The sequence below is a fragment of the Zingiber officinale genome, chromosome 5A (assembly GCF_018446385.1).
Source record: "Zingiber officinale cultivar Zhangliang chromosome 5A, Zo_v1.1, whole genome shotgun sequence".
Lineage (NCBI taxonomy): Eukaryota > Viridiplantae > Streptophyta > Magnoliopsida > Zingiberales > Zingiberaceae > Zingiber > Zingiber officinale.
This window is the reverse complement of record NC_055994.1, coordinates 85718023-85861657: the sequence shown is the minus strand read 5'-3', so window position 1 is coordinate 85861657 and position 143635 is coordinate 85718023. Positions and strand designations below refer to the sequence as shown.

Sequence of the window (143635 nt, the reverse complement as noted above, 5' to 3'; positions counted from 1 at the left end):
CTTTTTGTGGTTGTTTCTTCTAACTTACATGATATGTCATCATATCATTGAGACAGAAGGCACATGTATTATAAACTGTCCATTGGACATTTAAGTTTTACATTTTATTGGATATGCATTGGGTCGTTAGAATTTTTCAGAAAATGTAAGTATTTTTTTTGGACTTTTGGTGCTTGAAGACACTTTTTGTTAATGCTTTTCACAGATATGTCCCAATGAGCTTGTCTATCTTTCTATTGATTGAAACTTTTATGTGCTTCCAGTGTTTTATTTAATAGGAAAAAAATATTAGGCCAATGAATTAAAATAGAAATTCATTACTAAGTTTTACTGGATACTGTGCTTCAACAGCAATAAAAGATAGTAAGGTGGCATGTTTTCTTTTTCTTCAAAAGAATTATGCTACTTGAATGTGCCCTTTTCTTGTTGCATTTGCGACTGAATCTCAACATTATCATATGATCCATGTGATTTGTTAGTGTGTGTTTATTTTTTCTTTTTGTACATATATAGGCATAGCCGGCAATGCCGTATGGACATGGCAGGAGAAACAATGTTATTGAAAAGTTTGCTTATGGGAGAAACAATACATTATCAAGGAGATTAATAGATCGGACCAATAGCCATACATGTCCAAAAGTAAGTGGCTTTTCTGGAATCCGTAGTTTTGATTATCTGAAGCTATGTGTTCATATAGTAAATTTCTACTAATGTGTAAACGCTTTTCTTCAGGACCTTCAACCACTTAGATTTGCCCCAGCATGTTCTGAACTAAGGTATTCTTTGTTTCTTTTTGGCCATTTATTCTAACTGCTTAGCAATTTTCAGGATGTAGTCACTATTTTTTGGTTAAGACTTAAGAGTTTTGTTCCTATTTGAACTTTCTAAATTTTTTTTATAGAAGTACTTTGCTATTTTATTTCCTCAAATTTCAAATGTATTTTATAACAGTAGTATTCATTTTATCTTTGTGTTGATATTCTTGGGTGTCAGGATGCAGGCTGATGCCTAATAATAACAGCTAAAGGGAATTCTGATGCTTGCGTTTTATTCAAGCTGGTATATATACTGGCATGTGATTGGATATATTGGAAATATTTATCACGCTTAAGTGCAATTGATATTGATTTTTTTTAGAATTGGTTTTCAGATACATACATGATATAATGAATTGAATTATTTTTCTTCTAGGTGTCTCTTTTCTCTCCTCTCTTCTTCTCCGAACTCTTCTTTTTCCCCTCTTTTCTCTTCCTACTTTCAACTTCCACGTGTTTCGTCTTCATTCTCTTACATTTCTCTTGTCTAGCTCGCGATGCATCAGTTAGACATTACCTGTGGACCCACTCCACATACTACTTGTATATAGGTACACTTGTTTTCTCTAATGAGGTTGACTTTGTCGGTGGGATTAAAGTAAGAATGACTTTGTATCCCTCGCCTATTGGATTCTATGGTCTATCGAGTTGGATTTAGTGGGTTGAGTGGGCTAAACCAAACATCCATCGTTGATAAATTATTTTATCACTTACTACTTCTAGATAAACCCTGCAAAAGAGCTACTTTTGTGACATCCCACGACATCAGTTAAAATGAAAAAGCATCTACATGTGACATGCCTTGGATCCCTGCATAATGAATATGCAATATGCCTAGAAATCTGTGGTCACATATATGCTTACTTTTAAGAAATTATTAACATTAATTATATTATGAAAATATAATTTAAATAAACAATCTATTTTTCTTGCAGCTACCAGGTAATCATAACAAAATGCGAATAGGTTTATAATAAAAAAAAAAGAACTTCGAATTTGAAATTTGTAATCTTTAAAAGTCATATTCATGACTCATCATAATCATAGAGTTCCTAATCATCCCATTACTCATCACTTTCTTCTTCAGAGGTGTGTTATGATTCATTAATTTTCACTGTGAGGTATAAGTGAACTTGATCTACTCTTTTTTTTTCCCATTGTGATAGTTCATTACATTGTGAAAATGTTGCCACTAATCGCATTTCAAAAGGGTCTGTCAAGCATGACTCATTGTTATTCTTACCCATTAAAAGCATTTAACACTCAATTTGTTATTTTTAGCCATGGAGTTCTTTCCTTATTGTTCTGTTGATTCTCTATATTTGTGTTACAGTACATCAACTACGTTAGTCATCTTTTTATATTTGGTTTGTTCCCAGAGATTATGTTCGCCTAAAAAATAATCTAGTTCGGTATGAGTGAGTCAATGGAAATGCTAAGTTGGGGATGTATATCTAAGCATATATGATACGGTGAAGCATTCCAGATGCATATGCTGATATATGGCTTCACAGACAAATTCTAGAAACAATGGCATTATTTCTTCTGTAGTGACCATTCTGGGCTGTGCATTCTCTTTTTTCACATTTTCCTCCTATTCTCTGATGTGTCTCTTTCATTATTTGTCAGGTTACCATTATTCACAGTCCTCTTTGTCGACGCTGATGTGTTTAGGAAGTCATCAAATTTCCCTTCTTTTTTGCCAGACACTACTGTTCAGAAAAAATTTGATCTACATTCACCATCTAATATGGATGGTCACAGGCCATCGTCTCCGGGACTGTTAATGGTTGGTCTCCAGACTGCAAATACAGAATTTTCAAGGTCAACTTATATTTCCAGTGAAGCAAGTAGTTCAGGGAAAAGCACAAAGAATTTGTCTAGTTCTCTAGCCAGTTCAAGTACTCTTTCTTGCTGTTTTACATCAGGTAATTCTTCTGTTTCAATTTGTGATAACACAAATGAAGTTAGCTCAGGTTTCATGGTTAACGACTTTCCAAAAGTGGATAAGAAAGTTAAAAGGAATTCAAGAAAAAAAAGTAAAAAGAAGGGGAAGCAGTATAAACGAGTTGCTTCTAGAACGGGTTCAATTGAGTCTAGTGTCCAATGCAATGGAAACATTTATAGGGCTTCTGCGTCTGAAACATCTACCCCCAGCTCTGTTTATTCTTCAGAAAAAAATCTCTCAGATAATAACTTGTCAGATGAAGCAACACCACATAGATTGTTGGGTACTGATATTATTCTAAACAAGGATGATTGTGAAAATAATAATGAATTTGTAGACTGTCAAAATTTGTCCTCCTGTACATCAAACAGTGCTGAGATGGTTGATACTGAAACAATACCTTCACCTGAAACATTTGCTGGTGACGATTCAGGTCGTGACACTACCATTTCTGTTAATTCATCCTGCACTACTGATGATGCTGCAGTATTTCCATTAACTACTGATGGAAGCTCAAGAGAAGGTCATTGTAAAGAAAATAATATCCACGATGGTAATCCCTTGAACATTCCCATTAATAAAACTTTAGAATGTTGGAACACTGACATTGATGAGAACTCAAGTGATGACACTGCAATGCAGTTACCTGTCAAGGAGGAAATCGGACCCAGTTCTTCAGAGGGTGAAATAGTTTCACCTTGCAGAGAGATTGCTCATGGCACCTTGATTGATACAACTGCAAGTTTATGTGATTTGGATGCTGAAATATCGAAGGATTGTTATCGCAATAGCACAGATTTGTCAAATGATGTCCTTGACGCTTATAGCAGTACTGAAAGAGCTGATTGCAGCAGCCAAGCTGGGAGCAGCAACGGCTTCCATGTAGTTGTATCTGGGAAGCGAGGTAGAAGATCTAGAAGAACAATTGACAATAGTGGCTTGAGTGGAGATAATAGATCCAGTAATGCAAATATACATAATCATGGGGGCAAAGATAACTATTGCTCCATATGGCAGAAGGTCCAAAAGTTTGAAAAGGGTTGCTCCAAACCTAATGATAGTTTTTCGTCTCCTCACAGAGAGGTTTCAACAAAGGATAATAAGATGAAAACAAAAGGAAATAAATTTATTGAGCCGAAGCAAAAACAAAGTGGAATAACCTACAAATACCCTTGTCCAGATGCAAATTCTACAATAGAGGCAACCCAAGTGGTTCCTAGAGGGTCTAAGACAGGTAAAACACTTTTTAAATCTGCAGTTCGAAATTCTGTTAATGATGTAAAAAGCAAATCTAATACATTTGTTAAACATGCAAAGCATAATCATTGGAGTGGAACTTACACTGGTAAAACTGATGTGCCCAATGGCCAAAAGCATCATTTCCAGCCAAAAGACGGCCTGCAGAATACACCAGTTGTAAATATTAACAATCAAAATAATACAGAAGTAAAATCACCTCACAATAGATTTTTGGGAAGAAGTTTATCTAAGTTGACAGATAGTTGTATGACAGAAATAGAGAAGGAAACACATGTTCGTCTGGAGGATGAAAAAGAGTCAGGAAATGCATGTAATGGAGTTTGTCATAGTGAAATTAGCTGTATTCCAACGACGTTAAATCAGTTTGCTCCAGGGCACATTGAAGCTATTTCTGGAAATGATACCAAAATGTTCTTTAGAGATACATTAAGTCACCCAATTGGAAGTACTGAAGGCCAAGAATTTGGAAAGCTTGATTGTGGAAGTCACAAAGAATCAAACAATTTGAACAGCACTAAAACTACAATGCAGAAGTGGGTCCCAGTGGGGAGGAGAGATTCGACTGTTTCAGATATAAACCCTTTAGAGTTTTTAAAGATTTCAGTCAACAATAAGGAACTACATAATCAAATCTACCGTGAAGTTGTTGAAATGGATGATGTAGTATCAAATAGTTCATCATCATTGGGTAAGGTTACAGAGTTCTCATATGCTAGAGCTAGTGCATCAACTAACAACTTGAGTTGCTACCATCATTCAACTGAAGTTCTTGATTCATGTGCTGCAATCAATTGCCAAAATTCTGAGATTACAGACAACAAAACTCTTGGATTTGAAACTGATTTAGAAAAGATAATAATAGCTGTTAATGATGCCTGCAAATTACAAACTGCAGTAGAAGATGCTCAACTCATGGCTGGTAGTACGGTTGCTGACTTTGAAAAATTTCTATTTTCTGCTTCACCAGTAATTAAACAATCAGAACCTGGCAGAACTTGCAATAGTTGCAAGAAAGAACAACTAATTGGCTCTTTATGCTGGCACCATCCTTATAATATTTCCTTGAAGAAGATTTGGCAGTGGTATGAAGAACCTGGTTGCTTTGGGTTGGAAGTAAAGGCACATGAAATTTGCAATTCTAGAAGGCTGCAGAATGGCCATTTGGAATTCACAGCCTATTTTGTGCCATATCTCTCTGCTGTGCAACTATTTAGAATGTCTAGGAGTAGCAAAAATTGTGATCTAAATTCTCAAGTGAATAAGACAGGAAATTCTTCACATTCTTTTGCTTCTCTTCCAAGCTTGTCAAAGTTGCTGTCAAAACCATGTAACAATGCTGACGTATCTTCACCAGAGTTGTCATCTTCTGATAAAATTCAGGATCAGGAGGAACTCATATTTGAATATTTTGAATCTGACCAACCTCCCAGGCGCCAGCCATTATTTGAGAAGTTAGTGATTTTCTTCTTTTTTTCACCTAAACTAATCAATCTTGTTATACTTTTATCCTTTCTATTACCCCTTGAAAATGTGAACCGAGTAGATACCAATCATCACATGTTTGGTCAGAATTATGCTTCAAATATGATAACTTTACAACCCCCAAACCTCGAACACATTTATTTTTCTTTGAACAAGATAGGTCACATGATGCTGCACTTAAACCAGGCATGACACTGTTTTTGTACTGCATGATCTTAATTTTGTTGAAGAATGATATGTGTTAAGGTGACCATTTTTGTCATCTTTCTAAAATATGTTTTAAACATTAAATCGTCGGATTGGACCAGTACCTGTTTAACTTTGTCTGGATTTGCATGTAGACATGACTTTATACTCATGAACAAGATGCATCACATATATTTTAAGAACATAAGGCTTCAAGGAAGATATGTGATAGGACTTATTGATTGCATGTATCAAAATATAAGGAACATTTACTTACTGCAAAGATATTTTTGGATAACTGATTGATAATCAATTGCCTTCTAGTTTTAAATCATTTTAGGCTGCCTGTGTCCTGTTGTTTAGCATGCCTATTAATTCCAATAATGGGTGTATGGCTATTTTCAAACTGAAATTTTGTAGATATAGGGTTGCTAAGTAATGTGTTTGTTATGCTGCAATCATGCAAAACATGGGCCAAGTGGCCACTGTGTCAGAACAGATTATTGAAATCAGTAAAACATTGGCTAATGGATATTAGTATGAACTAACTCATAGAAATTAGTATAAACTAACAGATATACATTCCTCTGGTGTGGATCTAACTATGGCTATCATACAGTATGCCCATATCCATAGGCAGTAGGCTTTGTAGGAGATACTGTTTCTTTAGTTCCTAATTTTAGTTTCCAAGCACATGAGCTTGATGTGCGATTCTTTTTCCTCATTGTCATTCTTTAACTAACACAGAATCAAAGAACTGGTGACTTGGGGTACTTTATCTAATGGTTGCATATTTGGAGATCCATTAAAGCTGGAGTCTACTAAACTGCAAGATCTTCATCCTGCTTCTTGGTTTGTCCAAATTTACTACTTCATCATCTAAATTTGCAAAGGCATCTGAAATTTCATGCTAGTTAGTATATGTTAGTCTAATGACATTTTCTTTTTCTTTTTTAGGTACTGTGTTGCATGGTACCCCATATATCGTATACCTGATGCAAATTTCCGTGCTTCTTTTTTAACATATCACTCTCTGGGGAATTTTGTTTGTCGAAGTGATCCAGAATGTGTTGCTGATGCTTTTAGCACTCTAATCTCTCCAGTTGTAGGTCTCCAGACATATAATGACAAGGTACATCTGATCGTGTTTATATTTTGGCCTTAAACTGTGCAACTTTTTTGTCTATTGATTGAGAAATGAGAACCTGTCATTTCTTTATGTGTACTTTGGAGTGCTATGCCATTAGTTTGGATTGATTGATGATCAGTCTTCAAGCTTTGATGGTTTGACCTACTTTTCTTAATTGGAGCTTTGTTCAAGGAATTGTTATGTCTCACCCCACCAGATCCTGAATGATAGATTTAGCTCTGCATGCGATCCAAAGTAATGCTAGACCAAAAGAAAAACAGAAGTATACGACATGCCTTGATCAAGAAATAACAATCAACTATGATTATTTAGCAGAATCCACTCCATAGAAATCAAGCAAGCAAACTAGGAAAGTGAGAAAGCTTAACAACAATGGAGTTTTCACAAATCATGCATCATAAACACCAAAATAAATGCTCAAAAGAAACTATGAATATGTATTACTGAGGTGCAAAACAACATAAACTACCACATGAATATACAGGCACCAAACAAACAATGCAACAATTAACTCTTAAGAGATTAACGTTTACTAAATTAATCCGAACTGTTAACAACATAGCACTGGCTTACTGCTAAATTATAATAATTGAGCAAAATGTTAAAATAGATTTTGCATGTGAATAACCATGATTGAGTTGAAATTGCAAGTGGACAAGAATCACATAGTAGAACTATAATTTTTTTAGGTTCTAAAGAATGTGAGATGCAAAGTATGAATTGGAATCTAAGGTTTGAATCAGAGGAACAATGGAGTTAAAGTTGCTACAATCGATGTTTCATACATAGAGGAAGCTTGATCTTTGTAGACGATTCAAACCATCTTACAAAATTTTGCAAATTTCTTTTGTTCTTGAATATTAATGGGCTGCAGAAGTGTACTGGATTTGATTTTTTTTTTTAATGTTTTATTCAATTTACAAAGACCCTAAAGAACTTAAAGAACAGATGAGGCCAAGGACCATAATCTGAATAGAAAGATTCTAAATTTTTACCAAATTAAAGGAAAGAGTTGAGTCTAACAGCTGTAAAAGACTGGCCTAAGTGGAAAAGTACTAAATTATCACGAGCTTTAGGAAAGAGATGAGTCTGAATGCTATAAAAGGCAAACATAGATAGTAATATCTTGAATTCTCCAACTGAAGGAAAGAGGTGAGCCAAAGGGCTGTTAAAAGGTCTCTCTAAATAAAAAGGTCTAAGTCCTCACTGAAATAAAGGTAAAAGGTAAGTTCTAAGGGCTATCAAGGTAAACTTAAAATGGAAAGATCCAAGTTCTTACTAAGATGCCAAAAAATTATTAGAACCACTCTGTGGTCTAATGTAAACAGACAAATTATTACAACTATGAAATAACTTACAAATGACCTTCAATCAAACTGATACAATCTTGACCGACAACTTTCTGCCCAACATACAGTTGCACAGTTGGTACTCAACTGATTGCGCTGGAATCTGGCCTAATGGACATTAATCAATAATTAACATTCTGCTAGAACAAAATTCAATTGAACTATTGAGAACATACTACTTGCTACCAATGGTTGGGCCATAAAAAGGGTTGTTGTATGGTTACAACAAGGGCATCAACTGTGTGAGAAGAGGGCAATGACAATGGCATCAGGGAAGGTGGGAGAGGGCAATTGTGATTGCAGATATTAAGGGGTATGTGGCTATCATTGGAGGACTATAACCACAAACAAAGAGATGACAAAAAGGTTGTATGATGTCCTCGACATGGGTTGTTGGAGAAATAGGAAAATGAGAAAACTTGTTGGCAGAGGAAAGTATATTTATTGCTGAAGATGTAAGTTTGGGGTTTGCTGCTGGTACTGTAATTAATTTCTTGGTGAAGAACTAAGACATAAGGAGACACAAAATGCTGCTTCAGGAGCTTCTCCTGGAAGCAACTAATTGTAGACGCAAATGCTGCTTCATCTTAGCTAAATAGTACCAAATTCATCTTAAGCTCATTCCCCTTGTCCTCATGTATCATTTACACTTATTCTTAATTCTCCTGGTTTTAATATAATTTATCGACATATCTTTTGGCAATAATATGTTATGGAAGTGACGTCATGATGTGCACTTGTAACTATTGTCTCAATGTTCATTTATTATATTGTTTTTGCTTCAAATGCATTGAAGTTTTTCATACTTTCATGATCAATTTTATCATATAAAAACAACAATTCAAGTGAATTTCTCAACCCCCGTTTGCAAATTGCTTCACTCATTTGAGGATCTCCATTTTTTTTCTCCTGTTTCAACACAATTCATCCTCTGCTTTTCGGCAACGCTTCAATAGTGACTCATATTGGCACAATTCAGAACTGTGGCTAGTAGCTGTTATCTTTGGTCATTTTTTTCGATAGCATTTTCATAATTGTTTAACTTTGTTCTGATCAGTCATGGTGTATCTCCATTGATGCAATTCCATGTTTTTTTTGGTATATCCTTCCGCAAATCTTCTAACTGGTGGTGATGCATTGTCTGATTGCAGGGTGAGAACTGGTTTGAACCAAGGGGCATGAGCCCAGATGTTCGATCTAGTCTCTGTATCTCAGATTTGATAAAAGAGAGATTGAGGACGCTGAAGAAAACTGCATCTGCAATGTCAAGAGCAGTGGTAGCAAAAGGCAGTCGTAGGTCTGTGAACCGTCACCCAGACTACGACTTCTTTGTATCGCGGAGTTGGTAGAGGTTCCAGATAGTTTTCAATAGTTCTGCAACGATGGTAGAGAAAGCTAACACATGTTTTCTTTTGTAAATTTTGCTTCTTTTATCCAACTCGAGCAGTACCGCAAAGTGAAACAAGGAAAGTAAGTTCTTGGCTTGCTTTTGTTTGTTACTCTATAGTAAGAATTGCCTTTTAGTTACAGTTTAACTAGTAGATGTTACATTATGCTGGTTCTAAAGCGTACTTGATGAGTCGAGCTGACCACTACATGCTTTACCTTTACAGCATGCTACACAAGGATGGACACGTGATACGTAAATCTTGTTTTAGCATTAGCTATGAACCAAAAACATAGGTTTGTGTAGTTATTATTCATCTGCGGATCAGTTACATCAAACATCCAAACAGAAGATCAAAAAAGAACAAAACAAGCCACTCAAAGCATGACCAAGAAAGGTAAGATCTCCAAGTGCCATTGCAGGGTGTCTTCCTACTAAAACAAACTAGGAATAGCCCATTGTCATTTCCCTTTGCTCGCTTTCACTTCTTTTGCGGCGGCCTTGAGGCCTGACTTGGCCAGGGTTGATGGCTTCATGGCGCTCTTAGGATTAAGTGCTTTCCGGATCTTGAAGACTGCCCATGCTGTACCGAATGCGTGCCCTGCAGCACCAAGGCCATCATGTGTAATTTCAGCTGCTTGATCGCCGTACCTAAAAAAAAAAAAAATCCAAGAATCAATTTATCAGATAAAATGACAAGAACAAAAAAACAACATTTTGGAGTAGGCAAATGTTGTAACTAGGATGCTCTACCCCATTAGTCTTCTATAAACAAATAAAGTGGTTCAATGTGTTTGAGTAATGCCTTAATCTCCGGTGATAATAACTTCCAGTCTCAACTTTCAAATCAACCTTAGTAATGTCTTAATCTCCAGTGAGAATTAGACACTCAACTTTCAAATAAACACTATGGTCTTCCTAAGATGAAGTTGATTTATAATAGGGTTTTTAGTCTACTTGAATTTATCGTTTTTGCTTGGGCATGTGCCCCGTACAAACTACAAATGAACTACAAGACAGATGATAATATAGTAAATTGAAAATTAAGAAAGCTATTCAATCATAAATATATAAATACCTGTGTGACACAAGTCCAGTTGTTACAACTGAAGATGTTTGGAAGACATTCTTGCCAGCCACTTCAACAGCATCACAAATTTTTCCTGTTGACATAAATCCCAGGACAAAATAAGTAAATTCTTTTAGAACCAACATAGGCATCGAGGCAAGGAGGAAGCTTATAATTTTCAAATTTAGGCTCTAGTTGTAAATGCTTGATAACACATTTACAAAACTGCAAAGCATTACAAATAATTAACTTGAGAAAAATACAATAAGATTGTAATTCTGTAGAACTTAAAGTATCTTTACATTCTCTTAGATTTTGATATTTAATAGAGTGCTAAAATTAAAGAGACACTACCAAAGTTAACCATTCAATATCTGACTAGGTGATGAGAATCTTGCCCACTGTTCATATAAACTGTGTTGTTCCACTGGTATTTGCTATAGATCAAAGTGAAACCTACTGCTGCAATGACATCGATAGGAACACCTAATCATACTGTAGTTTCCTCTAATCTGATTAATTGGAAAATAGTTTAGTTAATATAAAAATTATTTTATTAATTAGAGAAAAATATCATCCTCTAGCATTCTAGTGATGGGAAGACACAAAGTGAGTCCTGGAAAGATGACACTGCAAGAGTCATTCAAATAGTTCTTCTAGAAATCAACGTAGTATAAGGACAACAGGTTAGAAGATTGCTAACTTGCTATCAAACTTCAGACCAGGCTCAGCTTATATATAAAATAACCAAAAATAACTTTGAAGTCCAATCACCATCGATAGATAGATCGAAAGGATGGCATGCATAGGTAAATGGAAAATGCATCCAATCTTCTTGCATGACAATACTATGAACAACATTGATGCGCAAGGAACCTTAGTTCTCTTTTGGCAAGAAGATCAGTATAAAAGACAAAGAACATTGATGATAAATATGGCGTTCAAATGAATACAGCAATACAAATCAAGTTAAGAAACAAAACTGTAACCTATTTGGCAATGATAACCAACAAAACAAAATCCTCAAACCAATATTAGTTCAGACTATGAGCTACAGGATAAACTAACTAATACTGAGCTAGAAAATCAAGCAAGCAAACAGAGAAGTAAAAAAAGATAAAATCATACCAAAACCATCTAAAGATGCAAGGACGATTTCCCCGGGCAAAAATTCAAAGAATTTCTTGCCTACTTTTGAATTCACAACAGAACTTGTGAAAAAACCAGAAACCTTCACAACTCCAGATAGAATTCCCGTGGCTACCTTCTCTGACATTTTTGTGACCCTCTTCACCCTGGAGGATAATGAACATGTCATTAAGTGAAAAAACCACCGGTAAAGTTGTGTTTGCAGTAGTTAAATAGCATTGGTTACTGAAAGGGAAATGTACGAAAAGCATAAGAACAAGTACTACAGCCTTAGCCTAGGATCTAGAACAAAAAAGGAACATAACCTTGGATTAAGTCCATTAAAAATTGTTATCATTTGAGGTTAAGTCCACTAAAGAAGAAATTAAGAACTGGATAAATTTTGATTACTGGAGTTTGATATGGTGAAAATCAATTAAAAGGGGCATATATTGATAAATTTTCCTAAAATACTAAGGAAAATGAAACAGCAAACCAAACCTTTTCATCCTCTTCATGGCGTCCTTGCTGATCTCTACGGGCTTTGAACCTGGTTCTATTCTTCTCTTCAGAAGATCCTCTCCCCGCTTGAGCCGTTCCACCGTCACGTCCCCGCACCATAAGATGCCCTTGATGAGCTGCGTGGAACCCTTGGCGATCATCTTTGCGACCGAGCTGCTATATTCCTCCACGTTCGGCGCGAGAGTCGTCCAGTACGCGGCCGATCGTTCCTCCAGCATCTGTTTTTTCGGCCCCATCCCCTCGGCCGGCGTCACCGCCTTGGTCACCGATCCATCCAGCACATCCGCCGAAGGCAAATCCTTTCCCTTAACGTCAATCTTCTGCACGGAAAAGCTGCTGTAGTCCTGGAGGTGACGATCGAGTTTCATGAGGAGGCCCTCCTGCCCCTTAGAGGCGAAGGTGAGGCCATAATTAAGGAGATCACTGCCGCCGTCGTCCTCTTGATCGCCGACGGAGGTCGGCGGCACGTGGAGGGAGAAGAAGTAGTGGGCATCGTCGAGTTTGACGGCAGCCTCATCGCGAGCGAGCGGCCATTGGACGAGACCGTCGCCGACGCGGGCGAGGACAGCGAGGGTGTTCTCTCCCTGGCGGAGGCGGACGAGGGAGAAGTCGCCGGCGCCAAGCTCGACGCTCCGCTGGGGGTCGATGAGGTGGAGAATGGCGCCGGGGATGCGAATGAGGGTTTCCTCGACGGGAGGCGGGGCGTGGTTGTTGTTGTCGTTGTCGTTGTCGTCGCGGGCGATGTCAGGGAAGAGATTCTCGACGGGATCGGCCATGTCGACGGAAGGGTAGAGGGGAGGGGCGGAGGGGGGAGGGGTGGGAGTGGGAAGGTAGGGCTTGGAGGAGGAAGGCGAGTGGAGTTGGGAATCGGATTCGACGAGTTGAGGGTAAAGCGAGGGCTTCCGGGAATCCATTGCTTTGGCGTTTCGGTAAGGTGGCAATAAATAAATACCGCCGGAGACTTTGGAGCGAAGAAAAGAGGGGAAGGAAGGTGACGCGTTGCGTCTTATGGTGGAGCCGTGGAGGTGGAGGAAGGAAGGAGAGCGAGATGGGGAAGGAGAGGGATGGTACGGAACGGGCTTTTGTTTGAATGTCTCGACTCTCGAGCGGCGATTTAGACGCTGAAGCCACAACGCAGGAGTCGGCGACTTCGCTTTTGTTATTTTATTCTGGCTAAGCAACGATGCGCGTTTACTTGGGTGGGCGGCCCGTTGAGACGATCATTTTGCTTCCAATTTTGGAAAACTGATGATGCTCTATTTACTTTCAAGGATAGATTTTTGAAGAATGAAAGCATAATGATGAAAATTAAAAGAGCATCTCATATTTAATGCCTCTCATGCTCATTCTGGCCGCTAACAAATTATAGATGATATAATTATAAATTTAATTTCAAGAGATCGTAACTTTTAACTTGATTTAATCTACTAGACACACAATATAAAAAATCAAATATCTTCAAATGAGCTTCGATTTGATATATTGTGTATTTCATTATTTAAATTGAATGAAAAGTTATGACATTTCAAATTTTGCAATGTGCGCGAAGATCATAACAACGTTAGGTCGGATATGAAATTATATTAAACTTACATTGAGATTTACTGTCGATTGTTTTAATAATATTTTAATACACCTGAAGAAGCCTAAATAAGTAATGGAGGACATCGTTGGACTCCTTACAGACTAAAAAATTTACATGACCTAAAATGAGTCCAATCAGACTTGTCTACGTCCATAAATAGATTTTAATCGAAATTTACTGATGGATTTTGATTTACGGATCAAATAAGCACTATTGGAGGGGCTTCTAGCTGTTAGAGGTGCCACCAACACTGTTTATAAGGAGGTCAGTGGTAGCACTCAAAGCATTAATCTTACGTTCTCGTGTTGTTGCTATTCTACTACTCATCTACGTTCGAATGTTGCCAGCGGATCAATGCCAACACTTGAGCTTCCACACTTCGACATCATTGTATTGGATAACAAATTTTAAAAGTTATTTACTTTATTACTAAGAAAAGTGTAGGGTTGTTACATTTTCCTATTTCTTTATTTGTACTCGATTACTCTATCGAGAATTTACTGGTAAAGGATATTAGTGGATTGCATCGATAAGTCCAAAGGGTCTGGGCCTTGGAGTAAGAGTCGCCGAAGGTTTTGAACCAAGTAAACCGATCATGTTACTTTCAATTTTTCATCACTACTCTTTCTTACTTAGTTCATTTTATTTTGCTGTGCACTCACACTTTTTAAAAGGTTTCGAAAAATAAACAAATTTTAAAACACAAGTGATTCACCCTCTTCTCTCTCATGTGCTTATGATCCTACACTATTGATCCTGTCCAAACCAGGGGTCAACGAACGCTGAGGATGTGGCGCTCCCTGCTGGATCCTCGAGTCCTCCGGCGAACCTGCAACAAAACCGAGCCGGGAGGGGTGTCCCGGCGGCGGCCCTCCGACGCTCAAATCAGGCGAGGAAATAGATGAAGAGGTGTCTCAGAAACAGAAGACCTGTGTCCCTCCGGTGAAGAAACGGAGACCTTATATAGACCTCTCCAAGGAGCCTGGGCGCGCCAATCGAAGAAATCTTCTGTTTTCGACCATGCCCCGGTATGGGTCTGTCAGAAGGACTATGCCCAGATATGAGTCTGTCAGAAAGACGTCCATAAGACTCTACCGCTACTGTATCAACCTCTCCATGATGTGACGGCGAGATCCTCCATCGTGCACTCTTGTGTACGGCATAATCATCAGACATGCCTTTGCTGACATCCCATATTCTGAGCCGAACGGATAGGCCGCTCGGCTAACCTTCGTACCCTCGCCCTTGTCCTGGCCGAACGGACCACCCGCTCGGCCCTTCGGTCCCAACCGAGCAGACGCCCCGCTCGGCCATTCGGTTCTCCCGCCTTGGCGTCGGAAACCCCAGCCCGTGACTGGGTTATCTTTGGTTCCGCTCGGACCTACTCAGCTGCTCGGCGCGGCCATTAACCGCTTAGCCCTCCATCTGTCCTCAAGCTGAGACTCTTCAGGAAGTGGATCCCCCATTCTTACCGCCGGATCACTTGCCTTCCCTTCAAGTCTAGTCGAAGGAGGCAGTGAGTCCGACTGACTAGACTATGTGTCCGAGCGGGCGGTCGCCGCCTTTCCGTCGCTTATAATATCCCTGGGGCCGTTCGGCCCTTCTGCCAAATTCAGCCGCTCGGCTCTTCGTTTTGGTGGTCTTGTCGCTCAACGTGGATGTTTGCTTGTCTAAATCTTCTCGAAAATCACGCAAATTCTCTTCATTAAACCGAAGCATGCGTGGTATGGGCGCTTTAATTGCGCCTGGTGACAGCGCCATGTGGCTCTTCTTGTGTGGCGGTGATGATCCGTACGATGGGACGCCGATTACTTTGAAATGAACGGTTAGATGATGACCTCGTCTCTCGTGACCTGCATCCAACGGCGGAGGCCGACCAGCCTCGGCCGTATAAAGCCTCCGTCTACTTCCTTCGCCGCATGCTTGCTTGTGCGTTGTCCTTCCGCCTCTTCTTCTGCTGCGACCTCCGACGATCCAGTTCCTGTTTTTCGGCGGCTACCATCCCACCGGTGATCTTTTCCGCCCGTTTCCTTCTCAGTGAGTCTTCTCCCTTCGTTTACAAGGTGCTCCCAAGTCGTTTTGCCTCTTTCGTTCCCGTTCCTCTGGTTTTTTGCCATCTTATTGCTTCTCCGAGATGGCAAGCTCCTCTGAGCCCGCTGTTGGTGTTCATGGCCCTTGGTATATGACCATGGAGAGTCGGTTTGATGAAGAGGGCGCTCGGCGTCTTGTTCGGACGTATGGGGTCCCTGATGACCACGAAATAATTATAGCCGACCCGTCCGATCGGCCCCATAACCCGCCGATCGGCACCATTTGCTTTTTCTAGACCAATTCCAGGGCGGCCTTAGATTTCCTACCCATCCATTCATTTTGGAGGTTTGTAATTATTTCCGCATCCCGCTCGGCCAACTTGTGTCGAACTCCTTTAGGTTGCTGAGCGGGGTGGTTGTCCTCTTTAAGTTGCACAGTATCCCACTTGACCCCAAAATATTTCACTTCTTCTTCTACCCCAAACAATCTGAGCCGGGCACTTTCATTTTCCAAAGTAGAATAGGCTTTAAATTTTTTGATAATATGCCGACTTCCAACAAGCACTGGAAGGAGTTTTTCTTTTATATCCGACTTCCCGAGCGGCCAGCATTCAAAACTAAATGGCAGACCGCTGTGCCGACCCAGCCGGAGCTCGGCAAATTCAGAAGCAATCCGGCCTACCTTCATGCGGCGAACTGGTTGTCCGGTCAGCGGTACAAAATCGACCAGTTGCTTCTCAAGGGGGTGTTGTACATTTTTGGATTATCCCCCGTTCGGGCCAATCTTCCCTACCGCATGGGTAATGACTTTTTACTCACTTCGCCTTTTTTGTCTAACTGATTTTAATTTTTCCTCTTGCAGCTGAAGTCATGTGGCGCTCCAAGGCTACTGATCATCTGAAATTGAAAGCCGTGGAGATTGAGGCGGCTACAAAAAAAGAACTCGCCGAGCGGGGTCTAATCCCCAGCCGCCCGGCAGCTACAGGAGAGGGGGGGACGCAGTCCGCCCCTGAAACAGAAGTTACTCCATTCGCTTCAACAGAGGTCGAGGCGGACCCTGTTTCCTCTGCCCCAGCCGAGTTGGGAGTCCCCCCGGCCGGGGATTCACCGCGGGAAGTTCGGCGGAAGCGTCGAAGAGACCCCAGCCTTCCGCCGACCCAAGAAGGCGAACCACAAGCGCCGATCGAGGTCGGCTCGCCAGATCGCACGCCTTCGCAGATCGGGACCTCAGTGGCCTCGCCCACCGCACAGCCCTCTGGCTCTCCTCCACTGACTCGTCGTCACTTACGACGGTTGGGCGAAACTTCAACTATTGGGGAGTCCTCGGGTCAGGCGACTGAGGCTGAGGAAGTGCCGTCCGGCCACCCGACCGTCAAGACTACCCTTCGATTCCCATCGGAGGAATATTTATTGTCTGCAAATCGGCCATCAAGCCCCGTTCATGAAATAACCCTGACGGGCCCGCTCGCCAAGCTCTTCGAGGACGTCCGATTCAAGTGGCCCTCATGACGCCCAAGCAGCTCGGCGATAACAACATGCAGCAGGCCACTCAGGTAAATTCATTTTTCTTTCTGTGCTATGCTACTGTCCGGTTCCTCATTTTATTATTTCCCTTACAGCGCTGGGCTGTGCAAATCGCCACTAGCCATCGGCTAGCCGAGCTGGAGGATCTCCTGGAGAAACTCCAAGTGTCAGGGGGTCCATCGGCCGAGCGGGAGAAACAAACCCTCGAGGCCGAACAGAAGAAGTCCGCCGACCTGTCTACAGAGGTGGCTCGGCTAGAGGGCCAAGTCAAGAAGCGACGCGATGCCAAACGCGCCAGCGCCGGAAGAAGCGGGCGATTACTGATCTGGACAAGATGAAAGTTGAAGTCCGAGCTCTAGATCAGCAATCTAAGAATCTGGAAGCCCAGCTAGCTGCCGAATGGGATGGGCGCTCTGCTGAGCGCACTAAAGCGGAGGTGGACCAGAAAGTCCTCCAAGATTCACTTATCACTTCCCGAGCGGCTTTCAGAAAGTACAAGGAAGGGGAGCCGAGTCGCCTAGCAGTAGCGCGCCAAGACTACCTCCGCTCGGAACGGTTCGGCGCAAAATTCGGCGGCAACGTCTCATCAACTTTCGCTGAGGCGGTCAAGGTCACCATGGCGTACTTGAAGAAGGGTGGCCACCTTCCTGCGGGAATGCACATTCCAGCCTCCGACCTGGCGGCCATGATTGACGATATCCCGGACGCCTTTTTCAATTTTGAGGACCCGGAGTGAGGCGAATTCTTCCAAGTACTTTCTGTATTTCATCCGCTCGGCGGATGTAAAATTTTTGTACGTGTCGTTCGGCCTAATTGTATTCCTTTGCTTCTATTTTTGTCTGTCCTTCACTGCCCTCCTGTCTGTTTGGTGCTCATTTACAGAGTCAGTTAAGATATACGTGTCTCCCCCTAGACAACCGATCAGGTTAATCAATTGACTCATTTTCCTCGAAATCGTTTAACGCTTGGCTATACTGCTTGCATTCAGTGAATGCGAAGTATTAACAAACCGACGGCCGATCGGACTTAGTCAATTTAGTACTTGAGAGCGCTCGTTATTTGGCGTCATTAGTTTCGACGGCGCGGATATTTATAGCCGGTCGGCGCGGCTCTCGATTTTTAACGACGGGGCTCGTCGATCTTCCGCTCGGGGATTTATAGACGCCGGCTCGTCTCTCGATATTTAACGTCGGAGCTCGACGGCGCGGTTATTTATAGCCGATCGGTGCGGCTCTCGATGTTTAACGACGGTGCTCGTCGATCTTCCGCTCGGGGATTTATAGACGCCGGCTCGTCTCTCGATATTTAACGTCGGAGCTCGACGGCGCGGTTATTTATAGCCGGCGGCGCGGCTCGATGTTTAACGACGTGCTCGCCGATCTTCCGCCGATTTATAGACGCCTGCCTCTCGATATTTAACGTCGAGCTCGACGGTCTTATAGCCGGTCGGCGCGGCTCTCGATGTTTAACGACGGTGCTCGCCGATCTTCCGCTCGGATTTGCCGGCTCCTCTCTCGATATTTAACGCCGGACTCGACGGCGCGGTTATTTATAGCCGATCGGTGCGGCTCTCGATGTTTAACGACGGTGCTCGTCGATCTTCCGCTCGGGGATTTATAGACGCCGGCTCGTCTCTCGATATTTAACGTCGGAGCTCGACGGCGCGGTTATTTATAGCCGGTCGGCGCGGCTCTCGATGTTTAACGACGGTGCTCGTCGATCTTCCGCTCGGGGATTTATAGACGCCGGCTCGTCTCTCGATATTTAACGTCGGAGCTCGACGGCGCGGTTATTTATAGCCGGTTGGCGCGGCTCTACGGTTTAACGTCTGGGCTAGACGGCCTTTAAGGCTCGGATAATCTTTGTGCCAGGTCGAGCGACCTTGGTCCTCCTAACTTATCTCGCGCTTGGACAATCTTTGTGCCCGGCCGAACGGCACGGGTCATTTGCTTGCGAATCCAATCGGCTGGGAGGCCTTTACTATTCGGGCGCTTAGTTCGGATAATCCATATGCCCTTTTCATCTAGCTTGGAGAACGTACTCCTGGCCGAACAGCTCAGGGTCTGCTTCGTCGAGCATTTTGGCTCGGATATTTTACCTCCATCCGGAAGGTACTGGGTCTTCGATCTTCGAGCGCTTGGCTCGACCCATTTACCTCCGGCCAAACGACGCGGGGCCTTCGTTCCTTGTTGACGATGCCTTATATGCGTTCTCTTGATTTTTCATTTCTGCATTTCAAGTATTCAGTCGAAAAAAGTACACAGGATGATTTACATTGGCACACCTTTCACCCCGCCCGGTAAGGCTGGAGGTGGTTCGCGCTCCACGGTCTATCTAGCTGTCGGCCGTCCTCATCCTCCAAATAATATGCGCCCGAGCGGAGATTTTCGATGATTTTGAACGGGCCTGCCCACGGCGCTTCAAGCTTGCCGACGTCGCCGACCGGTTTGACTTTCTTCCAAACAAGGTCGCCGATCTGGAATGATCGGGGAATGACGCGGCGGTTGTAGTTTTGCTTCATTCGTTGACGGTATGCCATCAGCCGAACGGATGCCTTGGCTCGTTCCTCGTCAATCAAATCGAGCTCCATGTTCCTCCGATCGGCGTTGCCTTCATCGTACAATTGGACCCGGATGGACTCGACGCCGACTTCAACCGGGATGACTGCTTCGCCGCCGTACACCAGATGAAAAGGTGTGACGTCCGTCGCTTCCTTAGGAGTCGTCCGGATGGCCCATAAAACGCCCAGCACTTCATCGGGCCAACTCCCTCCCACGTGGTCGAGCCGAGCGCGCAGAATGCGGAGAATTTCCCGGTTGGCTACTTCGGCTTGACCGTTGCTTTGGGGGTAAGCCACGGACGTGAAGTGTTGCTCAATGCCATAGCTTTTGCACCAATCTTCTAGCACCTTCCCTGTGAATTGCCTCCCATTGTCGGAAGCCAATCGGCGAGAGATACCGAACCTACAGATGATGTGTTGCCATATGAATTTTTTGACCATCTGTTCGGTGATCCTGGCTAGTGGCTCGGCTTCCACCCACTTGGAGAAATAATCGACCGCCACCAGCAAAAATTTCCTCTGCCCGGTCGCCATCGGAAATGGACCCACGATATCCATTCCCCATTGATCGAACGGACATGAGACGGTTGATGCCTTCATCTCCTCTGCCGGTCGGTGGGAGAAGTTGTGATACTTCTGGCACGAAAGGCATGTAGATACTGTCCGAGCGGCGTCTATTTATAAGGTCGGCCAAAAGTATCCAGCTAGCAGGATCTTCTTAGCTAATGATCGTCCGCCCGGATGCCCTCCACACGATCCTTGATGTACTTCTTGGAGAATGAAAGCCGAGTCTTCCGAGCTCACGCATTTCAACAGTGGACGTGAGAAAGCCTTCTTGTAGAGCTGATCACCGATGAGTGTGAACCGACCGGCCCTCCTCCTGAGCAGCTGGGCTTCATCCTGATCAGCCGGTGTGGCTCCCGAGCGGAGGAACTCTATGATGGGTGTCCTCCAGTCACTTGGAAACGTGAGGCTTTCCATCCGGTCGACGTACGCTACCAGCAATACTTTTTCAATTGGTTGCTGAATGGTGACCGACATTATAGAACTTGCTAGTTTGGCCAAGTCATCGGCTACCTGGTTCTCCGTTCGGGGAATCTTTCGAATAAGGACCTCTCAGAAAGTAGCTTTGAGTTTTTCAAAGGCTTCAGCGTAGAGCTTAAGCCGAGCGCTGTTGATTTCAAAGGTGCCAGAAAGTTGCTGAGCGGCCAACTGTGAATCCGAATAGAGTGTCACCCGACCGGCTCCTACATGCCGTGCTGCCTGCAGTCCGGCTATGAGGGCCTCATACTCTGCTTCATTGTTGGTGGCTTTGTAGTCCAGCCGGACAGATAAGTGCATCTTTTCTTCTTGGGGTGAGAGTAGCAGTATTCCAATCCCACTTCCGAGCCGAGTGGAAGACCCATCCACATATATCCTCCACATAGCTTCCGGCTCTGGCCTCTGCACTTCGGTCACAAAATCAGCCAAGGATTGCGCTTTTATCGCCGAGCGAGGCTGGTATTGGATGTCAAATTCACTTAGTTCTGTCGTCCACTTGATGAGCCGTCCGGACGCTTCTGGATTCAACAGCACTCTTCCTAGTGGACTGTTTGTCCGGACGATGATGGTGTGAGCCAAGAAATATGGTCGAAGTCGCCGAGCGGCTAGAACCAAAGCAAAAGCCAACTTCTCGAGCCCAGTGTAACGAGATTCAGCATCTTTTAAAATGTGGCTTAGAAAATACACCGGTTGCTCTTCGCCGCTCGCCCTCACAAGTGCTGAGCCTACAGCATGCTCAGTTGACGACAGATAAATATAAAGTGACTCACCCCCGATCGGCTTGGCAAGTATAGGCAGAGAATTAAGATATGTCTTCAATTCTTCGAATGCTCGGTCACATTCTTCATCCCACTGGAACTTAGTAGCCTTGCGCAGGATCTTGAAGAATGGTAGGCTCCGGTCGGCGGTTTTGGAGATGAATCTGGACAAAGCAGTTATTCGACCGGTCAACCGCTGCACTTCCCTTGTATTTCTTGGAGGCGGCATGTCTTGCAGAGCTTTCACCTTGCTGGGATTGGCTTCGATTCCCTGCTCGGTCACTATGTACCCCAAGAAACGCCCTCCTTTTGCTCCGAACAGGCACTTTTGAGGATTTAGCTTGACTCCATATTTGCGCAGCGTTCGGAAGGTTTCTTCCATGTCCTTGAAGAGGTCGGCCGCTCGGGTGGACTTGATAAGGATGTCGTCCACATAAACTTCCAGATTCCGCCCGATCTGCTCTCTGAATACTTTGTTCATCAAGTGTTGATAAGTGGCCCCGGCATTCTTCAATCCGAACGGCATCACATTATAGCAATATGTGCCGTCGGCCGTTACGAAGCTTACTTTTTCTTGATCTTCCCGGGCGAGCGGCACTTGATGATACCCTTGGTAGGCGTCGAGCATACAAATTAATTCGCAGCCAGCCATAGAGTCCACCAGCTGATCTATCCGGGGCAGGGGATAAAAATCTTTGGGGCATGCTTTGTTTAAGTCCCGAAAATCAATATAGACTCTCCACTTGCCGCCCGGCTTGGAGACTAATACTACGTTAGCCAACCAACTCGAAAACTGACTTTCAGATATGGCCGGCCTCCGTGTCGCCGACCTCCGCCGATGATGGAGTTCGCCATGAAATCTCTTTTCTCTCGCTTTATCGGCGAGTCCGGTCGGACATGCAACACATGTTGTGCTATGCTCGGCGAAATTCTGGAATTCAATGTACTAATCATTTAATACATCATGATTTCGCTTGAGGCATTGGATCGCCTCCTTCGCTTCTCCTCCGCATCGAGGCAACAAAGTCGTGGCCTCCGATCGGGTGGATGAATCTGCACCTCTTTTTCCTCATAAATTAAGGCGGGTGGCTTTTCGGTGATAGCATTTACCTCGATTCGAGGCGCCTTCCGAGCGAAGTTGGATTCTGCCATCTCTATGTAACACCACCGAGCTGCTAACCGATCTCCCGTACTTCTCCCACCTTGTCTTCGACGGGGAACTTCATCTTCTGGTGGAAGGTTGAGACGACTGCTCGGAATTCGCCGAGCGTCGGTCGGCCCAAAATGACGTTGTAGGACGAGGGAGAATCTACCACCACAAAATTTATTGTCCTGGTCCTCCTGAGCGGCTCCTCTCCCAGCGAGGTAGCCAGCCGGATCTGTCCGACCGGCTGAACTTCGTTACCCGTAAACCTGTAGAGCGGGGTTGTCATGGGAAGCAGCTCGGCTCGATCAATTTGCAGCTGGTCAAACGCCTTCTTGAATATGATGTTGACCGAACTCCCTATGTCAACAAATATGCGGTAAATAGTGTAATTTGCTATTACCGCTCTAATGAGCAGGGCGTCGTCGTGGGGCACTTCGACTCCTTCTAAATCCCCGGGCCCGAAAGTGATTTCCGGTCCACTTGCCCGCTCTTGGCTGCAACCGACTGCGTGGATCTGGAGCTGCCGGACGCCTGCCTTTCTGGCTCGGTTGGCCCACCAACAATAACATTGATCTCGCCGCGGGAAGTATTGCTCCTATTTTCCTCTTCCCGAGTGGCCGGTCGGGACCGTTCTCTAGATGCTCGGCGATTCTCCTGTATTGGAGATCGCTGCCGATCGGACGTCTGTTGATGTCGCCTCTCGGTGTGCTGCCGATCGGACGTCTGTTGATGTCGCCTCTCGGTGCGAGTCCGGTCGGCTTCATGGGTCCTGTGTCTCCTGTCGATGGAAGGAGACCGTCGTTCGGCATTTCTAGGAACGGGATTAGCCACGAAGGGAAGACTTCGACAATCCCTCGTGTTGTGCGTATCCGTCCGGTGGAAGGAGCAGAACATAGGGGTCCATCTCTTCTTTGGCTTAGGCCGAGTGGCAGCTACCTCTTGTACATGGGACCTCACACGAGGGGAGCGGGTTGCTTCGGCCCTTGGTCCCCTCGACGGTTGATGAGCGACTGAGGCTCTCCGCTCGGCATGAGGAGCCCATTCGGTTGGTGTTTCTTTTTTCCTGGCTGCCTGTGCTTCTTCCATGTTGATATATTCATTGGCCCGGTGCAGCATATGATCATAATCTCGGGGCGGCTTTCGGATGAGCGACCGGAAGAAGTCCCCATCCACAAGGCCTTGCGTGAAGGCATTCATCATTGTCTCCGATGTGGCTGTGGGAATATCCATCGCCACTTGGTTGAATCGCTGGATGTAAGCTCGAAGCGATTCTCTTGGCTCTTGCTTGATTGCGAACAAGCTGACACTTGTCTTCTAGTGTCGGCGGTGGTGGAGGAAGGCCGTTCGGAAGTCCTTGAAACTAGTGATAGATTCGTCCGGCTCCGAAACCACCGCTGAGCCGATCCCGATAGAGTGGTAAGAAAGACTTGGACTTTACTCCATCTCAGATATCGATGGAGCGAGTCAGTTATTGAACTTACCTGCATGGTCATCCGGTCTGTTGTTCCATTGTACTCGCCGATCGTCGGAGGCACGTAATGTCAAAGGGTCTCAGAATAGCCTCCGAGAATTGGCGATTGATCCGCCGAGATGAATCCTCTCTGGGAGCTTTCCCTTCTGCCTTCTCGCCTAGGCATTTTGCTCAAGAAGATCCTCTATCTCCGAGCCGGGCGCCTGTGGGTGCGGAATAAGGCCCGATGGAATGCGACGGTGGTGGAGGTGCTTCCGCTCGGCCACCCGACGCAGATGTTGCTTGTTGCTCCGGCCGCTGACGCTTTTTGTTTTTGCTCCACAAGTTTGGCGGCCCTCATCTCGACCAGAGCGTCCAACTCTTCTTGTGAGAGTGCCACATTGTGTATTCTTCCAGCCTCGTCCATTGTCTCTGTTCGGATGCAGGTGCGTTCCCACAGACGACGCCAAATTGATCCTGTCCGAACCAGGGGTCAATCAACGGACGCTGGGGCTGGATCCTCGAGTCCTCCGGCGAACCTGCAACAAAACCGAGCCGGGAGGGGTGTCCCGGCGGCGGCCCTCCGACGCTCAAATCAGGCGAGGAAATAGATGAAGAGGTGTCTCAGAAACAGAAGACCTGTGTCCCTCCGGTGAAGAAACGGAGACCTTATATAGACCTCTCCAAGGAGCCTGGGCGCGCCAATCGAAGCAATCTTCTGTTTTCGACCATGCCTCGGTATGGGTCTGTCAGAAGGACTATGCCCAGATATGGGTCTGTCAGAAAGACGTCCATAAGACCCTACCGCTACTGTATCAACCTCTCCATGATGTGACGGCGAGATCCTCCATCGTGCACTCTTGTGTACGACATAATTATCAGACATGCCTTTGCTGACATCCCATATTCTGAGCCGAACGGATAGGCCGCTCGGCTAACCTTCGTACCCTCGCCCTTGTCCTGGCCGAACGGACCACCCGCTCGGCCCTTCGGTCCCAGCCGAGCAGACGCCCCGCTCGGCCATTCGGTTCTCCCGCCTTGGCGTCGGAAACCCCAGCCCGTGACTGGGTTATCTTTGGTTCCGCTCGGACCTACTCAGCTGCTCGACGCGGCCATTAACCGCTTAGCCCTCCATCTGTCCTCAAGCTGAGACTCTTCAGGAAGTGGATCCCCCATTCTTACCGCCGGATCAACTATATTCCCCCTGGTCTCGAACTAGCGATATCTATTAGTAATTTTCTTTTTTAGGGTTCAATCTCTCCCGACTTGGATATAGTCGCGGATCGAGCCCCTATATTCCCGTTGGTTTCGAACCAACATCATCCATTAGCAATTGTCTTTTTCAATGTCCAATTTCTTCTGACTTGGACATAGTTGCGAATCAACCCCCTATATTCCCCCTCGTCTCAGACCAGCGATGTCCATCAACAATAGCCATTTTAAGGGGGCAATGTCTCCTGACTCATATATAGTCACGAATCAACTTATTAATCTATCTCGACTCAGACATAATCGAGGATCAAGCATACGTTCCCCCTATCCAGATGGTCATTGACATTTCATCTCCTCTGCCCCAAGTAGAGTTGGCATGCCCAGGTCTTATATGCTCATCTTATTTTTAACAGTCATATTTCCATTAATAGTGGAAGACTTCCCCGATCTTCGGTACCAACAATCTAGTCAGTCAAATTCCCATCTCCTTCAACTAGATTTAAGAGGATGCTTATGATACGAAAGCAAATAAGGGTCCACATAACGGGTCCTTAACTTGGTCAACATAGACACCACATGACATGTTAACTATCGAGTTGACTCAACCAGTCAAGTCGTTGATCTCTCTTAAGAAGTCTTCCTGACAAAAGTTGACTCCTTCATCTCAGTCACTCGGCTCAACCTCCTACATCTCAGCTAGTTGACTCAACCTCACTGAATCAACATTCTTGCTCAGTTAGCTCAGCTCTGCTGAACCGACACTCTCGCTCAGTCGACTCAACTCCATAGATCCGACACTCTTGCATAGCCAGCTCAACCTCACCAAATCAACACTCTTGCCCGATTGGCTCAACTTCACAAATCTAAACACTCTTGCCCATTCGGCTCAAGCCTCGCCTAACTAACACTCTTGCCTAATTGGCTTAGCCTTACCAAATTGACACACTTTCCTAGTCGGCTAAGCTCCATGGACCCGACACCCCTCGACTTAGCATACCAAACCCTTAGCCCAACCACCTTAGCTTGCTCAATAGCATGTGGGATATCACGTGGGCTAAGATAGCATGTGTAATGACAGCACATGAAACAACATGGGTAATATAATGTGTGATTTGTTAGGATCGATTGAGCTAGAGCGGTTGGGGGGGGGTGTAAATAGCTCGATTCAATTTCTTGATCTTCTTTATTGTGCAATGGAAACTTGGAAGCAATGCTAACTCCTTGTATTTACTTGGTATCCACCTCTTTGAGGTAATAATTCCAAGGATCCCCACCATGGTCATAACATCCACTATGAAACTTCTCATTCTCAGAATAATGCCGAAGGTGGAGAAACCTTATACAGTTTATAGTTCTCTCTCTCTCTCTCTCTCTCTCTCTCTCAAATGAAATAGCTCACAAGGAAGAAGAAGAGAAGAGATTACAGTTTTGGTATAGCTTCTCCTTCTTTGAGTAGCTCAAGGATGTAACAAGGATGAAAGTTTGAGAACTTGAGCACTTGTAAGCAATGGAACAATTGTGAAAAAAGTGTCTTCAATCATGTTTGAAACTCTTCTTAAACCCTCTGGAAATGAGTCATTTTTCTTGTTATTTTATGATTGGTAATAGCTTAAGGTTGTTTTTTATCGCTTAAGAATCTCTGATTTATCCATTGAACAGTCACTTACCCCAAATCGATGACAAAGATTTATTTATTTGAATCTTAAGCGATTCAGAAAAAGAGCTCAATCGCTTATAGGCCTTAAGCGATTAGAGTAATCGATTTGGTGCATTTTTGCTCGAAAGCGACTTCTCAAAATCACTTACCCTAATCGCTTAAGCTTAGGGTAATCACTTATCCTAATCGATTTAGGAACCTTCCATTTTGTCACTTACGATCCCCAAATCGATTAGAGCAATCTGTTAGGATCAAAAGGAATTTAGATATCTTCACAATGGTATAATATTGTCCACTTTGGGTCTAAGTCCTCGTGATTTTGCTATTGGAGTCTACCTAAAATGCCTCATACTAATGGAGATATCTTTTTGTTATAAACTCATGATCTTTCCCATGTGTTTTCAATGTGGGACTATGTTTGTAATCTTGTAATCCCAATAATCCTCCTCTCAAATAAAGGACCACAGGGTCCCCCTCAAGTATCAGGTCACTCTTGACCTGCTCAGAGTCTCTCCTCGACCATCGAGTCACTCTTGATTTCCTCAGGGCCTCCCCTACTTTATTTAAGGTTTCACCCACATGGTTCATTTTGGATTATGGTTCTGGCTCGTGCTTCTTCAGGAGATTAGTCCGGTGAAGAGTGACCTCACTTCGATATCAATTGTTAGGATCAAAAGGGATTTAGATATCTCCATAATGATATGATATTGTCTACTTTAGACCTAAACCCTCATGATTTTGCTATTTGACTCTATCCAAAAGGTTTCATACCAATGGAGATATTTTTTTTCTTATAAACTCATGATCTATTTTATGTGTTTTCAATTTGGGACTATGTTTGTAATCTTGCAATCCCAACATAATCAATTTGGAAACCTTCTGCTTCGAACAAAAGGTTTCATAAGCGATTGCTCCAATCACTTATGGTATCCAAATTAATTACAACAATCAATTTGAAAACTTTCTATTTTGAACAGAAGGTTTCTTAAGCGATTGCTTAATCGCTTAATACTCCCTTGAGAGATTAAGGATTTTGTCAAATTGATTGACAAACTGTACCATTTACTACATTTGTACCGATACCAAGTACCTGAAGCGGGATGAACCTCCTGTTCTCTAAACTTTATGCTTGGAGGTTCCTTATCTCTTGGCCTTCAACTACCCAACATCTGATCTCGCGATTTGATCGGGTTTTACCATTGCCAAGAATCTAATTCTTGACTTTCTTGGATTTCTTTTGTCTTATATCTGGTCTTCCAATCTACAAGGGGTTCTCTTGCCAAGGATCTGATCCCCGACCTTCTTGGACTTCTCTTGCTTTGCATCTGGTCTTCTGACCTGCAAGGGTTTCTCCTACCAAGAATCCGGTCTTCGATCTTCTTGGACTTCTCTTGTCAGGCAAACTTATAACTCATGTTAGATCTAACATTTTAGTCTAAACTTAAACAATTGCGAATTATCAAAGCTTCATATTTAGGACATGATTGCATCAACAATCTCCTCCTTTTTTTATGTTTGACAATCTATTTAAATTTAGACTAATTTTCAGCATAATATAAATAATATGTTTCATGAAACTTAAATATAATATTTTCTCTCCCTTTGGAAAATATCAAAAAATAGATACACAAGGGAAGAAAAATAAAAGAAAGAAGTGAAGCTCCCCCTTAAGTTATGCATGCCCAAAGGAATATATGCATATAATCCAGATCTCTACAAGGAAAACAAGAAATGGGTACCCACCCTAAACATATGCAAGAAGCATAAACACAATAAGGGCACTCTCTTTAAGCACATGCAATCAACCAAGAAAGGAACACCAGGGTACTCTCCCACTAAAAATCTATAGATAAAACCAAAATATATATAGAAACAGTTATAGAGAAAATAACGTATCCAAATAGACCACATACATCCAATAGTCCCTATCATCCAGATACAAAAAACTGCATAACATCATCGTCGACTACATAATCGCCACCATCTATCGAAGAAACAACTGCTTTTGAAATACCATCATCGACAGCGGAGGCACCACTAGCCAGAGGAGGAGGTCGAATTGGTGGACCGACAATCCAGGAACAGACCATATCATGCAATGATGTGATATATGATCGAATGTTGGCAAAACTTGTCTGTGTGGCAGCCTAGCCCTGTATAAGAGTAGCAAGCTCCCCATAGATCCGTGTCATCTCTAGATCACGCTCCACCCGTAACTCCTCAAACCGAGTTTCCATAGTCTCCTCAAACTGAAGGAGCTGAGCCTAGACATCATTCTCAAACTCAAATGTGCCAGACCTAGCCTCCACCTTAGCATAAGCTTTTGCAGGTAGTGTTGTATGTTGCCTTTGCCGATGCACACCCCAATGAAGATGACTGTCCTCAGACACAATGTGAGCCAATGAGAGAAGGAGTGCCCAGAGATCCTCAAATACTTATGCGTTATCGAAAATTGGCGACCACGTGACACATCGATTCCCACATACACCAGCCACTTGGTAATGACATGGCCAAAGGGCATGTGGATTGTCCTGTGGACTAGCCGAGTGAAGTGGATGGTGCACTAGAATATGTTTAGTGTGATGTTGACGTTGAGGGACTGACTAAGGGCATATAACATGAACATATGTATGAGTCTGATGGATGTAAGGACCCTAGTGTGCATGGGTAAACTACAGTTGACTATGACCTTATACAAGGCATTGTCAGCTGGAGAGATCTCCATAGCAAAAAATGTAGTGATGGAAACTATAGGTCCATTAGGAAATGGTCGTCAATAGAAATGTTGATGCATGGAGTCAAGAGAGACATGCTTAAATGGTGGGGATAGAAACTCAAGCCAAGTGGGATAGAATACTAACACGTCGGTGGATGACCGACACTCTAGAAATATCTTAAGAATGAAGGGGAAAAAGTCCAAAATGTATTTGGCAATGTGGGTTCGATAGTGGTTTTCTTCACCATGAGGGTATAAATTGTTATGGAATTGAGACGACAAATCCTCATGGATATCGCACTCAAGGTACAAGAGTTTTTCCAACTGATAATGACGTATAACGCATAATACATTGGAACAATGATCATAAAAGAATTTAAGATCAGTGGACCAAGCGGGAATGAGTTTGAATTTATGTGTATTGAACTTATGTTGCAAGGATGCATTTGGAAATCTAGAATCTGTAGGCAGCTGAGGTTGAGGAGAATAAGAAGGCCCCTCACCAGCAACAACATTTCTATATGTTCTCCTAACTGATTTGGAATGTGAAGGCACCAACAATGCAAATGATACGGTGAATGATGCATGAATACACCATCAACAATTGATTAGTAATTGATTTGACCTAGACCAATAAAGTGAAAAATAATTCAAGTTCATAAAAATAATTCATCTAACTTTATCGTTGACAAGTCCCTTGAAACCTTATAGGCATCCACCATTGATGATTTTAATGAATTCCTTAGGAAGAATTTTAGTACATACCTTATGAGATCTCGATTCTCTATACTTTCTCCAACTGAATAGAGATCATTTAAGAGTTCCTTGAATCTCCTATGTAATGAACTTACCGTTTCTTTGTCCTTCATTGTGAAATTCTGCGGTTGGTTTATTAGAAGACCTCTCTTCGCAATTCTTAAATCCTTGGTGCCTACATATAGCTCAATGAGCTTGCCCCATAAATCTTTGGCACTCTTAAAATGTTCAATCTTATTGAGTTGTTTTGAACTCAATCCACATTGAAGAGTCATGATCGCCTTGACATTAACTTAAGCCATCATTTTTTGTTCAACAGTCCATCTTGAGGATTAAAGTATTTTTCCATCCTCGATTAGTAGTATGAATCCTTCTGTGATTGAGAACCATATGTCAATTTCCATCATGAGATAGTGCTCCATGCAGCTTTTCAGTAAGCAAAGTTGTTGCCTTTGAAGAAAGGTGGTCGAGAAGTATTGTGTTCCTCTTTCAATGACATCTTGTAGCTCTAAACTTGTGCTTTCTTGGATGTGAGTCCTCAAAATCCACCCACCTTTAATACCACTTTTTAGGACCGATTGAGCTAGATGGGGGTTCAATTTATTGATCTTTTTGATTGCACAGCGAAAACTTGGAAGCAATGTTAACTCCTTGTGTTTACTTGGTATCTACCTCCTTGAGATGACTAATCCAAGGATCCCCACCATGACCACAACATTCACTATAAAACTTCTCATTCTCAGAACAACATCAAAGGTGGAGATACCTTACATAGTTTATAGCTCTCTCTTTCTTTCTCTCAAATGAAATAACTCACAAGGAAGAAGAAGAGAAGAGATTACAATTTTGTACAACTTCTCCTTCTTTGAGTAGCTTGAGGTTGTAGCAAGGATGAGAGATTGAACACTTGAACTTGAGCACTTGTGAACAATGGAATAGTGTAAAAAAAGTGTCTTCAATCATGTTTGAAACCCTTCTTAAACCCTTTGGAAATAAGCCATTTTTCTTGTCGTTTTGTGGCGGGTAATCGCTTAACATTTTTCTTTTGATCGCTTAAGAATCTTTGATTTATCTATTGAACGATCACTTACCCCAAATCGACAACAGAGATTCATTTATTTGAATCTTAAACGATTTAGAAAAAGAGCTCAATTGCTTACATGCCTTAAGCGATTAAAGTAATCGATTTGGTGCATTTTTGCTCTAATGTGACTTCTCCAAATCAATTACCCTAATCACTTAAGCTTAGGGTAATCGCTTACCCTAATCGATTTGGGAACCTTCTATTTTGAACAGAAGATTCCGTAAGTGATTGTTCTAATTGCTTATGGTCTCCAAATTGATTACAACAATCGATTTGGAAACATTCTATTTCAAACAGAAGGTTCCGTAAGCAATTGTTCCAATCACAGACGATATCCAAATTGATTACAACAACTAATTTGGAAACCTTCTATTTCGAACCAAAGGTTTCTTAAGGGATTGCTTAATCGCTTAAGACTCCCTTAGGTAATTAAGGGTTTTAGCAAATCGATTGGCACACTGTCCCATTTATTGCATCTGTATCGATATCAAGTACTTGATGTTAGACGAACCTCCTATTCTCTGGACTTTGTGCCTAGAGGTTCCTCATCTCCGGGTCTTCAACTACCCAACATCCAATCTCGCGATCTACTTAAGTTTTATCATTGCCAAGCATCTGATCCTCAACCTCCATAGACTTCTTTTGTCTTACATCCGATCTTCTGACCTGCAAGGGCTTCTCCTGCTAAGGATTTGGTCTCCAACCTCCTTGGACTTGTCTTGCTTTGTATTCAATCTTCTGACCTATAAGGGCTTCTCTCGCTAAGAATTTGGTTCTCGGCCTTCTTGGACTTCTCTTGTCTTGCAAACTTGCAACTCATGATACATCCAACATATTAACCTAAACTTAAACAATTATCAATTATCGAAACTTCTTATTTATGGCATAATTGCGCCAACATGATTAATGCATCATGATCCTCTATAGTGTAGAACATGGGTTTCATGACTACAGATGCGTCGACATGATAATTTCCCTACTGGGTATGACGTCTCATCAATTAATACGTGGCACTTCTTCATGTACCAGTGATATATAAAAGGGGTCTGTTCTTATGGACTAAGATACACATACACACCTACACTAAAAAATCATCGCATCTATTCATTTAATAGTCTTCTTTTCCACCTCTTGGTCCTCTTCTTCTAGAGATTTGACTTGAGCGTCGGAGTGGCTGAGCCGAGGCATCCCTACCCTCCATTCTAACCCTCTCTTTTTCCCTCTTAGATTTCACAAGTGCTCCTAGCAGTCCAACTCTTGCACTCCCTTTCTCTCTTTCTCTTAGCATCCAGTGACCTGGGCAACATCAAAGATAGCTCACCGATGGTTCATCCTGCAGTTGTCTCAGGTAGGAACACTTGTAGAGTTGTCAGACAAGCCAACTCATGGTGGGGTGGATTGACCCATGGCGGACCATCCATTTGAAGGGGCGAGACTGGCTAACCCGTCATCTTGACGGGTTGGGAAATCTCTAATCCAACCTAATTAAAGGCGGGTTACGGGTTAGGCGGGCCAACCCACAAGTCTATCAAAAATTTTAAAAGTTTTATATCTTCAACGCTTTACTTTGAAAATATTTCATCAATCAAATGTATTCGGAAACATGTATTTTAAATGTAAATGGATACAAATAAGTACTCATGGTTGATAAAAAAAAAATATTTTTATTTCAAAAGTATAACAATGAAAGATAATAAATTGATATAAAATTTGGCTTACATGTGTTTCTCAACCTGTGGGCCAACTCAAGCCCGTCGCGGGCTGACCCACGTGGGTTGCGGGCCTAGGCGAGTTGGCCGTGACGGACTTGGGTTGATAAAATTTCAACCTAACCCGTTTAAATTGTTTAGTGGGGTAGACTAACCCAATGAGCCCAATCCAAATTGACGGCTTTAAACACTTGGTATAACAAATAAAAATATTTCCACTACATCATTGATCTTTTTATCGTTGGCGATACTCAACCACTTCACTGCTCAACCAATTTCGTTCATCGTCGATCAACTTGCCATCCGGCCAACCCAACCGGTTCTCCCTTCTCCCTCCCTCCCTCGTTCTTCTCGTTGGGTGGTGCATTTGACGAGTCAACAGTTCTCCCTCCCTCATTGGTCGTCCCGTCAATCGGAGAACATCCACATGCCCAAATCATGTCTACTGCTCACCCCCTCAATGCTACGAAACTCCATACTATGGTTCACTTTAGTGATGAACAATTGCGAGTTAATAAGAAACAAGCATTGTTTTTTTACCTCTATGTGAAAGTCCAAAGGATTTTTTGACGCAAATTTATTATTTTAAGATGTCAAAATGAAAATTTTGCTTACGTTTCAAGTCGCGACAGAGACGGGGTGGGGGGGGGGGGGGGGGGGATTTATATTTAATCAAGCGATTTAATGACTTTCATTGATTTTTTTAGTGATAGATTTTTGTGGAGTTAATATATTTTTATTAACTTTTATATAATTGTGAAAAGAATTCTATAGAGTTATATAAACTTTTTTTTTGTAAGAATTTTATAGACATTTGTCAATTTTTTCATAAAAACTTATGAATTTCATAATTTAATAATATCTTATAAGTCATTATCTAACACTACCGCTAACAAGGAAAAAAATTATTTTTATATATTTTTTAAATTTAAAAATTATTAAAAAAATTTGAAAAAAGGAAATAAAAAGTAGAATTTCTCCACGATTATTATATCCTTTTCTTTTTAATTTCATACATTTTAATACTCTTTTGATGGTAAAAACATAAGTCATATTCAATTTATAAAAATTAAAATTTCAATTTTTTTTGGCACGATTCCAAAATTTTTTCAAACAAATCCTCAATGTCAACCTACCCTTTTTTAACTGGTTAGGAGAACCAGGCCCTTGCTAGACAAAACTACTAGAACTATCTAAAGGCTTGAATTTGCTGAATTGAAGTAGAATGACTCATTATGAGTACTAAAATTGACAGAATCTATATCAGAAGAATCACGAGACAATCCACTAGTAGGGCTAAAAGGCAGGGCCGTAACTTCCATGAGGCCAGAGAGGCGATCGCCTCAGGCCCAGCCCAATAAAAGGCCCATTTTTTTATTAAAAAAATGAGAGATATGAACCCTAAATGGCCGTTAAACCTATTCTCACGGTTCCGAGGCACACACTGACGCATGACTCTTATTTGCACATAATTTATTCTTCGGTGTTGCTCTTCTTTGCACGTGATTTCTTCTTCGGCGTTCTTTCTACTAAGGCACGGAACCACGGAACAAGAGGTAATCATAATCTTCTTCTTCGACCATCTTCTTCGTCTTGCAACACGTGACACTAATTGTAACCTAATCATGCAACAAGGATCGTTTGTGCGACCTAATCGCGTCGATTCTCACAGTGGCTATCTCACTCGACGCGAGTTGGCAGTTGGCCTTTGTTCGCGTGACTTAATTGCATAGCACGGGGCTGTCACACGCTACCTCAGTCGCTTGTGCGAACTGCGACCTAATTGCATGGTGATTACTACTTGTCGTCTTGCTACTGCCTGTGGCTACCGCATTGGTATCAGTATTATAGGATACACTAAATGAGCTACCAATGTTATCTATTGAGAAAGAAAGAGTTCGACAATTGAATTATGTAGATTTGATAATTATTTTTATCTCTAAAACAGCTATACGAGTAGTGTTTATATAATTATTTTAAATATTTATTATTTTTTTGTTGATGTAATATATTTATTTTTAATTTATTTATATATTTAATATATATGTTATTTGTAAATTGAACTTTATTATTATTTATCGTAGCAGAAGAGTCATTTTTTTAGTATGCGCTTCAGGCCCCGTCATACACAGGTACGGCTCTGCTAAAAGGTTGTCTTCCCTCATCATCTTCAAAAAAAAAAAAAAACAGGCGAAAATTCTGAATCATCTGAAAATATCAAAATACATTAACAAACTTATAAAAATGAGAAGACTACTGCTAGGTGAAGAGCAATAAGAACAATGGCAACATGTCTGCCATGACTCCTCCGGAGAGAGAAAAGAGCTGAGTTGTGTGCTTGCTCTAATACACTGCGGTCATGCTGCCAGAACTATATTTCTACCTCCAAAGCAGTAGTTACAATAAACAGGTTGTTGATCTACTGTGTTCGACTTTGCGGAAGCACTAAGAGATCTCTTCCCACATAGCAATTGGCCACACTTGGAGCAAATCGCATGATCACCATGGGAAGGCATAGAAAATTTCGAGATGGCTTCCGGAATGACACTTACCCAAGATCTGACTTTTGATAGCAGATTAAGAAGAAAGAAATTGAAAACTCCCATGAAGAGAGTGAAACTGCTCTCGGTTATTAAAAAAGAACCTCACAGTGCACTTCTAAATTTCTACCGTCAATTTTTTCCCTCATTTTTCAACAAAAATCTCTCGAAAAACACAAATGGAGACAATGTAAGAAACAAATAAAAAACTACAAAATTACTGATTACCCTTAGAAATATAAAGAATGTGTTGGGACCTTGACGCCCGCTAGAGGGGGGGTGAATAGCGTCTCACCCAAATCGTCGCTTCCTACAATGGTTAGTGTGCACAGCGGAAATACAAGATAAACACTAACAATAGAAAGCAAACCTAACACGTTGATTTAACGTGGTTCGGAAATAAAGCTCCTACTCCACGGCTGTCCGTAAGGTGGACGATCCCGATCCGTCTGTGGATGATTCCCTGGAGAACTTCCGGCTAGCTCGCGTAGCTCCTTGTGGGTGGAGAAACCTCGCCACAACCTCGTACAAGCACGCTAGATCACTTGGGTACTTGGAGACTCTAATTAAGGTTAACCGCCACTAATTTCGTCAACTTCAACCAAGCTTCCAATGCTTGGTTATATAGGTCACGGGTTAGAAAACCCCGCCTACCAGTCGACTGCCAAAACATGTAGTCGACTGCCCTTCGTGGAAATTCGACAGTTGCAACCCAACGGCTCGATACCAACCCTCTGTTCGCTACCAGTCGACTGCCCCAGTCGACTGATGAAACCACCAGTCGACTGCTACAGTACTGCTACAGTAACGCTACAGTACTGCTGCAGTAAACCCTGCTTTTGGGATTTTACCCCGAGTACATTCACTCAGCACTCGTTCTCGCCCGACCAACCTAGAACTAGCCTTCTAGCCTCCTCTATCAGCCTTGCGTCCCTCGGATGCCTCCCCATCCTTCACGTCTTGCCTTCTGGAGCTTCCATCGGCCTTGTTATTGTTGTCGGGTCTTCCTTTGCCAAGAGGTCGCGCCTCCGGGACTTCATCCATTGCCAAGTCACACTTGGACTTACGCTGCCAAGACTACATGCTTGGACTTACACCGCCAAGACTCATCCTTGGACTTTCCTCCTTTGCCAATATCACACTTGGACTTACGTTGCCAAGACTACATACTTAGACTTACACCGCCAAGACTCACCCTTGGACTTTCCTTGTTGTACCTGTATCCTGCACACTTACAATGCATATCAAATACAACAATACACCTAACTTAAACCTTTGCCCAAACATCAAAACCTAGGGTACCTAGATTGCTCCAACAATCTCCCCTTTTTTGATGTTTGGCAACTCGTTTAAGTCAGGGAAACAATATAACAATACATATGCAAATAAATATATGTAATCTACACATGCATAAATCATGGAACCTAATCCTAGGCTCCTCCTTCACCTAAGCTCCCCCTTGAGCTAGGATTTCTTGTAAAGGTAAACTTCTCACCTTTTGCTAATAAACGAGCAATCACTCCCCCTTCACCTAAGCTCCCCCTTGAGCTAGGATTTCTTGCAAAGGTATGTAAGTTTCCCACTTAAACCTAAACTTCTCCCCCTTTGCCATACATCAAAAGGAGCTCCAACAATATCCCAATTATTGGACTCTTTGACCTCTAATGACCATAAACATCATGTATCAATCCCCCATAAGATTACATACATGTTCACCACTCTTTTGGTCATTTTCTAATGCTTAACAAAATATTTTCAGACCGTATCAGTCGACTGCTATAAGTATCAGTCGACTGCCATCGTCAAAATGAGCTTACAGAGACATTCTGTGCTCATGAACAGTGTTACTAGTCGACTGGTAAAACCAGCAGTCGACTGGCCTCGTCAAAATGAGCTTACAGAGGTCCTCTGTGCTGAAAATTACTGTTACCAGTCGACTGGTAACTGTACCAGTCAACTGGTACTCTTTTTGGGCAAAAATCAACCTTTTTTACCCACTTTCAAAAATGCGTCAAAAATTCCACAGACCTCCAAAAAATCCTAAATTTTGTGGAGAGATCTATTTTATCCATGTCTACTTGGGAAAAATATATATAAAAATATATTTATCACAGATCCCAAGATTGACACAAAATTCAAAACTAGCTAAATGGTTCAATTGAACTTGACCTAAAGTCCTAGTTTTGGCTTCCTCTTGATGTATCTGCCCATACTAAACCATAATGTATCCCTAGCATTAGTTTATATGACATATATATATCAAAAACTAATTTTCATGCAATATGAACCCAATTCATATTTCCATGCACGAAACATATCCCAATTGTGTCAACCCACTAGTTTAGAGGCTTAAGTCTGTCTCCTAACCACTTGGCACATTTGATAACCCATCTACCATGGGTCCCAAAGGCTCTTCCTAACCTTAGGAATCTTAACCTTAGTCACCTCCCTTGGTAACTCATCCACTATGGCTAGGCCACTTCGGTGCACCTTGGGTGACACTTGGCCTACAAAACTCACATTCTTAACCTTAGACACATTGTCTTTGGTTAATTTCTTCTTGTCCTTAACCTTGGACATCCCATCCTTGCCATAATTATATGTCACCCTAGCATATTCCTTCTTATTGGCCTTAGATGACTCTCCCTTATCCTTGGTCACACCTCCCTTACCAATGTCATGTGCAACCTTAGCACTTGACCTCCTTTTGGTCTTGGAGGGACCTAATTTGATATTTTTGGGTCTTTGACCACCCAAATACATGTCAAGTCTTTTAGGTCCAATAATGAACCTCTCTAGGACTTTCTCCATTTCCTCAAGCTTTGCCTTCAAGGCTTGATTTTCCAATTCTAGGGTTTTAACCCTAGAATCAACATGTCCATTATGGACATTCCTAGACCTACCCTTCCTAGGCATGTGTCTCCCCTTCTTGGGATTAATGCTTAGGTTTTCACCCACTTTCCTTCCCTTAGGCAAAGTGGTTTGGGTCTTATTAGGTCTACCCTTAGTGTATGATTTCTTAGGGTTATCTACCATGTTAACCCTATTTCCATCATTATACCTAAATCCATGATTATGCTTAGGTAAATAATCTACATTATTTCTAACAAGCATATAAGAATTGGAGATTGGATTAAACTTCAAAATAAGGATTGCCTTCCCTTTTACCTTTGAAGCTCCCCCTTGACTTGTGCTCCTCTTTTTTTCCCATTTCTTTATGTGCGCCAATTTCTTGAGCTCTCCTCTCCTTGGGCACTTTGTGTGGTAGTGACCCCACTCACCACATGTAAAGCACCTAATGTGCTTCTTCTCCTTCTTCTTCCTACAACTCACATTAGTTTCTAAATTAACTTTAGTGAGTTTAGGGTTTACCTCCTTTACCTTCTTGAGCGAAGGACACCTACTCTTGTAGTGCCCCATCTTACCACACTCAAAGCATTTGATGTGATCCTTTGTGCTCTTCTTGGTAGTTGAGGTGGAGGGTTGAGCTTCCAAGATCTCCTCTTCCTTGGATTGCTCTTCTTCCTCTTCACTTGAAGATGTGGACGGTTCCACTTTTTCCTCCCTTGAAGATGTGGATGATACCTCCTCATCTTCCTTCTCCTCCTCGGATGTTGAGCTCGTGTCAACATTCGATTGATCCTTCTCTTCTTGGACCAATGAGTCATTCTCCTTGGGTTCCTCCTCTTCTTGGATTTGTGTAGGACTCTCATGAAGTGCAATTACCTTTTTTCAAAGGTCACTTGCATTCTCGTATTCACCTACATTCAATATCGCATTAGGAGGTAATAAATTAATTAAAATTCTAGTTACCTCCTTGTCCGTCTCCGATTGCTCCCTTTGCTCATCGGTCAAATATCGACGTCGGAGACGCTTTCCCTTCTTGTCCGTTGGAGCTTTAAACGGTTCCTCCAACGCAATCCATTGGTTCCAATTCATTTGGAACCACATCTCCATGCGCTTCCTCCAATAGTCGAAGTCCTCGCGCTCATATGGAGGTGGGATTCGGATGTCCCATCCGAGAGGTCCCTCCGACTCCATCTTCTTCCTCTAGCTGCTCTCTTGGCGATTAGTCCAACAAGAGCTCACCTAGTTCTGATACCACTTGTTGGGACCTTGACGTCCGCTAGAGGGGGGGTGAATAGCGTCTCACCCAAATCGTCGCTTCCTACAATGGTTAGTGTGCACAGCGGAAATACAAGATAAACACTAACAATAGAAAGCAAACCTAACACGTTGATTTAACGTGGTTCGGAGATAAACCTCCTACTCCACGGCTGTCCGTAAGGTGGACGATCCCGATCCGTCTGTGGATGATTCCCCCGAGAACTTCCGGCTAGCTCGCGTAGCTCCTTGTGGGTGGAGAAACCTCGCCACAACCTCGTACAAGCACGCTAGATCACTTGGGCACTTGGAGACTATAATTAGGGTTAACCACCACTAATTTCGTCAACTTCAACCAAGCTTCCAATGCTTGGTTATATAGGCCACGGGTTAGAAAACTCCGCCTACCAGTCGACTGCCAAAACATGCAGTCGACTGCCCTTCGTGGAAATTCGACCGTTGCAGTCCAACGGCTCGATACCAACCCTCTGTTCACTACCAGTCGACTGCACCAGTCGACTAATGAAACCACCAGTCGACTGCTACAGTAGTGCTACAGTAACGCTACATGCTGCAGTAAACCCTGCTTTTGGGATTTTACCCCGAGTACATTCACTCAGCACTCGTTCTCGCCCGACCAACCTAGAACTAGCCTTCTAGCCTCCTCTATCAGCCTTGCGTCCCTCGGATGCCTCCCCATCCTTCACGTCTTGCCTTCTGGAGCTTCCATCGGCCTTGTTATTGTTGTCGGGTCTTCTTTTGCCAAGAGGTCGCGCCTCCGGGACTTCATCCATTGCCAAGTCACACTTGGATTTACGTTGCCAAGACTACAAGCTTGGACTTACACCGCCAAGACTCATCCTTGGACTTTCCTCCTTTGCCAATATCACACTTGGACTTACGTTGCCAAGACTACATGCTTGGACTTACATCGCTAAGACTCACCCTTGGACTTTCCTTGTTGTACCTGTATCCTGCACACTCACAATGCATATCAAATACAACAATAAACCTAACTTAAACCTTTGCCCAAACATCAAAACCTAGGGTACCCAGATTGCTCCAACAGAATGTACGAGGTGTAATATCAACATTCCTAAATCCACACTGTCGGAGGAATCTACATTTTCTCCACGCGACGACAAAGATTATGAATAACCAAAAATGTAAAGATGGAAGACCAAGAGCACACAGAGTGTCTCAAAATCCAAGTTCTAAAATCAAATATGAAGACGCGTAAAAGAGTACCATATATCCAAACCTAATATAGAAGATTAAAATCCGGCCTTCCACCGTGCTTAAGAGCTAAAGTCGAGGCATTTGTGGTGGTGGCTCTAGCAAAAAGAAGGGAGCTAGATGAAGGCCAATACTAGGAGGAGATGGATAAGGAGAAGGTTGAAGTTTCGCTTGCTTCGGGAGGTGGCGGAGTGGCGAGGGGAGGAGATTCTCATCGGTGAAGCAGAAGTAGAATGGCCAGCGAGGAAGTGAGTGTGGTAGAAATATGATGTATGCCAATTACCAAATACATATTTACCATTGCTCCTGTCTGAAGACAATGAGACGGTGCGTTGGCTTTGGTGAATAAAGTATTGAATAAGTGAATGGAGAAGAAATGGAATAGGAAAGAGGCTCCATTATGAATGAGACTTTAGTCTCACATTGGAAGTTTCAAGACACTTTTGTTGGTTTATATTGATTCACATACATTGAGGTTGTAAACAAATGCATGGGCAGAGGCTCTCTCTCACGTGTGGTTACGCAGGGGGAGGGTACAAATCCAGGACCCAGATTTGCACTGAACCAAGTTGACTCGTGTGCGAGTGCGACCTACGCACACGAATGCTAGACCGGTCGGGGCAAAATTCACCCAAGTGGAACAACAAACATTTTGCTGTGACTATAGGCAAAAGGGTTACACACACAGCTCCTGCTCGGCGGAGTGCCCATGATAACAATCGGGTATCACTCAGTTCGCCGTGACCACCAGTGCTTGGTCGGATTCACGGTCTACCGTTGTATCCTAGGAAACAGACGACCCTTGTAAGCCTCGAAGCACAGTCGGAGGTGGGTGAATCTATTTCAAGGAAACTGCGACTCTCGCAGGCCTCTGTCAGTTTTCCCAGTCGACCAATCTCCTCGCCCGATCTGTCTTTTGCCATATCAAGTGCAGACCTGGTCTGCAGAGCGTCTACCGCTCTGCAGACCAGCCCTGTCATTCCGTTCTACAGACCTGGTCTTCTGCTCTGCAGATATGGTCTGGCGCTCTGCAGACCTGCTCTACGTCTCTGGTCTTTCGCTCTGCAGACTTGTACTGATGCTCTGGTCTGCCGCTTTGTAGACTTGCCCTGCAGCTCGGGTCTTCCGCTCTACAGACCTGCGCTGCCTCTCTGATCTGCCGCTCTAGTATTCCGCTCTGCAGACCTGCGCTGCCTCTCTGGTTTGCTGCTCTACAGATCTGCTCTACTGCTCTGGTCTTCCGCACTGCAGCTCCGGTCTGCTGCTCTGGTCTGCCGCTCTACAGACCCGCCCCGCTGCTTTGACCTTTCATACTGCAGCTCTGCCCTGCCGCTCTGCAGACCTGCCCTGGTCTTCTGCTCTGCTGAACTGGTCTTCCGCTCTGCAGACCCTAGTCTTCCACTCTACAGACCTGGTCTTTCGCTCTGCACTTTACAGAAACCAGCCTCTGCTGGCAGCCTGAGATTATTCGCCCAGGTCATTTTGACTGTAAGTTGAATTTAATTCAGTGTAGCTTAAATTCAACTAATACCCATAAATCTCCAGCATTAGATTGTTTGTGTCCAACAATCTTGAAACAGACTCGACTCTGTTGAGATGACCACGGAATGGAATGTTGAGGTGCAACAGACTCAACACGTGCAAGCCCCCTCCGCCCCGATTGGAACTGTGCAAATCAATCACAGGGAAAAGTCAGAGAAGTTCAATGGACTGAACTTCAAGAGGTGGCAGCAGAAGATGCTTTTCTACCTGACCACGCTCAACTTGGCTCGGTTCTTGACCGAGGACTCTCCCAAGCGAGCTGAGGATGCTGATGCGCAGACCATCAGTACAGTGGAGGCATGGACTCATTCTGAGTTCGTTTGTCGAAACTACATCCTCAACTGCCTTGCCGACTCGCTGTACACTGTGTATAGCATGAAGAGAACGACTAAGGAGCTGTGGGAGTCCCTGGACAAGAAATACAAAATAGAGGATGCAGGGGCAAAGAAGTTCATCGTGGGTCGATTCCTGGACTACAAGATGGTTGACTCTAAGACAGTGATCAACCAAGTTCAGGAGCTTCATGTGATGTTGCACGAGATCCACTCAGAAGGGATGGTTCTGAGTGAAACCTTCCAGGTGGATGCTATCATTGAGAAGCTGCCTCCCGACTGGAAGGACTTCAAGAAATACCTGAAGCACAAGCGGAAGGAGATGAATGTGGAGGAACTCATTGTTCGACTTTGCATCGAAGAAGACAACAAGAGTTCAGAGAGAAAATTGTTCTCTCAGGCTACTGTGAAAGCCAACATGGTCGAGCACGGTCAAAGCTCAAAACGGAAGAACCCCAAGTCTTCCAAGATGAGACCCAGAGGAGGCATCAGCAAGAAGAAGTTCTCTGGGAAGTGCTTCAACTGTGATAAAGCGGGTCACAAATCTTCGGAGTGCAGAAAGCTGAAGAAGAAGCAAGAGGCCAACCTGAACGAGGGACCAGAAATGGATGACCTCTGCGCTGTGGTCTCTGAGTTGAACCTGATCGGTTCAAACCCGCAGCAATGGTGAATCGATACTGGAGCTACCAGACATGTGTGCTGCAACAAGGAGCTGCTCCACAACTTCGAGGAGGTCACTGGAGACAAACTGTTCATGGGGAACTCAACAACCTCGGACATCATAGGCCAAGGAAAAGTGGTGCTGAAGATGACCTCGGGTAAGGATCTCACTCTGAACAATGTGTTGTATGTTCCGGAGATTCGAAAAAATCTAGTGTCCGGATCACTGTTAAGCAAGCATGACTTTCGCATTGTCTTTGAGTCAGACAGAGTTGTATTGTCCAAGAATGGAGTGTTTGTAGGAAGGGGTTGTGTATCTGATGGGTTGTTTAAGCTCAATGTAATGGCGATTAGGCCTAAGATAAATAAAACTGAAAGTTCTTCCACTTATATACTTGAGTCTTCGTGTTTGTGGCAGGTAGACTAGGACATGTTAACTACGATGTATTACGTAGATTAATTAATATGGAAAGCATACCTACATTCCACCTTGACCCAAAACACAAGTGTGAGATTTGTGTTAAAGCGAAAATGACAAGATCATCATTTCAACATATTGAAGGAAGTAATGAACCACTTGACCTAATCCACACTGATGTGTGCGACCTAAAAGGTACACCAACACGTGGTGGTAATAAATACTTCATCACTTTTGTAGATGATAACACAAAATATTGTTATGTGTATCTTCTCAAAAGTAAGGATGAAGCTATAGAGAAATTTATTCTCTATAAGAATGAGATTGAAAACCAACTTAATAGGAAAATTAAGGTGGTTCGAAGTAACCGAGGTGGTGAATATGTGTCACCGTTCGCTGAGTTATGCGCTGAACATGAGATCAGACATGAAACAACAGCTTCTTATACTCCTCGGCAAAACGGAGTTGCTGAGCGAAAGAATTGAACTCTAAAGGAGATGATGAATGCTCTTCTATTGAGCTCTGGATTACCAGAGTCCATGTGGGGGGAAGCTGTGTTAACAGCTAATTACCTTTTAAATAAGGTTCCCCAGAAGAAAATAGATAAGAGCCCTTATGAGTTGTGGAATGGAAGACAACCTTCCTACAAATATTTACGAATGTGGGGGTGTCTTGCCAAAGTGTTGGTGCCTGATCCGAAAAGGATTAAGATAGGACCAAAGACTATTGATTGCATATTTATTGGATATGCACAAAATAGTACTGCGTATAGATTTTGTGTGTATGAGTCACACATACCGGAGATACACAAGAACTCGATAATCGAATCAAGAAATGCCTCGTTCTTAAAGCATGTGTTTCCGTATAAGACCCGAGAGGATGCTAGCTCCTCAAAACGGGCAAATGAAACACAAGGCGAAGAAGATGATGACGATGAGGAACTCGTGGAGGTTGAGCCTAGACGGAGCAAAAGAGCTCGGGTAGAAAAATCTTATGGATCGGATTTTATCACTTTCATGTTGGAGAGTGAGCCTCGAAGTTACTCAGAAGCTGTAGGCTCTTCTGATGAACCTCACTAGAAAGAGGCAATTACATCTGAGATAGAATCTATCTTGCAAAATCACACTTGGGAACTTGTAGATCTTTCTCCGAGAAGTAAACCACTAGGTTGCAAGTGGATCTTCAAGAAGAAAATGAAATCAGATGGCACAATCGATAAATACAAGGCCAGATTGGTAATCAAAGGATATCGACAACGAGAAAGCCTTGATTACTTCGATACATACTCTCCAGTGTCGAAAATAACTTCCATTAGAGTATTGTTGGCTATTGCCGCTCTATGGAATCTCGAAATACATCAAATGGATGTAAAAATAACCTTTCTAAACGGAGATTTAGAAGAGGAAATCTACATGGACCAACCTGAGGGGTTTTCTATGCCAGGACAGAAAAACAAGGTCTGTAGATTGGTGAAGTCATTATATGGCTTGAAACAAGCACCAAAGCAATGACATGAGAAATTTGATAATGTCATGAAGGAATATGGATTCAAGATCAATGAATGTGATAAATGTGTCTACATGAAAGCCACAGAGAGTGACTATGCCATCTTGTGCCTCTATGTAGATGACTTAGGGGGCGTTTAGTTATTTCCTGGGAATAGGAATCGGAATGGGAATCATTGTATTATGGAATGGAAATGAGTATGAGCATGGATATCACTCTTAAAAATAATGTTTGGTTAATTGCATATTTTCTATCGGAATAAATCAAAATTTCCTTTTTTTACCCTTAAAGGAAAATAAGAGAAAAAATTAGATGTGAGAGAAAGATGAATGTGAGAGAAAAATATGATAAAAGAGAATGATGAGAGAGAAAGTGTAACGACCTGGCCTTCTTGGCCCATTTGGCGACCCTCGAGTCGTCGACCGTCAGCCCTTATGTCGTCGGCCCATTTGGCGACCTCTCATGTCATCGACCGACGACCCTTGACCATGCCGTTACTCACTAGGACTTTCCACCCCTGGTTAGTGGATTTTTGCCTCCCCCAGGATTCGAACTCTAAACCTCCAGGCTTAAGTATTAGAGTTTATGAATCCTGGTAACCAAGTGAGATGGAAAGTCCTAGTGAGTAACGGCACGGCCAAGGGTCGTCGGTCGACGACATGAGAGGTCGCCAAATGGGCCGACGACATAAGGGCCGACGGTCGACGACCCGAGGGTCGCCAAATGGGCCGCCAAATGGGCCAAGAGGGCCGGGTCGTTACAATAAAAAAACCAAGTGAGATCATCTCACTTGGTTACCAGGATTCATAAACTCTAATACTTAAGCCTGGAGGTTTAGAGTTCGAATCCTGGGGGAGCAAAAAAATCCACTGATCAGGGGTGGAAAGTCCTAGTGAGTAACGGCACGGCCAAGGGTCGTCGGTCGACGACATGAGAGGTCGCCAAATGGGCCGACGACATAAGGGCCGACGGTCGACGACGCGAGGGTCGCCAAATGGGCCGCCAAATGGGCCAAGAGGGTCGGGTCGTTACAGAAAGTATGATGAAAGAGAAAGTGTGATGAGAAAGAATGAAGAGAGAGAAAGTGTGATGAGAGAAAATGAGAAAAGAGAGTCTGATAGGAGAGAGCATGATAAGAAAATATGATGTGAGAAAGTATGATAGGAGAGGATTAAGAGAGAGAAAATATAATGAGAAAAAATGAGGAGAGAGAGAGTGATGAGAGAGATGGAGGAGAGAGAAAGTATGGTGAGAGAGAAAATATGATGAGAGATAAAGTGTGATGAGAAAAAAAAAGAGAACAGTGAGTGTGATGGGAGAGATTGAGGAGAGAGAATGTGTGTTAAGGAAAAAACGAGGGAGTGTGACAAGAGAGATTGAGGAGATAGAAAGTGTGATGAGAACGAAAGTGTGATGAGAAAAAAAGAGAAAAAAAAGTATGATGGGAGAGATTGAGGAGAGAGAGAATATGATAAGAGAGAAAGTATAATGAGAAAAAAAGAAGGAAGAGAGTGCGATGGAAGAGATTGAGGAGAGAGAAACTGTAATGAGAAAAAAAAGGAAAGAGAGTGTGATAGGAGAGATTTAGGAGAGAAAAAGTGTGTGACAAAATGATGAGAGAGAAAATATGATGAGAGAGGAAATATGATGAGAGAGAACAAGGAGAGAGAAGTGATATGAAAGAAAAAAATAAATATATTTTGATATTTGATATTAAGGGAGAAAATTTTAGTTTTAGGCCAAGAGTATTTTTGGAATAAGGGAATATTTTGATTGATGAAAATAGGGTAATGACTCATTGAAGGGGAGGTACATGAGAATGAGTTATTACCCAATTTCAAGGATTCATTCCCTTATTTGTATTCCTATTCCTATAATCCAAACATTAACAATGGCAATCAATGATTCTCATTCCCATTCCCCACTCCTATTCTCCTAAACTAAACGCCCCCTTACTTATCATTGGGAGTAATGATAAGATAATCAAATCCACTAAAGACATGTTGAACTCAAGATTTGACATGAAAGACATGAATTTAGCTGATGTGATTCTAGGAATCAAAATTCTTAGAATGACAAAAGGACTTGTTCTCAGGCAGTCCTATTACATGGACAAGATTCTTGAGAAATTCACCAAGGGTGATACTGCGTTGGCATGAATGCCGATAGATACGAGTCAACATCTATCGAAAAATTGAGGTGAAAGTATCTCTCAGATAGAGTACTCTCCAGTAATTGGAAGTCTGATGTACTTGATGAGTTGTACACGACCAGACTTGGCCTACGCAGTAAGTAAACTGAGTAGATACACGAGTAATCCCGGTGTTGAGCACTGGAAAGGGATAACAAGAGTACTGAGGTACTTGAGATATACTCGTGAATATGGACTACACTATACAAGATATCCTGCTATGATCGAAGGATACAACGATGTGAGTTGGATATTTGATATAAAAGACTCTAAGTCTACGAGTGGATATGTCTTCACTCTAGCAGGTGCAGCCATTTATTGGAAATCTTCTAAGCAAACCGTAATAACCAGATCCACGATGGAATCTGAGTTTGTAGCTCTTGACAAATGTGGTGAAAAGGCTGAATGACTATGACAATTCTTAGAAGATATTCCACGATTGTCGAAACTAGTGCCGGCGATTTGCATACATTGCGATAGCCAATCAACAATCGGTCGGGTACAAAGCCATATGTATAATGATAAGTCTAGACATATACGTCGCAGACATAATACCATTAGACAACTACTCTCAACAAGAGTTATCAATGTTGACTATGTAAAGTCAAAAGTAACCTAGCGGATCCGTTAACTAACGGGTTAAATCGAGAGTTAGTTTCAAGCTCATAAGAGGATTGAGCTTGATGCCGTTGTCAGCGATCAGTGTAGAGGATACCCAACCTATGCTGACTGGAGATCCCCAAGAACTAGGTTCAAAGGGGCAACTAATCTGCACTGACTAGACACACTGTAGGGGGATAACCTAATGAAATAGTAAATAGACCAGGGTAAGCCGATGGACTTTTAATAATCAAGAAGAGTAGATGACAACTCTTGAGGGATCACCTATGTGACAAATAAGTGGGGTTGCTTCGAAGAGAATTGGAGGCACAATTCTTAGAGCTTCTCACAGAACCAGGTGTGTTCATGGCCAAGAACGAACACACTCATGAGAACTGAGTTGTATCAGGGAGAGACTTGGGTGAGATTTGTCATTGCTTACACAGACGACAGTATAGTTCAAGGACATCATGTCTACTATCAGCCAGTAAGCAACCAAATCTTCACAAGGGAAGGTTCAAAAGGTAAAACTTACCAATCCTATACTTGACTCAACTGTTGAATGCTATCACTTACCCTATCTCCATTCATGTGGGGGATTGTTGAATATGTGAATGGAGAAGAAATGGAATAGGAAAGAGGCTCTATTGTGAATGAGACTTTAGTCCCACATTGGAAGTTTCAAGGCACTTTTGTTGGTTTATATTGATTTACATACATCGAGGTTGTGAACAAATGCATGGGGAGAGGCTCTCTCTCACATGTGGGTGCGCAGGGGGGGTGCAAATCCAGGGCCTGGATTTGCACTGAACCAAGTTGACTCGTGTGCGAGCGCGACCTGGGCACACGAATAGCGGACTGGTTGGGGCAAAATTCGTCCAAGTGGAACAACCAATATTTTACCATGTAAACCTTTTTACTGCTTGTGTAACGGATGCATTAAAGGAAGATTAATGCAGGATGTTTCGTAGCTTGGTGAGTAATGATAATTAATCGATCATTAATTTTGCCATTCATTTGAGCTCCTATAAAAGGAGGTTGTGACTACAGGCAAAATGGTTACGCACACAGCATAACAAAGACTCTCTATTTTCTTCCTCCTCCTCTGTCGTGCAACTCCTGCTCGGCGGAGTGCCCGTGATAGCAATCGGGTGCCACTCAGTTCGCCGTGACCACCAGTGCTTGGTCGGATTCACGGTCTACCATTGTATCCTGGGAAACAGACGACCCTTGTAAGCCTCGAAGCACAGTCGGAGGTGGGCGAATCTGTTGGAGGATCGGTGGCCGGCTTGAAGGGGGGTTGGATAGACGGCACCCCCAAATCACTTGCTTCCTACACTATTGTTAGCTTGCGCAGCGGAAATACAAATACTAAAGCAATGAATACGAAAGCTAAAGAAAGAAAAGAACTAGCAAACCAATACACGTTCGTTTAACGTGGTTCGGAGATGATGCTCCTACTCCACGGCTGTCCGTAAGGTGGACGATCCCGATCCTTCGGTGGATTAGCCCCCGGAAACTCCGGCTATCTCAAGTCGCTCCTTGTGGGTGGAGAAACCTCACCACAACACACCAAGACCTCTTCGATTCCACAAACACTTGAGCACTTGTAGACTACTAATTAGACCTTAACCAAGTCTAATTTCGTCGCCTTGGCCGGCCATACCAAGCTCCTTCTTATAAAGCTTGGAACAAATCAGAACCTGATTTGCTACGATCGGTCCTTGCACCACCGACCGGTGCCACCAAATCGCACTCAATCTATCACCGACCGTCCCATGACCACTGACGATCCCAACATTTCGCACGTATCGCTTCATGCTCACCACCACGATCGATCCCAAGATCCCGACCGGTACAACCCTAAACTTAGGGTTTCCCATCCCGAGTACATTTCACTCGCACTCGGACCCTCACGACTCTCTTGACTCTTCTTTGCAGCCTTGACCTCTTGCCTTCAAGCCTACTTCCTTTGGCTCTCGTCCCTCGGATGCATCCAAGCCCGCGGCTTGTCTCCAATGCCATCCTTCGCGTATGCCTCGAAGTCGCTTCCCTCGGCCCTTGTCCTTGCTGCCTTGTCCACGATCCCTCAGATGCATTCAAGCCCGCGGCTTGTCCTCAATGCCATCCTTCATCGGACCCGAAGTCGTCAACCTGAGTCACATGTGTCACCTGCAGTCCTGCACAAATCAAGTACACATATCAAATAACGAGGGTAAACCTAACTTAAACCCTTTGCCCAAACACCAAAACACATGGTCCCGCGGACCATTGGGATTGCTCCAACAATCTCCCCCTTTTTGGTGTTTGGCAATACGTTTAAGTTAGAGAAAACAAATAGCAAAACAAACATGCTAAAACAAATGGACTTACGATGCCAAGGCTACACACTTGGACTTACTCCGCCGAATGGACTTACGTTGCCAAGGCTACACACTTGGCAACCGCCGAATGGACTTACGTTGCCAAGACTACACACATGACAACCGCCGAATGGACTTACGTTGCCAAGGCTACACACTTGGCAACCGCCGAATGGACTTACGTTGCCAAGGCTACACACTTGGCAACCGCCGAATCAATGCACCAAGCATTGGAACCTATCACAAGGCTCCCCCTACACCTAAGCTCCCCAATGAGCTAGGATTTTACCACGGGCTTTTTAAGAACCTATCACAAGGCTCCCCCTACGCAAAGGCACTAAAGGTTTTCCCAACTAAACCTTAATTCTCCCCCTTTGCCTAACATCCAAAAAGTTCTCCAACAATATCCCAATTGTTGAAACCTTATCATCTAACTGACCCTAAACTCATGTATTAATCCCCCTTGGATCCCATACATCTAATCGAGTTGACATGGTCACATACCAATGCTGAAAACAGTTTCAGACTGGTATCAGTCGACTGCCCCAAGTGCCAGTCGACTGCCCCCCTTCGACAGAACCTTACAGAAGCATTCTGTGGTCGAAAAATACTGTTACCAGTCGACTGGTGTCTGTACCAGTCGACTGGTACCCTATTTCTGAAAAAATCAGCCTTTTCAGGCCAACTTCAGAAATGCACCAATAATTCCCTAGACCTCCAAAAATTCCCAAATTTTGTGGAGAGGTCTATTGTACCAGTGTCTACTTGGGAAAAATACATTACAAAATGTATCTATCACCAATCCCAAGATTGACACAAAATCCAAAACTAGCTAAATGGTTCAATTGAACCTTGACCTAAAGTCCTAGTTTTGCCTTCCTTTTGATGTATTTGCCCATACCAACCCACAATGCATCCCTAGCATTGGTTTATATGGCATCTATACATCCAAAACCAATTATCATGCTATATGACCCCAAATGTCATATTTCTTGCATGAAACACAAACCATGTGTGCCAAATCCCTAGGTTTGGGACTCAAGTCCGTCTCTAAACCACTTGGCACACTCCATGGCTCCTCTAGACCCCCAAGTAGAACCCACCTGAGATCCATTGGCCATGGGTCCTAAATTGACTCTTGGAGCTCCCCCTAGAGCTCTTTGCCTTAGCCACCTCCCTAGGTGACTCATCCACAATGGCCAGGCCACATCGGTCCACCCCCGGTGACACTTGGCCTACAAACGTAACTTTCTTAACCTTGGACACCTTGTCCTTGGTTAATTTCTTCTTACCATTAAATGGCTTTCCCTTGCCATTTATTGGCTTCTCCTTGCTATAGTCATATGCAACCCTAGCATATTTCTTTCCCTTAGCTTTGGAGGACTCTCCCTTGCCATGATCATTTGTCACCCTAGCATATGATCTCCTTTTGGCCTTGGAGACACTAGATCGGTATCCCAAACCCGATCTATCATTGTTGGGTTTTTGACTCCCCAACACCATACTTAATCCCTTAGATCCAATAGTGAATTTCTTAAGGAATTTCTCCAAATTATCAAGCTTTGACTTCAAAGCTTGATTTTCCCTCTCTAGGTTCCTAACCCTAGAGTCAACATGTCCACCTTGGACATTCCTAGACCTACCCTTTCTAGGCATGAGTCTCCCCTTCTTTGGATTAATGCCTTGGGCCTCCTTAGGTCTACCATTCCTAGGTTTTTCATGAATTGGTCTCCTAGGGTTTTGATCTACATTAACCCTATTCCTATCATGATACTTAAATCCAAAATTTTGCATTGCTACATAATGATAATCATTATTTTTCCTAGCATGCATGGGAACATAAGAATTTGCATTGCATTTCAAATTAGGGTATACCTCCCTTACCCTTGAAGCTCCCCCTTGACACTTGCTTCTCTCCTTCTCCCATTTCTTTAAATGTGCAAGCTTCTTGATTTCCCCCTTCTTGGGGCATTTGGTGTGGTAGTGCCCTATTTCACCACAAGTGAAGCATCTAATGTGCTTCTTCTCGTTCTTCTTCTTGGCACCATCATTCCTACAACCCAAATTAGTATCTAAAATAACTTGATTGGGTTTAGGAATTACCTTCTTACCCATTGGACACCTACTCTTGTAGTGTCCCTTCTCATTGCATCCGAAGCACACAATGTGGTCCTTTGACTTTGCTTCGGTGGAGGTGCTTGCTAGATTGACCACTTCCAAGACCTCTTCTTCTTCTTCACTTGCCTTGGAATTTTCTTCAATTCTTGAGGATGTAGATGATGCCTCATCTTCCTTCTCCTCCTCGGATGTTGAGCATGGCTCAACTTCCGTTTGCTCCTCTTCAACTTGAGCAATTAAACCCATCTCCTTGGGTTCTTCTTCTTCTTGTGTAGGTTTAGGTTCTTCCCGTAGAACCATCTTCACCTTGCTCCACAAATCGTGGGCGTTCTCATATTTTCCTACACGACTCATCATGTCATTAGGCAAAATATCAATTAAAATTGATATTACCTTTGAATTTGCCTTTGCCCGTGTGATTTGCTCTTCCGTCCAATGTCGTGATCGGAGCTTCTTTCCTTTCTTGTCTCTTGGGACTTCAAATGGTTCCTCGACGACCATCATTGTGTCCCAATCCGTCTCGAGGAAGACTTCCATCTTCATCATCCAATAGGTGATGTCCCCAAGGCTTCCTCCTTCAAACTTTGGAGGGACAATCAACCCGGCCATCTTATGCTTCCTTGGCGGTTAGTCTGATGGAGAGCGCCCTCGCTCTGATACCACTTGTTGGAGGATCGGTGGCCGGCTTGAAGGGGGGTTGGATAGACGGCACCCCCAAATCACTTGCTTCCTACACTATTGTTAGCTTGCGCAGCGGAAATACAAATACTAAAGCAATGAATACGAAAGCTAAAGAAAGAAAAGAACTAGCAAACCAATACACGTTCGTTTAACGTGGTTCGGAGATGATGCTCCTACTCCACGGCTGTCCGTAAGGTGGACGATCCCGATCCTTCGGTGGATTAGCCCCCGGAAACTCCGGCTATCTCAAGTCGCTCCTTGTGGGTGGAGAAACCTCACCACAACACACCAAGACCTCTTCGATTCCACAAACACTTGAGCACTTGTAGACTACTAATTAGACCTTAACCAAGTCTAATTTCGTCGGCCATACCAAGCTCCTTCTTATAAAGCTTGGAACAAATCGAACCTGATTTGCCTGCTACCGATCGTCCTTGCACCACCGACCGGTGCCACCAACCAAGACTAATCCAAGATCTATCACCGACCGTCCCATGACCACCGACCGATCCCACCATTTCGCATGCACGCTTCAGCACCACCACCGATCGATCCCGATCACCGACCGGTACAACCCTAAACTTAGGGTTTCCCATCCCGAGTACATTTCACTCGCACTCGGACCCTCACGACTCTCTTGACTCTTCTTTGCAGCCTTGACCTCTTGCCTTCAAGCCTACTTCCTTTGGCTCTCGTCCCTCGGATGCATCCAAGCCCGCGGCTTGTCTCCAATGTCATCCTTCGCGTATGCCTCGAAGTTGCTTCCCTCGGCCCTTGTCCTTGCTGCCTTGTCCACGATCCCTCAGATGCATTCAAGCCCGCGGCTTGTCCTCAATGTCATCCTTCATCGGACCCGAAGCCGTCAACCTGAGTCACATGTGTCACCTGCAGTCCTGCACAACTCAAGTACACATATCAAATAACGAGGGTAAACCTAACTTAAACCCTTTGCCCAAACACCAAAACACATGGTCCCGCGGACCATTGGGATTGCTCCAACAGAATCTATTTCAAGGAAACTGTGACTCTCGCAGGCCTCGGTCAGTTTTCCCGGTCGGCCAGTCTCCTCGCCCGATCTGTCTTTTCCCAGATCAAGTGCAGATCTGGTCTTCCGCTCTACAGATCAGCCCTGTCATTCCATTTTGCTGACCTGGTCTTCTGCTCTGCAGATCTGGTCTGGCGCTCTGCAGACCTGCTCTACCTCTCTGGTTTTCCACTCTGCAGACTTGTACTGATGCTCTGGTCTGCTGCTATGTAGACCTGCCCTGCAGCTTTGGTCTTCCGCTCTGCAGACCTGCGCTGCCTCTCTGATCTGCCGCTTTGGTCTTCCGCTCTGTAGACTTACGCTGCCTCTCTGATCTGCTGCTCTGGTTTGCCGCTCTGCAGACCTGCCCTGCTGCTCTGGTCTTCCGCACTGCAGCTCTGGTCTGCCGCTCTGCAGACCTGCCATGCTGCTTTGGTCTTCCGCACTACAACTTTGCCCTATAGCTCTGCAGACCTGCCCTAGTCTTCCGCTCTGCTGACCCGGTCTTCCGCTCTGCTGACCCGGTCTTCCGCTCTGCTGGTCTTCCGCTCTGCAGACCTAGTCTTCCGCTCTGCAGACCTGGTCTTTCACTCTGCACTTTACAGAAACCAGCTTCTGCTGGCAGCCTGAGATTATCCGCTCAGGTCATTTCGACTGTAAGTTGAATTTAATTTAGTGTAGCTTAAATTCAACTAATACCCATAAATCTCCGACATTAGATTATTTGTGGCCAACATAAAGAACGACGAACCTCTTAAGATCTGAAGGAATTTCTTGATACACTCAGACGATCCAATAAAGCGTTAGTGACTTGAGATCAGGGTGGAAATCCCTGGCTAAACTCTCCGACGCTCAAGTTAGTCTCCTTGCTCGAATGTGGAAGAAGAACAATAACGAAAAATGTAGGAAAGTGGAACTTCGGATGCTAGTGCTTATGTTTGCGTACCTTGCTAGCAGATAGAATTCTCCTTTTTATACCACCTCATATAACCTCCGTAATCGTAAGATGATTCCCGGTTTATTAGAGTGTGTATGAAGATGAGAAAAGTACAACTGGACTTTGTGCAATAATCCTCTGAGAAATCTTTTTTCTACCCCAAATGCACCCTTTTTGTTATTTATGATTTGAATATTTGATATAATGACATATGCAAAAGAATAAATCGCTATAATCGATTAATGAATGAAGAAGCTTTGAGAGAATATTTTCCGATAAATTTGTCAGGCTGTCATGAAGTTATTGGCTGATTGTATACTAAATATATATTGGTCAGTCATTAAGCGGGTCGTATCATGAGAACACTTTCTGTTGAATATATCTCGACCAGTCATGCATTAAGAATATCTTCTGTTGAATATATCTTGGTCAGTTATTAAACCGGTCATGTTATAAGAACACATTCTGTTGAATATATCTCAGCCGGTCATGCATTAAAAATACCTTTTGTTGAATATATCCCGACCGATTATGTATTAAGAATACTTCCTGTTGAATATATCTTGGGCGACCATGCATTAAGAATATATTCTGTTGAATATATCTTGACCGGTTATTTAAGTCGGTCGTATCATGAGAACACCTTCTATTGAATATATCTCGGCCGGTTATGCACTAAGAATATCTTCTGTTGAATTTATCCCGACCAATCATGCATTAATAATACATTCTGTTGAATATATCCCGACAGATCATGCATTAGGAATACCTTCTGTTGAATATATCCCGACTGGTTATTAAGCGAGTGGTATTATAAAAACATCTTCTGTTGAATATATCTTAGTCGATCAATTAATAATATCTTCTGTTGAATATATCATAGTCGGTCGTTAAGCTGATCGTATGTTAAAAGCTTTATAAGGTTGAGTGCCTTTAGGCTTGATTCGGTTTTGCTTGGTCGAGGGTATACAAACACACTTACGCTTGTTCGGTCTTCGCTCGGCCGAATATATGCTAGAAACTTTATAAGGCTAAGTGCCTTTAGGCTCGATCAGACTTTGCCCAGTCGAACACATACAAGCATCCTTACACTCGTTCGGTCTTCGCTCGGCCAAACACATGCTAGAAACTTTATAAGGCTGAGTGCCTTTAGGTTCAATCGGGGCTTTGCCCAGTCGAGCACATACAAGCACCCTTGTGTTTGTTGGGCCTTCGCTCAGCCAAACGTATGCTAGAAACTTTATAAGGCTCATTGCCTTTAGGCTCAATCAGACTTTGCCTAGTCGAGGGCATATAAGCACCCTTGTGTTCGTTCAGCGTTCGCTCGGCCAAACATATGCTAGAAACTTTGTAAGGCTAAATGCCTTTTGTCCTGGGCAGATTTATGTTCGTCTAGACGTTTGTAGAGAGTTTTGTATCCAGTCGGTCAATGCTCGACCAATCATACACTATAGATTAGATAAGACTAAACATCTCTGGGTCGACTAGTCTTTCCTGTCCGAGCATAAGCAAAAAGCCTTATGTTTGACCAGGTTTGGGCATTACCCCATTTTTTTGACTTTGACTTCCCTATTACCAAGAGGGTTCGTTCACCATAACCCATATCAACCATATTTAAAGAAGAGGTAGACTTGTGAAGGAAGGAAAAAGAGAGGCAATGATGGTCTAAAAGAGAGACGTGTTAGATATATCTAAAAAATTTAAAAAAAATCTATAAAAATTTATTGAAAATTTAGATACCAAAGATTTTTATAGAATTTTAAAAATCAAATTTTAATACTATATGATTTTTTAAAACTTTATAAAAATTTAACTTAGATTCTATTAAATTTTTATAAATTTAACTTAGATTCTATTATATTTTTATATAGTTTATAAAAGTTTAAATTCAATTCACCAAAACTTTTAAAATTCATAAAATTAATTAAAAATTTAAGATTCAATGCACCCCTAATTTGTAGGGGTACGGTTAGAAAAAGGAAATTGAGAGTCACAAAAGGCGTGCCTGCGGGAACCAAGCGTGCCTCGCTGCGCATAGCTTTCATGCCTCCGGCATTGGTACCATCCATGCCATCCATACTGCACACGTGTCCTCCATCTAGCCGTCAAGCTTCGTTCCACTCGGCTCATGCGATGGCGTTCGTGCCAATCATAAACCCAAACACGCGGCCACACACGAGCGAAACCCTAGCCTCCCCGATCCCACTTCCCTACGGTGCTTCCCCTGTCTCCGGCCGCCGTCGGTACGCCCGACGCCCGCCGGTTCCATTCGTGGACTGGGCAGGGAGAGATCTCTGGCGGATCGTGCTTCCTACGAAGCCTGCCATTGGAGTTCGCCGGTGGCAACTCGAAGCCTCCGCGCCGGAATCTGGTCTCACCCAACAAAAGGGCAGGAGTGGAGGGCAACAAACAGAGGGATCTAGCGGCGGAGAGCGAGCTCCCATGCTTTCGATTCATCTTCTAGTCACCAATTTAATGAATCGAGAAAAGGCTCGCCTTTTTTTTTCTGCCAAATCTCACTTCTTTTGCTTAATTAGCTAAGATCTAGCCATGGAAGCCCTTTGGAGAGTTCAAACCCAAGTTTGGGAGATTTTGGATAGTTAGTTTAGAGTTAGTTTTCTTGCGATCGTTGTATCGACGTGGTTGTGTTTTTGAAGTTGGATCCAACGGAAACGCAAAAGATACCATTTGGTAGTTCTCTGGAACTCAGGAAGGAGCAAAAGCGGAACTTTATTCACAGATGGCTCATGAGATGGAAAAATTGGTAGGGACGAGCGAGGAGGAGGACGACGAAGAAGAAGAGGGGATGGAGCTGGACGTCAAGGAAGAAGAAGACCAGGACGAGGATGGGAGGATCCACGCTATGGTGGCCGACGACGTGGATATGGGCACTGGCGGACGATACTTCCTTCTACCTCCTGATCTGCCGCCGGAGGCAGGGGACCGGTCCGACACTCCCACACCATCGTCCGCGTCTGGGTCTCGGAGGAGCCGGCCAGCAGAGGAGAAAGAGCGGACGAAATTACGCGAGCGGCACCGTCGCGCCATCACAGGAAGGATCCTATCCGGCCTCCGTCGCCACGGCAACTACAACCTCCGAGTTCGCGCCGACATCAACGAGGTCATAGCGGCCCTGGCGCGCGAGGCTGGGTGGATCGTTCTCCCGGACGGCACCACGTTCCCTTCCTCCCAGGTCCTTTCCTCTCCTGTCTTTAGTGTTTTGCTTTTGTGCTTTACCCTTCCTTATCACCCGTTTCCTAAGAGCATCCGCATTGTTCGTTTAACACCTTCATGACTTTGAACGTGTTAATGTGGCATGGGGTGGGCCAGCCCTGGCCCACCCCGGTAAGTGTATTTTTTTTTAAAAATTTTTCATTAAAAAAATATAAGTTTTAAAATTAAAAATCAAATAAAATAGGTAAATAATAAATAATGAATGTATTTTTAGTAATAATATTATTTTTTTAAATGGTAATAATTTATTTTTTTTACATATTTTTTTCTAACGATTTAGGCTTGTATTTTATATTATTTTATTTATTTATAATTTATTTTTTTATTTAATTTGAATTAAATTTAAAAATTATAACGGCTAGTTAACTAACTACTATTGTTAAAAATAATAATAATAATTTTAATATTTTAAAATATATTTATTTAATATGATATAATTTTAAAATGATTGAGTGGAAAAGAGATGTGTTGTTATAACGAGTATATGATAGTGGACCCTATGTTTTTTGATGAGATGGTGAGTGTTATAACATAGATTCATTGTGGATGCTCTAAGTAAACCAACGAATAGAGAGAGAATTCTCGGGTTGGCTCTTTCCTATCGGTGGCATTTGTACCTTTTGCATTTCTAGTAGAGGTCGCCACTCTACCAGGGCGGATCTCTCATTCAATGTTCAATAACCTGAAACATCCCCCAAAACTCTGAGATTGATTGACCCTTAATCAACAAACAGTAATAATCATGTGCTAAAATAAAAATGCCTTTTTTCACGAGAAAAAAAAAATTAATCTTTGCGGGATGGAGATTTTCTGATATAGATTCTACATATGGGTTGACCCGTCTTGCAGGCTGCGAGGCCCGTCTCAGCGGTTGCATCCGCCTCCGCCACCCCGACTACGCCCACCTCCACCCAACCGCCGCTGTCTCCCTCACTGCCCTTCCGGGGCATATCCCCTGTCGGCGCTCTCCGAACGTTGGACCACCCCTCTGGCCGTCTCAAGGGCGTCTTCACTCCTCCCATCTCCACAGTGGATGGGCACTGCGGAATTACTGTTGCCGTGCCGGTCGGAGCTAACCGTGCCAGAGAGAAACTTACCGATAGCTACCCGCTTATCGACGACAGCACCAACTCCGGTAATGATAAACAGGTAATTATATTTGTTCTTGGCGCCGTTGTTGGCTTCCGCATTTTGTAACTGCTCTATCGATTACTCCGCTGATTGTAGTATCTGGATTGTAGTCGATTGATGTAAAAACCAGGATGCCGGAGCGGGATTTCTCAGGCACCTCTTATATTCCTGTTTACGTCATGCTCCCTGTATGCTTCTTACTTTTTCTTGGTTGTGTAATTATTGTTTGTGTCTGGTTAATGACGATGATTTACCTTTATTTTTGTGAGTGTGCTATGATAGCTCGGCGTGATTAACAAATACTGTGAAGTCGTTGATCCGGACTGTCTAGTTCAGCAGTTGAAGAACTTGAAATCGATAGGGATTGATGGCGTGATGGTTGACTGCTGGTGGGGGATAGTTGAGCCACATGTCCCACAGCAGTACAATTGGAAAGGTTACATTCGCCTTTTCGAGATTGTGAGAGATCTGAAGCTTAAGTTAAAGGTGATTTTTTTTCCTTTTTATTTTCATTACCATTGATTACATGTAGCCACTTAGACATTCAAGTATTCCATTTGTTCCTATGATTTCTAATCATACTTCATTCCATCTTTTGATCCCATGTGAAAAGTTAAATGTTCAAGCAAAAAATTCCATAAAAAAATTATGTTGTAGCCAAAGGTGATTACACTCACCCTAGACGCCCCTTACAGTCCGTCCTTGAGTTATGCGAAGGGAGGTATATCACGGGGTCAGCTTATAACTGACCCCCAAGGGGCTAGGAGTTTTTCCCGGAGCGCATGTGCCACTGGGAATTGATCCCTACCCATTGTAGCAAATTTACTACCCTCTAGCCAATTAAGCACCCCGTGGGGGCCATAAAAAAAATTATGCTAGCATGGATGAACACAACAATACAGATTTGTTGTTAGTTTAATGAAATTCAGTTTTATGAATGTGATTAATTTGGAGCTTCATAAGTGCTTCTCATTTACAATTGTGTTTGATTTCCATTTCCCATTTCCACAGTTGCTTCTTTAGAACCTTAATATTACCTGATTTGTGCTTGTCTGATAACTGATTTTTTCCCCTACCTTTTAAGGTTGTCATGTCATTTCACGAATGTGGAGGTAATATTGGTGACAATTTGTGTATTCCTCTACCTCAATGGGTAGAAGAGATTGGCAGATGCAATCCAAATATCTATTTTACGGACTCAGAAGGGAGGTGCATCCCAGAATGTCTTTCCTGTGGCGTCAACAAAGAGAGAGTTTTACTTGCTCGAACTGCATTGGAGGTAGTCATCTTTAGTATGGACGAAGAGTCATCTTTAGTATGGATATCTCTTCTGTTATTTGTCTCTTATTCATTTGGGACAATATCAACTACCTAAAGTTGTTACCATCCCAACTGTCAACATTGTTTGGTTCTGTTCTTTGGAGCTTATCCAGAATTCTATCGATTTGAAAAACAAAGTAGATTATTTGTGTTGATTTGTCCAGGGAATTCCCTTTCATCACATTAGCTTTGTTGTTCTTTTTAATCATCAAACAGATGGTATATTTGTCCTCGTGCATTGCATTGTAGAATTCTTGTTTGATATTTGTATCAAATTGAGATGGTGCAATTACTAATAAACCTTACCCTTTTAGCATGATAAAAATTTGAGAAAAAAATCATTAATCAAAGTGGATTTTGATGTTTAATGAACTATATAGTACATTGATTTCAGATTCATTCACCTGACTATTTATAACAGTTCATGGGAACTAAATGTGGGAATAGTGATTCCACAAGCATACCATTGATTCTGTTGTTATCTTTTTCAGATGCAGGTAATTTATTATCATAATACATGGTTGATCTTTGGATAAAAATCTTACTGTTTTATTCAATTAAACTTTCGCAGGTCTATTTTGATTTCATGAGAAGCTTCAGGGTAGAATTTGATCATTTCTTTGAGGATGGTACAATATGTGAGATTCAGATTGGCTTAGGCCCCAGTGGAGAGCTGCGTTACCCATCTTTTCCTCTGCGTCATGGATGGAGATATCCTGGCATTGGAGAATTTCAGGTGGGCTCTATCTCTATTTTCTTCTCCTTGGAGGTGAAAATTAAATTATATTTCTTCATAGCTGCAATTACCTTTAAGAATTTTTTTTTCTTTGCACATCTCTAGTTTAACTTTCTCATCCACTCAATTTTGCTATTACTCCTAGATAGCTGTTTATGTTACTATAACCTGTCTTCATTTTTTATGTATTTTTCAGCAACAGAACTTTACTAACAGTTGTCATCTTTTCGAAGTGTTATGATTTGTTTTTGCAGAAACATTTAAAAAAAACTGCAGATGCAAGGGGTCATTCTGTCTGGGCCAGAGGACCTAATGATGTTGGTTCTTACAACTCTCAGCCGCATGAAACTGGATTCTTCAGTGATGGAGGAGAATATAATAGTCCATATGGTAGATTCTTTCTTGGTTGGTATTCACAAGTCTTGGTGGAACATTGCGATAATGTATTGTTTCTCGCTAAATTGGTCTTTGATAACTCTCCCATTGCTGTCAAGGTCAGTTTTGAAGTATCACTCATATTTGAACTTAACCTGATATTTGTGTTAGTGGACTAGTGTTGAGAAAATTGATGATAATTCAACCCTCAATTATTTCCTAGGATTTGTAATTTAAATAATATACAGCTACAAGTCATTCGTGAGTTAATGCTAAATTTTATTAACCTTCTGATAGAACTTGTTCATTTGAATGTCTTGTCCCTTGTGTATGTAATATATGCTGCACAAATGCAAAAATGTGCCACCATAAATCTCTTCAAGTCTAATGGGAACTACATTCCTGACATTCCTGGTTATATTTGCGTTTTCTCTCTCTCTCTCTCTCTAGTTTCAAGATTAACCTTCTCTGCAGTTCATTAATCTAACTATTCCACTTTGCTACTGAGGCAGATACCCGGTATCCACTGGTGGTATAAAACAGCTAGCCATGCCGCTGAGTTGACTGCTGGATTTTATAACCCATGCAACCGTGATGGCTATGCTCCAATAGCATCAATGCTTAAGAAGCATGGTGCAGCACTGAACTTCACCTGTAGTGAATTGTGCATTTCAGAACAGTTTGAAGATTTCCCAGAGGCAATGGCAGATCCTGAAGGTTTAGCCTGGCAGGTAGAAATTCCTTCGTACCTACTAATGATTTTTTTTCCCTTCCATCAGCAGCATCTGTTAATATTCCTTGTCTACTTATGTCTCTGACAGTGATCCCTATGACCAACCTCGTCTATAGGAGTTCGATTCTAAAGAAAAATATGTGTCATGTCGTGGCACTGGTAGCAACAAATGTCCATTGTGTAGATGTTTCATTTAATGAAATGTGCTCTGCTATTGTGTCATAATCACCTCATATATGCTTCAATACCTAAAATATCTTTTGGTTGGATTAGTTGAAATGCATAGGAATGTTTGTTCAGTTTAGTGATCTGCTAGTCATTCTCCAAGCCTTCAATTCTTTTATTACTTAACACTTCATAATTTGTGTGTTCTAGTTCTTGTAATCCAATTAACATCCACTTGTAAAAAAAAAATGCACCTGTGATCTATCAGGCAGATGCTTATAAATCATCATTAACAATTAGACAGAAGCATATACCAATTTATTCTAGTTGCTAAGGTCATCTACCTCAACATCTGATGTCTGTTACATTGATATCTGGTTGTATTGTTTCGTGATAGTCCAAAATTATAAATCAGGAACATTTTTTTTTATTACGTAAAGACAATTCTTTTATTACGTAAAGATAATGATGTATGGATATGAAAATTTTACCTGTTTTAAACAATCTTGGTTCTATAGTTTTCCTGAGTTTACAAATAAAATCAAATTAAAGAATGATAATTTAACATTTCAATTGCTCGCTCATCTTAATTTGCTGTTTGTGGCTGTAGTTGGCATCTGACTTGTAGGCTTAAATCATGCTTTTGTGTTGCGTCTTTTTTTTTTCTTTTCTTTTTTACACTCTCGTTCGTTTCCCTTTCTGGCGGTATATACACTCACAAATTTTAGTATGCATATACTTTTGTAATTTGACATATGTATTATTTTTAGCTACTATTTTTTAGTGAAAAATTGCTAAACGATCATATCTGGGGCTAGGAAAAATGCTCTTCAACTTGTGCCTGTGAACTGTAATAGTTAGGATGGACAGAAGTTAATCTCTTTCATTACACGACATTATATTGTTGTTCCTTTTGTCTAGTTTTTGTGATAACACCTGAAACTAGAATGTTTTAGTATTCTCAAACTTCAAGTGCTTACATGCATAATTGCTATTTTTCTGTATTACTCACATTGACTTGTTAAAAAAAATGTTGATACTTTCAGGTACTGAATGCTGCATGGGATGCTGGTATACCCGTGTCTAGTGAAAATGTTCTCCCCTGTTACGACAGAGATAGCTACACTAAGATATTGGACAATGCCAAGCCACTAAATGACCCCGACAGACGGCATCTATCATCATTCACCTATCTTAGGCTATGCTCCACACTTCTGCAAAATCACAACTTTTTAGAGTTTGAACGCTTTGTCAAACAAATGCACGGTAAAACATAGTTTCTACATTTAGAGTACAGTTGTTTTATTTTTCAGGAATATAAACTGCTTGAAATAAGACACAGTGGCGCCATTTTGATAATTTAAACCTAGTTTCCTTTCTTTCCTCAGAATATCCCTTCCTTTGCTAAAATGAAAACAGATCTCATTTTTTATATGTATCATCATCAGCTTCTTTAACTTGTTAATGTTGCTTACCTATTAGATCAACCTTATGATAGTATTCTGAACTCTGTTGTTTCTTGTCATATGCTTTTATGGCTATACTCTGTAATGCTAGAAACTTAGAATTCATGTCGGAGAGCAAAGAACTCTGGGGATATCAACTGGTAAAGAAAAAAAACTCTGATGCAGAACTCTCACTCAGAGTTAGTATACCTTAGACGTGATTTGCTAGTAGTTTATGAAGTTTCGACACCAATAGCTTTCGCTCTTTACGTGCATATACATTTAAGCATGACTTTGAGGATTGTAACTTCTTTCTTTCTTCTCCTCGCCCTTTTCCCATTCTAACGAATTGGTTCTCTCCTGCAGGTGAGTGTGTTCCAATGTGTAGATGACCAAGATATTGGAGCCCTAAAATGCTGAGAGCTTCATGAGATTGTTTCTCTAGATTGTAGGTGAATATTTGTAGAGTTTCATCATGATTGCCATATTGCAATTCTTACATATTCACTAAAGAGATGATGGAGGAGGGCGGGGATTTTAAAAATTGTACATTTTATTTGTACGTTTTAGCTCGAGGGCTAGCAAAAGATAAAGTTCTACCCTATTTGATCTCTGTGTTAATCTTTGTTCAACTCGATGAAATGAGAAGTGAATTGGTTTTACATAATGAAATGAGAAGTGAATTGGTTTTTATATGGTAATTGGTACTTATACGTAGTGTTGTTGCGTGCAAAATACATTGGGAATCATTTGATTCCATGTAAAGGGCCATTATGTTGGTGAAATCCTTATGATTTACTTCCTTTGTAAATCACATGGATGACTTGAGAGTTCGGTTGAGGGTTATCATTTTTGCTATAATATATTTTTTTTTGGCTTTTATATATTTAATGAAGCAGATAAATGCCAACAAATCTGTGGATTTGAATTGAATATATGGAAGTAAATGAAGTAAATCCGGGCTATCCGCGCTGACTAATTATGGAGCAATCAACGGCTAATAATTACCTACACTTTGAATTCTTTTCCATTTTTTGTTAAAATTTTTTATTTTATTTTTATTTTTGCCTTTATGCAAACCCCCCTTTTTTTTCTCCCCGACCCTATTTATACTCCCGCCCACAGCTCTCCTTCGTCTTCTTCGAGAATACTCCATTGATCGCCGCATTTCTAGGGCTCCCACCGCACTCTTCCTGAGCCTCCTTCCGATCCCTTCGATTCTCCGTCGGCCCCGCTCTCCGCCTCTTCTGTATGCTGATCGCCTGGTTGCTCGTTTGCTAGCCGTCGACGGCCTCGGCTTTGCTCCATCCCGATCGATCCAGCAACGATACGAGATATCTAACTCAGGACCCTGAGATTCCCGTCCGTGGCAGTCGGATCGTCCTTTTAATACCTCGGAATCGCCTCTACGTTTCTGGGATCGGTGAATTTGGTAATTGACCGAGTCTTTGTCATTCGTTTTGAAGAAATTTATTTGGAACACGTGTCTATTTTATCGTTATGCCCTTTTACACAAGGGATTCATATGCGGGTTGCAAATTGGATCCTTAGTTTGTGGTTAATGCACCAGTTATGCTTGATGTATCCTTTGTTTGGTCGCCAATAATTTAATGTCTTCTGTTGATATGGATCTTTAGAAATATTCACTAACCTGATACTTTGACTTGGTTGTAGATCGAATCTAGCTGTCTTTGGAGGTTAATTGTATGAGATATCTAATTACTTTAGAATGCTAAATTTTGTAGAGATTCTAATTTCGTGAAGAAGTACATGTGATGCAAGCTATGAAGAGAAACTGCCGATTACTAACTTCCAACTTTCTTTTGAAAATTCTATCACGACGCCTGATGATTGACATAATTAATATTCCTTCTCTTTGACATTATAATTTTCTAATGTTTGCACAAATGATTGGATTTTTATTTGAGATAATTTGATATTTATGATATTATCAGATAGGTATGTGACCTGCTTACTGGGAATGTTGGAGAAAACTAATATTATAAATTGGATGCCATTTCTGATTACCAGTTGAACGTTTTTTAATATCATAATCCATATATCTTGTGGATTCTTTTTGGCTGGGTGATGAGATGATAAATGACTAGCTTGACACATAAAAGGGCATTGAAATTTCAGTACAAATTGGACTTTAATGATTTTGGTTGATGCTCGTCAATCCCACATAATCTATGAACAAATAGCATTTGCAATGCCCTGTCTTCTGTCAACATAGATTCAACCTTGGTACTTTTGCAACTGTTGGCACAACAATAGGATGGACTTATTGTCTCAAACAGTGATCTCATGGGGTTGCATACCTTTGGCGATCTCACCAAGGGAGTGAATCTCCAAAATAGAAAACTTCATGTTATTCTTTGAAAGATGCAGAGGGAGTGAGCCTTTTTTTTTATAGACTTTACATAATTACCTAGACTCATGCAATTAAAATTTGGATTGTAAACTAATTTATTTTATTATACCTGTATAATTTAAATTTTTTTGAGATTCTTGTGTCATTTTTCTTCACGGACAAGAATCACACTCCTCAGAGTTGTCTACTTGTCACCATCTTCATCTTGGTTGACTCTTCAATGAGCAAAGATGCGCTACTAGTTACTGTGAGGTGTAATGTTGTATGTATCTTGATTATGATCTCAATGTTCATAAATGACAATCCCTAGTATGAGAAGAAGTTGGCAATGTACTAAAGGATTTGACTTGTGAGAAAATCAACAAATAAAGTCACTGTTAGGTAGAAAAATCTATTGGTGCTAAAAAATTAGATTGATGATACTTGGCAATCTGAACAAATAAGCATATAAAACATATCGCCGACATGAAGGTTCTTGCAGAAGTATTGAAGAAAGTGTGCGTGCTTATGCACACAAACATATGATCTTTTGTATCATTCTTTTTCAGCCGATGAGGTGCATTGGAATGTACTTTATTACCATCATTATTTATTGTGGCATCTCTTGCCCTGGTGTGGTGAAAAGAAATAGATTTAAAAATTCAAATTAATGTGCCCACAAACTTGAGAAGCATAAATAACTATAACTAGATACATTCTAGTAAATGTGTTGATAAAACCATCCATTATAACCTTATTTGTAGATTGCCAGAAGAGAATTACACTTTCTGATTCTTTGTCTTGCTTATGTAATGCCTCTTCATTTGTGTTCGTAAGGTAGTGTGATCATCTAATAGTTGTTAATTTGAATATGGTTAATTGCATGCCAAAGTTTTCTAAAAGGCAACAAGTTATCATGTGAATTTATTGTAAACTTTTGAGACTCACTAAAGGGTCACTGTAAGAAGTTTGGTTGTTATTGTGGTGTCCTAAGATTGATATTTCTCTCGAGTTTCTACTCTCTTGGGTCACTGTAAGAACTTGGTTGTTATCTTGGCGTCCTAAGATTGACATTGCTTTTAACACCCTACTTTCATCATCAATGCATCTAGTGCAAGTCATAAAGTGCCTCCTCTTGAGTTAAATTTTTAGATATAATTTGTTCTATCTCAAGGGAATAGTTACCAAATGTGATCATAAAACCCCGCATTGGTAATTCTCAAAGTGGTGGTATTTCCTTTCGTCATGCCAATTTAAGAGAATTGATAAGCAATGATGGTTATAAAGAAAGCACATAATAAGCTGGAGCACAATGAAAAGATTATCTTATTGATACTGATGTTTCTTTTTTAGACTAAGTTCTAAGGTTTTTTCTTAATATATTTGTTGGTTGAATCATTTATTGGACTAAAGGATGGTGATTTTTTTGTTTTTACGAGTAAAATTAATTAAAATAAATTAAATTAGTAAACAGAGTTTAATTAAATTAGAAGAGTTTGCAATTATATTGAGATATGTTGTGATTCTATTAGATCATTAGATCTATTGCTTAATTTGATTATTTGGACGGATTGTGTGATAGTTGTAAAATATTATATGTTTTATATATTACTGTGACTAATTTTGTATGCTATATGATAAATTCAATACTTTTTCATTTGAATTGTTTATGTTTAGATTTATAGTTCATAAAAATTTTATTTAATTTTTTTTATGTGGTATTGTCAATTTAGTTAATGTTATTTTTTTTAAAGATGGACAACATATGCTCCAACATTTCACTTGTGTTCTGCCACAATTTGACTGGCCATGTATCACTTGCATATGTTTTTTAATGATATGTCTACATACCTCCATTTAGCTTTGAATCAAATTCATTTTTAGTTGTAGAACAAGATTAATTTATTTTGTCTTTGATTAAACTTTGGTAGGCGATTTGTTTTCTCTTGTTCTATTGTGGTCTTAGGTTTTTAGGGGTCATTATATTCTTGGGCTCTTCATTGATTTGTGTATAATTGTTCTCTCTTATAAGTAGAATGGTGAAAAGGCAAAATCTTGCTAAGATTTATATTTTTGTTGCGAAATTTAAAAGCTTGTGACATCATTTGGTGAGATGAAGCCAGAGAAGGAAGGGCATGATTCCATTAACAACTTCATGAGTCAGACAATTGGGAAGGATCCGTTCTCTAGAAGTGGTGATCATCTGGTCCAATGGATAAATTTCTGTCAGGTTTAAATTTCCCAAAGGTTTAGAGTTGGAAAACTGTGCAGGTGGAAAGCAGATCCCCTTTGAACTGTGGAAAGGTGGGCCTACTGATGTGAATGTGGCTAAGGAAGCTAGTTGTTCTTCAAATGACAATGGATCTGTCTCTAAAGGAACAAAAAGCTCATCTGAACAAATGCAAGCACTTAGATTTCCTGAGGCTGTTTTAGCCTTTGCTCAAGCTGCTGCAAGGGCGAACGGTGAGCCTGAAAAATGTATGTCAACTCTCTAAAGCAGGTATTCAGGATGCAACTAGGAATAGGTTTTTAATTCTGGCTAAATCAAAGAGTTTGGTCTTAAACTCATAAATTTTCATTTTCTTCTTGTGCCAGATCTTCCAGGATGGCCTTTACTTTCACCACCCAAGGTCCAATTTCAGAAATGCGAGAAATGTTCTCGAGAGTTCTGCTCTACGATAAATTATAGAAGGCACATACTTGTGCATAGGCGCTCCCTAAACATTGATAAGGTCTTTATCCTTTTAATTTCTTTACTTTAAGTTCCAGCTTCATTTTAAACCTTCTTTATCTTCTTTTGTGGACAATGGATGTTTAATCCTTTTTTTCTTTATCAACTAAAGATATGTGCACAAGTACAAGAAAAAACCATAATACTTTCCTGTTTTTGTTCTCTAAATGTTTATAGTTTTGCTTTGGTGCTACCATTGTGCAAATAAAATCTTTCTTCTCTGCTTTCCCCCTATTGTTAGAAGTTATAGATTACAACTGTATTTAAACTATTCCTTGCAATACTTTATAAATTAATATGCTTGAGTACTTCATGATTATATTGCTCAATTTTCTCCTGCCTTGGAAATGTGATTCTTATACCCTAACATTTGAATCGTATTGGAAATTATATTTTTCTAATCAACTTTAAATGATTATGTTATTTTATATTCTTTACTTTGCTTTCATACCTGACTTCATTTGGTTAATGATTTCTTCTAATTTGTAGGATTTCTCAAGGAACAGAGAATTTTTGGTTGTCTTTTGGGATAAGGTAACTCTTTTCTTGAATTATTTTTCTCAATTGTGAAGTTCTTTTTTATATATTCTTGAGGAAATCAGTTTCAAAAAAGACTAAATCTCAAGCATAGCCTATCTTACATTAAGGAAACCGATACATTTTGGGCTCTCATCATGCCTCAATAGATTAATCCTGTTGATATTTAACCTGCTTAGTTTGGTTCTTGTCTGTTCATAACATTGACCTTCTGGTGTTGCATTTCAGCTACCTTTGGAGGACCGCAAAGATATTCTTTCTTTCACCAATATGGATATGGAGGTGAGTTCATTCTTATTAAAAACGTACTTTTTTCATGATTTACCCCAACATTATGCTTTATTATTATTGTCATACAAGTATGTTGATGTCACTTGTGCCTTATTATTGAATGTGTATTTTTTTTTCCTTCAACACCTTATATTTTCTATAGTTCACCTTAATTTTATATTGCTTTTATTCCTGAAACGTTGACTGATACTCTTAGAAGTACAAATTTAATTGTGTTTTCACTTATTATCTGTCTATATGAGTTCAATTGGCTTTTACTTATGCCTGTTATGTGCGCGATAGAGACTCCACTATCCACATATAAATGTAAAGCATATGACGGCACATATTATTAAATTAATGCTAGTTGTTTTTTTTTTTTTGGTGTGGTAAGGAGAGGACTGAGTGCACAGGTCTTGTAAAACATGAGAACCTATATCTTGACAAATTGACAGCTATTGAGTTTTTTTTTTTTTTTCTGTGGTAAGGAGAGGGTACTGAGAATAGGATTTGTAAAGCATGAGACAATTGCTTTTATATCTCATGACAACCAGAAGAGATAGATACTATTTAAATAATTTCTCTCATGACTTCTGCACTACCTCGATCCACATGTCACAGATGAAACAGTTATTTCCATGTTCTTAAGAAGGTTATTATGTACTTTCATATCCATAGTCTCTGAAAACTAAACTTGCTAATTTTGCATTGTATTTCTGGAGAGGATTCTGATAAGAAGCATATGTGCAGGAGGTTAATGGTTCTTCTCTTGTGAGGTCATTGTCTTCATGGATAAGAAAACCATTATTTTCTTCCCTGCCACAAGCATATGCCAAGGCTGGATCTGCTCTACTGGTAAAAGACAAATCCTTGCAGCAATAGGCTGGTGATGCATGTTTTTTGAACCACCATAATATGAATATTATTATTTTATAGGATTTGATCCAAGAAAAGCCTTCCAGCTCTCATATGTCCTCCGAGGAACTCTTCAGCATCCTTGATAATGCAAGTGAAAAGACCTTCTTATCTACTGGCACTGCTATCTCAGTGCAAAAATTTGTGTTTGATGGAGAAGTATCAAAGATTGCATTGGAGATGAAAAACCTTATTTCTTGTGTTAGCTTCATGCTTGAACAAAGATTGGTAGAGCAAAAAGTCTCAGTTTCTTACATTTGATTCGTCATTTTGTTGGTGAAAGAAAACAAATCTTTGACCACATTGATACAATTTGCAGGTCAAAGCATGGTATGCTGATAAGGACGCAGAAGCTTTAAAATGCCATAAGTTGCTTATGGAAGAAGAGGAAAGTGCTAAGAGAAGGTAATCCAAGTCTTGACACTTCAGATAGACCTTATGTCTGATTGAAGCAAGAAAATACTTGTTAAACTTTTTGACACCAGAGACTATTCTACTTCCTGTTGTAACCTTCCTATTTTGTTATAAGGTCTGTTCTTGTCTAGGTACCATTGGTTTGTTGAAAGTGTGAAAGATTAATCACCCTCTTTCCCTCTTAGGGTCTGTTCCCTCCAAAAGATATGGAAAAGTGAGAAAATGAACGGGATGTAAACATTTCTTTTATTTACATCCAGTCATTTTCTCACCACTTTTCCATCCTTTAAAAGGAAGGGGCCCTTAAGGCAGTGTTAGGAGCAAAAGAAAGTGGGAAAGAAATGAATACTTTAGGGGGATCAAAGTGGATAGAGAAGAAATGAGGCAGTGTTAATATGTAGTTTTTTCCTGTGTTTGTGTCAAGTTTACTATTAATTAATGCTTCCTTTTAGACAATTGTATTACTTGTATGCTGGCTCTCAAATAACATCATCAAAAATGAACTCTGTACATGACCATTGTCATGATTGCCAACTTGTGTTTGTTCCAACTATTTGAGATTGGCTATGTGAACGGATAAATTCTATGAAATGCTATATCAATAATATTTTAAAATTAGCTGAATCACTTTTTATTATATTAATTCAAGTTCTTGATGGTCTTCCTGTAACTCTAACACCTACTCTAATCGGATGAACTTTAGAGCTACACCTAATCGCTTTTGGGTAGTGGATTTTTTTTTTTTAAAAAAACTTTAAAATAATGTAACAATTAAACCCAACACATCCCTTTTAACATTTATCATTTCATTCAGAACTCTGTACATGACCATTGTCATGATTGCCAACTTGTGTTTGTTCCAACTATTTGAGATTGGCTATGTGAACGGATAAATTAAGATCTATGAAATGCTATATCAATAATATTTTAAAATTAGCTGAATCACTTTTTATTATATTAATTCAAGTTCTTGATGGTCTTCCTGTAACTCTTAACACCTACTCTAATTGGATGAACTTTAGAGCTACACGGCTACACCTAATCGCTTTTGGGTAGTGGATTTTTTTTTTTTTTTTAAAAACTTTAAAATAATGTTGCAATTAAACCCAACACATCCCTTTTAACATTTATCATTTCATTCAGAATAATGTAGTAATCATATCTATTTATGGATTTTAGCAAACCTAATAAAGGTTAGACCTTGATTTTAGGAGACTAATAATATTGTTGGGTTTATAGAATGAGTTCAACCACCTTGTTTCATTCATCCTAGGTTTAATAAAAATTTTGATTGTTCTATACTGATTTTCTTTCTTGTGAAATTGCCAAGTGCGTCACATAATCTTTTGTGATATCGTTATCATAGGCAGACAAAATTATCAATTCTGCTCGTGCTGCTTTACTGAAGAAAAAAGTTTTGCATGTTTAACTATTAAAATGAACTGTCCTATTTGTTTAATTATATTCCAAATTGATTCCTGCTTTTATTTTACATTTTAATCCTTTTAAAGTATACTATGAAAAATTAGTGAAGTGAATTTAAGGATACATAAACGATGATCAATATTTTATGTTGCCAGTTGCCTTAGGTAGGATTTAAAATAGTATTCAAACTACATGCAACTCATTGATTGTTATGGGCTAATCATTGTAATGGTACCGAATGTTTTTATTCTAGTATACTATTTTTTTTTAACTATATATATAAACATTCTTTAACATTTTTTTTCAATATAATCTTTCATTATACTCTGACATTATTATCTGATCAACATGTCTTTTATTTTTTGGATAACATTATGTAATGTTGGCATATTTTAATATCAGATTCTAGTTGATGTGGCATGTTAAAGTATATGGTAATTCAACAAATCTGACATATAACACATCCACATGTTGTAGGTTATAGTGTATGCAATTAAGGCTAGAATTGGGGTAAATCTTAAAGTTGGTGTTGATGTGGTCAAATCTTAGTTAGATTTGAGCCTATCCGTGCTTAGCAGATGCATGCCAACTTGGCCAAAGTGGGTGCAATTTGGCTAAAATGATCAATTTGGCCTTGGTGATTTTCAATTCGGTTGAAGTGGTTTGCAAGGCAACTGTGAGTGCAGGAGGTCTCAAGGGGAGACAAGTGGTAGCCTGCAAATTTCCCTTTAGTAGTTTGTTAGTGTGGCATGGCTTCCTTAGGTTTCCTTTTTGTAGGCCTCAAAAGCCGTGCTCTGTAAATGTGAGATGTACATGTGGCTGAGCAAATGTCTAGGTTAGGCTATAATTATTTTCTAACTACACTCCTAATGCTATAATTACCAATTGAAAATTTACCTTAAAAATTTGTTCTCTTAAATAAGAGAACCTACCAGAATCAAATTTTTTAGAATCTATATTTTTTAAAAAATAAATAAGTTCCTAATTTGCATTTATGGTGCTTATCACATCCATTCATATTGACGCATGGTATCAGCACTTGCACCGTAATGCTTTTATTTTAGGCTTCCAGTCAGCCACTGGAGCCGCATTGGTAAAGGACTTAAAACATTGGATTGGACTATTGAGTATATCTATAACGTGACATATTCTGTGTTTGCTGGTGAAGGTTAGAGAATAAATGCATATTCGAACCATTTTGCTTTGTTACTAGTTATAGATAAGCTATACTACGTGTTCAAAAATAGGGTATCGAATTTTTCTTGTCAGTAACTAAAAAATGACCTGCTGATTTCAGACAAGATGAACTTATCGAAAGGAAAAGATTGAAGAAACTTAAGCAGAAAGAACAGAAAACAAAGGACTTACTTGAGGCAGAAAATAGGTTTTTTCTGCCTGGAGCTGAAACAAGTGATTCCCCTCATTTGGATTTCAACAGCACTGTGATATCAGAAAACGAAGGTCATCATCCTGTGGAACTTAATGGATCCGTATGCCATACTACAGAGAATACGATCAAAATGGAAACTGAGGTTGCTGATCAGAGTATTGATCAAGATCAGATGAATGGCAGACATCCTTTTTCAACCCAGTATAAACCAAAAAGAACCATTCGAAATGGTTATCCAGTTCAGTTCCCTGGAGCAAAATTTTCAGTGTCAATGAGGTACGACCCTTATAAGGAGCCGAAGACCAACTCATCTGCCACTAGTAATAAGATTTGGACACAAAAAAATAAACGTGAAGAGGCACTATACAACAGAATTGATAGGATCCATCAAGACCAGTCAGTCAAACCTGATAGTTCTGAAGTTATAATCGGCTCTTTTTGTATAGCGCTTGAAAGTAGTGATAAAACAAGAAGTAAGCTGGACAAGATTCGTACCAGACAACACAATATCAAACCTTCGACAGCAATGCTGTGGAAACCTGTGAGTCACCATGAAAACAGGAATGATACAAACAGTGTGTCTAATATGAGGAAAGAAAACTTCGTTGTGCCTTTATGTGGAGAATTTACTGATTCAATGTCTGCCGATAAGATCAATTTCTCTTTGGATGGGAGGATGAACAATGCTTCCGAGGCACAGCAGGGTCTTTTGATGGTGCAGTCAAGTGCTGGGCCAATCTTATTCTCAAGCAAAATTGCAGAAGCTTTTCTTGCACAGCGTAAGAGTCTTTTGCCACCCCTAGCTAATGTTGTCCCTTTCTACTTCACAATATCTTTATCTTCATAGTTGATTAGGAGCAATGATACATAATAAATATGATTTATCATTCCATCTTATGCAGGATGGAAGGAGGCTATTGTATCCGATCATGTGAGGCTAGTTTTACCATCTGAAGCTGAAGTACTTGATGGGTATGATACGGCTGAAAATGACAATTACGAAATAATGCCTGAATCATGTGAATCAGATGGTATGGATAAAGGGCGTGATAGCTTTGGAGGTGGCAGATCTACAATCGAGCTGCCTTATTCTTTCAAGCCCAAATTTAGAACAAAGACTGAAAAGAATAGCAAACTAAAATATGTTCCGAAACAAACACACAGGGCCTCAGGTGAGTAGATTGAGGTGGAAAAATGGTTTTAGTGTCATTGTAAGATCTAGACTACGTGCAGAGGCTGCGGTTTTATCAGGGGTCTTCTGTTCAATTCAGCCTAGGTGATGATATCCAAATTCTTGTTAAAGGCTGCTCTCCTTTGCAATAACTTATCCAATTTGGTGCTATTGCTTTTTGTTAATCTGGAACACATGAACCGGTTATGTAACCTGTCACCAAGCCATAACTTTGCTTGCCTTGGGTTTTCGTTGCTGTACCATAATAATCCATTTTGATTCTTTAAATAATTATTCATTTTGATTCTTCCGTTGCTTACCATCTTGATCAAGTACAATCATAGGAAACCTGAAAAGACATTGAATAGTTTCTACTGTAACATGGGAATTAGCGAGAGTGTTATTGTGTTCGTGATCCTAATCAATTTTGCTGATGTTATATGTGCTGTATTTTCTCTTTTGACATCTCAAATGGATTTATTATTTTAAAGATGTGTGCATTTTGATGGCGTCGGAAATCAATGATGATCTGATGATCTCCAGAATTGTAGAAATGGAGATTGGTAAAGCTGAATTCTATTTAATAAGCTAATATATGTAGATGAAAATGTAAAGTAGACAGTAATGTATATAGATAGCAGTATCATAAATACTGTCGAGTTCCATAAAGGAGAATGCCCCTATTTTATAAGAAGTATGTGCTTAAATTATATGTATATAATATTAAAATAGAGGACACTATGTTTCTATGTTATAATATTAACATAAAATAGGAATGGTTGACCTACTTCATATTCAATTAGTTGATTTACAATTTGAAGATCAAAATTTCCAGTTTAGTTAATAAAACGAAATATATGCAAGGAAGAAAGCTTCATTTGAATGAAGGAGACGCAACACCAACCGTTGATCGACAGACGATCTCGACGCGTGGAAAGAACGCCACGAGAAGGATAAGGCCTGTTTTATTGGACTTTTATATTTATTAAATTAAAATTTTAAAAATGATAAATTAATGGATTCCAAGCGAGAGAGATCATAAACTGCATTTTCTGTCATTTTTGCTTTCTTTTGGGATTGTAAAAATTTTATATTATTTTACTTTTCTCTCTTCATGGAAACAGGAACAAGATAGTAATAATTGTGGTCATAACAATCGTCGGGGTTTCTTTCTCCTTTTTAATTTTTCGTCTCTGTCACGCATTAGGATGACGGTCATGATCGCCATCTACTTCTAGGGTTTGATTTTACACGGCAGATCCGTATCCAGAATCGACCTCGACGATCGAGAGAGATCGCTGACGCGGTAGTCGGCAATGGCGGAATTGGACTCCGAGTTCCAGCGCGGTTTGGAGGAGCTCGTCCGCGGCCACCTCGACGGATGCATAACTGGCCCCGGCCTTGCCTCTTCTTCTTCCTCCTCCTCCTGCGCCGGAGGCGAAGATGAGCAGCTCGCTCGCCGGCGCCGCCGTTCCCACCTTGAGGGGGATGAGCTCGCCGAGTCGTCCGCAGCGGCGCGGCGGCAGTCCCGGATCCTCAGCCGCTGGGCCGCCCGTCAGGCCGAGGAGATGATCACCAACATCGAGCGGAGGAACCGGGAGACTGAGCTGATGGCGCTTGCCGGCCTCCACACCGTCTCCATGCTCGATTCCTCCTTCCTCCGCGAGCCGGGGCGGTCCCCTTCCTCTTCTCTGGTGGAACGTCCGGCGGCTGCCCGAGCGTCGTCCATCCTTCAGATGCGGCGGGAGCTGGAGCACTTGACTGCCGCCGCCAGGGGGCGAAGGGGGAGTGCGACGGAGTCGTTGGACGGAGACAGGAGCCACGCCGAGGGTAGGGGTCTTGGGGGAAGCTCAGTGGCCGCGAGCGAGACTGATTATAATAGCTACGACCAGTGGTCTCGTGCGGATTTGGATTTATTGCGACGGCCAGGTGAGGAGGACGACCGGAGGTCAAGCAGGGAGCAATCGCCTGATCTCGGGGAAGGTGAGAGAGAGAGGGTGAGGCAGATCGTTCGAGGATGGGTAACGGAAAGTGTCATTACAGAGACAGAACCAAGAATTTCACCGAGGAATGAAGTCCAGAGGGCAGAGTGGCTTGGGGAGATTGAAAGAGAAAGGGTGAGGTTGGTAAGGGAATGGGTGCAGATGGCTAGCCAACAGCAGAGAGACGCTCGGGCTAGCAGGAGAGGGAGGGAGATGGACCGAGATGAATTAGTCACAGATACTGAGGATGGTCAGCCGGAGCATGTCCAGAGAGAGTTGCTGAGGCTGCGAGGGAGGCAAGCTCGCCTTGAGTTGATCATGAGGATGGTGACAGAGAGGCAGAGTGAGCTTCAAAGCTTGTCGGAGCATCATGCAGTTTCAGAGTTTGCTCATCGCAATCGCATTCAAGTAAGTATCCGATTTTATTGTCAATACCAACAATTTTCAATTGGAAAGAACTGGAATTTAACTTTGTTCACTTTTATTTTAACTCTGCTTGTGTATTCCTGAGGATCCTTTGGTCGGTAGCTAGATTTCAAGTGTCATTTGGGCTAAATAAAAACTCATTTTCTATCACTACAAATGCTCTGTTAATTCCTAATTGTGAGAAAAGAACTTTAGCATATCAGTACACTACTTGTGGTATATGTTTCCTGAACCCTTTCAATAAAAGAACTAAGCAACGTCTTAAAATCATGAACATCTGTATAATGTCTAATGTGGGATGTCACTGTTTGCATATCTTACATTCAACTCATACCCAATGCAAGGGACGCCCCAACATGCCACTCCTGTTGACATGACATACTACTAAACCGATAACAACATTTCATCTTCATAGTACCATTGATACGACTATTTTGCACTGCAAGGTAGGGTGGTATGAGATTTAAAAATGCTTTGTACTTCAAGGTAGAATGATATGAGATTTAAAAATATTATGTGAACATTAAAAATAGTTTTTGCTCCCTATCTTTTTTTCTTCCATGAACCTTCCAATGTCACTATTTTAGTTTACCAATTAGTAAAATTTGGAACTTGAATTGTGGGAAAAAAATCTTTAGAAACTACTGATTTTAAGTTTATTTTCACTAAAACTGAATAAATGACAGCTTAATGTTGATGGTGCTTGTGTATGCTCAATAGCGAGTCTTTGGACTGGAAAAATGTCGGAGTTGTATGTAGTTACAATGCAAAACAAACACAAAATGGAGCAACCATAACAGGATCAAAGGTATAAGAGAAAGATTAGGAGAGCAACAACCTAATGTAGTAGCATTCAGAATACTTTTTTGGTGACATGAATTAATGGTTGAATCACCTGGACATGCACAGGATAAAGTGAAAGATGTGTTTCCTGTAGTTTCCATGTTTTGTTTGGTTGACAAGGACCTTTTGTTCTAGTTTGTTATGTCTTTCTTTTAAGAAGCTTGACATTTTTTTCAAAGATTTTCAAAAGTATAATTTAACTTAATTAGTCAGATACTTCCCTTGATTCTTAGAATATTCATGCTTCAGTGATAAATACAATGACCAAGTTATCTCAGATTTTGTTCTGAGGTTTACTACTTAATTAGACAATCTCTATTCTGAGTTTTTTTTAAAAACTTTTTAGCGTTCTTTTTTAATTTACCTTAACTATTTTCATTAGAAGTTTTGGTTTCAAAGAAAAAAAAATCCACTGTTTGTTCACCATCATTTGTGAGAAAATTCCTTCTGATAGTGGTGTGAAAATCTGATTAGTCCATTTTCTACCTCCAGTCACTTCTTAGGGGTAGATTCTTGAGAAATGGTAGACCAACTGAGGAGGATGAAGAAAGACCTCCTTCAGCAGCAGCCAGGGAAATAGGCCAGCTCAGACAACGGCACCGTGTATCTGGTCTTCGGTATAATTTTTTAACTTATGTTTTGGTTTCTTTATCTATTTGCTTTAGTTCATTGGTAGGTGTTTGGGGCATTACTCAAGTGCAATAAAACTATGAAAAAAAGTTAATTTTGATGACAGTTAGTTCAAATTGGAGTTCTTAGAGTAAGCTAAACAAGGAAAGGTGAAAATTCATTGTAAAACACTGAGCTATAATAACGTAATGAGCTGTCAGTTACTAAATGTGTGATTCTGCTAGTTCGTTTGTGTAGCTAATATGTGACATACATATAAAAAAAAAAAGCAGCCCGGTGCACGAAGCTCCCGCTATGCGGGGTCCCGGGGAAGGATCCATTGTACGCAACCTTACCTTGCTTTTTACAAGAGGTTGTTTTCAGGATTCAAACCCGTAACCATTTTGGTCACAAAGCAACAACTTTACCATTGTGCCAAGGCTCCCCTTCATGTGGCATACATAGAATATATGAAAAAATCTAATTGACTACATAATTGGACTGAATATAGGAGACATTGGTCTAAAGATTTTCCAATTTGTGATATGGATTATTTCTTTAGATTTTTTTTTTGTTGAGAAATTACGTCAATATTAAGAGTTTTCATACTGAATGTTGTAACATCATCATAATCTTTTCATGTGCAAATCCATTATGATTGGAAAAGGCTTCTCTTTAATATGTCTCAAGAATGCATATAAATTTGGGACCAGTTAAAAGGACTATGATCTGAGGTGCATTCATATGAGCTCCGATTGCAGCTGCATTGATATCATATGTAATAGTTATGGTTTTGAATGGGATTTATTGGCAACTGCACGTTGGCTGTAGTGGATGCTGCATTAATTCTGGGAAAAAGGTGACCTTTATATTAGAACCAGTTCGTGTCTGTGATACTTGCATTCATCATGGGTTTGGTAGGCATGCATAATGATTTAGTTCACTGTTATTGTAGTCTGTGAGAGGTAGCAAAAAACACCATCACCTTGAAAAGAAACTTGGTCCTTCCCTTGAAGTAATTTATTCCAAAAAAGTTGGCAACAGACTTGTTTCCATAGATCTTGAAAATTAAGGAACAATGTAAGTGACAGAGACTCTGTATTCTGCCTCCCTAGCAGCAGAAATTTCATTTCTTTTGTGCTTGCATAGCACACAACACAGAGAAATTAAATCGAACTTTTGCCAGCATATTTCTTAAAGGTCAGAGATATTTTATTTCCTAAAGTATTCATATACAAGAGATCTGTGTTTGTTTTACTATCTGTGTTTGCTATTTACTATCTGGGTTTGTTATTTACTTCTATAAGTTAGTTTGGCAACAACAGTGTGATGATCTCATTTTACGGAATCAATCTTTAAGCTATGGTTCTGCATTTATAGAATCATTAAGAATCAGTTGCAAAGAAGACATTATGTATTTTTGAATGTCATAATAAAGGGCTGAATCTGCAGCGGTGCAGATGTTCTAGTACCTGAATTTAAGTATAAGTACATAAGTAGGTAGTTTGGTTAATGGATCATCTATCTACTTATTTATGATAAGTGAGGGTCATTTTGTTCTAGTGTCAAACCAACAAATTCTTGATGATTACCATATTTACATTTTCTATGTAGGGAGGGTTTTCGATTCAGATTAGAGAATATTGTTCGTGGTCAAGCAAACAGCCATAATGACACATTTGCTAATCCAAGCTCTACTACTGTACAAACTAATCATTCCCAGGAAAGTCAAGGTCCAGAGATATCTAATGATAATCAAGATCAGAACCAATCTATGATTGTGGAAACAAGTGTTGATCAAGTGTCTGGGACACATTCAACAACTGAATTAGAGACTATCGTTGTCAATGATAATATCAATTTCAATGAATCGGCTTCTCAGTTGGATATATTGCAGGAGGAAACAATGCTAGAGAGAAGAGTTTGGGAGCCAGTTAGTGAAGTTGGTTTGAGTCAGTGGCATACAGAGGATGGAGGAGACTTTGATGAAAACTGGCAGGAAAATTTAGTTCAGGACTGGGTAGATGAAACACCTGAGAATGGAGATGAAGGGGACAATCATCTCCCAGAGGCTCAAGAGGGATGGCATGAAGATGAATCCCATGTTACTGAAGGAACCTGGCAGGATGAACACTCTGATGTATTGAATGATTCTAGGGCAAGCCCTAGTAGAAGAGTTGATAGATTTATCCCACCCGATGATGAAAATGTATATAGCATGGAACTCAGGGAACTTCTAAGCAGGTAATTGCTGATTCTCATAAATGTTAGTTTGATTTTGTGATTATTACTCTTTTTCTCATACTTGATCATCAGTAAGTAAGTTTTAATTTGCAGGAGAAGTGTTTCTAACCTTCTTCACAGTGGTTTTCGTGAAAGCCTAGACCAATTAATACAGTCCTATATTGAACGGCAAGGAAGATCTCCCATTGATTGGGATCTCCAAAGACCTTTGCCTACTCCTAATTCGCCAGATGAAGATCAGGAAAATCAGGTCGATGGTCTTACCCAGAATGTTCAAAACGCTGCACCCAGACATCCAACTATGTTTCCACCTCCTCCTTTGCCACCTCGACAACCAATATGGCATTCAACCCTACATCATAACAATTGGTCCAGAAGAAACATGCACAGATCAGAAATTGTGCGAACCTTTTGCCAGTAATGTTTGAATTCAATATTTAAATTACCAATTAATTCTTGTTTTTTTAATTTTGAAACATTTAGATTGATGTGACTTGATTTTTTCTAATTATTATCATACTTTTTTTTTGTAGACGTAGACATTTTTCCTTCATTTCTTTATGGTTTCTTTCTAAAATGTATGTTACATAAATAGTGATTTCTTCTTGACATTATACGTATTTGCATTTGTTTAACCGAATTTGAAAGCATTTTGGTTTATGTGTGCCATTTTAGTGAGTTTATGTTGTCTTTATAGTGTTCTTGCTTCTATTTGTGAAATTGTGGCGGTTCTTTGTATTAATTTCTTGTTGCTTACCTGATTCCTGAAACACATAAATTTCTGCCACAGTCACAGGAGTGGGATGTTATTAATGATTTGAGGGCTGATATGGCTAGGCTACAACAAGGGATGAGTAATATGCAAAGAATGTTGGAGGCTTGCATGGATATGCAACTAGAGTTGCAGCGGTCTGTTAGGCAGGAAGTTTCTGCAGCTTTGAATCGTTCAGTTGGAGGACCAGGTCAGTGTACCTTCTTTGTTCAAAATATCATCCACAGATTCTAATGTAACACCTAGGTCTGAATTTCAAGAACAATAGTATTCACTACATGTGATTGCTTGGAAGAATCCAGGTACCTTGTGTTTTTTCCTCCCACTAGCCAACATGTTTCATCATTGTTACCAACGTTTTTTCATCTCCATTTGTTTACTACATTCAATCTAATCATAAGAGGTCCCTCCAAGCCCCCGGGACAATGGTGCAGTGGTTAGGCCATCAAGCGGATAACCATGTATGTAAGGGTCGAATCTCAGTGGCGACGCACTGCAGGGATTTTTCTCCAATGGGATGATAATTCTAAGAATGTTGGATGGGTCTTCGTGAGCTCTTCCTGATTTATCCGGCCAGTGGGAAACTTCGGGTAGATCAGTCACCTATAGGATTAGTCGGTTCGAAAAGCTAGATAGATTATAACAAATAATAATAATAAATAAGAGATCCCTCCAAACAATAATCAACATTTCTTAAAAGTATGAATGTTTGTCTTTTCAGGCTTGTATGAGGTGTCGGCTGATGATGGATCCAAATGGAGTCAAGTGAGGAAGGGTACCTGCTGCATCTGCTGCGATAGTCATATAGACTCCCTTCTTTATAGGTTTGTTCCGTTATTATTCACACATGGACATCAAGGATTATGAACTGCGAGTAGTGATAAACTCTAATTTTTCCCCGCATTGTCATCAGATGTGGGCACATGTGCACATGTTCAAAATGTGCCAATGAGTTGGTTCGGACAGGAGGCAAGTGTCCACTGTGTCGTGCACCGATCATCGAGGTCATCCGAGCCTATTCTATACAATAAACAGCAGCATTACTTAAACGTTCAAGTTAAATATTGCGACTGTCAACTGCCCAAGGTGTATGTCTGTTGGACGTCCATGTCATTTTGTTCCTCTCCCTCTTGAGGTCCTTGGAACAGGAAGATGTTTCACCTGACAATGTTCCATGCTGCATTACTATCATTATTTGTTGTATCTAGATTTCATCTAGATATATATAGAATGCTGAATCCATGTTTTCCTTTTGCTGGTACTATGATTGTTAATTTAATGCAAGACTCGATCAGAACATCCATGTATCCTATCCTAGGGTGTGAAAGTGTAGCTGAAATGTGTATATCATTATTTATTATTTTTATTTAATCCAAGTTCAATATGTTATAAATCAAAGATGTGATCGACAATGTGGATTATATAGATGGGGAAAACCAAAGGTACGATTGGATAGGAAGTTTTCTCTTGCGATCTAAAGTTCATTCTTTATGGTTAGATTCGGTTTCATATACTTCCTCTCAATCCGAATTATTCTTTTATGTGCTGATTTTTGTACTTTTGTCTGTTGCTGATCTGTCATGGAAAAGAATCCACTAGTGTTCACCTGTTACCACCAGAAATGTAACTGCTCCATCTGCGTGACAAGACACAAGCTTTGGAGGTATGCCATTTCACAATTGGCACTTGTTCGCGACGAGAGTTATTTAGGACAGAAACAACCCGTCTGTCAAAAGATCGTAAAAATGATCTGATAGCCCCACCTGCCACATGCTCTGATAGTCTCACTTGTCGCAGGTTCATTCAGGATGTTATGATTTCATTTTTTTGTCGCATAAAAATGATCTGATAGGTATTGAAGACTAGCTTAATAATATTAAATTCTAATAAAAAACTTGGTTAAATCGAAAGATTGATTAAACTGATTGAATTAACAGAAGGTAAAAGTTCAGTTCGATTAATTCAGAGTTTTTTTAATTATTAATTATTTAGTTAAATTTGTTTGGTTTTGAGTTTTAATAAATTCAAATTCTATTAAATCGAACTTGGTTATGTCTAAATTAGAATCGTGGAGTTAAAAATATTTACTTCTTTAATTCATGATGCCTCTCTCCTTTGGAGTAAGTTTAGTTATTTTGATTTTTACTAATTTAATTGAAGGTTAAGTTATTTTAGTCGTAGACAGATTTAATCGAAAATTTAGTTATTTTAATTTTTGATTAGTTTAATTAATATTTTATTAATTTATTTTGTTTTATTTTTATATAAAAGTTCGATTTGTTTGATAAAAAAAATAATTTGTTTGATTTTACTTAAACATATCAGTCGGTTAAGTTATTAATAAATTGCTCCCTCTTAATTGTTGTATTATCTCTGATGAAAACATTTAATAATCATAAGACAAGATATATTATTATTATTATTATTAGAAAAGGTCATATAAAATGGAACAGAATATATACCATAGCAGAGCAGAAGTCACCAGAGTAACTCCCTTTAATTAATTCCCGGCCGCTTTATTCTTTCATTGATCGCATCTAATGCAGCAAGCAGGCGGTGCATTTAACGACCCCGGCAGCATCCAATGCCAAGCCTATTTCGCACTGGGCCCTCCCCTTCCTTACGGTATCCTATGACCCCCCTTCTCTCACTCTCCTAACATTAAACTACTTCCCATTCCCCTTCTCTCTTTTGGTTAACCATTAACGCTGTGCTTTTGACCGTGTCCGCATAGCCATCTCCTTACCGGACAAGACAAACCAAAACAGATAAAGATTATGCCCTCGATCACTCACCTGCACCCCCCATCACGCTGCCTCGCCCCTGTCCGTCGTCTTAGAATGAATAGAAGATAAGATCCCTTCTTCCATGGGCCCCACTACCCTCCATCTTCATCCATCCATCCAAATGTAAAAAAGTCCATATCATCTTGGAACATCGCGACGCGCACAATTATTATCATTAACAACCTTCTCTTGCAAGCCTTATGAACAACCCGATGTATTTATGTATATATATAATGCCTAGCCTAACTGTGTGCCTCTTAAATTATATAGATTTGTGTGTTTCACTCGCTGCTCTATCATGTCAGCCTCTGCTGGGTTGCGGCCCATCGAAGTGAGCAGGAGCAGTTCCCCTCCGGTAGTAGATGACCAGGAGGCTGCTGTCGCCGCCGCCGCCGCCGCCGCCGACGGCAGTGGAATTTCGGAGGCCGATCTCAGCTACTGCTGCAGCACGCCGACGTCGGAGGGCAGCAGGCTCCCGCCGGCCCCCCTGAACTGCCCGCCGCCGCCGAGGAAGCGGAAGTGGCGGCGGCGGCGGCGGCCCCGGCAGGTGCTGGAGCTCGTCACGGTGGAGCCCGAAGAGTTGGAGCAGCTGTTCCAGCCGACGCCGCACGCCAAGAGGGTGAAGGTTCAGGATTCTGATCGCGCCGATTAGTCACGCTTGATTAATTTCTTCTTAATTCGTTTCGACATATATTATTATTATACAAAACAGTATGGATTTTCTCAGAATCGCGATAGAGATATGACGATTGATTCCTGTAGCGGCGTGCATGATTACTCTTCATTGCAGTTTGTTATATCAGATAGAAACCGAATTTTATTACATATACTTCTTGTATTTGCTCTGACCGATCGATTTGGATGAATATATTTTGCAAGCATGAAGCATTTGGGTGCCATTAATTAATTATCACTGCTCTTGAGTTGACGTAGTTCACACGTTAACTTTTGCTCGCCCATTGCCATGCATGAGATCAACATTGGATCCATGATTTTTTTTTTCCCCAAAAATAAAAAAAATAAAAATAAAATAGAACATTGGATCCATGATCCTGGCACAACTACGTGATAATATAGATATTTTATTGATCGTGATCTGAAAGCCAACGGCCAATAACCAAAAAAATATAAATTCTTTTATTATACATATGCAATAAATGCTTCGCGTCGCATTCACGTGCATGAGAGAGTAGTTAGCTTTCGGTAAAGTAGGGAACAAAGTAACTAGTAAAACTGAAGAAAGGTTGGTCAGATGATTCATCCATTAATTTCTTCTTATACGTGTCCTGTCCTGCATTTGGAACACGGTAAGAACCCTCAAATATTACGGAGAAGGCACGGGAAGACGCCAACACATGCAAAGTGGCGGTTAAATGCGCAATAAACAGAAATATATATAAATAAAAAATAAATAAATAATGCTATGCGTAAAGGCGGAGGAATCCCGGCGGCGTGGTGCAATCACGAGTGAGAATCGGCGTGGAGCCCACTGCGTAGCTCGCCGCGTGAAAGATCACATTCTAAACGACAGCGCTGCAGGGAATCCGAGGGGAAGGGTAGGTGCGAGGGGCCCCTCGAGATGAGGCGGGTAGGCGTGGGTGAGTTTTCCTGCTCTGATGACGATCGATGAACTCTCATTCTATTTATCTTTTAATTAATATATAGTTTAATTAAACTCCAATTAAGAGCACCATTAATGGCTTTTGTACGTAGTACTGTTAGTGGGTCCGATCCGGTTCCAAAGCTCTCTGTTCAGTCAATTATCCGTGTCTGAATATCAATGATATCAAGCATTCTTCACTTAAGAAGGCTTCATCTTCACAAAATCAAACTGCACGTACGCGAGAATCCAAAGACCACAACAGCCAGCTCTGCGTTAGAATTAAGCTTCCACAGGGCCTGTATAGCTTCAGCTTCACTAAAGCCGATCACAGCTAGCTAGATCGAGCTTTCTATTTAATCAATTCAATTAATTTTTTTTTCAGCTAGCTCTGTTGTTACTTGTTGCATGGTAATTAATTAAAACGTTGCAGTCGGTTTGATCGAGCTTTGATGATGAGCTTAATTTGCTGCAGGGCGTTGGAATATTGAGACACGGACAGATCTCAGACTGTTGGCCTGCGGTGTAGGCATGCACGCACAGCATGGGAATCCTTTGCCTCTTGAACAGGCGTCCGATCGAGCAAATGCTATACGATCAGTTAATTGTTTGATGAGCATCGCTTTGCATAGCGTAGTTTTGGAATGTTGGGACACGGACAGATCTCGGACTGTTGGTCGTCACTGTTTGCATGCGTGGGAATCCTTTGCCTCTCGAACAGTCCAAGCAAGTAAATTTAGATCTTCAGGTTCTCGAAAAGAAAAAATAAATCATAATATAATAATTGTTAAATCGATAGATGTCCTTTTTTCAATTAAAATAAACTATCCAAAATATTCCTAGATGAATTTTAAAATTTAGATTATGACAACAATATGTTGTCTATTGGAGAATGATAATCTAATTAAAATAATATTTTGAATGATTAAATTAAATAAATTAAGAGAATTGCATGACACATTTATTACATTTTAAATAAACATTAGTTATATAGTAGCTAGTAAATACAATCGTACTTGTTATAATTATAATATGTAGTAGCTGATTACTAACTATCATTATTTTATATTAATTTTACTTATTAATGGTAATAATCTGGTTAAAATATTATTTAAATGAGCAAAACAAACTAAGGGGATTTCATGACACCTATTATATTTCAAATGAACATTATCTTATTACGATCGGCTGTGTAAAACTTGGCAGATACCTGCTATACTATGTAGCAAGGTGGTTGTTAGCTTTTACAATAATATTATTATCATATGTCTATTTTTTTATTGGAGAGTGATAACTTGATTAAAATAATATTTTAATAAGTGTAATAAACTAAGGGAATTCCATAACACCTACTACATATTAAATAATTAAATTAATATTATTTGATCACGATCGACTACTGCTACAGGGTGTAGCAATTGATTACTAGCTTCTAAATGTTGTAGCAACTATTTACTAGTTGTTACAATAACTACTTTAAAATTCGGTTTGGAGATATTTTGAGTAGTTTACTTGAAATAAAATATCCATCTGATTAATTTTAAAAGAAACGTCTTCAATATCCATCTGATTTAATTAAAAAAGAAACATCTATTAAACGATTTATGGAATGATAATGCCCTTTTAATTTTTATCATAATTCTAATGATCAAACTTAGAAGAGAAAAGAATAAGAAACTATAAATGTTTAGAATAATTATCAACCTTGGGGCCAATCGAACTGAGAAGTTCCCTATAACATATTCTTTCATGAATAATTAGCCATTCAATAGTTCAAACTAGTCAATCGAACCATTGGACCCGACACACGAGTAATCCAAATAGACGGGTTGAATTGAACAATACAATTGATTTGATTGATCCAATTAGTCTCTAGTTGTCTAGTTGGGCCGGTAGAGTAAATAAAAATATGTATATTTTGTATCTATTATAATTCTACTATTTTTTTTAATCATTTTCCTATTTCAACAACCGAAGTATGATAAAGAAGTTGCAGTACGCCTCATTGAGAGAATAAAACCTCGAGCTGTCTGTAAAGAGGAGGACAAAGTTACTATGGCCTCGGCTTTCTCATTCATTCATCGTATTTCCGTGTAATTCCAATAGACCGACAACATGTCTGTTAAAGCAAATCCAGGAGTGCAAATCTAGTGGATCCGATTTAATAGATATCGGATATCCATAAAAGGAAAATAAAATTTAAGCTGGATTTAGTTAGTCATAAATGTCCATTATTGAGCGGTCGAGATTAACTCCGCCAGATCATGCGGCTAGGAGAATGGCCGAGACAGTTATGAATACGCCAAGCAGTTAGCGGAACCTCTTCACGCTTAACCGTTTCCCTCCTATCTCTGTTGTTTCAGGATGGCAGAGGTGGCAGCGCCGGGGGGAAGAGTGTTTGCGGCCTAACCAGGAATCAGTATAACAGCTGATGCTGAAAATTGGAGAGATAGTGTGTTGGATAAATGATTGTGTTGTTGACTACGTGAAGATTTTGAATTAGAGAAAAAGGAGTTTTGTTCCTCTATGTACATATCAAAGAGAGCAGAGAGGACATCAACACTAAAAATTAGGGAAGGGGTTCCTGACATAGACTTTCTGACGCTCAAGTCAATATGTTGGCCGAACGAAAATAAGAAGAATAGTATATGACTGCAGTGGCAGATCCAGGAATTCAAGTATGGAGGGACAGATCACGATAAACAAGGGGCGGTATCCCCCATCTCTACCGGTGGAACCCTATAATACTAGGGGTTCCACCGCCGGCCCCCTGTATATGAGTATGGATAGCCTAATTGAGAAGCATAATTGAGATTAACTTAATGTGATTTTAACTCCTTCGCCAACAAAGAAGACCTCTCATTTATATATCACCTCCCATAACCTTCGTAATCATGAGGTGAAAGAGAATGCCGGATGTCATGAGTTGTCGAGTAAAGAAATATGTACAGCCTGGGAGGCATATAGTCATCGTCTGAGGAATTTTTTGTTACTCGTGCACACCTCTTTTGTAACTTATACTATTAATGAGGCGGTTGAAGGAATATGTTGTCATAAGCTGTCGGCCAATGGGAAGTGTAATCATCTTTAAAAAAGGTTCTAGTGAATGCTCATAGTACAATAGAGGAATATTCTTTGATGAAACGGTTATTACTCTGACATATTGTTGTGATTCTCTAATCATGTTGCTTGCTGAATGTATCTCGACTAGATCTTTAAACTAGTTGACTGTATAGCCGTTCTTCACTTAAGCCTCTTGGTTATGTACCAGGTGATGCTAGAGATCTGCTCTAGAAGTAATATGAAGCTAAGTCCCTTAGGTTCGATCGATTATTTGGCCGACCGACCATATACAGGGATACTTACCTCTAAGAAATGGGGAACTGAGTCCCGAGAGATTCAACCAGTACTTTAAGTCGATCGCCCAGATGATCAAAGAATTGCCTTCGAAATGAGAGACTGAGATCTAGAAGTCCTACTGGGTTTATAAGAAGAGTTGCTTTTCACTTATCTTTTATACGTATAAGAGACATACATGCTGAGCTGTATAAATCTAATCGAAGTTATTACCGACCAGCTATATGAAGGAGGACTATCATTTGAGAAAACCCATAGGGTGGGGTCGATTGATCATATGCTAAAAGACTTATGTTGAGAGTGGAAAGTTGGATCCCCTCACTCTAGACAGAAATATGACTGACCGACTCTATGGTAGGTTAGACATTCCTTGAACTCGGTTGGCCATTGAATGATTAGAGATATAATAGATGTCTTAATACAGGAATGAAACACTTAGTCCCTTAGGTCCAACTGACTCGTAGGCCAGTTGTCCTCGTATTGAAAGCCCTAGCGCTTGGCGAAGAGCAAAATCCTGTTAAGAGTGGCACGCTAGCTGCCACCTCTCCTGGACTTTGACTATTACGTCATCTTGACTTTGATCGTCACATCATACCTAGATCCGCCTGTAATATCTGTATTACTAGCTTTCCCTTCAAATCTAGTCGAAGGAGGCTTATAGCTGACTGACTGAACTTGAGTTTAATTTTCGTCCGATCGCCCAATTTACTAGTTCAACCGGAAGGACATGCTTCTGCTTACTTGTTAATGTTATACTTAACTATATTTCTTAAAAAAAAAATACATGTCAGATGCTAGACATGTCCAATAGTGCACCAACGACATGCGGGAAGGTATTTTTCAGCTTAATGATTCGATTGTTATATTCATTATAAATGCTCATTTATGAGTAGATGTCACGTGTTCCATTAACACATTCTTTGAAGCGACCGTTGACGCATGCCTCTCTGTATGAACCAACGACACTTTTCCCTCTATAAATCAAACGTCTTTAGTGAACATGCTCTCTTGATCAAATTGCTGTAGTTGGGCCATATCACATGGCTTATGTTCAAAAACCCTAATTGATGCAGAAACAAATCACTTGCATTTCGTCTTCTTTAACCTACTCTCCTGCAATATCCATCGACAGACTTTTCCTTCTCACAATCTGAATTAGTAACTAAGTGCCAATAATTAATCCACAACGCATTGTCACTCTACGTTATGAATTTCACCATTAACACAACTAAACTAAAGATTGAAATGATAAAGCATTAAATAAAACATAATCTAGTAAATAAAAGACAATGCAAGTAATCGAAGCTAAGTCTAACCTAACTATAATCGTAGAAATTAAAAGGGCAATATGAATTAAAGCATTAACAAAACTAGCATGTAACGAAACCTAAAGCATGAAATAAAACCTAAACTAATCTATCCGAATTACCTTAAACTAGAACTTAACGAAATTGAAAGAACAAGGCAAAGCAAGAATTAAACAAACTAAAATGCATCAAATTTAACCTAACTATTGGTTGAAACAATTCATCGAATACATTGTCAGTGTGAATTAAGTTGAACTAAATGCATGCAATTCAAACATGAAAAATCAAATTTAATACAAGCATTCAATAAGAAACTTCAACACAAGCAAATTGACACAATTAATTAACATTAACATGAATAAAATTAAGTAATCCAAACCACAATCCACACATCCACTTCAATTCCAACAACTACCCTGATCGTCACACGAGGACCCGACGATCGAACCCCGAACTCCAATGAACAATAGTACTTTGTTGGTTGCTGCACACTTCGACAAAAATGATGGATACAAATCTTCCACCGAAGAACCCCCTCAGATGGAAGTTGATTGGCTGTGAGAATGGACTATGAAATGGAATGAACTGCCACCGCTCCTCTGCCTTTGCTGACTGAACCCCAGTAGAAAGAAACTGTCGGAAGGTAGTCAGAAGTGGAGGTCACATCGGAGAACCCCTCTAGTGAGGTGGATGCTCGGAGTCGCTGTTGAAGCCTGCTGCCGCTTGGAAGAGTCTACTGTCGCTCGTCGCCTAGAATTAAGAAGAGGAAGGATAGATTGTGGATGGTTGGCCGGCGGCAAGCGAAGAGAAGAATGGCCACCGACCTATTGCTAAGAGAAAGGAAGAAGAAAGTCGGCGTTGTGTGGGGAAATCGCGTGCCCTAGCCGCAGAGAAAAAGAAACGCAAAGAAAGGAGACTAGCTATTGTGTTGTCCGCGTTAAGGTAAGCTACTGTGCATTTCTTACTAGTTTCCGATTTGAGGAGTTGAGGAAAGGGTCTGAATCCAATAAGACTTCAATTGATTTGAGGAGTTTGAAATTGAGTTGATGAATTGGGCCCTTCTCTTTTGGAATGAAATGATCTCTATAAACAGTCCAAATAGCTTTAAATTTGGATGGAGGGCTAGATGGCTTAGATCTGAGTGAAGGTATAAGATCTCTCTTGATCTGGATCAACGATTCATATTGATTTACCTTGATCTCCTCCGTTTGACCTCTAAATCAAGTTAGTTCGATCCGATCAAACCTTAATTCATGGTTCTTTTGATTTCCTACAAAACCATAATAAAAACATGATATTAAATTCTATAATTTGTAGGAAATTTATAATTAAGTCTAAAATAAATTCCTACTCACAACACATAATATAAACACAAAATTAAACATGCGAGAAGGTAAAAATACCAAGAATAAGAGTCATAATAATAGATAAAAATACTAGTTATCAACTTTCCTACACTTATTTTTGCTCGTTCTGAGCAAGTAAACAAAACAATAAAGATAACTAAAAATGCACTACTATAAACTTTCCTACACTCAGGCTACTCATGATTTATGCACTACTATAATCTTGCTTTGTTTCTAATCTCCACCGCTATCTTACATAAGAGTGCACAATAAAATAGTGAAAGCATTAATTATGTAAGAGAAACATGAACAAAAAAAATGATAGTGTAAGAAAAGAGATGAGATAGATAAAGCAAGATGATGGTGGAAGACATGGATGTATTGAAATGCTACAAAGATGAATACAAGAAACTAATGCTCCAAAAATATTATATCTAAACTTCCAAACTAGCTTCCCACAACCTCATAAATATATGAACAACTTCTACTATAGCTTTTCAATAAAATACCATGTGAGACCCTTGGGCGGTTGGCTAGAGGGGGTGAATAGCTCTGCAAAATTTAAACGAACCTTTCCAGATCTTTATAGCTTAAAAACAATCAACACTTGCATAAACAAAATAAACGACTAAAAAAATAAGAGACACGAAAGGGTTACTTGATTACAACCGGGGAGGTTGTTAGTCCAAGGAAGTTGGAAGCACACTAAACTCTCCTTCAAGCGGAGAAGCCTCTTTACAGTAGGTAACACATCAATTACAAAATAGGACTCAAGATGATTCAGTTACAAGTGTTGTGTTCTATTTCCTAGGTCCAAAAGTCTTTTTATAGTCCTTGAAAAATCTTATCCTGAGCTGGAAGGCGCCTCCAATAGGCTGGAATGCGCCTCCAGCGAGACACTAAAGGATAAGGCTTTATCCTTTGCCAATGACAAAATTTGCTCAGTCGAAGGCACCTTCAAGTGATTGAAGGCGTCTTCCATGAAGGGGTGTAGGCGCCTTCAAGTGCTTGAAGGCGCCTTCAAGTGCTTGAAGGCGCCTTCAAGTGCTTGAAGGCGCCTTCAAGTGCTTGAAGGCGCCTTCTACCAGAAGATTGTGAGGGCACCTTTAATCTATTGAAGGCACCTCTAGCAGCTACTACCGAGCTCCAAATTTCTCCTTTGGCTCTTCTACTGCTCTGCTCGCTTGGATGATTTCAGCCAACCAGAATAGGACTTACCTGAACCTAATTTCCGGTCTTCTCCTCGAGCAGTCTTCCTCCTGGCTTCTCATCCCTCGGACCGCCGCATGTGTCCTTCTCGTCCGTCGATGTACTCTTCCACAGCACCTCGTCTCTCGGACGCACCAAACTCGTCGGCTCTCTCCCGTGTCGTCCTTCTCGCTAGCTGCGTCTCTCACTCGACTTCCTGTGCTCTTAAGCTCCTGCACACTTAGACATAGGGGTTAAATAACCTGACTTGGTTGATCACATCAAAACTATTACGGGGTACCAATAATCTCCCTATTTTTGATGTGATCAAACTCAAGTTAAGTTAGGGTAAACCACAAACAAAAATAGTTTTAATTTTTGAAAGTAAAGAAAAAGATTTGCAATTAAAAAAATCCTCCTTTTGATCATATTAAAAATGGGGTATCTAAAAGTTTCAGGAAAAAATATCAGAAAAATATTAAAGTATAAGCCCAAAAATTTGAGTCAAAAGAAAACACTTTGAAAATTTTTTTTATAAGTGATGAAATTAAAAATCTAATTTATAAATAATTTCTGATAGAATTTTTGACAAACATTAATATCATTAGTTAATTTAAATGCTTAATAGTTAGTCAATTAAACATTCATTTTATTAATTGACTTCCAGACTGTGGCAAGACACTAGACCTTCTTGGTTATTGTAACAACAACTACTTTCTAGATAAAGTCTCTTAAAGAAATTAAACATTTAATTTTCTCTCTAAAGGCCCTAATCTTAAAATTTAATCCAAATATGATTTTGGAACCCAATTTAGGTTCCTTCTTACTAGGTTAATTAAAAATTTCTTAGCTATATGCTTCTTCGATAATTTTCTAATTTGACCCTTGTGATATCTAAAGTGCTAATTTAAATTATTATATCTTGTAATATGTGAGCAAGCACAATTTTTTAAATTTTCTATTTCTATTTTCAATTTATCATTTTCCAACTTCATTTTATCAAAATCTTCTAATCGACAAGATTTAACTATGTTTGATTTTAGTTCCTTATTTTCTTTTTTCTAACTTACAACAACTTTTTGATAATATTTTTATAAATTTAAATATTTTATCTAGAGGTAGAGATCGTACCTGACTTATTTTGTCGATCCCGTGATCCAAAGCTCCCCTTGAGATACTGCTTTCTTCCGATGTCGCTCCTCTTTCATCAATGCTTATTTCGGACGAGCTTTCTTCGTCTCCGTCTTCTTGGCGATTTGCCACTAGCGCAAGTCCAGCGAGGGCTTCTATCTCGGATTTGGGCGACGTTTTATCCCACGTCGCCTTTAAGTTTCGATGCTTCGTTTGAACTGGTCTTTTGTCCTTGCTCTTCAATTTAGGACAGTTATCTTTCACGCACCCTTCTTCATTGTAGTGATATCATCTTTTTTTTTTTTCTTCTTTTTATCCTGCACTTGATTAAATCCATTATATTTAAATAATTTTTTAAATTTTCTTACCGTGAGCACTATTTCGTCATCGTCGAGAGAAGATTCAGTGTCTTGTTGGTCCCTTTTTGCCTGTAAGGTAATGTTGTGGTTTGACTCCTTCAGATCTGCACATCTCGTTTCATGGACTTCAAAAGTTGAAAATAATTTTTCTAAAGTAGTTAATTCTAGATCCTTAGATATATAATAAGCATCTACTAATGATACCTATTCAGTATTTCTAGGGAATGAGTTAAGCGTGTACCTTAGTGAATCTTGATTACTTACCTTTTCTCTGAGATTCGTGAGTCTGATGATGAGCTCCTTGATTTTTGAGTGAAGGTGTTCAACGGTTTCACCTTCTTCTAGTTTGATATTGCTGATATGGTTTCTGAGCAGATTCTGTCTCGCGAGTTTCGCCTCCGAGGTTCCTTCGTGTAGTTCCATGAATTTCTTCCAAAGCTCCTTGGTAAGACTCGTAGGTTTCGGTCCGGTTGACTTCTTGTGGTGGGGAGACCCAAGATGTGGAATACAATCAAAGTTTCATATTGGATAGATGTGGAAAAGATCATAAGTTTAAAAAGATGTAAGATATCTGTATTAACATAAAACTTTTTAAGTAGAGCTCAAGACAAAAAAACATAAGGACTTAAATTTAAAATAAATAATATCATATCATTATAAATATCATTATAAAGATATATAAACATCTTTTAGATAAATCATTTTAGATAATCATTGTGATATGAGGTTCGAATCTCAGTAAAGTCAAGATAAACACTTTCCTCATGTGCTAGTCACTATTCCAAAGGTTAGTAGCCGTCCATGATTTACCTATTCCGTATTAATTTATGGACGGATTGATGAAAATATTAGAGATGAAAGTATTATCTTTTTATCATAATTTTAGTTCCGATATTAATTTTGTGCAACATCATTGATGCCGTGTTCATCATTGCCAGGCTGTATCTGGTGCTGCGGGGGAAGAGTCAAGAGAGACCCTTCACAGCTAAGGAATAAGGATCATGATGACATCAGACAAAATTCTTCATTCAAAGCTTCCTTGTTGACCTCATCCGCCACTGAAAATGCTTGATAGAAAAATGAGGAAGTTAAGCGACTTTGATGCTCTATCACCTATCGCGTGAAGTCCCAATGCGTTTGCTAAGCTTGCTTAATTTGCAATCATTGGAAGAAACTATCATGTGTGGTCTTTTGGTTTGCTGGCACTAATTCATCCTGTTTCGGTGATATATAATATATACGTTGGATATACGTCAATAGAGAAAAGATGAAAGAGAAAAGATGTCTTTCATTGTGAATGAAATTTTAATCCCACGTTAAAAGTTTTAAGATATATTAGTTAATTTATATTGATTCATATGCATTGATAATATTAATAAATGTATGGGAAGAAATTTTCACTCATATGTAAATGCATAGGGGATGTAAATCCAAGACCTGGATTGTACTGAACTAAGTTGACTCATGTGTGAGCACGACCTGCGCGTGTCAAATGTTAGATCTTTCGGCGTAAAATTTACCTAAGTGGAACAACTAATATTTTACTACGTAAATCTTTTTATTGTTTATTTGTGTAATGGATGCATTAAATTACGATTAATGCAAAATTTAAACGGCCAAGTGAAATGTTAGTGTTTCACAGCTCCGAGTAATGATCATTGATCGATCATTGACGCTGTCTATTAGTCTGAGCTCCTATATAAGGAGGTTGCAATCATTAGCAAAATGGGTTTTTTGTTGCACACACAGAAAAGAAGCAGCAGCTCTCCACATCTGTTCCCCTCCTCCTCTGTCGTGAAACTCTTGCTTGGCAGAGTGCTCGTGATAGCAATCGGGTACCACTCGGTTCGCTGTGACCATCAGTGCTTAGTAGAAATCACAGTTAACCATTGTATCCTGGGAAACAGACGACCCGAATAAACATCGAAGCATAGCCAAAGGTGGGGCGAATCTGTTTCAAGGAAACTGCAGCCATTGCAGGCCTCGATCCATTTTGTCGTTCGGGTCGCTTTGTCACTCGGTCGCCCTGCTCATTCGACCGCTCTACCCGCTCAACCTCACTACCTGGTCGGTTGCTCTGCCCAGTCGGACACTCATCTAGATCTGTGACTTGGTTACTCGACTGTACGCTCACTCGTCTAGCCGCTCGCCCGGCAACTCGCTCGCTCGGTCTCTTCACCCGCTCAATCGCTAGCTAGCTCGACCACTTGCTCGCTCGGTTGCTCACTCGCTCGGTCTCTTCACCCGCTCAGTCTCTTCACCCGCTCGGCTGCTCGCTCGCTTGGTCTCTTCACCCGCTTGATCGCTACGCCCGCTCGGCCATTCTACATTCGGTTGCTTTGCCCGATCGATCACTCGGTCTGATCAATGACTCGACCGTTCTGCCAGCCTTGCTGCTTGATCGATCTACCCGATCGGTCACTCTATTGCTAGCCCGCCCCGACCCTTTAGTCCACCTAGTTGCTTACTCCACTCATCTAGAGACTCGGTGTTTGGCAGTCTCCATTGCTCGACCTGTCAGCCGTCTGGGACATTAAGCCGCTCGGCTTATTCGTCCACTTGCCCACTCGACACTCGCCCGCTCGGACTCGCTCGCACTAGCCATTACTAATAATTTGAGATTATCTGTTCGAATCATCTTGACATATAAATAAATTTTCTTCTGTGTATTTAAATTTTATTAATTCTTAAAACTCCCACGGATTATTTATCCAATAATATATATACTACCATTCGGTTTCCGACATTATTGTAATAATACCATCAATGATGATAAAAAATGAATATATGCTCATCTTCAACATCTTTGTCAATTCGTCTCAGAATCAACATGACAGAGGTACAACGATACCATCAAAGAGTGACAAAGGAGGTCTAGATTTCTTCCAAACATCTCTGTCCCCAATCATATCAATGCTACAAGTTGACTAACCAAGTGTCAGGCCCTAGCGTTTCATATACCGACAATCACTTTCTTACTCATGACCTGAGTCCAAAGTGAGATGTCGTAAACTCTTGTGGCTTTTGCGCCATGTTTGCATGGCAGGCAGCGGGCAGTCGCCAATGGCTAGCTCGTGCAGTGCGGCGTAATCACTCACTAGAGGCCACTGAGCTAGCCAACACTTCGCTGGTGCGTAACCATGATAATAAAAAATAATCTTAAATTAATTTTAATTAATTAAAATTTATTACATTTAACATTACAATTAAAATTCACATTCTAACTAAATTCGACATTATACGTAAGATTGATATGAATTAAATAATAAAAATAATATTTTTAAATTTATTATATTTATTACTATAATCGTTTATAATACGATAACCTTAATAACTTCGATAATGATAACTTCGATAGCAATAGATTTCCTTCTCCTTTTATTAATAATTCTTTTCTATCGATAGTAATTTCATCGTAATAAGATAAACTTATTATCTGTTGGATTTATTTTTCTATTTACCTTTTGTTTTTTTTCCCTCCCTTCTCTTTTTGTTTTCTTTTTCGTTTTTGTTAAGAATTTAAAAAAAAAAGCAAAAAAAACATAAGCAGAACAAAAATGAGAACAAAAAGAGGTAACAAAAAACGAGCAGAGAAACAAAAAGGAAAAAAATTAAGGAAAAAAAATCTTTTTTTCTTAGATTCGTATGTCATCACAAAATATATCTTTCTCTTTTCATATGAATTTTTTTTCATTAAATTTACCATGATAACTATTTTTTGCTTTGAAAATTACAATTTCATCCTTTACTTTATGTTTATAACTTACTTGATCTTCTTGATGGTACTTCATCACATCAAAAAGATGATCCATCTTATGTTATTTGATTTAAGAAGGATCAATTAGTCTTGTCTTGGTTAATCTAGAAGAGGTGTTTATGGATAAAAATGTAATTCTAATAGGAAATGCTTCAAACTTTCACTTCCAATGTGGCCAATCTGGACTTCATCTCTCTCTTGTCATCGCCCCCCTATCCGAAGTCTGAACTAGCTCCAATACTTGGCAAACTTCCTTAGATGTGGTGTTAACCATAACAACTATTATCAAATACATGAGATATCCATGCTCTAAATTTACGGCGTTATCTGTAAACTTATTTCAGAGTTGGCTGTCATGGATTGATACAACTCTCAACCTTTTAGTTCTGAACTTCACATGGGCATTGCTGGTTTCATGTAGTAATAGATACCATGAAGAATTATGTAGTGAGGAAAAAACTGATATTTGTTAAAAAAAAAAAAATTATCACGTGAGAAGTTTCTTTTACTTCTGGTTTGGGGATGGCAATTAATCTCGAATACAGTTTCTTATCTAAGGAGACGTGCTTTATAGACCTGTTGAAATTACTCTGTCTAACATTATAATGGCTGATCAGCATTCGCATATTTTATTAAAGTTCTTGATTCATTCCTACTTTCTGTGTTGAATAACTAATCTGCTTATTCAATTCTTTTCTAGGATGACAAGACAAAGGCATGGAAGAGTTTGATCAATATTGCAGTATCAGGTGCAGCTGGAATGATAGCAAATCATCTACTTTTTAAAGTAAGGATTTATGGTCTGTAAAATTTCACCATCAAACTTCTTTCATTTTTCAGATAAGCTGGAGGTTGTTAGTTATTACATACCACATTTAATTTTATAGGTGCATATTCTTTTAACTTGCATAAGCTGTAGCAAAACAGATGAAGAATGTCTTGGCATAGTTGTAGCAGCAAAATCTTATCCTGATTCATCAGGACAGAATAACTAGCAGCAGTATGGAGCAAAATACATGCAGAATGTGTTGGGACCTTGATGCCCGTCTAGAGGGGGTGAATAGCCAATCACCCACTTTGATCACTTCCTACAACTTGTTAGTACATAGCAGAAATACAAACAACACTAACAAGAAGAAAGTTAATCTACAAGACAATGAACAAGAAGAAAACACACAAACCTAACACATTTATGTAACGTGATTCGGAGATAACTTATTCCTACTCCACTACTTGTCCGTAAGGTAGACGATTCTTGTGATCCTTCGGTGGATCAATCCTTGAAAAACCTCCGGCTAGCACGATCTCCTTGTGGGTGGAGAAACCTCGCCACAACCTTGATCACGTACACATGGATCACACACAAGAGCTTGGAAGACTACTAATAGGGGTTAACCACCTCTATTTCGTCAACCATGATTGCCCACCCTGAGCTCTATTAAATAGAGCTCGGGAGAAAACACAAACTGTGTTTCCCGCCACCAGTCGATTGGCAAAGTCACAAGTCGGCTGACCTCTATGACACAATTGACCGTTACACACCAACGGCTTGATACCAGTCGACTGTCATACTTACTAGTCGACTGGTTTTCATGTGCTAAGCGAACAGAAACATTCTCTCTGCAATCACAAATTTTGCATCCTGTTGCTGGTTCTCAACCACCAGTCGAATGAGACACATACCAGTCGACTGGTAAACCCCAACTTAGGATTTTACCCTCAAGTACAATCACTCATGCACTCGTCCTTGCTTGCACAACTCTTGATCTTACCTTCAAGCCTCTTCCATCAGCCTTACGTCCCTCAGATGTCTCCCCATCGTTCACGCCTTGCCTTTAGGAGCTTTCATCGGCCTTGTCCTTATTGTCAGGTCTTTCCATGACCTTGCCTTCTAGCTTCCTCCATCAGCCTTGCGTCTCTTGGATGCTTCCCCATCCTTCACGCCTTGCCTTCAAGAGCTTCATTCAGCCTCGATCTTTATCCTTACCAAGCCATACTTGGACTTACACCGCTAAGACTCAAGCTTGGACTTACACTGCTAAGACTCAAGCTTGGACTTACACCGCCAAGACTCCACTTGGACTTTCACCTTTGCCAAGATCACACTTGGACTTTCCTTGTTGTACATGCATCCTGCATACTCACAATGCGTATCAAAACAACAATAAACCTAACTTAAACCTTTTCCCAAACATCAAAACCTGGGGTCACATAGATTGCTCCAACAATTTTTTTCTTTTTGATGTTTGATAATCCGTTTAAGCTAGGTAAACAATATAACAATACATATGCAAATCTACTCATGCATAAATAATGGAACATAAATCCCTAGGCTCCCCCTTGACCTAAGCTCCCCCTTGACCTAAGCTCCCCTTTGAGCTAGAATTTCTTGCAAATGTGTGTAGGTTTTCCACTTAAACCCAACACTTCTCCCCCTTTGCCATACATCAAAAAGAGCTTTAACAATATCCCAATTATTACTCTTTAACGTCTAATGACCACAATTATCATGTATTAATCCCCTTTAAGATTGCATACATGTACATCATCCTTTTGGTCATTTTCTATTGCTAAAAAATAGTTTCAGACTGTATCAGTCGACTGTCATAGGCCCCAGTCGACTACCCTCATCGAAACAACCTCACAGAATCAAAAATCCACAGACATCTAAAAATTCTCAAATTTTGTGGAGAGGTTTGTTTTACCAATGTCTACTTGGGAAAAACATATATAAAAATATATTTATCAGATATCCCAATTTTGACACAAAACCCAAAACTATCTAAATTGTTCAATTAAACCTTGACCTAAAATCCTAGTTCTGACTTCCTCTTGATGTATCTGCCCATACTAAATCATAATGCTCTAACATTAGTTTATATGACATCTATACATCCAAAACAAATTTTCATGCAATATGAACACCTTTTCATATTTTCATGTATGATACTCAACCCAAATTTTGCCAATTCCTTGAATTTGAGACTCAAGTCTATCTCTGAACCACTTTGGCACATTTCATGACCCATCTTGAGTCCCAAGCATGGTCCGCTTGAAATCCATTTACCATATGTCCCAAAGACTCTTTGAGCTCCCCCTAGAGCTCTTAACCTTAACCACCTCCTAGGTGACTCATTAACTATAGCTAGGCCACTTCGGTGCACCTCAGGTGATACTTGTCCTACAAACCTTACCTTCTTAACCTTAGACACTTTGTCCTTGATTAATTTTTTCTTATCCTTAAATGACTTTCCCTTGCCATTTCTTGACTTCTTCTTGTTATAATCATATGTCACCCTAACATATTTCTTTTCATGGGCTTTGGATGACACTCCCTTGACCTTGGCCACTCCTCCCTTACCAATGTCATATCATCCTAGCACTTAACCTCGTTTTGGCCTTGGAGGGATCGAATTTGACATTTTTGGGTCTTTGACCACCCAAACATATATTAAGTCCTCTAGGTCCAATAATGAACATATCTAGGACTTTCTCCATTTCCTTAAGTTTTGTCTTCAAGGCTTGATTTTTTAATTCTAGGATTCTGACCCTAGAATCAATATGTCCACCTTGGACACTCCTAGACCTACCCTTCCTAGGCATATGACTCCCTTTCTTGAGATTAATGCTAGATCATTTACCATCTTCCTTTCCTTAGGCAAGGTGGGTCGGTTCTTGTTAGGTTTAACCTTGGTGTATGATTTCCTAGGGATCCTATTCCTATCATCATACCTAAAACCATGATTTTGCATGGGTAAATAAAAATTATTCCTACCATGCATGGAAGAATTTAAATTTGAATTTAAATTTAAAGTAGGGTATACTTCTCTTATCCTTGAAGCTCCCCCTTGACATGAGCCTCTCTTCTTCTCCCATTTCTTCAAGTGTGTCAACTTCTAGAGCTCTTCCTTCCTTGGGCACTTTGTGTGCACGTGTGGTAGTGTCCCCACTCATCACATGTGAAGCATCGAATGTGCCTCTTCTCCTTGGCACCATCCCTAGAATCTACGTTAGTCTTCAAAAGGACTTTATCGGATTTAGGGTTTACCTTCTTTACCTTCTTGAGCAATAGACACCTACTTTTGTAGTGTCCCATCTCACCACATCCAAAACGCTTGATGTGGGCTTTCCCGCTCTTCTCGGTAGTTAAGGTTGATGGTTGAGCTTCCAAGACCTCTTCTATCTTGGATTGCTCTTCTTCTTCTTCTTCCCTTGAAGATGTGGACGACATTTCCTCATTTTCTTCCTCGGATGTTAAGCGCTCTTCAACGTCCGATTGGTCCTTCCCTAGGACCAATGAACCCTTCTCCTTGGGTTCCTCCACTCCTTGGAGTTGTGTAGGATCTTCATGGAGTGCAATCACCTTGCTCCAAAGCTCATGAGTACACTTGTACTCACCTAGACGTGACACAATATTAGGTGGTAATAAATTCAATACAATTCTACTTACCTCCTTATCCGTCTTCGATTGCTTCCTTTGCTCCTTTGTCCAATGCTAAGGTTGGAGACGCTTCCTCTTCTTGTCCGTTGGAACTTCGAAAGGAACTTCCAATGTAGTCTAATGGTCCCAATCTATTTGGAATCACATTTCGAACCGCTTCCTCCAATACTCGAAATCACCTCGATTAGATGGAGGTGGGATTCAGATATCCCTACCTAGTGGTCCTTTCGACTCCATCTTCTTCCTCTAGCACTTGCTCCTTTGGCGATTAGTCCAACAAAGAGTGACCTCGCTCTGATACCAATTGTTGGGACTTTGATACCCGGCTAAAAGGGAGGAATAACCGATCACCTACTTTGATCGCTTCCTAGAATTTGTTAGTACACAGCGGAAATACAAACAACACTAATAAGAAGAAAGCTAATTTACAAGACAATGAACAAGAAGAAAACACACAAACCTAACACGTTTATGTAACGTGGTTCGGAAATAACTTATTCCTACTCCACACTTGTTCGTAAGGTGGACGATTCCTGTGATCCTTCAGTGGATCAATCCTCGGAAAACTTTCGGCTAGCACAATCTCACCCTCACCACAACCTTGACCACGTACATACGGATCACACACAAAAGTTGGAAGACTACTAATAGGGGTTAACCATCTCTATTTCGTCAACCATGGTCGACCACCTCGAGATCTATTAAATAGAGCTCGGGAGAAAACACAAGCTGTGTTTCCTGCCACCCGTCGACTGGTAAGGTCACCAGTGGACTAACCTCTATGAAAAAATCGATTGTTACACAACGGCTCGATACCAGTTGACTGTCATACTTACTAGTCGGCTGGTCTTCATAGGCTAAGCGAATAGAAACATTCTGTTCACTACCAGTCGACTGGTAACTCTGCAACCACAAATTATGCATCCTTCTGAGTTGGTGGTTCTCAACCACCAGTCCACTGGTAAACCCTAACTTAGGATTTTACCCCCGAGTACAATTACTTGTGCACTCATCCTTGCCCGCACAACTCTTGGCCTTATCTTTAAGCTTCCTCCATCAGCATTGCGCCCCTCAGATGTCTCCACATCGTTCATGCCTTGCCCTTCATAAGCTTCCATCGGCCTTGTCCTTGTTATCGAGTCTTCCCATAACCTTGCATTCTAGCCTCCTCCATCAGCCTTGCATCCCTTGGATGCTTCCCCATCTTTCACGCCTTGCCTTCAAGAGCTTCTTTCGTCCTCGGTCTTTATCCTTGCCAAGCCATACTTGGGCTTACACTGCCAAGACTCAAGCTTGGACTTATACCACCAAGACTCCACTTGGACTTTCAGCTTTACTAAGATCACACTTGGACTTTCCTATTGGTGCAGCGGAGCCGACAAGAGGGGAGGGGTGAATTGCCTGTAAAATAAAAATACCCTCCTCAAACTTTCAACTCAAAAAATAGCAACAATAATAAAAGAAATAATAGAAATAAACAGTAAGAGAAAGGGCCCAGACTTTTGACTTGGCTACAACCAAGAAGGTTGTTAATCCAAGGCGGTTGAAAAAACGCACTAGAAAAGTCTCCTTCTCTGAAGGCGGAGAAGCCTTTTACACACTAGAAGCTCAAATAGTTGCTAGGAAGTTGATACAGAGTTGATTGAATAATTTCCTAGCTCCAGGGGCCTTTATATAGCTTCTGGAACTTTATCTCGAGTCTTGAGGGCGCCTCCAAAAGAGTTGAGGGCGCCTCCAAGAGGTTTGACTAGATAAAACTCTATCCAATTACAAACGGTCACTTTGGCCAGGTCGAAGGCGCCTCCAATAACCTTGAAGGCGCCCTGGATAAGGTTGAGGGCGCCTTCAAGGCAATGAAGGCACCTCCAAGCCTACAGTCAGCGCAGGCGGCTTCAGCAATTCGTTGAAGGCGCCTCCAGCTAGCTTTTCCAACTCCTTTTGGCTTGTTCTCTTCTTCCGAGGCTCCGAATGCATAGGTGATTGCGACCAACCGAAATAGGGCTTACTCGAACCCAATTTCCGACCTTCTCCTCGAGCAGGCTTCCGACCTGACTTCTCGTCCCTCGAATGCCGCGCACGTTCTTTTCGCCCACCGGTGTACTCTTCCGCAGCTCTCTCGTCATTTGGACGCACCTAGCCCGTCGGCTCCATTCCCGTAACGTCCTTCTTGCTAGCTACGTCTTCCGCTCGACTTCCTGCGCTCCTAAGCAGACACAAGGATCAAAATAACAAGCAGGACCTAACCTAACTTGGTTGATCACATCAAAACAACCGCGGGGTCCAATAATCTCCCCCTTTTGATGTGCATCAACCCAAATTCAAGTTAGGGAAAAAATAGACAAACAGTAATTTATAGAAATTACTAAACTAACAGTTTAAGTATAAAGATTTGCAATAATAAAATTTGCCACACTAATTTTTTTTTTTCTTAATTTTTAACTCTCCCTAAACTTGTTCCTATCTCTCCCCCTTTGATCACAGCAAAAAAAATGGGGTCATAATTTTCAAGTAGAAGTTTTCTAAGGAAAAGTTCAAGTTTTGAAAGAAATCATTTTCAAAATAACTTAGGCAATTTTTAAACAATTTTGAGAATTTCTTTTGAAAATTTTCTTAGTGAAACTTAGGTGAGGCAATTTTAAAAAAAAATTCTAATTTTAGAAGAAATTTTAATTTAGGCAAAAAAAAAAATTTATTTGAGAATTTTTCTAAGTAAAAATTTTATGCATGAAACATTTTTCTAGGTATAAAAATATTTTTGATAAATTTTAAAAAAATGTTTAAAATTTTTTTTAAAGCATTATTTAATTCTAATTTTAATGCTTTACCAGAAAGTTAATTAAACATTTTATTTCAATATTTTGGCTTCCAAGTCGTGGCGAGGCACTAGATCTTCTTGGTTATTGGAGCAACAACCACTTCGTTAGACAAAACCTCATAAAGAAATTTTAACGTTTAATTTTCTCGCTGAAAGCTTTAACTCGAAAAAAATTAGTCTAGAAAAGATTTTGGAACCAGTAACTTCCTACTGGATTAATCAAGAGCTTAGGGAGTACATAACTTTTGGGAACTTTCTTAAGTTGTCCCTGATGTTTTCTAATGTACCAGTTTAATTTTCCATATAACTTGAGTTTTTATTTTGGAAATTTATTTAAGCATGCATAATCATTTTTCAATTTTTCAATTTCTCATTCTCTAATTTTAAATTATCGTACATTTCTAGTGAGCATGCTTTTGCTAAGTTTAACTTCAACTCATTATTCTCCTTTTCTAATTTAACTAAGTCTTTAGTGAGAACTTTTATAAATTGAAAGGACTGCTTAGGAGTCAGATTACGTACCTCACTTACCTCTATTTCTGATGCTCCCCCTTCATCGCAGCTTTCTTCTTCTGATGATCCTCCCCCTTCATCTATGCTCATTTTTGAGCTGGTCTCATCTTCTACTATTTGATGGTTGGCCATCAGTGCTAATCCCGAGAAGGCTTCCACTTCAGACTCAGAGGATGAAGATGTAGGAGCAGCGGAGACCGGCAAGAGGGGGGTGAATTGCTGAAAACAAAAAATAAAAATACCCTCCTCGGATTTCAACTCAGAAATAAATGCAGCAATAAAATAATAGCAACTAAATTAAGGAAACAGAAAAAGAAACAGGAATAGAAGAGACTCAAGGATTTAACCTGGTTACAACCAAGGAGGTTGTTAATCCAGGACAGTAGAAAAAGCGCAGTAAGAAAAATCTCCTTCTCTGAAGGCGGAGAAGCCTTTTACACTTTGGAAGCTCACTAGTTGCTTAGGAATTGCTTACAAATTGATTGCTTGAGTTGTTATTGAATTTCTAGCTCCAGGGGCCTTTTTATAGCTCCTGGAAAGTCTATCGAGGTCAGGCGCCTCAACAAGGTTCGGCGCCTCGGCTCACGTCCGGATAAAACTTTATCCATGACCCAAATCAGCCGGCACGTTGAAGGCGCCAGCGGGGTTGGGTTAAGCGCGCTTGGAGGCGCCTCAAGCTCTTGGGCGCCTCAGTGGCATCTCCATTTCGACTTGGTTTCTTGACTTCGACGTTCCGTTCTTTTGGGTGATTGCGGCTAACTGGAATAGGGCTCACGAACCCAATTCCGGCCTTCTCCTCGAGCGGCCTTCCGTCCCGGCTTAACGTCCCTCGAGCGCGCGCTCTTTCACGCCCACCGAGTACTCTTAGCGCTCTCTGTCGCCGGACGCACCGAGCCCGTCGGCTCCCTTCCCGTGCCGTCCTTCTCGCTAGCTGCGTCTTCCGCTCAACTTCCTGTGCTCCTAAGCTCCTGCACACTCAGACACAGGGATCAAACACAGCAGGACCTAACCAACTTGGTTGATCACATCAAAACTACCACGGGGTCCAACAGAAGATTCATCCCATGTAGCCTTCAGACTCTTGCGCTTTGAGGACGTCGGTCTTTTGTACTTTTCCTTTTCGTTGTTCTTTTTTTTCATCTTCGGGCAGTCATCCTTGATGTGCCTTTCCTCGTTGCAGTTGTAGCATCAGACCGTCCTTTTGTTGCGTTGATGCTTCCTCGACTGCGATCTAAATTTATTTAACTTCCTTACCAATAGAATTGCTTCGGTTTCATCGATCAACGCATCGGAATCGAGATCGTCCATCTCGGCTTGTAGGCTAACGTTGAGGTTTGTCTTCTCTACTTGTTTAGGCTCTGTAATTCGAGACTCGTGGAGTTCGAATGTAGAAAACAGATTTTCTAAAGCACTTACCTCAAAGTCCTTAGAGATGTAATATGCATACTAAGGACGCTCATTCTGGAGACCTTGGGAAGGCGTTAAGCGCGTACCGATCGAGTCTCGATTTGTTACCGATTCTCCGAGGTTGTTCAGTTGCGTTATCAGCTTCTTAATTCTCGCTTGAAGTTGCGCTACCTTTTCGCCGTTGTTAATCCGGAGATTTGTCAGCTGAGTCCGGAGGATGTCCCGCCTTACTAACTTCGCTTCTGAAGTGCTTTTGTGGAGCTCTAAGAATTTTTCCCAGAGGTCTTTGACGAAGTCGTAGCTTCCGATCCGACTTACCTCCTGGGCGGCAGGACGCTAAGCAGGTGAAATTTCGCCTTTCCGTTGGCCACGAAATCGACTTGCTCCTTTTTCGTCCACTGATACTCTTCTTTGTCTTTTGGAGCTGTAAAACCAAATTTCATAGTTAAAAGAATGTCGAAATCCGTTTTAAAAAATACCTCCATTCTTCGCTTCCATGTAGCGAAGTCTCCGTCGAATTTCGGGGGTTGAATGTTTATTCCGGCCATCGTCTTGATCTTTGTGCTTCATTTAGCAGTTAGTCCTTCTGAGGTTGTCTTGCTCTGATACCACTTGTTGGTACAGCGGGGCCTGCAAGAGGGGAGGGGTGAATTGCTTGTAAAATAAAAATACCCTCCTCAAATTTTCAACTCAAAAAATAGCAACAATAATAAAAGAAATAACAGAAATAAACAATAAGAGAAAGGACCCAGACTTTTGACTTGGTTACAACCAAGAAAGTTGTTAATCCAAGGCGGTTGAAAAAGCACACTAGAAAAGTCTCCTTTTCTGAAGGTGGAGAAACCTTTTACACACTAGAAGCTCAAACAGTTGCTAGGAAGTTGATACAGAGTTGATTGAACAATTTCCTAGCTCCAGGGGCCTTTATATAGTTCCTGGAAACTCTATCTCGAGTCTTGACGGCGCCTCCAAAGGGGTTGAGGGCGCCTCCAAGGGGTTTGATCGGATAAAACTCTATCCGATTACAAACGACCACTTTGGTCAGGTCGAAGGCGCCTCCAATGACCTTGAAGGCGCCTTGGACAAGGTTGAGGGTGCCTTCAAGGCAATAAAGGCGCCTCCAAGCCTACAGTCAGCGCAGGCGCCTTCAGCAATTCTTTGAAGGCGCCTCCAGCTAGCTTTTCCAGCTCCTTTTGGCTTGTTCTCTTCTTTCGAAGCTCTGAATGCATGGGTGATTACGGCCAACTGAAATAGGGCTCACCCGAATCCAATTTCCGGCCTTCTCCTCAAGCAGGCTTCCGACCCGGCTTCTCGTCCATCGAACGTCGCGCACGTTCTTCTCGTTCACCGGTGTACTCTTCCACAGCTCTCTCGTCCTTCAGACACATCGAGTCCGTGAGCTCTCTTCCCGTGTCGTCCTTCTCGTTAACTGTGTCTTCCGCTCGACTTCCTGCGCTCCTAAGCTCCTGCACACTGACACACACTTAGACACAGGGATCAAAATAACAAGCAGGACCTAACCTAACTTGGTTGATTACATCAAAACAACCATGGGGTCCAACAATTCCTTGTTGTACCTGCATCTTGCATACTCATAACGTATATCAAATATAACAATAAATCTAACTTAAATCTTTATCCAAACATCCAAATTTAGGGTTACATAGATTGCTCAATTAGAACAGTTGCTTACCGTATAAACAACAATTTGCCATAATGGGCAAATAATCAGTCTTCAGTAACTATAGTTTGCTCCAAGTCTTAGTGTAACCTCCTTTTTTTTTTATTTTGAAGAATTGAACTTTTTCTCTTTGTGCTTACTTTGACAATGACTTCAATAAATAACTACAGTTCATAGTCTCTATTGTTTTTGACCATCTACTAAAATCTGATAATTTTTATTTATTTATTTAAACACTATAGCAATTCTTCAATCAGGGGTTTTGAAGATAAACAAAAAATGATTCTTATAATATGATTTGGGTTGTCACAAATCTTAAAAGTTCATTCTGTTTCAACATCACGCAACATATTCTGCATGTTCACGCCTTTCTTTTACAAGTCTAAATCTGCAATTCAAATGTGGCAAACCTAAACTCAACTCCAAGTGTATGCACAAAGCGTGCAATTTTTTTATATATATATACGTACATACAGTATTCATGTCTTATAGAACTTGTTTGAAGATTCCTTCGTGGTTTTCAGCTTGCTTCAGGTGAGGTTTTTGGACCAGATCAACCAATTACCTTGAAATTACTAGGCTCTGAGAGATCATTCCAAGCTTTAGAAGGTAATGCCTGCCTACACAGATAAATGTCATATACAAACTTGCCAACTGCCCTTGCAATGTTTCAGTACTAATTCTCATCTTCTATGGAAGTATAGGAGTGGCTATGGAACTAGAAGATTCCTTATATCCTTTATTGAGGGAAGTTAACATCAGTGTAGATCCTTATGAGGTGTTTCAGGATGCAACGTGGGCACTTCTGATTGGTGCAAAGCCCAGAGGCCCTGGAATGGAGCGAGCAGGCTTACTGGATATTAATGGGCAGATTTTTGCACAACAAGTACTGCTGCTTTTCATGCTATATATGTATATATGAGCAGTGAAATTAGTAAAAGTACATAAATTTTCATTCCGGATCATGATACTGATAGTAATTTCAGGGAAAAGCACTTAATGAGGTCGCATCACCAAATGTGAAAGTCATAGTCGTTGGTAACCCATGCAATACAAAGTATGATCAGTTGCTTCTCTTCCACATTCAGGATAAAATGCTAGTTCTAATCGCATACAATTATTCTGCCCAGTGCGCTCATTTGTTTGAAGAATGCACCAAATATACCTGCCAAAAATTTCCATGCTTTAACCAGGTTGGATGAGAATAGAGCCAAATGCCAGGTTAACTGCAACACTTATAATCATTAGTTTAGTTTCTCACTCTGCTACTTGAGTTTTTCTTGCATTTTTCATTTTAGGGTTAGACATTGTAACATCTCCTTGTCATTATACCTACAGCTAGCCCTCAAAGCTGGTGTGTTTTATGATAAAGTGTCAAACATGACTATTTGGGGAAATCACTCAACTACCCAGGTGACCTGACTTATTTGTCAGTAGTAATCTTCTGACTTCTTGATTTTCAACTTAAATAAGATACGACTAAAGCAGCTTAATATTTTTTTAAAAAAAATATTTTATCTATAGATCCAATATATGAACTTTTATTCTTCCAGGTTCCTGACTTTTTGAATGCTAAAATCAATGGTATGCCAGTGACTGAAGTTATCACTGATATAAAATGGTTAAAGGAAGAGTTCACTGAAAGAGTGCAGAAGGTACACACTGATCATATAATGTGACGATATCTCTGGTCGAAACAGTTTTGATTGATCTAAATTGGTTTGTTCTTTGTTTGTTTTCAGCGTGGAGGTATCCTTATCCAAAAATGGGGAAGATCTTCTGCGGCATCTACTGCCGTTTCCATCGTCGATGCCATAAGGTCCCTTGTTACTCCCACTCCATCAGGCGATTGGTTCTCAACGGGGGTAACATTGTTATGCAACCTCACTTTGACAGAACATTTCCATTGGATCCCACTTCACATTCTTGGGATTACACTGCAGGTCTACACAACGGGAAATCCTTATGGCATAGCAGAGGACATTATTTTTAGCATGCCATGCAGATCAAATGTACTCTTTTTTTTCAAAAAAAAAAAATTGTTACTTCAGAAATACTCTTTGTATCAGTCCTGTGAAGGAAACCCTTAAAGACATGATATTGCCCTGTCTCAGGGAGATGGCGACTACGAACTAGTGAAGGACGTGATCTTTGATGATTACCTTTGGGAGCGTATAAAAAAGGTAGGTTTTGCTTCATTCGTGTTGATAAAAATTGTCTTATACATTTTCTTTCTTCAATTTCTGGCAGACTGAGGCCGAGCTTCTTGCTGAGAAGAGATGCGTAGCGCATCTCACTGGAGAGGTAATGCAAATCAAACATCTAAAAAAAATTCTTTTCCATAATAATCAAATTATGAATTTCGTTTGCATTTACAAAGATGAGATGTGTGCCTCTTCTTAGGGCAACGCTTACTGTGATCTTCCTGAGGACACCATGCTTCCTGGAGAACAGTAGGACCATTCATGATCTGTCTGAATCAACTCATAGTAAGTCAAACTTTCTGAGAGGTTGTCAAAAGGGAATCTAATTGCTTTACTTAGACATGAGAACGATGCATAAGTGCTCGATATGAGGTAAACAAATAGCATATGGGATGTTCTTTACCACGGTAATGGACAGTGGACACGAACGAGTAACAAGTTTATTAAATCTGAGATAAAGCGAGGGCACACAAACCTCCTTATCAGCGACACTCCACAGAATATTTGCACTCAAGAAGCATGTGCATTGTGATCTTCCTTCCACACAACAATAGAAAACGTAGTGAAAATAGTACTAGTAGATTTAGTCAACTAATCTGTGTGCGATCCAATCGACTGGATTTGATTGTGATATTATTGCCTTTATCAAGGCTTTACGGCGAGGAAATCCTCGTCTCTCTCCAACATCGCCATGGCCCCGGCTTCCAAGGTGAGCTCGACGTCGATGCTCCGACCGCCTTCCCTGCCCGGGTACAAGTAGACCATGCCGTCGAACTTGTTGTTGGAGCCGCTGCGGACGCGCTCCGGCTTTCCGAAGCCAAAATCAACATCGTAGACCTTGAACCTGGGCGAGCTGCCCACCGCCACGCAGTTCATACCGGCATCGCTGAAGTAGAACAGCTTCGGCGCCGCCTCGTACTCCTCCAGCCTCTTCTTGATCGCCTCAGCATTGTGCGCCTCGATCACCTGTTGAAAGGGGCGTTTTGATTATTATTATTATTATTAGTATTATTATTTTCTCGATTTGTTGGGAGGACAAAGGAATTTAGCTCTGTTTACAAATAGATACCTGTTGTAGCATTCCGGAGGCGAACTCAGGTGGGCTTCCGAGCAGCAAGCCGGCGGCAGTGCCGGTGAATATGGCTTGGATGAGGTTGCCGAAGTAGGCTTCCGGCATGGGGGGGTCGACGCGGGTGCGGCAATCCGCGAAGATGGCAAAGACGGTGATGTCCTCCGGCTTGAGCTCGCGTGCGCGGCTGACGGATCTCCACACATGGGCCCCCAGCGACTGGAAGGTAGACAGGGGCTTGGCCGCCGGCAGGAGCCCGGCGTTGGCGCGGGTCTTGAGGAGGTCGACGGCGGCCTCGGAGAAGGAGAAGACGCGCATCACGAGGGGCCTGGAGGGGCCGTTGGGGTCGCCGCGCTCGTGCTCGACGGCGGTGGCTGGAAGGTCCAGCGGCAGGCGGACCGACCGCGCGAGCGTGCGATCGTGGACAGGCAGTGGCAACACGCCGCCGCCGCCGCGAGAGAGATCTGCCCACGAGAACATGAACTGCCACGTGGAATTGCCGTCGAGGAGAGCGTGGTTGAAGGCGCACCCGATGGCGATGCCGTCGTTGAGCTTCGTGAACTGCACCGCGAGCAGCGGGCGGTGAAACCCCTCGAGGTTCATGACGCCGGTGTAGGGAACGAGCTTCTGCAGCAGCTCAGCGTTCTCCCCCTCCGCCAGATCCACGGCCGACACCCCTTCGGCGGCGGCCTCTACCACCTCAGCACCCACCAGCCCCTCGCCCTCGCACTCCACAAACAACACCTTCTCCTCGTCCTGCCTCAGCCGCCCCGCCAACGGGTAGTAGTACTCCAGCGCCACCGCCAGCCCCTGCTTCAGCCTCTCCACCACCTCGCCAAACTCCGCCGCCGGCAGCTTGTACAGCATCAGCTTCTGGTTGTAGTAGAACGTGATGTAAGGCAAATCGAACGTCGCCAACCAACACCTCCCCTTCTCCGGCGCCTTCCTGGGCAGTACCATTACCTTATTGGCGACCGTCACGGCCTCCGCCACCGCCGCTCCGTTCTCCACCGTCATTCTCTACAAGTGCAAACAGATGGACTAACCGGTGATGGAAAGCGCGGTGGAGCAGAGCGGAGGAGTTGGGAGGCGACAAATAAATAGGAAGGTAGCAACCGATCGATGAAACTCATTGCAGCTGGCAGCGCGGAAGCATTGAAGAGGACCGCAGCGGAAGTAGTTCGAGAGCTTAAATGCCTCATTGAAACTCTGAAAATCTCAGCGTCGTCCTCGACTGCGCTGCATTTAACAGCGCACAGAGGCGTATAGGGAAATTTTACCTACAAAAGAGGTGCCTTTACTCCATTCATGGCATTCTCCTGTTGTTGTCTTGGACCACGTCACAGAAGACACGGCCAAGCTTCATGGGAATGGGATCTCTCGTCACCTTTAAGAAAGCATCAAGTTTACTTATTTTATTCCCATTAAAATCATTTGAAACTCTTTCATCATTATCCGGGAACGGGTAATTAAGGACTGAACTGGTGACGGTTAAACATAGTAAAAGCAGAGCAGGTAGGTCTGCCGCTTTGGGCCCGTAAGAGATGTGCTTTTTATAAGTTTAATTGCCGTTATTTGATAAAAGTTTCCAGCCGGAACGAAAAAAGTAGTTGTGCTTTTGTATAGGAGTTGAGATACTCTGTCCTTAAAATGATGTGTTCTTGTGTTTCCTTGTCAATCGGATGGATTAAATCATATCTCAAGGATGTAATACATACAATGAGGATATTATGATCATCCGATCGATAAGAGGACACGAGGACACGTCATTTTAGGGACGGAGGATCTCAATTCTTTTTATAGGACTAGTGGTCATCCGCGGCCGCTTGATACGTATAAATTTGATATAAATACTTTAAAAAAAGTTAAAACTGAAGGATTTAAACAAGTGGCGAAAGGTTACTTAATAGCTATAAGAGCCTAACAATTAGATCATAGTTAAAAATTATGAACAAACTTGAATAAAAAATTAAGAATATTTTTATTTAATATCATTATAGTAATTTTGATTAAAACTAATTCAACATAGAACTGTTAGAACAATTTTAACTAAAGCGGTTAGATATTGGAGAAGCTTTGATTGCTTTGAGTCAAAGTTATTCCAAATCAATAGTTTTATTGATCCATATTATAATATTTTTGGTTGAAATTGCTCTACATTATGAGAGTTTTAATTAAAGCTATTCTATTAATATGATCGTTTTAATCAAGTTGGATTAGTTTGACTAAATCAGATAATATTATTGGAAATGAGCCTTGTAACAGTAAAATTAGTATGGTATAATTTAGAAGTTATGCGTTTGAATTTAGGAAAGAATCTCTCTGGATCCTGCATGGGTAAGGATTTTATGTACTAGGTTATTTTTATTTATTTATAATTATTATCATATTTTCAAATTACTTTTATGTAAAGTATTGTAAATAGGATGACGCAAACACATGCTCCAGTGGCTAAGGTTTTCTCTATATAGTGAGAGAGAGGACAATAGGTACCATCATTCGTCTACAATTAGTACTTTTAAGCATTTCCATTAAGATCTATACGTAAGTACGTAACTAACCCCAAGGTGCTGGGCCCATGGCATTAATGGCACCCCTATAATTTATGGAAAAATTTATATACAGTTCCCATTAACAAATATAATTTTGTATGCAATGAGATAAAAATTTTTATTTTCACTTTCTAATTTAATATATTTATCTAATTATTTTTGATATTTTAAGTATAAAAAATCTAAAAATAAGTATAAATCTTCTTAACTTCAGTACATTAAACTAGAATCTAATATATTTTCTATCAAATTGAGTACGATTCTTTTTCCACCTCAATTGGATGGAAAATATACTAGATTTTCTTTAAATGATACTCAATTAGATGAAAAATATATTAGATTTTTTTTTCAAATGGTACTGAATTTAAGAGGAATTATATTAAATAAGAAAAAGGTCGCACTCAATTTAATAGAAAATATACTCGATTCTAGTTAAAAATGTTGAATTTAATAGGAATTATACTCATTTTTAGACTATTTATACCTAAAAATTATGAAGAGCAATTTTAATAGAAAATATACTCGAATATACTAGATTTTCTTTAAATAATTCTCAATTGGATAGAAAATATACTAGATTTTCTTTTTATATTGTGCTAAATTTAGGAGGAATTATATTAAAACAAGAAAAAAAATATGCTCAATTTAATAGAAAATATACTCGATTCTAATGTAAAGTGTTGAATTTAAGAGAAATTATATTCATTTTTAGACCTTTTGTACCTAAAAAATCTGAGGGGCAATTATGTCACAATATTTGCATGAGAAAGTTAAAACAAATAAAACTTTGCATGTAGGGAGTGGAAACAAAGTTTTTTATGAGTGGGGATTGCATGCAAAATTTAAATTGTGATTGAGGATTTTTCTCTATTTTATCTATAATTTATATTGCGCCATATTAATTATATCATAAATAAGTTATATCATTTAAATTAATAAAAAATAATAAAAAATATATAGAATGCAGAATTAGTTAAACTTTGTTAAAAGATAAATTATATGAAAATTATTTTATAAATAAATTATTTTACGTTAATTGTTTATTTAGTCTCACGGGATGAGTTAGATTCGTAGGGCATCAGCCAATGTACGAGGATTCCTATAATCCTAAAAATACATGGTAATGGTTACTCAAATTGAGATCGAATCAGTTATTACAATAAGGGATATTTCATTAAAATATCCTTAATATTATTCCAAAAAAATTTTCGGAGTTATTTATGTCACTCATATTTCATAAAGTGTCTCAATAATCCTTAATGTCAATTGTCTGTTATATGTAATGGAAATAACTCACATGTATCTCACGTGACCATCTTCCCAACTTAAAAGCTCGTTGTCAACCCTAATTCCCAAATCCTCAATCGCTACTCCTTCTTCTCCTTCGCCTTTGGGGCAACGGTACTCCTCGTTACTCCTTCATCGTTGTCGGCAACACAGGTGGTGAAGACTAACTCCTTCGTCTTGAAATTCTCTCCAGGGTGATGATTCCTCGCTGCACTCGGACGACGATTAATAGAGAAATTCAACTAGGTTGTGGATCAAATGAGATTGGAATTGAATTAGATGTTGATGGAAGTGGATCAGATGATGTTGACGATCATGAAGACTTTCGTGACAATGGGTATGAGTTTAAAGAAGATGATAGGATTTTTTTTGTAGTCATGTTGATTATGATGCCAAAATATTAGACAATAGAGCAACTATTGATAATGGAGTAATTCGAAATGAGATTTTATTTAGGATGCAGGTTGGTTTTTTGCGCATCTTGTTTAAGGATTGGTTGCACAAGTTATTTTAGTAATGTAAGAAACAACATGTAACATGGTGGTTAATTATATAAATTCTTAGATTAACTATTTTTTAAGTTTTTGATTCTTGATGGTGACTAAATATATCAATATGTTTGCAAGATGTAGAAGGCGATGCTAATTCTGTTGATATTGATGACTTAGTTAGTGATGTGGGTCATGATGATGATGATGATGATGATGATGATTGTGAAGCTCAAATATTTCTTTTGTTCAACCCCATTAAGGATACAGAGAACCTTGAATTGCAGCTTGGTATGATTTTTAGCTCAAGAGATGAAGTTAACTTTGCCATTGAAAGTCATTGCATTATTCGACGGGGAAGGTTTGTTAGGTTTGTTAAAGTCTATAAGAAGAGGTTACGGGGAAAGTGCCGAAATGAAACTTGTGATTGGGTGATTCATGTGTCACTAATGGGTCATGATAGTTGTTAGCAGATAAAGAGTTTTCAATCCAAACATAATAATTATTTTTGGGATAATGGTAATAGAACTGCAAGTTCAACTTCGATGGGAAAAACTTTTGTCAACAATTTTAAATTGAATTCAAATTTGGGGGCTATAACTTTCAAAGATGAGATTTTTGATAGCTTAAGATTGAGTGTTTCGAGGAAAAGAGCTTACTTGGCTTATAGGAAAGCTCTTGAAATGGTTCATGGGTCTATTAGCCAACAATTTAGTAGGATCCAAAATTATTGTGTAGAGTTGATAAAATTGACTGAGGATCCAAAATTATTGTGTAGGATCCAAGTACTATAGTCATTTTAAAATTGACTGAGGATGAAGACGGTCCAAGGTTTCAACGTATGTACATTTTGTTTTTCTGCATGCAAAGAGGGCCTCAAGAAAGCATGTAGACCTTTTATTGGTGTTTGATCCTATTTGGAATCTGAGTCAGATGGACCGCGCGGGGTGAGGTGGATGGAATGTTGACCTAATCGCGATGTCCCAGAGGGGGATATGCTGAGATGACTTCTATATTGACCAAGTCGTCAGAAGTCCTCTGGCCAACACTACCTGCAGCCAGCGACCGGGTCGCCTTTATCTCTGGTACCCCGATGTTCGAAGTAGATCCAATGAATATGTAAGTAACATACTAAGACGTATAATAATGGAATACATATAGAATATGAACGAAGAACGTACCCTGGACCAGGGGGCACTCTCAGGTGGATCAGTGAGCTAGTCAAGGCACTGCTCGAGTTGTCGTGACTCAGAAGAGAAAATGACTCTGAGCAGGATGAAGAACTGGATCTGACGACACCTAGTCGAGCGCGACCTAGATTCAGAAGATGACACACAGGCCGGGACCTAGCAGCAACATGTAAACCGGAATATGACATTGGCACGTAGGCTAGGAGGTGATAGTGGCACGCAGGCCGGACTATGACAACGACAGGAAGGCTGGAACACCACATTGACACGAAACTGGAACACACTAGCGAGGTGCATTATGGCGGTAGCTCGGGGAGGTTGGATCGCATCAACAACGCATGAACGACATAGATCAAGGGCTAGACCGACATCAGGCCTAAGGGCAAGGGCGTTAAATCGATGTCGAACCAAGGTAATGGGCTAGCCAAGGCAATGGGTCGTTGGAAGGTGGTTGGCTATGGAGCGAGGAAGCCGATGAACGGGAGTCAATGGCGCGTGTGAGAGAAAAACGGCGTTCGTCATGGGGCGACGGAAGTAGTGTCGACGCCCTACGTCGACGTCCGAAAGCCTGCCCGGCAATGGAGGCGGCTGCTAGCGTTAGGTGAGGCAACGAAGGCGGCGTCGGTGTTGGGAGGCAGCGTTCATCGGAGGTGCGTGAGGTCCTTGCGGTGATGACGTCGTCTAGCGAGAGAGCGAAGTCGAGAGAGGAAAAGGAGAGAGGAAGGAGGTGGCTCGCCGGTGACAAGAGAGAAAGCGATGACGGCTATGCATCTCCCTCTCCTCCTGGTGGTGGCGGAACGAAGAAGAAGAAGATGTCGTGGCGGGCGATGTCCATCACGGCGTCAGCATGAAGAGGCGATGCAAGGAGTCACCCGCGGGGTCGCCGACAACAGACGGAGAGGCAGTGTGAACCCATCCTCGAGGTGGCGGCAGACAGAAAACACGAAGCCCCCCCCTTTGCGCATGAACAGTTTTCCCCATTTAATCCCTAGCTAGCATTTGACCAAAATGCCCCTCCTCCTTCCCCTAATTCCCTTTAGGCTCTCTAAGACATCTTCGTATCACAAACCTCCCTTTCAAGTCTAATCGTAGGAGGCGCAAGTCCGACTGACTAGACCAAGCCTATCGTAAAGCAAAATCCCTCCTGAATGCAAAGTCAGATTGCTAAGCTTGTCGTATAACATTGAAAAAGCAGTTATGCTGAGATGAACAGGGAATGGAAAACTGAGCAGGCGATCGAGTGAATGCTTAAGGGGTGATTGATCGAATAAAGGGGTGCCAAGCTGAGCGACGTAAGGAGTGTCGAGCTGAGCGATGTAAGGAATAGTGCCAAGCGTATGCCAAGTGAGCGATTAGTCGAATGCCGAGGGAGGCCAAACGATATCGAGAAGACGGTCGGGCATTGCTGAGCAGAGTAATCGGCTGATTATACAAATGCCAAGCAAGAAGTAAAAAGGTGCCGACCAAGCAGCGGATGCGGGGTAGAGCGATGCAAGCGAGTAACCAAGCCGACGGTCGGATGATATTGATTGGGCGGGTCTAAAGATGCTGACCGAGTGACCAAAAGAATGTCGAGCGGGCGACTGAGGTAATGTCGAGTGGGTGGAAAGAGGATGGGCGAGGAAAGTTGAGCGCATGAGCAATAGTAAACCACGCGCGACCAAGCGACCAAAAATGTCGACTGGGTTATCGTAGAATGCAACCACACGATCGAAAAAATACTGACCCCACCTTCCTCTTACTCCTTACCAGAAGATGCCAAGGCTTGAGGAGCTAAGATGCTTGAGAATATGCTTGTCAATTTTCATATTTAGTAGAAATAATGGAAATATGGCTTACTGACCGGTTAGGCACAAAAACATGGCTTGTTGTATTTTGCCTCGGCGAATATAAAGGGTACCGACCGGGAGAGTCATTGCACCGACCGGGAAGATCGTTGGGCGTGAGAGCATAGCTCACTTATAACTCGTACTGAGGCGAGAGTCTGGGACAGCTGACCAGGAAGGTCGTTGGGCGTGAGAGCATAGCTCACTTATAACTCACACTGGGGCGAGAGTCTGGGACCCGACTTGGACGGTCGTTGGGCGTGAGAGCATAGCTCACTTATAACTCATACTGGGATGAGAGTCTAGGACAGTCGACCTGGAAGGTTGTTGGGCGTGAGAGCATAACTCACTTATAACTCGCACTGGAGCGAGAGTCTGGGACATCCGACCTGGAAGGTCGTTGGGTGTGAGAGCATAGCTCACTTATAACTCGCAATGGGGCGAGAGTCTGGGACAGCCGACCTGAAAAGTCGTTTGGCGTGAGAGCATAGCTCACTTATAACTCGCACTAGGACGAGAGTCTGGGAAAGCCGACCTGAAAGGTCGTTGGGCGTGACAATATTGCTCACTTATAACTCGCATTGGGACGAAAGTCTGGGACCCGACTTGGACGGTCGTTGGGCGTGAGAGCTTAGCTCACTTATAACTCGCATTGGGGCGAGAGTTTGGGACAGCCGACCTGGAAGGTCGTTGGGCATGAGCCGACCTAGATGGTTGTTGGGCGTGAGAGCATAGCTCACTTATAACTCACACTGGGACGAAAGTCTGGGACAGCCGACCTGGAAGGGCGTTAGGCGTGAGAGCATAACTCACTTATAACTCGCACTGAGGCGAGAGTCTGGGATAGCCGACCGGGAAAGTCGTTGGGCGTGAGAGCATAACTCACTTATAACTCGCACTGAGGCGAGAGTCTGGGACTCGACCTGGAAGGTCATTGGGCGTGAGAGCTTAGCTCACTTATAACTCGCACTGGGGCGAGATTCTGGGACATCCGACTTGGAAGGTCGTTGGGCGGGAGTGTATAGTTCACTTATAACTCGCACTGGAGCGAGAGTCTAGGACCCGACCTGGATGGTCGTTGGGCGTGAGAGCATACTTCACTTATAACTCGCACTGGATCGAGAGTCTGGGACCCGACCTGGATGGTCGTTGGGTGTGAGAGCATAGCTCACTTATAACTCGCACTAGGGTGAGAGTCTAGGACCCGACCTGGACGGTCGTTGGGCGTGAGAACATAGCTCACTTATAACTCGCACTGAGACGAGAGTCTGGGACCCGACCTAGACGGTCGTTGGGCGTGAGATCATAGCTCACTTATAACTCACACTCTAGCTCACTTATAACTCGCACTGGGACGAGAGTCTGGGACAGCCGACCTGGAAGGTCGTTGGGCGTGAGAGCATAGCTCACTTATAACTCACACTAAGGCGAGAGTCTGGGACAGCCGACCGGGAAGGTCGTTGGGCGTGAGAGCATAACTCACTTATAACTCGCATTGGGGCGAGAGTCTGGGACAGCCGACCTGGAAGGTCGTTGGGCGTGAGAGCATAGCTCACTTATAACTCGCACCGGGGCGAGAATCTGGGACCCGACCTGGACGGTTGTTGGGCGTGAGAGCATAGCTCACTTATAACTCGCACTGGGGCTAGAGTCTGGGACCCAACCTGGACGATCGTTCGACGTGAGAACATAGCTCACTTAAACTCGCACTGGGGTGAGAGTCTGGGACCCAACCTGGACGGTCGTTGGGCGTGAGAGCATAGCTCACTTATAACTCGCACTGGGGCGAGAGTCTGGGACAGCCGACTTGGACAGCCGTTGGGCGTGAGAACATGATTCACTTATAACTCGAACTGGGGCGAGAGTCTGGGACCCAACCTGGACGGTCGTTGGGCGTGAGAGCATAGCTTACTTATAACTCGTACTGGGGCAAGAGTCTGGGACAGCCGACCTGGAAGGTCGTTAGGCGTGAGAGCATAGCTCACTTATAACTCGCACTAGGGCGAGAGTCTGGGACAGCCGACCGGGACTTCTTAGGAAATCCCGTTCGGGGATAGATGCTGCCGACCTAGGGGTGAGTTCCCGACCAGGGATTACTTGAAGGGACCACTCTGACCCCGTCTGTAGTCAAGAAATATACAGTATCAAACGTACTGTGAAGATAAAAAATATTAAAATCTTACTCAACCCTCGGGAAAATGACGCCGTGTAGCCTTGCAACATTCGAATTTATCTCCCGCCAATTTTCAATGCCGCTTCCCGAGAAGATCGCATGGCAGACGCTTTCGTACGCCCGCTTTCTCTCATGATTCCCTTTTCACGTCTATCATTAATACGCTTCCTAGGAGGGTGACACCTGTCCCACGCCTTTATTGCTTATTCCGTATGACACCACCGACTTAACTCCTTTTTGTACACGACTTCCCATAAGAGTATGTCATTCTATGATCAGACGGCATTGGGCGCTTTACCAAAAAATATACTCGACTCATCTTTTGATATTCCCCAGGGAAGCCCGCTTTATAAGCCCTAAATGTAGTCCGCCGTCGTCGTCTTAAGCGCTTCGACTACCTTCGCCGCCTCGTTGTTTTGCTGTCCCCGGTGCCTTAGCCCTTCCCCTTCTCGACTCCTCACGCCTGGTGCTCTTCCTTCTTTCATCTGATTTCTCCTTCAACCTTCCTCATTTTGATAATGGCGGACGGTAAGGCATCCTTTTGGTATTCTTATTACATTTCTGACATAGACGACCATGACCTGTTCATGATCCGGTCTAACCTGGAACTTAATGAAGATTATGAACTTCGAATCCCTACACCCAGCGAGCATCCCTCATCCCCTCCTGAAGGCTTCATGACTGTTTTCAAGGACCAGCTTCTAGGAGGCCTTCGTTTTCCCCTACATCCATTCATCTCCTCCCTGAGCCAATACTTTGGTATCTGTCCTTCTCAATTCGCTCCCAATTTCTTCAGGGCTATATGTGGTACCGTCATTTTGTGTCGCGTATACCAAATCCCCTTGACCACCCAACTGTTTCATCATTTTTATTCCTTCGAACGATCTGAACCAGGGGTATTCATGGTGCAAGCTAGACCTGGTTATAAATTCTTTTCTGATATTCCCTCTTCCAACAAAGGTTGGAAGTCTCGTTTCTTCTTTATTAGATTACCTGAACCGCTGATCGAACCAGCCCAATGGTGTTATGATATTCCCACTAATCTTCCTGTGCACCATCACCAACCCTCCTGCCACGCCACTTTAGAAAAACTCCAAGGCGTGAGCGTTCGCTTGTCTATAATAGTATTGGAAGACTTTTTGTATTCTTTAGGGCTTAGCCCAGTTCATGCAGAGATAGGGGCTCCGTTAGGTAAGACCTTGCTTGTCTTCTTGCTATTCTTCACTAACTGAGGTATTTCTCTTCCACTTTGCAGAGGTTGCTATGCTCCGGGCTTACTCTTCAAATATAAATCAACAGTCTCTTGCCATTTTGAAAGCCCTGAGCGTGGAACTTAAACAGGGTCTGACAGCTTCCTCACAGTATGTCCCTCCTGCGCTAGCCCGGGCAGAAGCCCTCTACTCTTCCCCTGGATACTGCCCCTCTGGAGGACCTTGCCACATTAGAACAGACCGAGGAAGAAAGGGTTGCTTCTCCCCCTCCTGCTAAACGACTACGTCTTCAACACAAAAGGAAGAGAGTTATTCCCGCAGTCCAGGCGTCTCCTCCACCTCTTCCTTCCGACCATCGTTCATCCACAGCCTCCCAATCTTCCGAGGCTAAGGCCGTTACTCCCGATTGGGAGATTGCTCTCTGGCCGGAGGTTCCCACCTTGTCCCCCAGAATATCTGCCCCTACCCCCGTTCAGGCTTTGTCTCCAAAGCAGGCCTCTCTTCCCGTTCGGGCCTTATCTCCCGGGCAGATCCCTTTTCCCGTGATGGACCAACCCGGGAGCTTTGCAACTTTGTCTACCTCGTTTCCTGTGGCCGCTCCGGCCTCCACTTCTCGAACTCGGGCAAGAATCCCCAAAAAGTATGCCTTCACCACTTCCTGGCGCCTGCCCTCCTTCACCGAGCCTGATGCCGACGAAGAATCTGTGGAGAATGCTCCTCCTACTATTGGCTTGGTTCAGCTACAGGGCAAGTTAGCCACGTCCTGGCGGTCAGGCAATCAAAGATTTTGGAACAATCTGCCAATGTAAGGGCTGGACCAAGCCTCGCGCCAGATAATTTCTGTGAGTTTTCTTTTATCAGGGCTCTTCCTTTAAAACTCCTTATAATCCTTCCTTCTGTGTCTTATGCAGGTCTGCTCCATCAGCCTGAGCGCGATCCAATATGACGCCAATTTGCAGAGGGAGCATGAGGTGTTGAAGGCTCGTCTTCAAGAATTAGAGCTACCGCTTACTCCCCGCGATCCGCTCAACCCAACGCCCGACGACTTGGCGGGGTATCTTCGGTTGATTGGGGAGTCTGCTGAGTTTGCACGAAGCATCTCCGATGCAACTTTTGACAAAATAAAGACCTTGGAGGCGACTCTGAAGAATAGCGAGTCCAAGTTGACTTCGGAGGGGGAGCGTCGTCGCTCGCTCGTGGCTGAATTAGATGAGAAAGATGCAAAGTTGACCTCTTTATCCTCCGATCTGAAGAGTTTATAAGAAACCCAAGAGACTCTTCAGAAAAACTTAACAGATGTTAAGGGTCAACTAGCTTCCAGTGCCGACCGGGAGAAAGCCATCCAAAGTCGTTGGGAGGCCAGCCAAACCACACTCAAATCACTGCAGGCCGATCTTCTGAAGGCCCAGGAGACTGCTTCCCAGGGTCAAAAAGAGTTGGCTTCTGTTCGAGTCGATGCTGAGAAGACCCAGGCAGAGCTGGCGGATTATCAGGCAGGTGAAGCCGGTCGTCTCAGAGCATACAGGCTATCCTACGTCACCTCTCCTTTCTTCTTGAGGAAGATGGGAGGTTTGATGAACCTTATGTTTTGTTACGGAGCGGCCGACGGGGCTCGTCAACTATTTAAGCAGGGCCTACTCCACTCTGCACCTTCAAAGAACTTTCTGGACGCTGCCCTCCTGATGTGTGAACTTCCCGCAGGGTCGTATCCTACCTTCAAAGACGACGACGACCTCTTTCTCCTCCCACTGCCTCCTACTGATGCTGAACTTTGATGTAACAATGACACTGCCAAACCCTTGCCGATATTATTTGCATGTAATTTCAAGTTTGTTGCTGTTTCGAACTACTTAACCTCTTCATGATATGTTATGATATGACTGTCCGTTTTCGATCTTCCCTTGGCTCGTCAATCTCCTGACAATACCTTGTGTATTTTCAGACTGGTATGAACTGTGGCGTTATGGATGTATACTTCGACCTTCTGGTTTAGGTTTCAACTGGTCCCAGTCGGGACTCACTTCCTTACCCCGACCTGTTTCACTCCTTTCCCCGCTGACCGCCCTGGCTCAGCCAAACACCCTGGTCTGCTTTTTCCATCTTAATCCAGTACAAGATAATACTAGAGCAGGAAAGCGAGGGTTAAGAGTTCATAGGACAATTATAACTGTTGCGTCTTTTCCCAAAGTCTATCTCCTCGTACTTCGTGCCGACACTTTTCCAGATATACCCTTGGGCGTTAAACTAAGACGATTCATTGGCTCTCTTTGCTCCTGCCAATTGTTGTGGATCGATGGATGATAACTGACTAAATTGTCCCTCCGCCCAGCGACTATCAATACTTTCCCCTCATCTCTACCTGCCACCTTTTCCCCGCCTTCTTCTTCCTCCCTCCTGAATCCATTGTTGCCCTTAAACCTCTATTTTTGCTTCGGTAGCTTCTTGCTTGATTTCTTCTCCTTCTGTTTCTTTTCACATGGCATCTTCCTCTCATCTGTCTTCTCTGGCGGCAATGTATTTTCCTGGCTCATCCACCTTCGACGAATTAGACCTGGATGATCTGCGATATACCTACGGAGTTGTTGCTAACACACATGTGATCATCCCAACTAGAGTGCACCAATTTTTCGCCCCTCCCAACGACTATTGCACTTTCTTTAAAGAGCAGTTTACGGCCGACCTTTGTCTCCCTCTTCACCCTTTCTTTTCTGATGTGTGCCGCTACTTCAAAATTCCCATGGGCCAACTGACGCCCAATTCTATAAGGCTCCCTTGTGTATTTGTAGTACTCTACGAAGTATGCGAGCTATCCTGGTCTGCCACTTTGTTCCACTGCTTCTTCATCCTTCAACGGTAGGAAGAAGCCTCATTCCACTTCTAGCCGCGCATTCGAACTGCTTTTTTCTCACCCCTACAGCCTCCTGAAATGAACTGGAGGAGCAAGTTCTTCTTCATTCAATTCCCTCATGAAGTAGAATGGCCCCTGCAATGGCAACCGCTACTTCCCCCGACTCCGCAATTAGGGGAGTTCCATCTTGATACCTCTTATACAGAGGCTTCATCTTGCTTAGCAGGATGGCAGCTAAACTTAATGCGCTTATTATCTGAGGAATTATTGTCCTATTTTCGACTGAGTCAGCTTACTTCCGAAACACCTCACTCCCTGGGTAAGCTTCTCTTTTGATTCTTTTATGACTTCACGCATTTTATTTTACCTATTGTAACTGACCCCTTACTCTGTCTTGTACAGCCGATGCTTTAACCCGTGCCTCAGAAATCCAACCTCTTCCTCTAAGTGATATTGAGATAATGCGGCGCGGTCGAGTCATTCTAGAGAAGAGGTCGGTCCCCTACTCGACTTCAACCCAGGTCGGTATGGTTTCCTCTGCAAACCCCCAACCCAGTCTTCCTCCAAGAGCCTCGTCTACTTCCAGGCCTGCCTCCTCTGCTCGTCCCAGGACCTCGCCTACATCCCGTCCTGCAGCCTCTGTTCATCCCCGGGCCTCGCCTACATCCCGGCCTGCTGCCTCTGTTCGTCTCCAATCAACTGATCCTTCCCGACCGACTTCTAGCCCGAGTCGAGGTCGTGGTCGAAGATCAGCCAACGTAACTTATGCCAGCCCTGCCTTCAGAGAGGCATCTTAGGCGGCTCATCGGGCACACTCTGTAAATGACCGCTCGAGTCTGGATACACCCTCTTCTTCTCGACGCAGGGCTCGGCTGCCTTCTGAGGATTCTGACTCGGATGATCGGCCTTTGGCTCACAGACTTCGTCGTAGAGCCCCCAATCCTAGCCAGGACTCGGGCCCTTCCGCTGTTCCTCATCCTTCATCTTCTGTTGCAACCACTACTCCTATCTAGAGCTCGACAGATGCTCCTCCTGATCCTCTTGAGGTTCCGGCCGAGCCTCCACTAGCTCAACCTTCACCCTCGCAACAGCACCGGAGCACTGAAGCTGGTCCCTCACATCGCCCTTCACCGACTACCTCACCTCCAGAGCCTTCCTGTGTGCCCTCTTCAACTCCCTCTAGCTCAGCTGCTGGGCCTTCACAGCCACCACCACCTGCTCATCACCACTACCGTACCACTACCCCTTCTGAGGCTGGGTTGAGGTCAAGGCAAGACGTTCCCACCAGCTCCTTCACAATGAAAGATCGTTTGGCCACTTTATGGGAAGAAAGTACACACCAGATGGAACTCTTGTCGCCACCTGCCCAAATGGATAGATTTTCAGAGCTGTATATCAAGGTAAGCTTCAATGATCCCAACACCTATTATCCTCCCTGCTCTTATTAGACATTTCCTTTATATCCCAGGTTTGTGCAGAGTCCCTGATAATAAATCAATTCTTCCATGCCTCTCATTACCATAATAAGGAGTTGCGAGATAGGATAACGAAATTGGAGCTTCAGTTAAATGACCCTACGCAGGCTAGTTATGCCCTGAGAGCTGAAATAAAGGACCTGACCAAAAGGAATACCCATCTGAAAATGTCCTTGGCACTGGCTAACCGCAAGCTTAAAGGCCTTCAAGAAGAAAAAAGTCAAATTGATGTTGTGCACCAACAACACGTGGATCAACAAGCTTTGGTGCATCAGCGAGCCATAGACCAGTTAACCTAGAAACTACGTTCCGCAGAAACCCTAGCACAAGAGCAGAGCAAAAGATTAGAGTCCCAGGCGGCCCAACTAGCGTCTCAAGCAGCAGAACTTCTGGCCGTCCGGGCTGAACTATCGCAGGCTCGTGCTACTGCAGAGGGGGTATCCACAGCCCTGGCCGTCTATAAGGAAGGGGAGAATGACCGTTGCAAGCAGAGCCGCGACTTGTACCTGCGCTCTTCAGAGTTTTGTACACAAGCAGGACAACATTTCTCCACAGCTGTTATTTATGGCACAGCTGGGCCTCTGCGACAACTCTATGAACACGGCTACTTGAAATCCGCTCCTAGATTCCGGATAATATTTTTGCTCCCTTTAAATGATTGATACTGAATGCCTACGCATATTATGACTTAACGATGTCATGTAGAATACTTTATTACTTTACTTCCTACACAACCACTTGCACTTCGAGGTTTAATTTGCAGAAATATTTTAGTCTGTTGAAAGAAATGTTAGGATATACAATCCCCGCTCTGCCATATCCTTTTACTATACTATCTGGTCAGCGTTTGGTCCCGGTCTGGCAAACATTTTATAGCCTGGCCTCTTCTTCTTTATACAATTCTTTAAACTCGGTAAAGTCGCAGGTAGTTAGCACTCCACGGCCGATCTAACTTACTACCTTGGTTATCTTGTAAATAGTCAGCTCCAGACGATAATTTTTTAATGACCTTATAAGGCCCATCCCACTGTGGTGCTAGCTTAGCCACATCCCCCACAGGTTTTACTTGCTTCCAGACCAAGTCTCCCTCTCCAAAGAATCGAGGAATCACTCTTCTGTTATAATTTTGCCTCATTCTTTGTCTGTAGGCCTTCAGTCTGGCTGTTGTCCTCTCGCATATTTCACTAATGAGATCCAGCTCAGCCAGTCTTCGCTCTGCATTTCCTTCATCGTATAGCGTCCTCCTGACTGATGACACTCCAATCTCTATAGGTACTACCGCTTCGTTCCCATAAACTAGACGGAATGGTGTAAGACCTGTGCTTTCTCAGGGTGTTGTACGATAGGCCCATAGGATGCTCGATAGCTCTTCCACCCAGTTACCTCCCACATGATCCAGCTTAATCTTCAGACTTCGTACTATTTCTCGATTGACCACCTCGGTCTGGCCGTTGCTTTGCGGGTATGCCACTAAAGTGAAGGCTTGTGTTATGCCAAACCCCTTACATCAGGCCTGGATTTTTTGCCCTTGAAATTACCTCCCATTATCTGATACAAATTTGTGCGGTATGCCAAATCTGCAAAGAATATTCTTCCATAGAAATTGGATGACAGCATCTTCTGTGATCTTGGCCAGGACCTCTACTTCCACCCACTTAGAGAAATAATCCACCGCTACCAGTAAGAAGCGTTTCTGACCCAGGGCCATTGGAAATGGTCCTACAATATCCATGTCCCATTGATCAAAGGGACACGAGACTATAGATGTTCTTAGCAGAGTCGTTGGCCGGTGTGTCAAATTTTGATGTTTTTGGCAAGACAAACAGGTATTCACCAACTTTTGAGCATCTCTCTGTAAAATAGGCCAAAAATACCCCGCCAAGAGTACCTTGCGAGATAATGTCCAACCTCCCACATGACTACCACAACATCCCAGATGTATTTCTCGTAAAGCCTAATCTGCTTCCTCTATACCCAGGCATTTGAGTAAGGGTCTAGAGAAGGACCTCTTGTATAGTTGATCCCCGATCATGCCATAGGAATGGGCTTGTTTCCTGACCAGCCGTGATTCCTCTGGATCATCCGGTAAGGTACCCTGCCGAAGATAGCTGATCATGGGTGCCCGCCAATCAATGGGTGTTTCCCTATTATTCTGCAGATCAATCTGAGCTATAAGGAAAATTTGTGCTATGGATCTGTCCAACACCCAGGTAGTTAGGGAACTAGCCATCTTCGCCAGCTCATCTGCTTTCTCATTCTCCGCCCTGGGAATCTTAGTCACGGTAACTTCCGTAAATTCTTCCTTCATCTTCTTATACGCTTCCCGGTATACTTGTAACTTATCACAATTTACCACAAAGTTGCCGGCCACTTGCTGAGTTACTAGTTGAGAATCTGAGTAGATGATTACCCAGGCAGCCCCTACGTGCCGAGCTACTTGCAGTCCTGCCAACAAAGCCTCATATTCTGCCTCATTGTTAGTGGCTCGGAAATTCAACCGGACAGCCAACTAAAGTATATCCCCTTGGAGAGATATCAATAGAACCCCAACCCCGCTCCCTTGGTGAGTTGTTGATCCATCTACGTAGATCTTCCAAGTTTCCTCAAGGTTAGTCTGATGGATTTCTGTTAAAAAGTCTGCCAAGGCCTGTGCTTTGATGGCGGTGCGTGGCTGGTATTGTATGTCGTATTCTCCTAGCTCAGTTGTCCATTTAATAAGCCGACCTGCCATCTCCACGTTGGTCAGAGCTCTGCCCATGGAACTATTAGTCAATACTGTGATAGGGTGTGCTAAGAAGTATGGTCTTAACCGCCGAGCCATGAGAACCAATCCATAAACCAATTTTTCCAGGGTTATATATCGAGACTCAGCCCCTTTCAATAGGTGGCTGAAACAAATACACTGGTCATTGTACATTATCTTGTTCTTTAACAAGTACAACCCCCATGGCCTCAGGGGTGGCAGACAAGTAAACCCACAGTGGTTCTCCAACAACCAACTTGAATAAGGATGGCAAAACCTCCAAATACGTCTTTAGCTCTTCAAAGGCTCGGGTGCATTCTTCGTCCCACTGGAACTTAGAGGCCTTTCTAAGTACTTTGAAGAAAGGAGCAGCCCACTCTGCAGATCTAGAAATGAACCTTAATAGGGTTGTTATTATGCTGACCAGCTTTTGTGTTTCCTTCAAATTCTGGGGAACTTGCATATCACGTAGTGCCCAAACTTTTTTTGGATTAGCTTCTATCCCTCGCTCGGTTACTAGGTAGCCCAAGAACTTTCCTCCTTTAGCTCCAAACAAGCATTTCAATGGGTTTAGCTTCAACCCGTATTGCCGGAGAGTCCTGCAGGTTTCTTCTACATCCATGATCAGATTTACCGCTAAAGGAGACTTAATGAGTATATCATCCACATAAACCTCCACGTTGCGTCCGATCTGCTCCCGGAAGATCTTATCCATCATCCTTTGATACGTGGCTCCTACATTCCTGAGACCGAAGGGCATGACAGTATAATAGAAGGTACCATCAGTCGTAATGAAGCTAACCTTTTCTTGGTCCTCCGCTGCCAAGGGGATTTGATGATACCCCTGATAAGCATCCAGCATGCAGATTCTCTTACAATCGGCAGTTGAGTCCACCATCTGGTCGATCCGGGGCAGGGGATAACAATTCTTGGGACTAGCTCAATTAAGATCTTGGAAGTCTATGCATACTCTCCACTTGTTTTTGGGCTTCTTTACTAAGACTACATTAGAGATCCAGGATGGGAACTGCACCTCTCGGGCGTGGCCTGCCTTCCTGAGCTGATCCACCTCAGCTCTGATTATTTTGTTCTGGTCGGCCAAGAAGTTCCATTTCTTCTTTTTGACCGGGCGGGAGTCCGGTAGTAGATGTAACTTATGCTCTGCTACTTCAGGCTTGACCCCGGGTAACTCCTCTGTAGACCAGGCGAAGACATCCCAGTTGCGGATCAAGCATTGGACTAATTCTTCCTTGAGAGGAGGAGGCAGATCGCTGGCTATGCGAGTTAGACTTTTAGGGCGTTTAGCATATAGTTGTACCTCCTCCCAGGGGATGGGTTCTTCAGCCATAGGCAAGGGCTCTTCCTGGACGGCATGAATTCCACCATCTTACATCCTTTGATTCTTACATGCTTCTACCCTGACCATATCAACATAACATCTCCAGGAGACTTTCTGTTCTCCCTTAACTTCCCCGACCTGCTCGCCAACGGGAATTTGATTTTTTTTTTGTTGGAAGGTAGAAACAGCAGCCCTAAATTCATGTAGGGCGGGCCTTCCCAGGATGACGTTATAAGAGGAGGGGGAATCAACGACTATAAAAGTGCTCCTCCTAGTGCGCACCAATGGCTCAGTACCCAGAGATATAGCCAGCTTGATCTGACTCATTGGCTTCACTTCATTGCCTATAAAGCCATATAGAGAGGTGGCCACGGGCTGGAGTTCAGTGGCATCGATCTGCATCTCCTCAAATGCAGTTCTGAATAAAATATTAACTGAGCTCCCCGTATCCATGAAAACCCGGGCCACTCGGCTATTGGTAATAATGGCCTTGATGATAAGGGCGTCGTCATGAGGCAGTTCTAGACCTTCCAGGTCTGCCGGCCCGAAGCTGATGACAGGGCCAGAAGCCTGCTCCTTACTGCATCCCACGGTGTGGACCTCCAAGCGACGCACATGGGACTTGCACGCTCTCCCCGAATCTCCATCGGGTGGCCCTCCAGAGATCATGCCAATCTCTCGGACGGCGGCGTTGTCTCTATTCTCGGCCTCCCTCATTGCTCCTGGTTCTCCCCCCAGACCGAGTTAATGAGCACTGGGTCCGGTTAAGTCAAGGCGGGGTTGCCCGGCCTGTCCAGCCGAGGCTCGCTGCTCTTCCATCATTTTGAGCACTTGAGGGGCTAGCTCTGGCGGAGGTAAACCTAACTCGGCAGCCCGCTTAGAGTCCCGAGCGAACTGAAAGCAATGATTAGTGTCATAAGTACGAGATCGATGATAGGTGCAATACCGAGTGTTCCATGGTCCAGGTCAGGGAGCGTGCACAGCCGCGACTCGGGGGGCCGGTCTAACCTCCGGACCGGGCTGGAAGGTAGGCCTGGCTTCTCTAGCGCGTGGAAGAGGTTGAGGGGGTGATTGAGGTATCCTTCTTTCCGGCTTATTGACAGATGGAGGTGGTCTCTCAGCTTTCCTCCGGGCCGCTTGTACTTCCTCCACCTTGATATAGCAAGCGGCTTTTTCCACCATTTCATCAAAATTCCAAGCGGGATTCATGATGAAATCTCTAAAGAATTCTCCCTCTCCTAATCCATGGAAGAAAGCGCTCATCAGTCTCTCTGAAGTGGTTGTGGGGACGTCCTGGGCCACTTGGTTGAAGCGGTTGATGTAACTTCTTAAAGGTTCGGTCGACCCTTGCTTAAGAGCGAAAATGCAATGATCCGTCTTTTGATATTTTTTGCTGCTAGCGAAACGACAAAGGAAAGTCATCTTGAAATCCAAAAAGCATGTGATGGATCATTGTGGTAACCCATCAAACCACTTTAGTGTCGAACCAGATAGATTATTTAAGAAAACTTGACACTTGACAGCATCACTATATTGGTGTAACAGGGCCGCATTCTTAAACTTACGTAGATGATCCTCCGGGTCTTTGCTTCCATCATATTCCCCGATCGACGGGGCCCTGTAGCCCTTAGGTAATTTTTCGTTTAAAATCCTAGCGGAGAAGGGTACTTTCTCATCCGGATCTTCTGGGAGCATTTCCAGTATGATAAGAGCCTTCCCTTTCCTCGAGTCTCTAGGTAGGGAACTCTCAGCCATAGAGACTTGAGGCTGCTCTTTCTTAAGACTGGGGCCATGGGGCCCTAGCTGATAATACCCCAAGTTAGGTTCGCGATAAGGAACCTGGGGAAACCCCTCAGGTTGTTTTCTCTTAGAGCCCCGATCTGAAGCAGGGATGGGCTCCTTGGAGGCTTCAGGAGCTTGGCGCGATCGCGAGACGGTTGCTTGTTTCTCTGAGGCTGCTCGCCTCTTGGCCTCCTTGAAGAGCTTGTATTCTCCTTCAGTCATGGTGACGTTGATGCGACCAGACTCCTTCATCTTCACGTTCCGGAATAGGTAGTTGTGTTCCCACAGATGGCGCCAAATTTGATCCTGTCCGGAAGCTGAGTCGGATGAAGGCGGGCCTCGATGTACTGGAGGTTGACGGAAAGTCGTTGCGGCGTCCGATCTATCTGGCACCCTCCGGAAGGGTTCACACAGGCGGATGACGAAGGGTGATGATCGGGATGATGACACTAGGGCTTTGCGCACACTCAGACGAGCCCACGAGTCATTATAGACCAGAAACCAAGGAAAAAGTCCCCGGGTCATGCCCTCCGATGCTCAAGTCAAGTACTTTTCCCCAGAAGCACAGAGAAAGGACGAAAAGTAAAGACGAGTAAGAAATGATGAGTGAGCGTACCTGCGTAAGGGATAAAGCATCACTTTTTATACTGCAACGAATGTTTCTGGGGTTTGGTGGGTGTCAAGGAATGTCGGCTGTCAGGCTTTGTCTGGCGGTGAATGACACGCGGCATCTTCTCATAGGCCGACGACATGACCAAAGGGGTAGTGAGCCCCGACTGTTAGCATATTCTCTGACACTCTGATTATTCTCTAACAGGTAGTTACGATTCCCTTGCTTGCTTGTCATGTAGTGCCCGGTATCCTCTGCTCGTGATTGCTAAGCTGGGTCTTTGCACTTGCTAACCCCGATCTGATATTTGCTAACCCCGATCTGATATCGCCTCCCAACCTTAGTCCGATTCTGTTTATCCTGACTCCAAAGTTGTACGTTTGACTTTATCCAACCCGACCTGTATACCTGCATCCAATTCTTTTTACCTTGGACCAGGAGGCTATGAATCCTGACCTACATCTTTAGCTGGCACATTTTGACCGGCCCGTTTCATCGATCCAAGTATCCTGAGTCATAAGGCTATAAATCCTGACATGTACGCCCGGTCTGTATACTGACCTGCTTCTGTCCTCTGTAATCCATAGTTCGTATGTCCCGACCTGCACACTCGGTCTATATACCAACCTGCTTCTGTACTCTGTAATCCATGGTTCGTATGTCCCGCCCTGCACGCCCGGTCTGTATACCGACCTGCTTCTGTTTACTGTTATCCATGACTTGTACGTTCCGACCTGTATGACAAGTCTGTATTCCGACCTGCTTCTGTCCTTTGTTATTCATGACTTATACGTTCCGACATTTACGCCCGATCTGTATTTCGACCTGCTTTGATCTGTTGTTATCCATGGCTTGTATGTTCCGACTTGTACGCCCGGTCTGTATTTCGACCTGCTTCGGTCTGATGTTATCCATGACTTGTACGTCCCGACCTGCACGCCCGGTCTGTATACCGACCTACTTCTGTGTTGCTGTTATCCATGGCTTGCACATTCCTACTTGTACGCCAGGTCTGTATTCCGACCTGCTTCTGTCCTTTGTTATCCATGACTTGTACATTCCGACCTGTACGTCCGGTCTGTATTTCGACCTGCTTCGGTCTACTTTTATCCATGGTTTGTATGTTCCGACCTGTACGCCCGGTCTGTTCTACGCCAGAGGTCTTTCCTTCCGTGCCTTTACCTGGCCTGTGGACCCTGCCCTTAATTGCCATTGAGGCTGGATCTTGTCCAACTTATAATCTTATCTTTTGACTGTCCCGTCAGTTGAGACTTTGACCATGGTCATGCAAGCTTGACTTCTGACCTCCACAGGGGCTAGACTTCTAATCATCTCATGGACTTGACCTTTGACCACATCATCCGTCTGACCCTCTTCTCATGCATCGTATCAAATATCATTATAATAATTTTGATTAGAACTAATTCAACATAGAACTGTTAGAACAATTTTAACTAAAGCTGTTAGATATTGGAGAAGCTTTGATTGCTTTGAGTCAAAGTTATTCCAAATCAATAGTTTTATTGATCCATATTATAATATTTTTGGTTGAAATTGCTCTACATTATGAGAGTTTTAATTAAAGCTATTCTATTAATATGATCGTTTTAATCAAGTTGGATTAGTTTGACTAAATCAGATAATATTATTGGAAATGAACCTTGTAACAGTAAAATTAGTATGGTATACTTTAGAGGTTATGAGTTATCTCTATGGATCCTGCATGGGTAAGGATTTTATGTTCTAGGTTATTTTTATTTATTTATTATTATTATCATATTTTCAAATTACTTTTATGTAAAGTATTGTAAATAGGATGACGCAAACACATGCTCCAGTGGCTAAGGTTTTCTCTATATAGAGAGAGAGAGGACAATAGGTACCATCATTCGTCAACAATCAGTCTTCTTTTAAGCATTGAGATCTATACGTAACTAACCACAAGGTGCTGGGCCCATGGCATTAATGCCACCCCTATAATTTATATCGCGCCATATTAATTATATCATAAATAAGTTATATCATTTAAATTAATAAAAAATAATAAAAAATATATAGAATGCAGAATTAGTTAAACTTTGTTAAAAGATAAATTGTATGAAAATTATTTTATAAATAAATTATTTTATGTTAATTATTTATTTAGTCTCACGGAATGAGTTAGATTCGTAGGGCATCAGCCAATGTACGAGGATTCCTATAATCCTAAAAATACATGGTAATGGTCACTCAAATTGAGATCGAATCAGTTATTACAATATAATTCATTAAAATATTCCTAATATTTCAACTTAGTTCTTATCATATCCCTAAAGTTTTTTCGGAGTTATTTATGTCACTCATATTTCATAAAGTGTCTCAATAATCCTTAGTGTCAATTGTCTGTTATATGTAATGAAAATAACTCACGTGTATCTCACGTGACCATCTTCCCAACTTAAAAACCTGTTGCCAACCCTAATTCCCAAATCCTCAATCACTACTCCTTCTCCTTACTTCTTCTCCTTCGTCTTTGGGGCAACGCTATTCCTCGTTACTCCATCTTTGCCGGCAACACAGGTGGTGAAGACTAACTCCTTCGTCTTGAAATTCTCTCCAGGGTGATGATTCCTCGCCGCACTCGGACGATGGTTAATAGAGAAATTCAACTAGGTTGTGGATCAAATGAGATTGGAATTGAATCAGATGTTGATGGAAGTGGATCAGATGATGTTGACGATTATGAAGACTTTCATGACAGTGGGTATGAGTTTGAAGAAGATGATAGGATTTTTTTGTAGTCATGTTGATCATGATGCCAAAATATTAGACAATAGAGCGACTATTGATAATGGAGTAATTCGAAATGAGATTTTATTTAGGATGCAGGTTGGTTTTTTGCACATCTTGTTTAAGGATTGGTTGCACAAGTTATTTTAGTAATGTAAGAAACAACATGTAACATGGTGGTTAATTATATAAATGTTGGATATTGGGGTCTTAAATGGACCAAAAATGATTTTGAGGAAGGAAGCCATCAATTGTTGAAAGTCGTAATAGACTTCAAAATTGGAATCTACGATTCGCGTAGATAGATTTAGACTATTAATTTGCTCAAAACCGATTAAGGGTGAATGAGAAATTAATGTTTAAAGTCGGCCCAAAATAACATTTATTATTCATTAATAAAGTGCATGGGAGAATAGTCCCACATCGGAAATTCTCGATGTGTATTCTCTACTTATTAATGAAGATGTGTTAATGGAGTTAACACAAAAATAAAAGGACAGGTGCTCCCTTAGCCCAGAGCGAGCAGGTGCTCGCACCTGTGAGCCCGCCACGTGCGTACGTGCGCAATGGGCGCTTTGTAGGCGTACTTTGCACTTCACATATGCTCCAGGTGACATTGCAGTGCCTACGTGGCACTCGGGTGGCGTGTCAGGCTCGTACCTGACGTGGCAGTACCTATGCGGCATCCTCGTGGGCAAAGGGAGATGACTGGACAGTTGACTTAGGGAATGGATGGCTACCGTTGATCAACGTTGATCAAATAGGTATGATGGATCGCTTGTGATGCGATCTAGAGCGTTGGATCGCAAAGAGTAACGATCTGACGGCTTGGGATGAGACTTGATCTGAAGCATCGAATCAATGGATCCAGATCCGATGGCCGATAACAATAGGCGGGATCTGAGGGTCACAACTCCTCAGATCTGATGGATGAGATTGAAGTGGGCTTGGTGAAGGGTTACAACCCTTCAGAATGGATGATCTAGATCGATCCAGCCCAAGGAACACATCCACTCACCCAAAGGACACTCAACCTCTTCTTTCAGTATAAATAGAACCCTCCAGATGATGGAATATTCACTCAATCCTCTCTTCTCTTCCTCAAGCATTCATCTCATCTTGTGCATTCAAGAGTCCAAGAAGTCTACTAGAAGGTTCGCTGGTCTCGGAAGTCGGAGTGCTACGATTCCGAGATGTTCGTCGTCGTTGTATCTTGGGAACGAATTGCAACAATCCGTTAAGCACCGTAGCGGAGCAATATCGTTTACAGAGATAGTGTCGAACACTAGCCTCGACGATCAGTTTGCATACTCCAGAAGCTACCCGGGAATAACAATAAATTCTTAGATTAACTATTTTTTAAGTTTTTGATTCTTGATGGTGACTAAATATATCAATATTTTTGCAAGGTGTAGAAGGCGATGCTAATTCTGTTGATATTGATGACTTAGTTAGTGATGTGGGTGATGATGATGATGATGATGATGACGACGACGATTGTGAAGCTCAAATATTTCTTTTGTTCAACCCCATTAAGGATACAGAGAACCTTGAATTATAGCTTGGTATGATTTTTAACTCAAGAGATGAAGTTAACTTTGCCATTGAAAGTTATTGCATTAGATGGGGAAGGTTTGTTAGGTTTGTTAAAGTCTATAAGAAGAGGTTACGGGGTAAGTGTCGAAATGAAACTTGTGATTGGGTGATTCATGTGTCACCAATGGGTCATGATAGTTGTTGGCAGATAAAGAGTTTTCAATCCAAACACAATAATTATTTTTGGGATAATGGTAATAGAACTGCAAGTTCAACTTGGCTGGGAAAAACTTTTATCAACAATTTTAAATTGAATTCAAATTTGGGGACTATAACTTTCAAAGATGAGATTTTTGATAGTTTAAAATTGAGTGTTTCGCGGAAAAGAGCTTACTTGGCTTATAGGAAAGCTCTTGAAATGGTTCATGGGTCTATTAGCCAACAATTTAGTAGGATCCAAAATTATTGTGCAGAGTTGATAAGGGTAGATCCAAGTACTATAGTCATTTTAAAATTGACTGAGGATGAAGATGGTCCAAGGTTTCAACATATGTACATTTATTTTTCTGCATGCAAAGAGGGCCTCAAGAAAGCATGTACACCTTTTATTGGTGTTTGATCCTATTTGGAACTGCGCGGGGTGAGGTAGATGGAATATTGATCGAATCGCGATGTCCCAGAGGGGGATATACTGAGATGGCTTCTATATTGATCAAGTCATCAGAAGTCCTCTGGTCAACGCTACCTGCAGCCAGCGACCGGGTCGCCCTGGTCTTTGGTACCCCGATGCTCAATGTAGATCCAATGAATATCTAAGTAACAGACTAAGACGTATAATAATAGAATGCATATAGAATATGAACGAAGAACGTACCCTGGACCAGGAGCGCCCTCGGGTGGATCGGTGAGCTAGTCAAGGCACTGCTCGAGTTGTCGTGACCCAGAAGAGAAGATGACTCCGAGCAGGATGAAAAGCTGGATCTGACGACACTTAGTCGAGCGCGACCTAGACGGAAGATGGTACACAGGCCGGGACCTAGCAGCAACATGTAAACCGGAATATGACATTGGCACGTAGGCCAGGAGGTGATAGCGACACGCAGGCTTGGCTATGACAACGGCAGGAAGGCTAGAACACCACATTGGCACGAAACTGGAACACACTAGCGAGGTGCATTACGGCGGTAGCTCGGGGGAGGTTGGATCGCATCAACAACGCATGAACGACATGGATCAAGGGCTAGACCGGCATCAGGCCTAAGGGCAAGGGCGCTAAATCAATGTCGAACCGAGGTAATGGGTTAGCCAAGGCAACGAGTCGCTGGAAGGTGGTTGTTGGTTGTGGAGCGAGGAAGCCGATGAAGGGGAGTCAATGGCGCGCGTGAGGGAAAACTGGCGTTCGTCATGGGGCGACGGAAGTAGTGTCGGCGCCCTACGTCGACGTCCGAAAGCCTGTCCAGCAATGGAGGCAGCTACTAGCGTGAGGTGAGGCAATGAAGGCGACGTCGGCGTTGGGAGGCAGCGTTCATCGGAGGTGCGTGAGGTTCTTGCGGTGATGATGTCGTCTAGCGAGAGAGCGAAGTCGAGAGAGGAGAATGGGGTGATGGCTGGAGGCGTCTGCCGGCGAGAGGAGAAGGAGAGAGGAAGGAGGTGGCTTGCCGGTGACAAGAGAGAAAGCGATGACGGCTATGCATCTCCCTCTCCTCCTGGTGGTGGCGGAACGAAGAAGAGGAAGATGTCGTGGCCGGCGGTGTCCATCGCGGCGTCAACATAAAGAGGCGATGCAAGGAGTCACCTACGGGGTCGCGTACACCAGACGGAGAGGCAGTGTGAACCCGTCCTCGAGGTGGCGGCAGATAGAAAACACGAAGCCCCCCCCTTTGCGCATGAACAATTTCCCCCCTTTAATCCCTAGCTAGCATTTGACCAAAATGCCCCTCCTCCTTCCCCTAATTCCCTTTAGGCTCTCTAAGACATCTTCGTATCACAATCCTCTCTCAGCCAAGGCATCCGAGGTGCCTCTAATAGAGCAGGAGGCACCTTGAGCATTGTTCACCCGAGCTATTCTTTGTACATTTCAACTTCTGGGAAGTATGTTAGTCCAAATAGCACATTTGTAAAAATATTATTAATTAGATCTTTTCTTCCCAATACCAAGATTTAGTCATGGTCTCAGTTTATGCTTCTAAAATGGACTAAAACTGGACCTACATCCCCATCAGGAATCGTTCTCACTAGATCATTCTCCTCCAGTGACTTACCTTACTTACCGTTTGTAGTTAATTGACTTATCTCTTGAACCACTAGGTCTTCCCGTTAGTTGTCAGGTCTACAGACCCAACTAGACTTCGACCAGCTATTAGATCCCGTAGACCCATCCGGGCTTTCCGTCAAATATTGGGTCACTCTTTGACCTATCTAGATTTTGTACCAGTTATCAAGTCTTCAGACCTAACTAGACTTCAATCTAATGTCAAGTCCTTTAGACCCGTCAAGTCTTGTACAGTTGGTAGAAAGGTTAAATAACACAAGATCTAACTTAATCCATTTATCATTTATCAAAACCTAAGTTTGACTATTGGTGCTAACTGTATTAATAATATAATCTTCCCTTTTTTGATGAAATGACAATCTAAGTTAAAGTTAGAAAAATTATAAGAATAAAGAATATGTTTATGATTTTAAGAGAACAAACTTAGTTTAACTTTTTGTTTATTTTCTTGATCATTTTAAGGTTAAGATTTTCATAGAATTCTTACTTTTTCTTACTTGAATCCTAACTCTCCCTCTTTAACATTCAAAATGGACATGTAAATAAATTCCACAAAAAGTATAAAACAAGTAAATAAACCAAGTAAGCTTATTTCAGGGAGGTGTTTCCTAGTAGGGGTGAGCAGTCAACCCACCAAATCAACAAACCCGCTCATATCGACCCAAACCAAACAAAAAAAAACTCTGCTAGATATAGGGTTGGATGTATGGTTCTGATATTTCATTATCTGATCTAGTAGGGTCGAATAGTTTTTAACCCTAATAATCGAAGCAATCCAATCCATGATCACCCCTACTTATAGCAACTACTGTCAATAAGTTGCTACAATTACACGTTATAGCAGCTACTGCCGATTAGCTACTACAACGTGTAATGAGTAATGTCTATTATCATTTTCAAATATTTTAATTTTTTGTTGTATTTATATTTTATATTTCATTGGATATAGGATTGGATATCCAAATAACTGATAATCCGTCGGATATCTGATACATAAGAACCGTCGGATATATGGTCGGATGTAGGGTCATGATATTGCATTATCTGATCTAGCAGAGTCAGATAATTTTTTACCCTAATAACTGAATTAACCCGATCCGCGATTACCCCTATTTTCTAGTAAGGATTTTTTAAAATGTACAAGTATTTTACAAAATATTTTTCAAAGTATTGTCAAATAAGATTTTCAAAATAATTTTTAAAATATTTTTCATGATAAATAATTTTCAAAGTAAATTTCAAACTATTGTTCAAACTATTTTTAAAGCAATTTTCAAATTAATGTTCAAAATATTTTTCAAAACATATCCTCCCCTTAAGTTGACACCTCTGGTTATCATTCTTAGCAACAAGGTCAAGGAGCTCTAACTAAGTGTCTAAGGGAATTAATGTTGGGAATACTGATTTTCAAAAAATATATTATTTTAAAAACTAGTTTTTTCTATTCTCCTATTATGTTTGATTAAAATTAATTATTAATCAGTTTTCCCTTAAAATTAATTTAGGATTAAGTTAATTAAATTGAAATTAAATTTCAGACTAAATGAAACAATTGGTTTCTAATATTTAATTAAA

General features: G+C 41.7%; 8 protein-coding genes across 14 annotated transcripts in view; 5 read left to right on the top strand and 3 right to left on the bottom strand.

Moving 5' to 3' along the window:
• The window catches only part of LOC121980835, an 11236-nt gene extending 1511 nt beyond the window's left edge, over positions 1-9725 (top strand). For 3 of the 4 annotated variants that reach the window (XM_042533073.1, XM_042533072.1, XM_042533074.1), the window contains exons 2-7: positions 514-639; positions 733-776; positions 2445-5474; positions 6439-6543; positions 6649-6823; positions 9342-9725. In XM_042533073.1, the coding sequence (XP_042389007.1) occupies positions 526-639; positions 733-776; positions 2445-5474; positions 6439-6543; positions 6649-6823; positions 9342-9539 (3666 nt within the window). In that variant the 5' untranslated portion in view covers positions 514-525 and the 3' untranslated portion in view covers positions 9540-9725. The remainder of the gene's footprint in view (positions 1-513; positions 640-732; positions 777-2444; positions 5475-6438; positions 6544-6648; positions 6824-9341) is intronic. The other variant, XM_042533075.1, reaches the window with a different exon arrangement.
• A 132-nt stretch (positions 9726-9857) lies between these two features.
• Positions 9858-13456, bottom strand: LOC121980836 (protein EARLY-RESPONSIVE TO DEHYDRATION 7, chloroplastic-like). Its single transcript, XM_042533076.1, has 4 exons — positions 12276-13456; positions 11775-11941; positions 10656-10740; positions 9858-10228 (listed from the first exon to the last, which is right to left on the bottom strand). Exons 1-4 carry the CDS (start codon positions 13208-13210, stop codon positions 10039-10041), a joined length of 1377 nt encoding a protein of 458 aa, XP_042389010.1. The 5' UTR covers positions 13211-13456; the 3' UTR covers positions 9858-10038.
• A 44399-nt stretch (positions 13457-57855) lies between these two features.
• On the top strand, positions 57856-65611 carry LOC121980834 (beta-amylase 2, chloroplastic-like). 2 transcript variants are annotated; one of them, XM_042533070.1, is made up of 10 exons: positions 57856-58970; positions 59861-60160; positions 60253-60330; positions 60425-60628; positions 61227-61421; positions 62034-62198; positions 62432-62692; positions 63086-63304; positions 64518-64737; positions 65283-65611. In XM_042533070.1, exons 1-10 carry the CDS (start codon positions 58518-58520, stop codon positions 65306-65308), a joined length of 2121 nt encoding a protein of 706 aa, XP_042389004.1. In that variant the 5' UTR covers positions 57856-58517; the 3' UTR covers positions 65309-65611. The 2 variants fall into 2 exon arrangements, with proteins under 2 accessions (XP_042389004.1, XP_042389005.1); XM_042533071.1 differs by lacking the exon at positions 57856-58970 and having other exon boundaries at positions 60022-60160; positions 60239-60330.
• Positions 65612-66036: 425 nt separating this feature from the next.
• LOC121980833 lies at positions 66037-76439 on the top strand. 2 transcript variants are annotated; one of them, XM_042533067.1, is made up of 11 exons: positions 66037-66348; positions 69362-69464; positions 69541-69747; positions 69865-70001; positions 70490-70534; positions 70766-70819; positions 71558-71662; positions 71744-71950; positions 72042-72127; positions 74859-75730; positions 75854-76439. In XM_042533067.1, the coding sequence occupies exons 2-11, from the start codon at positions 69383-69385 to the stop codon at positions 76129-76131; spliced, it is 2073 nt and encodes a 690-aa protein (XP_042389001.1). In that variant the 5' UTR covers positions 66037-66348; positions 69362-69382; the 3' UTR covers positions 76132-76439. The 2 variants fall into 2 exon arrangements, with proteins under 2 accessions (XP_042389001.1, XP_042389002.1); XM_042533068.1 differs by having other exon boundaries at positions 69305-69464.
• Positions 76440-77203: 764 nt separating this feature from the next.
• On the top strand, positions 77204-84391 carry LOC121980832. 2 transcript variants are annotated; one of them, XM_042533066.1, is made up of 8 exons: positions 77204-77246; positions 77330-78512; positions 79866-79990; positions 81597-82226; positions 82320-82626; positions 83017-83188; positions 83720-83822; positions 83912-84391. In XM_042533066.1, exons 2-8 carry the CDS (start codon positions 77439-77441, stop codon positions 84027-84029), a joined length of 2529 nt encoding a protein of 842 aa, XP_042389000.1. In that variant the 5' UTR covers positions 77204-77246; positions 77330-77438; the 3' UTR covers positions 84030-84391. The 2 variants fall into 2 exon arrangements, 1 of the variants encoding a protein (XP_042389000.1); XR_006111663.1 differs by lacking the exon at positions 77204-77246 and having other exon boundaries at positions 77276-78512; positions 82320-82643.
• Positions 84392-100522: 16131 nt separating this feature from the next.
• LOC121980830 (malate dehydrogenase [NADP], chloroplastic) lies at positions 100523-113381 on the top strand. The gene is made up of 12 exons (XM_042533065.1): positions 100523-100616; positions 111211-111295; positions 111391-111572; positions 111673-111743; positions 111817-111907; positions 112025-112099; positions 112240-112341; positions 112429-112551; positions 112630-112698; positions 112801-112869; positions 112937-112990; positions 113090-113381. Exons 1-12 carry the CDS (start codon positions 100590-100592, stop codon positions 113141-113143), a joined length of 1002 nt encoding a protein of 333 aa, XP_042388999.1. The 5' UTR covers positions 100523-100589; the 3' UTR covers positions 113144-113381.
• On the bottom strand, positions 113309-115147 carry LOC121980829 (BAHD acyltransferase DCR-like). The gene is made up of 2 exons (XM_042533064.1): positions 113960-115147; positions 113309-113856 (listed from the first exon to the last, which is right to left on the bottom strand). The coding sequence occupies exons 1-2, from the start codon at positions 114974-114976 to the stop codon at positions 113536-113538; spliced, it is 1338 nt and encodes a 445-aa protein (XP_042388998.1). The 5' UTR covers positions 114977-115147; the 3' UTR covers positions 113309-113535.
• A 16768-nt stretch (positions 115148-131915) lies between these two features.
• LOC121979736 lies at positions 131916-133808 on the bottom strand. The gene is made up of 4 exons (XM_042531722.1): positions 133374-133808; positions 132723-133115; positions 132533-132596; positions 131916-132364 (listed from the first exon to the last, which is right to left on the bottom strand). The coding sequence occupies exons 1-4, from the start codon at positions 133806-133808 to the stop codon at positions 131916-131918; spliced, it is 1341 nt and encodes a 446-aa protein (XP_042387656.1).
• Between the last annotated feature and the right edge of the window lie 9827 nt (positions 133809-143635).

Bases quoted from the DNA above. Each gene is read 5' to 3' on its own strand.
- LOC121980836 (XM_042533076.1), bottom strand. From the start codon at position 13,210: ATGGATTCCCGGAAGCCCTCGCTTTACCCTCAACTCGTCGAATCCGAT. The intron at 11,942-12,275 runs GTTTGGTTTGCT...ATTATCCTCCAG, and splicing joins GCCATGAAGAGGATGAAAAG to GGTGAAGAGGGTCACAAAAA. The intron at 10,229-10,655 runs GTATTTATATAT...TTTTTTTTTTAG, and splicing joins ACTGGACTTGTGTCACACAG to GTACGGCGATCAAGCAGCTG.
- LOC121980834 (XM_042533070.1), top strand. From the start codon at position 58,518: ATGGCTCATGAGATGGAAAAATTGGTAGGGACGAGCGAGGAGGAGGAC. The intron at 62,199-62,431 runs GTGGGCTCTATC...ATCTTTTCGAAG, and splicing joins CTGGCATTGGAGAATTTCAG to TGTTATGATTTGTTTTTGCA. The intron at 62,693-63,085 runs GTCAGTTTTGAA...CTACTGAGGCAG, and splicing joins ACTCTCCCATTGCTGTCAAG to ATACCCGGTATCCACTGGTG.
- LOC121980833 (XM_042533067.1), top strand. From the start codon at position 69,383: ATGAAGCCAGAGAAGGAAGGGCATGATTCCATTAACAACTTCATGAGT. The intron at 70,535-70,765 runs GTAACTCTTTTC...GTTGCATTTCAG, and splicing joins TGGTTGTCTTTTGGGATAAG to CTACCTTTGGAGGACCGCAA. The intron at 75,731-75,853 runs GTAAGAGTCTTT...CATCTTATGCAG, and splicing joins AGAAGCTTTTCTTGCACAGC to GATGGAAGGAGGCTATTGTA.
- LOC121980832 (XM_042533066.1), top strand. From the start codon at position 77,439: ATGGCGGAATTGGACTCCGAGTTCCAGCGCGGTTTGGAGGAGCTCGTC. The intron at 82,227-82,319 runs GTAATTGCTGAT...TTTAATTTGCAG, and splicing joins CTCAGGGAACTTCTAAGCAG to GAGAAGTGTTTCTAACCTTC. The intron at 83,823-83,911 runs GTTTGTTCCGTT...CATTGTCATCAG, and splicing joins ATAGACTCCCTTCTTTATAG to ATGTGGGCACATGTGCACAT.
- LOC121980830 (XM_042533065.1), top strand. From the start codon at position 100,590: ATGATAGCAAATCATCTACTTTTTAAA. The intron at 112,870-112,936 runs GTAGGTTTTGCT...AATTTCTGGCAG, and splicing joins TTTGGGAGCGTATAAAAAAG to ACTGAGGCCGAGCTTCTTGC. The intron at 112,991-113,089 runs GTAATGCAAATC...GCCTCTTCTTAG, and splicing joins TAGCGCATCTCACTGGAGAG to GGCAACGCTTACTGTGATCT.
- LOC121980829 (XM_042533064.1), bottom strand. From the start codon at position 114,976: ATGACGGTGGAGAACGGAGCGGCGGTGGCGGAGGCCGTGACGGTCGCC. The intron at 113,857-113,959 runs GTATCTATTTGT...CCCTTTCAACAG, and splicing joins CCTCCGGAATGCTACAACAG to GTGATCGAGGCGCACAATGC.
- LOC121979736 (XM_042531722.1), bottom strand. From the start codon at position 133,808: ATGAGGGAGGCCGAGAATAGAGACAACGCCGCCGTCCGAGAGATTGGC. The intron at 133,116-133,373 runs GTGCGCACTAGG...CATGCCGTCCAG, and splicing joins CTCTGGGTACTGAGCCATTG to GAAGAGCCCTTGCCTATGGC. The intron at 132,365-132,532 runs GTACCTTCTATT...TCATGGATGTAG, and splicing joins TAGCTTCATTACGACTGATG to AAGAAACCTGCAGGACTCTC.